At 37.8% G+C, this 134716-nt stretch overlaps 8 protein-coding genes, 1 long non-coding RNA gene, 1 other non-coding gene and 2 pseudogenes across 10 annotated transcripts; 9 read left to right on the forward strand and 3 right to left on the reverse strand.

The window, feature by feature from the left end:
• The first annotated feature begins 7519 nt into the window (after positions 1-7519).
• On the forward strand, positions 7520-14390 carry LOC143625187 (splicing factor U2af large subunit A-like). Its single transcript, XM_077095615.1, has 18 exons — positions 7520-7628; positions 8709-8890; positions 9035-9136; positions 9354-9415; positions 9971-10041; positions 10123-10167; positions 10263-10322; positions 11072-11132; positions 11253-11365; positions 11452-11567; positions 11680-11778; positions 11876-11951; positions 12048-12136; positions 13435-13501; positions 13616-13705; positions 13810-13888; positions 13976-14046; positions 14152-14390. The coding sequence occupies exons 1-18, from the start codon at positions 7548-7550 to the stop codon at positions 14287-14289; spliced, it is 1602 nt and encodes a 533-aa protein (XP_076951730.1). The 5' UTR covers positions 7520-7547; the 3' UTR covers positions 14290-14390.
• Positions 14391-41903: 27513 nt separating this feature from the next.
• LOC143625133 (F-box/kelch-repeat protein At3g06240-like) lies at positions 41904-42994 on the forward strand (annotated as a pseudogene).
• A 2531-nt stretch (positions 42995-45525) lies between these two features.
• LOC143625134 (F-box/kelch-repeat protein At3g06240-like) lies at positions 45526-46629 on the forward strand. Its single transcript, XM_077095575.1, has one exon. The coding sequence runs from the start codon at positions 45526-45528 to the stop codon at positions 46627-46629; it is 1104 nt and encodes a 367-aa protein (XP_076951690.1).
• Positions 46630-47071: 442 nt separating this feature from the next.
• LOC143625042 (F-box/kelch-repeat protein At3g06240-like) lies at positions 47072-55653 on the forward strand (annotated as a pseudogene).
• A 1993-nt stretch (positions 55654-57646) lies between these two features.
• Positions 57647-60596, forward strand: LOC143625043 (protein HEAT INTOLERANT 4-like). The gene is made up of 6 exons (XM_077095505.1): positions 57647-57838; positions 59876-59935; positions 60010-60073; positions 60144-60202; positions 60281-60408; positions 60506-60596. The coding sequence occupies exons 1-6, from the start codon at positions 57647-57649 to the stop codon at positions 60594-60596; spliced, it is 594 nt and encodes a 197-aa protein (XP_076951620.1).
• A 17517-nt stretch (positions 60597-78113) lies between these two features.
• LOC143625135 (F-box/kelch-repeat protein At3g06240-like) lies at positions 78114-79211 on the forward strand. Its single transcript, XM_077095576.1, has one exon. The coding sequence runs from the start codon at positions 78114-78116 to the stop codon at positions 79209-79211; it is 1098 nt and encodes a 365-aa protein (XP_076951691.1).
• Positions 79212-79651: 440 nt separating this feature from the next.
• On the reverse strand, positions 79652-79723 carry TRNAM-CAU (transfer RNA methionine (anticodon CAU)). The gene has a single exon. It is a non-coding gene; the product is annotated as a tRNA-Met (tRNA).
• A 3639-nt stretch (positions 79724-83362) lies between these two features.
• LOC143625044 (protein STRUBBELIG-RECEPTOR FAMILY 3-like) lies at positions 83363-88820 on the forward strand. Its single transcript, XM_077095507.1, has 16 exons — positions 83363-83494; positions 84167-84296; positions 84373-84444; positions 84535-84600; positions 84690-84761; positions 84846-84917; positions 85335-85406; positions 85523-85588; positions 85697-85762; positions 85844-86172; positions 86372-86625; positions 86704-86975; positions 87325-87463; positions 87539-87660; positions 87925-88081; positions 88684-88820. The coding sequence occupies exons 1-16, from the start codon at positions 83395-83397 to the stop codon at positions 88756-88758; spliced, it is 2064 nt and encodes a 687-aa protein (XP_076951622.1). The 5' UTR covers positions 83363-83394; the 3' UTR covers positions 88759-88820.
• A 3835-nt stretch (positions 88821-92655) lies between these two features.
• On the forward strand, positions 92656-95907 carry LOC143625045 (uncharacterized). The gene is made up of 3 exons (XM_077095508.1): positions 92656-92869; positions 93961-94477; positions 95302-95907. Exons 2-3 carry the CDS (start codon positions 94226-94228, stop codon positions 95905-95907), a joined length of 858 nt encoding a protein of 285 aa, XP_076951623.1. The 5' UTR covers positions 92656-92869; positions 93961-94225.
• A 10324-nt stretch (positions 95908-106231) lies between these two features.
• Positions 106232-108761, reverse strand: LOC143625136 (endonuclease 4-like). Its single transcript, XM_077095577.1, has 9 exons — positions 108650-108761; positions 107705-107885; positions 107506-107616; positions 107350-107405; positions 107173-107256; positions 106965-107057; positions 106805-106872; positions 106640-106713; positions 106232-106519 (listed from the first exon to the last, which is right to left on the reverse strand). The coding sequence occupies exons 1-9, from the start codon at positions 108752-108754 to the stop codon at positions 106320-106322; spliced, it is 972 nt and encodes a 323-aa protein (XP_076951692.1). The 5' UTR covers positions 108755-108761; the 3' UTR covers positions 106232-106319.
• Positions 108762-112498: 3737 nt separating this feature from the next.
• On the forward strand, positions 112499-116587 carry LOC143625189 (eukaryotic translation initiation factor 3 subunit B-like). The gene is made up of 11 exons (XM_077095616.1): positions 112499-112663; positions 113037-113274; positions 113364-113510; positions 113627-113755; positions 113847-113975; positions 114053-114136; positions 114338-114462; positions 114551-114749; positions 114841-115361; positions 116068-116176; positions 116243-116587. The coding sequence occupies exons 1-11, from the start codon at positions 112542-112544 to the stop codon at positions 116573-116575; spliced, it is 2136 nt and encodes a 711-aa protein (XP_076951731.1). The 5' UTR covers positions 112499-112541; the 3' UTR covers positions 116576-116587.
• A 1474-nt stretch (positions 116588-118061) lies between these two features.
• Positions 118062-120144, reverse strand: LOC143625137 (uncharacterized). The gene is made up of 5 exons (XR_013152223.1): positions 120027-120144; positions 119789-119866; positions 118581-118676; positions 118420-118499; positions 118062-118344 (listed from the first exon to the last, which is right to left on the reverse strand). It is a non-coding gene; the product is annotated as an uncharacterized LOC143625137 (long non-coding RNA).
• Between the last annotated feature and the right edge of the window lie 14572 nt (positions 120145-134716).

Consider the following 134716-nt stretch of genomic DNA (forward strand, 5'->3'; position numbering starts at 1 on the left):
GAACGAACACGATCACCAAATCGAACAAATATTTATGTTCATGTTCGTTTATTTAAAAAATGAACATATCATGTTCTTTTATGTTCGTTTGTTTAAAATCTAAACGGAAATATATGAACAGATGCAAATGAACACAAATAAACATAAATAAAAATACTTAAATGGGCCCAAATTAATTTAACACAAAATCTTTAGGTAGATAACTAATCTAGATGATACTTAATTAAGTTTTATTAAGCAAACATAAATAAATGGCCATTAACAAACATAACTAAGCGAATATAAACGAACGTTCATGAACATAATTGAACACAGATGAACAAACATAACTAAGCTAAAACCAATCAAAATAGATGTGTACAACAACGTGTTGGGCCTAAAAAGTTATAAAAACTAGATTAAATTGTAATGAGCCTATTACAATTAGATTATATATTCACGAACATAAACGAACAAAAGAGCATGCGTTCATGTTCCTTCATTTAACTAAATAAACAAAATTTCAATTCATGTTCCCGTCAAACGGTTCACTCACGTTCAGTTTGGTTCCAGTCCTACTCAATGTTTTCATATCACTATTCATGGTCAAAATAACCATGTTGATGTAGGAGCTACGAGTTGTAACTTGTAGGAAAACTGATTATTTTAAAATTCAATTCATCTGAATATGAATCTATAAAAATGACTATTAACAGCAAAATAATAATATCAGAAAGTGTGAGATTCTGCAATAATAAAATACACAGAACAGAATACAACTTTTACAACATGCTAAATTTGACAGACACATTTTAAAGAGCAAAAGCATACTAAAAGCTGCCTGATTCTGCAGAGTCAAAAGACAAAAGCAAGTCAAAATTGATAAACCAAATCTGCAAAATCTCAGTAAAATAAATAATAAATTATAAGTTAAAAAGAAAAACTGAGGATAGAAGGTATTGCTTTATGGGAGACCGGGAGAGCAGGTAATGTAGGATTGGCTAGATTGGTATCGAGCTAGCTCGTTTTGTGGGCTACGTCTCAAGCTATTCTTGATATGCGACAGCTCAACAGACACCGCTAAATTGATTGTTAGATGTATGGATGATGATTCAACGATTGTGTCATCGAGGCATACACGGCGTAAACATCATCCTTGGCGACGTGAGTAGACCGTGTCGTCTATGTTGTTGCATTGTTTGGAACACAAATTGAAAGAGGTGCATATATTGATGATAGGATAATTTGTTGTGTTTTAGTAAATGGATATGTGAACGCCCAGGCCTCATCTCGCACATTGTACATAGGCAGCTAAGATTTTACAACGTACCCAGTAAATCCCAAAAATAGCAAAAGCTATTGGTAGGGTTTGGGGAGGGTGTGACATAGACAGCTAAGATGTGCCATGTTTTTTGTATTTTGTTTTGTGCTAATGAGTATTATTTCATATGTGTTGTATCTAAAACTTAGCGAGTATTTATTTCATATTATGACTTGTTTGGTTATATCATGGTTTATATCAGTTATTACATGATTAGTTTGATCATCTTGTTTAGCTTTATGATATCATTGGTGTTTAGTTTATCCTGAGAACTTGTCTCAATCGTTACTCTTCTTCTTACACAACAGTCTTTTAGAGTTATCCCGATGGATATTGAGGAGAGCTATAGAGCATTTAGCAAAATCTAATTTTAATCAACATAAGTTTCTTTTCCAACTTTTGGATGGTTTTGGAATGTCTAACTTCTACTTATTTCTTAAAGTTTGCTTTTAAAATTATAATCCAAACAGATCTATTAAGACATGCTCAATGGTGGATAAAGATCGGAAATAAGGACTTTTTGATAGTGAAGATTAGGAAGCTTTAGTAGAGTCAACCTTAGGCATATTCTCTTGCATGTGAGATGTGGAATTTAAGCAAACGGAAGATAAGAAATTCGTAAAACAAGCTTTAGAGTTAACCTTATTTTAGATCTGAATACTTGGTCTTAAGGGTCAGGTTAATTTCACATAATCTTATCGGTCCATCATATAGGTATAACAAGGTGACAGTTTCTAACACTATCCAAAACACCACAATAAAATAAATATCTTTTAGGATATTACTGGTTTTAAACATGTCCCGACTTCCGAACATGGCACACTTTAATAAATGTGTAACCCACATACAAGCCATTTAATAAACAAGTTGACCCATTGATCCATCTAAGAGATTTTAAGAAGAGTTCTTATATTGTATTTGAATGTAATTGTGTTTTACTTTTTATTGTTGATATTTGAAATTTTTATTTTTCATTTTTTGTTTTGAATGGCATTTTATTTCTTTTACTGTCGTGTCACGCATAGGATTTAACTTCATTCTTTAGAAAGACAAAACCTTATCTTAACTCTTTAATACCGTCATATCATTAGGCCAAAAACCCCTTTGGTTTTTTACTTTTCGTTTAACTATTCTTCTGATTTTAACTACCATTTTTTCCAGTCTTTCCATATGATTTCTTTAATCTTGACCTAAATATATCAACCCAACTTTGTTAACTAAGAATGAATGACATTGAAATAAAACAAGCAAGAGATCAATTACAAGAAAATGATCATTTAATTTAAGTTGTATTAGTTGTTTTTAAATGTCACCGAGTCACCTTGATATAATAACATTCACATATAATCACTAAGCACGCCGACATAAACACGACACAAACATGACATGATTTAAAATGTGCATCGATACGAACCATAAAGTTAGTTTATTTGACACGGGTAAACACATTAACCGTATCTGCATTATTTCACTCTGAAAATTTATCAACCCGTAATTCCGTAAACACCACCTCACTAAAACAAAAACTCACAAACATGTAATCCCAATTGATCAATTGATTTCACTACCAATACATGGTGGAAACAAACAAACGTAAAACCCACTAATCCTTAAAACATATACCCTTGATCATATCTCCGGTCATCTTCTTTCTCCCGGATCTCCTGAAACACAAAACATCAGTATGTATCAATGGTAACCCTAATAATCGAACAAGTTAATTGGTCCTTACTGCTTCTTGAACTTGAACCCCTTGCTCAAAACAAACACCCGGTAACCCATAACTTTCAGGAAGGTTGAAACTGGACTCCCTGTTCACAAATTCAAAAACTTCAGCTTCATTGTAATTAGGGTTCCAAGAAAACTGCCGAATATTCGTTGAATCTTGAATAATAGGGATCAGATTTGCATCTTGTGATTGGCATTTGTTAAAGCTAGTAACTTGCTCTTGAACTATATCTAGCTGGTTTGGGACACCAGGTGTTCGATGGAACGCCTGTGAGAGATTGAAAACACAGTTGGCGGTATCCGGTAACAGCAAATCATGAAGATGGTGATGATACTGATCACCATTTAACACATCGATAGCGGCTTTAGCTTCCTTCATGAGCCAATCAATGGCATTACTAGGACGGTCGAACCCTAACCGGTCTTGCACATCATAGAACTGAATTGCAGTGTTGGCTGATAACCGAATGCGCCTGTCCCTCGACCCCTTTGCGGTGCAGATCTTGCTGCGTTTATCTTTCCCGCCAAGTGACCGAATGATCCGTTCTTTGCCTATGTTCTTCTTCATTGCATACTTGTTTCTTGAAGCGTTAAACACATGCAAACTGGTTTGAAGTGGTTAATAAATGGCTGGCTTGGTTACACACAGTATGTGTGTGTGATGATGGAAACATGCATGTTGAAGTGAACATGCATCATGGGTGTTTGTTAATTTGTCGAAATGATTGTGGGAGACTGAGTTGGTACATGTTCAAAAGTACGCATGGCATGAAAAGATAGAATGTAATGTGGGAGTGTTTGAAAAGTGATTCTCATGATTTTGATGATTATAATCTTTTCAACTTGGCTCCTTTATGTTTGTTTAATGAGTACTTTTAATTATTAATTAAAAGTAGGGTGAATTATTAACTGCATTTGACCTAGAATCAACTTTATGAACGAACTAATGTTTATGTAAAGAGTGTCTGAAAATAGTTAATAACAAACAGGTCAGTAAAGTCATTAAAGTTTGTGTTAGGAATGTTGAAAATTTATATATAAGGAATTATCAATCAAACAGGTCTAAGTTATAAAAAACATCCCGTGTCCCTCGAGCCCAATAAAAAACACCCCACTTGAGGTCACCACACCGATTCGGGAAGGAGAAAAAGAAGAAAAAAAAAAAGTTGGAGCCAAATCGCTTCGGGTGGGGTGGTGTTCGGGTGGGCAGGAACACCACCCCGCCTTCTTCAGGACTGAAGTAAGATAATCAGGGTGGAATGGGCACTCCATTCACCCTAAAGTGGGTTATAGTGGCTGATATTATTATTCAAGCAATATATATAGCCATTTTCTTTAAAATTATTTAAATGTTAGTTGTTTCATATTATTCAAGTTTATTACACCAAAAATTATGAATTTGCTGTGATTCTTGTCAATGTGCTAATCGTACATGTTGATAACGTAACATTAAAGTTTGTGTTAGGATGCACTCATCACAATGTATGTGAACTGGTATAGTAAACTCCAAGACTAGCATAATTGGCAACTTGTTGAACTGTGGAAGTACTATTGGGATTCTCAATGAATATGGTGATACTTTAAAGGTTGCCCATGAAATTGGTGAAAATTAAAAGGAAAAAAATTGACAAGGCTAAAAGTAAAAACCATTCATTATGAGAGGGTTAAAAATGCATAAGTGAAAGGCAAATTTCGACACATAAGTATAAAGAGGTTTTTACCATTCAAGCTCACTAAAGAGTGTTATGAAAGGGGTGAGTGATCATTGGGTGAAGTTAGTAGAAGATTTGTTATTGGTTTAATAATTAATTAAATATTAATAAATAAAAAAATAAAAACACAAAAGGACGGGCAATATTCATGACTCCCTTCGTGAATAGCTGTTTCACATCATTTTGGAGAACACCTCACAATATCCTAAGCCCCCGTGTAGGCAAATGACATCTTCTATTTTGCAGCATAATTGCATTAGCTAACTTGTAAACATCAAGGTCATTGGTACCACTCTTCCGATTGTTGTAAACATCAAGGTCATTGGTACCACTCTTCTGTTTGGTGATGCGTGTGTTTTCTTTCGTTTATGGTTGAACCCCTTTTGGAAGTCTCGTCTAGAGATGTATGTTTCGTAGATTTCACATTTAACTTAGATAACTTTCTTAATTATGTATGGAATTCACTTCTAGATTTAAGTACTCTAAGCATAAGGAAATCAACAAGCTTACAAAGACAAACTGCATTCTCTAAGAACGATAAATTATTATCTATGAAATTTCTAAGATCCTACCAAGTACAAGATGATGCCACACATAAATACAATTGAAACCACATGAACTAAGTTGTTACCACATGAACAACGTTGCTACTGATTTTCAGTAGCCAACAACGTTCAACAATAAAGTTGCTCCCGAGTAGTAACCAAGCTACACCCCAAAAATAGCCAACCCTTTGACCTGCCAAGGCAGTTGCCTAGGACATAACAGGGTTAGCTTTCAATTAGTGTGTGATTGTTATTGGAAAATACATTCAAAATTGAATATGTCTATTGTAACATCACGAAAAATATCGTTCAATTTTTGACAAATAATAAAGATGATGGACTAAAAATATTCATGGTATAAATAATGGGTAAAATAAGATAAAGAATGGAAAATAAGCTTATGTTAGGGAATGAAGTAAAGAGACTTCATCCACATGGAAAGTGGTAAAGAAAATAAATCACTTTATAATGAGGGCACTTTCCATGATAATGTCCTTATGTGGCCAACCACTCTCCATAGTCCTGGCGGAGGTGCCCGACGCGCACGGGCGATGGGCGCTTTGATGGCGCACGCTCGCATCGCCGCGAGCCGCCTTTGTATTTTTGGATGATGAGACGAAATCAAAATATGGCAAGTTAACAAAAGATCAGGGACTAAAAATGAACAGATTCGAAGTTTTGCATCACACACACTCCAAAACACACACTCAACCTCGATAAGCATGCCACGACCCCGAAATGCTGATATCTCGACAAGTTTTGTCTTGAAATGCGTGCCATAACTCTACCTAAATACTCCCTCGACTTTCCTCCAAGCAGAAGTGCGGTCCAAGTAAAGCATAGGCATTTCGTATAATAAGCCATTCAAGATAGGGGTTATGCTCGGTTATTATATTATAAATGGCTTAGACCCTAGTCAAGGATATAGCCCATACCTTGAATATATATAATAAAGTGAGAAAATAGATTTTTATAAAATTAAGATTATAAATGAAAATAATATTTCTTTATTATATATAAATATTTCTTATAATAAAAGAAAATTGAAATGTACGTTTAATCATGAAGAATAAACAAAGTTTATAAATGACTAACAAATGGAAGGACTAGAGGTCCTTATATTTTATGAAAAGATAAAATGTCAAGGTAAAGGTTATGCAATCGGACTAAAGGTTTGAAGCTAGATCGTTGATATAGTACTTATAAAACGTTAATCTCGTAATATAGGTCCGAGGTAACAAGACAAATCGGTGAGAAACACCAAACGAGAAGAAATGTGAATACGTCCAACTTTTTATAAAACAAGTCTTGAATGTTTGCATGAGATTATATATCCCTAAAACTTTATAAACAAAAGTAATGCTGGCCCTTAGGCTATTGTATACGTTTGTTTGGATCCTTACATATGTGGGTAGACGGTGGGCACACCGCACCACACTTGCTAATGCCTCCGCCACGTTGGGCCGGACCTAAGTAATGTCCGAGAGGGGATTATCTCGTGTATATTGATAGTTGCTACGACCTCGATGCGACGGTATTGCTGGGAGGTTTCAAGTAGAACTGAATGTTTATGATAGTAAATTTAACTTGGTTGTTTCCTAAGCCACGATGGGCCGGGTCATAAGATACCCAAGGGGATAACTAAGTAACTTAAATGTATTGTGTCAACGTGTTCACCAGCATGTGTTGCTGACGTATTTTATAATTGTTTTACAGGTAATGAAGAGTAGGTGTTTGGAAATGAAGGATAGCCGTTAGACGATCTGATGGCTCAATGGATATTTTATTCTTAAAATAATGTAAAACATGGTTTTGTAATCCAAACACTTTTTGTACAAATTAATAGGTGTTTTAAAGTCCCGTTTTTTAAATATAATAATATTTTATTAAGTCTTCCGCTTTACAACCTTAAACTCTGATATATTTACAAAACATGTACCAACTTATGAGTGTCACGCCTAGGCCCTAAGCCGGGGTGTGACATCTATAAATATTTATCGAGTCTCGATTAATAAGTCAAAGTTTAGATTATGAAAATCCGTTATCACTTAAAAATAAAAAATGTAAGTCTTTGGTAATCAATTAGTTGGGCCTGTATTACTGGCAGGCACAATGGAGCCCATACCTATTTGAGAAAAGAGTTTCACTGAAAGTTGAAACGTAGCAACCGAATAACATTACCCAGATTTCCTGGTTCTAGGGCACAAAACAGTTGATACAACTTATTATCATTATATTGCTTCGAATTGAAGTGGAGCTACGATGTCTTCTCGACACGCTGATGGCGACGGAGGTTCTTCGCCTTACGATTTATTTGAAGATCGTGATTCACTATTTCACAAGGTTCATTTTCATACTTTTATAATAATTGTTCATGATCAATCGCAATTAGTATGAATTCAGCTGGATTTGAGTTTAACTTGGTAAGTTGATGATGTTATGTGTACATGCATGTGTATTATGTTATCACTAGTTTTTGAGAGGCATTCACACTAGCAGTTTCTGTGTACACGATTTGTTTCAGAACCAGTAGGTCATCTGTTTAAATTAGGAGGCCAGAATTCTAGGTTGAACAGGATTGTTTTAGATTTAAATTTGATACGCCTTCACTCGCAATCGAAAGAAGAGTTTGAGCTTACTTTACATAGGGCCTCAACATTTTTGTCTATAACTTCTGAATTCATGATTTATGATGTTTATATTAGGGCTTGGTTCAACATACGTATAATATTCCCTGTGTGCGTTACATGACTGATGATGCGGTGTAACGCGGCTTCACAGACATGTTTTGAGATACTGTAACGGGATTAGAACTGTCCATATATTGATGATTGCATTTCCTTTACTTGTTTGGTAATTGGTCAGATGGATTTCAAGTTTCTAGAATTTTGAAGTTAATGTTATGGTTTATAGCAACTTGGAATACGCGAATGGTTAACTCAGCATGAATGTAATCTTTAATAGCAGGCTAGGATAGCTTGCAGCTTTCGTTGCTTTTAGTGAGTAAGATCATACTGAAAGAACTAAGTCGATACAATGGCTAATTTAATCTGAAATACAAACTTACATTGTCTCTAACCTGCTTTTGTTATTTTGCTTCTTGTTAAGCTTTTCTCCCTTTCTAACATGTAAACTTCTCTGGAGTTAGATACCAATGTGAGGTGATGTAATTCTTTTAACTTTATATATTATTTATGTGATTGTGTATTATGTACTCAAGTTAAATCACTTGTAACTTTAAAGTTCTCAACTTCACCTCAAGGATAAAGGATACTGCTATTGCAATTATCTATAAATGCATTTTTTTCTTGCACTATGATAGTTGTTCCAGACAAGTTTGTTTTCTTTTGTGATATTTTACTTTTTTTTATTTATTAGTTTTCATGGCTTGTTTTTAATGGCTATGATCTTATTTTCTGGCAGCAGAAAGTTCGTGAAGATAGTGAGAGATCAAAGACTAGGGATCGGGATCGGAACCGAGATCGTGATCGTGATCGAGATAGGGGAAAAGATCGAGACAGACGACACAGGGATTATCCAGAAAGAAGTGGCAGGGATAGAAATGATGATGATGATGGGCGTTCCAGGAATCGTGACTATAGCAGGTGAATATTGGGATTTTCTGATCATTTTTTTATATTTTTAAAGTAAGTTGGTCAAAAGAAGAGAGTTATTTAATTTTACATGCTGCATTTTGTGAGTAATGATTCTGAGCCATGGACCTATGAACACACAATTTACTTATGCAGGCGCCATGATTATGATCGAGATAGAGAAAGACATCACAGACACAGATCACGTTCTGCATCACCTGATCAATCTAGAGAATCTTCTAGATCTCGCTTTAAAAGGTTTTTGCTAGCTTCATTTAAACACATGCTATTATCTGAAATCTGAGTGATGTTTGTTTGGTTGTGTACATCATGCACTCTTTTATAGACTATAGATATATCTTGATTCTGGAAACTAGGCATTAATAATATTTGAAACACTAGATCAATACGCAAATATGTGAAAACAAGTTCTAGTTTCAGTTATTATCCTATTACAGTGTATCTTTCTCTACAGCAAGAGGACAAGTGGTTTTGACATGGCACCTCCTACTGCTGCAACTTTGCCTGGTGCAGTTGGTTAGTTCCTTCATCTTGCACTATAATTCTAGTAGCTTTCCTTGTATAGATATCACATTGGTTTATACTTTATATACTTGTGCTGCTTTTGTGCTGTTTTATTTGTGCCATATTGTATTGTTGATTTGTTTATTACCAAAACTGAGGACAATTGTTGTGTTGTTGGCTGTTGTGTGTGGTTTTGTATGTGTTTTTGGGTATGATTTTGGTAAAAGAAGACAATGTTGGGCTACCTGGTACCCACCACTGTAGATTTTTTGTTGAACAAGGAATTCAGTCAATGCTCCTTCAATTAGCTGGATCTTCAGACGTATGATTTGGTAGACTTGCAATTGTTTCCAAGCATCTGCAGTGACAGAAATTAATTTCTAATATTAGTACTGAATCATGTATAAATCTAGGTAAGGACTAGGTCTATTATCCTTTTGTTCTTGTACTTTTGTATAATCGATGCATAACAAGATAAACTTCTAGTTTTTCTTTAAAAATCATCAATTTTTCTTTGACTTGGTTATTGAATTACTATTTCTTTTTGATATGTTTTAAATTAAGCAGGACAAGTGGCAGATACTCCTCAATCAGTGCCTGGAATGTTCCAAAACATGTTTCCCTTTGGGACGGCACAGGTAATTTTGTTTAATGATGGTCATTTTGTTGGATTTTTTTGTTCCCTTTCTGTGTTTTGACTTTGACTATCTTAAAACTAGTTGGGAGGTCTTCCCTTGATGCCCGCTCAAGCGATGACTCAGCAGGTATGTATACAATGTGTGATTACTTTTTTGTTCATATCAAAGTTTAGATATCAATTTTGACAGTTTGTTGGGTGATCGTTTTTTATTTCTTATAGGCCACAAGGCATGCACGTCGAGTATATGTTGGTGGCTTGCCCCCATTGGCTAATGAACAGGTTTTATATCTACCTAGGGATGATTTAACGGGCCCGGACCAAACTGGAACCGTGAAATTTGTAGCATTAGAACCGTGATCTTGGACTGAAGGAAGTGGGTTGTTCCTTTGTATCGGGGGTCAGGCGGGTCGGTTCTCATGGGACTGATTGTCTGGACTCTAGGGTTCTGGGCTACCACTTTAATGTTTTTGGCTGCATAAAGGCAAGGTTATGGGCTGCTACAATTGTTTCAAACAATATTCAGTATGTTGTTTTCATGATTCTACAATATAAGAGAAGGTTATAATGTAATCCTATTTTCATTCAGAAGTACTTCAAATAAGGAAAAAAAAACATATTCAAACTATCGTTTTTTGAATATATTTTCTTTTTCTTTAATTTGAAGTACTATTAATTGGAAATGGAGTTGCAACCGTTGCATTGAACCAAATGTAACAATTGTATGGGAGTGTGAAAAATACGTACTGGCAGCCCAATTGTAAAAAATGTATATGGTTCAGAACAGTTGTAGCAACATAATCTTATCTTTTGGCAGATCAAACATTGAAATGTTGGCCTAGAACCTTAAAGGGGCCAAGCTGTATTACCCGTGAGGACGGATCCGTGACCAACCTACTTTCTTCTGGTCCGGTTATGATATTAACAGTTTCACAGTTCTGTTTTGGCACATTAATCACCCATTCACCCCTACTCAAGACCCCTTTTTTAATCTTTTATTTACATTTACCCCTTTTGTATGTTTGGAGCAGACAATAGCAACCTTTTTTAGCCATGTTATGACAGCCATAGGAGGAAATTCTGCTGGGCCAGGTTGGTTAAGCTTCATTAACTTGAAATTTATTTTGGTTTATTAGTATACACACATTCCTTTTCTGTTGTTTGATTGACTATCATCAATATATATAGCTTAATTCAATATTCTAATAGCAGGTGATGCAGTGTTTAATGTCTACATTAACCATGAAAAGAAGTTTGCGTTTGTAGAGATGAGAACGGTTGAAGAAGCAAGTAATGCCATGGCATTAGACGGGATCATCTTTGAGGCATGCACAATTTCCATCAAACCTTTTTCATTCACTTGCTTATGCACACATGTTATTTCCTCATTTGATATTTTGCTTTTTATCAGGGGGTGTCTGTTAGAGTCAGAAGACCTACTGACTACAATCCTTCACTAGCTGCAACACTCGGTCCAAGTCAACCAAATCCAAATCTTAATTTAGCTGCTGCTGGTCTTACCCCAGGGTAAGTTTGTCTTTTCTTATTGATTCTTATTACGCAACTGTTGTTTTGTTGTTAGTTATTATGCTTTAATTCTTCACTCTTAAGCCACGCTTACTTTTTTTGTTGTAATTAGTGGCCTTGGTGGAGCTGAAGGACCTGATCGTGTATTTGTTGGGGGGCTACCATATTACTTCACTGAGGTACAAATAAGGGAGTTGCTAGAATCCTTCGGGTATGTGCTTTATACATGTTGCTTTATATTTATGTTGTTGCAAAAAAATATTTATTAGACTGTCATTATGATGTAATGTAAACGTTTAATGATACAGAACGTTGCGTGGGTTTGACCTTGTTAAGGATAGAGATACTGGAAACTCAAAAGGGTACGGGTTCTGTGTCTATGAGGTAAAATTGCCAAACTTTCTATCTTTAGCTATTTATTATATTATAGCTCTATTTTATCAATTTAATAAAAGTGATAAAGTTATAACTTGCCTTCAGGATCAAGCAGCTACAGATGTTGCTTGTGCTGCACTGAATGGATTAAAAATGGGTGATAAAACATTGACGGTCAGGCGTGCAACCATCAGGTTTGTGTGTAAAAGCTTATATTTGTCAGGATGATATTTTATAACATCTGCATTTTCTCGTCAAAACATGGTTGTAATTTATAGGAAAATTGGTTTTTATTGGTCCCAACTATTTCATTTTTGTCGGCGCTGGTCCCAACTTTCATTTTGGCTGGCAACGGTCCCAACTTTTACATACGTTTCTTCCACCAGTCCGCAACTAACGGAGTACTAACTCCGTTATGTCATTGCTGACATGTCCATCCTACGTGTCAAAAAAACGTTATGTGGCAGCCACCGTGGCAGTCATCTGAGTTGTCAAAGACCGGAGAATCAGAAACCCCTACCGGACTCCGACCTCCCACCATCGCCGCTATCAAACTCAAACCCACCACCCCACACCACCGTCCCACCACCACTCCCGCCATCCCCACCACCACCGCCCAACGCTGCATCGGCCACCGTCACGTTCACCATTTCCAGCCACCATCATGCTTGCGGAGTTTTGAATTTGCTCGAGCCGTTTCCCCCATATTCGTTATTCATTTCAGTTCATATCCAATCGCCTCGTCCCGTTTTTCCAGCGACCCACCCCCGTGTTCAGATTCAGGAACCCGATTCATATATGATAAATTGGGGTTTGACTCCAAAGGCACACCCAAATAAAATCCCCAATTTATCTCAAGAACCCTAATTGAATCATTGAATCAATTACACTGTTTGTCCGTCATCACCGTCATCGTTCAACTTCCTCTGCCGCATCGGCGTTCAATTCCGGTGTCGCCGTCCTCTGCCGCATCGGCGTTCAAATCCGATGTCGCCGTCCTCCGGTCCGGATGACGTCATTCGTTAGGGCTTTCTCTTCCGACGAAACGAACGAGGTTACGATTAACGGTGAGAAGGTTGTGAATAAGCCTCCGATATGTACTGCGGATGAGTTGCAATCTTGGAGGATGGCTAGCGGTCTCTTTCTCTGGTTGCCGGAAAAGAATCGTCGCCGGAGTTGGTGGAGTAGAGAATTGGGGATTTTGATTATGAATGTAAAATTGTTATATAAAAAACTAATATCCACGTAGGCTGCCATGTCATATGTTTTTGACAAGTAGGATGGACACGTCAGCAATGACATAACGGAGTTAGTACTCCATTAGTCGCGGACTGGTGGAAGAAACGTATGTGAAAGTTGGGACCGTTGCCAGCCAAAATGAAAGTTGGGACCAGCACCGACAAAAATGAAATAGTTGGGACCAATAAAAACCAATTTTCCTAATTTATAAGTGGTTAATAATTAAGCAGGATATTTTTCTTATTTTTTATAGCAGTGGACAGATGAAATCGGAACAGGAGACCATATTAGCCCAAGCGCAACAACATATAGCTATGCAGGTACATCGGGACAATCTTCATGTCTTTTAGTTGCATATAATAATAATAATAATATTGTATTATCGTTACTCTTGATATATGATAATTATTATAATATCTGCTTTTGGTTTGTAGAAAATGGCTTTACAGGTTGGTGGATTTAATCTTCTTGGAATGCCTAGAGGACCCGAGGAGGTCCCAACTAAAGTTTTGTGCTTGACTGAGGTAAAATACAAAGCCACCCAAACATATGCTTAAAACCAGTTATTTAGTACATTAACTATATATAGAATTACTAAATATGATTATGGCATTTGGTTGCAATGAAGGTGATAAGCGTGGATGAATTGATGGATGATGGAGAATATGAAGAAATATTAGAGGACATGAGGGAAGAAGGACGGAAATCTGTAACAAACATCCTCATATCTCATTAATGTTGGAATTACGTTTGTTGCTTTATAAACCATAACCTCTTCGTTATTTTGAAATTTGTAGGCGATTTGACGAATGTTGTAATCCCTCGCCCTGATTCAAATGGAGGACACGTTGTTGGTCTTGGGAAGGTATGTATAAAATGGGTAAATTTGTAGTTTATGTCAAAGCAACACTTTTTATATAAATTAATAATAATCAGCATGTTAAATATATAAGCAATTGTATATCATCAGGTATTCTTGGAGTATGCTGATCCCTCCGATTGTGCCAAGGCAAAGGATTCTTTGAGTGGGCGGAAGTTCGGAGGGAACGTGGTGACTGCGGTCTACTATCCGGAGGATAAATATTATCAAGGCGAATACGGGGCTTAGGTTATTTACCTTTTTCGAAAATATATTATTTTGTTTTAGATCTCATACATTAATTTGAAAAATGAAACCATCAAGACTTGTTCTGATATATTGCAACCAGAAATCTTGTGGATTTGTAGTGGTCGATTTTTGTCTAAATTGTTTTACATCTAGATCCACTCGCATGCATTGCAACGAAGGGTAAAATTGTCTTGAATCTTATTTGTTGCTGATGTGTGTCTAATAACCCTATAAAAATGACCCTCACAATTAAGCTTTAAATATAAAACGAAAATCCTAAAACCACACACAACCGGCAAGTGTACCGATCGCAAGTAGTATAGACCTAGGAAGTCCGAGTATCGAACACGTGGACACGTAAGACGCTAAAGATCACTAACCCTAGACAAGACCTACCTTAGAATAATAATTATATTGATTTTTGATTTTTAAATACTTAACTGAACTAACTGAATTAACTAATAAAACTTACCAAAAATAGAAAACTTAACGGAAAACTAACTGAGTTGACTTAAGATGGAGAAAAACGTCTACCTAGGTCTGAATCAAATTGTAGGCCTAACAAGCTAATGGATTGAATGATATCAAGACACCGGTCCCTAAAGATGACACGACCAAGGATCGCTCGGGCTCAACAAGCCTAAACTACTCAAAATCGCCTAAAACGACCAAACCGGGAAACAATTGCTAACGTGTTCTAATGAAGGGTCACCTCTCGGTCTCACCAACACTCGACCCTAATGGCAATGAATACTACACAACCAAGGATGGAGGAACAATTCAACTTAAACCAAAATAGATCAACTAGTCGCTCAAAACACCTAAACCTGACAAGAAACGAACTCGCTCTCGCGCAATCCTTATTCTAGCATGCAAAGGTAATGAGACAACCCTAACTTCCTATCACCTCTCGGTTTCAAAGAAGGTGTCTAACCGCTGTACTTAATCCAATAAATCATGCAACAAAACCCTACGGTGGTACCTACCGCAAACAAACCCTAAACACCAAGTCTAGAATCAAACAATGCACCGATCAATCAATACAAAACTAATCAACCGACACACGGGGTTTATGCAATGAATCACCAAAATTTTCAGCCCTTAAACACAACCTATTTCATGTCTAAATCAAACTTTACAATAACAATTCAAGTCTATTAATCAAACAATCCAACAAGCTCATCAAACACTAATAAGAATCATCATTCCTAGGTAGAACTAACAAGTTTAGCCTATGATCATATTTGGACAGCCATGAACATTAAATAAAAGCATCATTAAACTCATACCAATCATCTTAACAATCATCCAACGATCAATAACAATCATAAACAAGTCAATCTCTAACACAATTGCAAAACTATGTAGTCAATTGAACAAGTGAAATAATATGATGAACAATGTAAAAGATGGAAGGATATGGAGTGATTACGGGCTGCTCCTTAGCTGTAAAATTGATGGTGAATGATCCCGAGACTTGTCCTTGCCTTCTTCTTCCTTCCCTAGCCGCCACAAGCTCCAAACCCTAGCACACAAAACCTTTTTTCTTTTCTTTTTTCCTTGCTGATTTCCGATCGGAACCTGCTGCAGCTCCTAGGATTTTTATTTTTTTTTTATATAATATAATATGGTCTTGGGCCTCTATGATGCATACGGGTCGGGCCTTGAGTTGTTTACTTGAAAACGTATGCGTAAAAGGCTCGTAAAAGGCTCGAAAAGTCCCGGTTTCTTCCTTTCTTTTACCCAAAACCTACAAGATTAATAAATGTATGTAAAACCTATCTAAAACAAGTAAAAACACATAAAATATAATATATTACGTAGATAAAAGGTGCGGAAAATACGTGTGTTTTACAACACATCAGTTGCCGGCTTATGTATCTCGACCCACTCGACCCCTATTTGTACATACTTGGCTCTTTACCTTCTAAATTGTTTACTACAATTAAATTTTTTCTCAATTGGAGTTTTCTTTTGCTGTTGGAAGACCAGATCGAGGAAATCGATCCAAGATTCCTGCTAACTTAACCGAAGCAAAGTTCAACATATCGATAATCGAGTTAATTGAGATCTGCGGCTAAGGAGGTAATTGGAATGCATACGGAGACAGCATGGGCCGTGGAGGTAATTTGAATACATATGGAAACAGCAGGCAGTAATTTGAATACATATGGAAACAGCAGGCGGTTGTTACAGAGGCGATCGATAGTTTGTTCCGACGTGGCAGTACTGAGATGTCGGAGCAACGGCGTGGAAAGTAGAAACTATTACAACGACAACGAGCAGGATTCTTCTTCTTGTCCGTACTTCCCGGCTCAATAACTTCCCATATTCTGTGGTACTGGAACACGGCTTTGGGATGTTATTGAGCCGGGAAGTACGGACGAGAAGAAGAATAGTGCCGCCATCGCTCTTTTCTTTCAATCCATACCGGAAGATCAAATCATGCAAGTGGCCCAATACAAAAATTCAGCTACTTCGTTTCGAGCGAGGAAGAGGAAAACGGGCCGAAGCAAACTTCAATAACAAAAAAGGAAGTTTTGATGAAGATAAACATTAATGATTTAAGTTTTTTTAATGAAGAAAACGTGCATCACATAGTCAAGCATTAATTTAATCTGAAGTTTTGTTTTACTTTTTGTAAGTATGGTATCTCAAAAGTGGCAAATATGAAGATTAACGGAGAAATATGAAAACGCATTTAGATGTAATAAAATGAGGGATCGAGTTCGGGAGAAAGTATGACACCTTTTTCCTTATAAAAAATTCTATGTAAGTTGTGCAAAATAAGTAGAAAGTGTGTAAATTGTATGTTTACACTTTTAAAACAAATATTTATTTTAGGGAAAATATAAAAAAGAAGCATAAATAACTAAGCAAACAAAACCTATATATATAAAAAAAATAAAAATCTATATTCAAAAATTACTTTTATAAAAAGTAACTGACTAACTAACTAGTTGTTTTAAACCTGAGCGTTGTGGCGCAGACTCGGTCAGTAATCCACCCGGGCATTTGTTTGAACATAAATTTAGAGCCTAGGATTCGAACTCAGGTCTCCTAGGTTGTAAACATAATGTCAAGCCAACATGTCTATCTTAATCTTAATGCATTTGCAACAATCATATACGATAATATGAACCAACAAAGGGAAGACTTCATTATACTTAAACGTCTTAAAAAAAAATTCTATAAACCCACATATAGTTTCGTAAGAGAAAAGTTAAAATGTAAAGAGAGACAAAAATGAGAAGTGTGAAAAGGATTTGTGGTCACACAAAAAACATCTTTAAAAAATTGAAAAAAAAAATCATAACTTAAAATAAAAATAAAAAACGAAAAAAATTTTAAAAATCAAATGTTTCCCTCGGCATTCCCGTTCCCAAAAAAAAAAGACCGAAAAGACACAATGCCGAAATGGACAAATAACACAATGATAAATAAAAAAAGGCACAATATGTCGTAAAATATAACACAATGCCGAATAAAATATAAACAATATTGAGTAATATAACACAATATCAAGAAAAAAAAGACACAACGCCATTGAAAAAAGACACAATCAATGACGAAAAAAAAGCACAATAATAAATAAAAAATACACGATGATATTTTTACATTGTGTACTTTTCGATTTTTTGTCAATGAGGAAGACAATGGAAACATTTTTATGTTTTACATTTTTCTTTCGGTTATTAAATTTCGAGTTATGATTTTTTTATTATTTTTTAAAGGTTTTTTTTAATATTATAACCTGACCTATTTCATAAAAGTAACAAAATATATTATATTATTAAATATAGGAGTGACAAAGTGGGCTTAGGCTTGGGCTTAAAACATAGAACATATATAATAATAACATAAAAACATATTACATTACATAACCTATCTTTGTTTCATTCGATCAGCTAGGTTTGGAATGGCAGAGCTGGCTTTTGATTTGGTTGAGCAGATCCTGTTACGAATGGATGCTGAAGATGTAATCCGATGCAAGAGCGTGTGTAAGTCATGGCTTTCTTTTATATCCACTCCTCGTTGAAGAGGTATGTACCCGCCTCAACACCGAGCAAGGCGGGTCAACCCACAAGATAAAGACATTATGAAGGCACAAAGCCAAAACCTATGCGCATGGCGCATACAAAACATGCTCAGGCATCATATGCCCAGGCACACATATGCTCGCGCATCACATATGCGCGCGGCGCATCAGCGCGCGGCGCATATCACATGCTCGTGCATATCACATCTGCCCAGACACACATGCTCGCGCATCACATATGCGCGCAGCGCATCAGCGCGCGGCGCATATCACATGCTCGTGCATATCACATCTGCGCATGAAATATCTGCGCGTGAGAATAAAGAGAAGACCTCGCGCATCCTCAGGATGGGCGCATATCACACGTGCGCATAATCAACCTCGTCCTTATCCAAATCAGGATTAGGGCAACCTTGATTGTGCACGTCAGACAACCTTCCAGAAGGCATCTTTTTAAGGAGTAAGAATATGCTGATGTTGACAGCTGCCAAATGAAAGGTCGACAACTCAGCATGACACATGTGTTGCCACGTGATTACAACCAACGAGAAAGCGCCAGGTGTCCCAGAGGACATGTGGCGCAGTGCGATTGGAGGAAGCCAACGAGGTTGAGCCCAACCGGTGGTAACCCTAGCACTATAAATACAGCATCAACTCCACTTTGATGACACATTCATACTCAATCATTGACAGTTACAAGCAGTGATATCACATTCAATCATATTGAATTACATTCACTCACAATCAGTTACATACAAACAGACAGTCTCACAATCAGAGGGTATTCAGCTATTCAGCAATACTCTTGAGACTCTTTACACTCATTATCATCTTCTCCACAAATATACTGATTCTCACGCCGGAGGGTTACCCCAAAGAGGACCCCTCTGTCCCTTTCTGAGGGGTAAGTAACGGCGCTGTTCATTTTGTAGGTGGAAGAACACAGACCCAGAAGAACCATCGGTGAAATAGTATAATCACACCCGAGGAAAGTAGATCTGCTACCAGTGAGTAGATCCACGTTTCTTCATTGGCGCCATCCACTGTTACAAACGGCAATCAGATCTCATCAGATCTATAAAAAAAAAAAAAAATCAATCACCATGGTTTCTGGAGTTCGTAACGTTGATCAAGCTCTGGAGGATATTGAACGTGAGGGTGTTAACGACGGACAGCAGGTTCTGAGGGTTCCGCGTGATTCTACGCGTACCACCAGCAACCGTCCCTTCGTCACAACCCCTCACGGCCAGACTGAAACTCCTCCAGACGATCTCACGTTACAAAATATGGCCGGCGCGAAACTGAAAGGACCAATGGGTCCAGAAGAAGAAACAAATGATCCAAATGAATGGCTCATAAACGAGCAGCGGCGTCTGATGGAAAAATACAATGAAATGGTCAAGCAGAAAAAGCTAGCCGACCAAACACAAAGGCAAGCTTTTGATAAGCAGACTACAAAAAGGCCGCGCGCGCCGGAAGAAGGACATTCTGTTCACACTGCACACACTGAGTTCAGTGATGAAGAAGTGCATAGCATGAGGAAGACACGGGATACTCATGCAGGAGGCTCACAGCTCCGCGCGCCTGTGAACATGGCGCCTGGAGCCAGAGCAGATCTGGATCTGCACATGCCGTACAGCCCACCGGTCAGAGGGCAAGTGGACGTAACCACGCCCTACAGACCAGCCATCCTGGTAAAACACTCAAAGTTTACTGCGCGCATCGCGCAGGCTCCCATCCAGCACAAGACAAAGATGCCAAGTGGTCTGGGCAAATATGATGGCACAACAGATCCAGATGACTTTTTGCAAGGTTTCTATAACACGGGAAACCTAGAGAGCTGGACGATGCCAACATGGTGTCATATGTTTGCTCGCTGCCTCACGGGCGCAGCGCGGGTATGGTTCGAGAGCTTGCCGACAGGGCAAATTGATGGGTTCGAGGAACTATTAGAAAAGTTCCAAGCCCACTTCGTACAGCAGCGCAGGCACACGCGCGATCCTGATGACATCATGCACTGCATACGCAGGAATGATGAAACGATTGAAGATTACATCACTCGTTTCAATCAAGAATCCCTGGCAATCGGGGATATAACTGAGCAGCTCCTGCGCGTGGCCTTTATACAAGGCGCGCGCAGTGATCAACTCCGCCGGGCTCTCGTAAGCAAAGATGGTATGCCCACCACGTGGGCCAAGTTAATGGAGGCATCGCGAGTTTTCGCGAGAAATGAGAAACAGATTGCCCAAGATAGGGCAAGAGAAAGAGCGCATCAGGCAGAATCACCGCGAAGCAAAGAGAAGAGGGCCAAACAGAACTCTGTATGGTCCAGGTTGCAGCCAACAAGTTTTTCTTCCGCGGAAAAACAAGCGCAACCAACCTCACCCCAGCCCCAAAAAGAAGTTCGTAATCGCGGGGAGGGTGACAAGAGGGAGGGCGGCAGAGATCCTAGCAGACCTCTGCCAAGAATATGGACACCCCTCACTAAAACACCTTCACAGGTGTTAAGTACTGAGAATGTCCAATTCAAGCCCCCCAAGCAACTACACTATAAGGGACCGCAAAACAGTGGCAAATATTGTGAATTTCACAGGTCCCCGGGCCACAACACCGACGCATGCCATCATTTAAAGGATGCGATCGAGAAGGATGTAAAGTCAGGCAGGCTGGCTCACTTGGTGAAAAACCAAAGAATAGAAGATGAGCAACCGGAAGGAGCCTCTGCCAGCAAGAAATACAAAAGAATCTGTGTGGCTGAGGGGGGACGACAAGGGCAGACGTCAAAAAAGAGAAGCGCGCAAATCCACGGAGATTGGCGCGAGCAGCAAGTCATCTTCCCAAGAATCAGGGGAGGCCCTTCAATAAGCAGTCCTCTCGTCATCACCACACACATTGCTCATTACGAAGTGTCAAAGGTCCTGGTGGACACTGGAAGCGAATCTGACATTATGTATGAGCAGTGTTTCAGAAAGTTAGACCCGGCAGACCAAGCGCGGCTCGAAATTGTGAACGCACCAATCTGTGGTGTTTCAAATGAAATCATCCATCCACTGGGCCAGATTCAGTTTGAACTAACTATGGGGGATGATGAGCACAAGCGAGCAGAAGTTGTCAACTTCTTGGTCTTGCCCACCACGTCATGCCACAATATGATCCTGGGTAGGGGAACGATTGCCCAATTTAATGCTGTACCGTCGCCAGCGCACGGCGCTTTGGGGTTTCCTACACCAACGGGCGTAACATTTGTTTATCGCGATCATTTGTGCGCAGTGACAAGCACGCCGCGGGAGGGGAGAATGAAACTTCAAATGGCGGACAATGCGCCAGAGAAGTGGATTTTAAACCCAAAATTCCCCGAGCAAACGGTCACAATTGGCGCTACCATTTCAGACGAAACGAGATTGAGAATGAAAAGGTTGCTCACAAAATACACGTCGGTCTTCGCGTGTCAACACTCCGATATGACTGGGGTCCCGCGGGACTTGGCGCAACATTCTCTTAACACGTTCAAGTCGGTGGAGCCAATTGCTCAGAAAAAGAGAATCATGGGGGACGAAAAGGCGAAGGCCATGAATGAGCAAGTTGAGGACCTGTTGCGCGCAAACATCATCCGCCCGATCCGATACCAGACGTGGGTAGCCAATCCTGTGATGGTAAAGAAAAGCAACGGGTCATGGAGGATGTGTATTGACTTCAAGGACCTCAACAAAGCATGTCCGAAAGACTGTTACCCCCTCCCAAACATCGACGCAAAGGTGGACTCCGTGGCGCCATTCAAGTTCAAATGTTTCCTGGATGCCTACAAAGGCTATCACCAGATTCAAATGGCACCACAAGACGAAGACAAGACGGCCTTCAGGACCGACAAGGGTGTTTTTTGTTACACAAAAATGCCCTTTGGTCTAAAGAATGCGGGCGCCACCTATCAGAGACTTATGGATTCGGTTTTCAGTGAACAAATCGAAAGAAATCTAGAAGTCTACGTTGATGATTTGGTGATCAAGAGCAGGGAGGAGAGACAAATGCTCAAAGACATCGAGGAAACTCTTCAGCGCCTAACGGAAGTTAACATGAAGCTCAACCCGAGCAAATGTACTTTTGGCGCGGAAGAGGGGAAATTTCTTGGTGTAATGGTCACTAAGGATGGTTTCAAGGTGAACCCTGAAAAGGTGGAAGCCATCCTTGACATGCCTTCACCATCCACCATGAAAGAGGTTCAGAAGCTGAATGGTAGACTGGTGTCAATCAACAGGTTCCTAGCGAACCATGCCAGCAAATCTACTCCATTCGTCAACACTTTGAGGAACTGCTTGAAGAAGAGCCAATTCAAGTGGACGTCTGAGGCTGAGCAAGCTTTCACTGAGATAAAAGAATGCCTCATAAAGCTGCCCGCGCTCACGGCTCCACTTCCTGGCGAAACCCTTACATTGTACTTGTCAGCTGGAGATCGCGCCATCGGCGCAGTATTATTGGTGGATCGCAAGGGGATCCAAACGCCAATATACTATGTGAGTCGGGTGCTCACAGACCCTGAGACGCGCTATTCCATCATGGAAAAGTTAGTTTTGTCACTAACACACGCGTCGCGCAAGCTCCATAGATACTTCAATGGTCATCCTATTGAAGTTCTGACTGGTTACAACATCCAGCAAGTCTTGCGACGCCCCGCGCTCTCCGGAAGGCTGACAAAGTGGGCGCTGGAATTAGGTGAACACACGATCACCTATAAGCCCCGTCCAGCAATAAAGGGTCAAGTTTTAGCGGATTTCATCACGGAAATCCCAGAGGGAAACATTGAAGAAGCCCAGCGCGAGGTAGACCCTCCGCGAGCAAATGATGAAGAGGATGTTTGGAGGCTTTTCACTGATGGAGCCTCCAATAACGAAGGGTCCGGCGCAGGCCTCAAACTGGTGGACCCTGATAATCATGAATATACTTATGCTATTAGGTTGGACTTCAAGAGTACCAACAATGAGGCTGAGTATGAAGCCCTGCTGGCTGGTCTGCGCATTGCGCGCAAGTTTGGAGTTAAAAGACTAGAGGCTCATGTTGATTCTTACTTGGTAGCAGCTCAGGTCAACGGCCTTTATGACGCCAAGGAGAACACAATGCCTCTATATCTAGAGCAGGCAAAAAAGCTCGTTGAGCAGTTTGACTTCTTCAGAATCATACACATCTCGCGCAGCGAAAATAAGTCTGCTGACGCGTTGAGTAAGATGGCTTCAACTAACTTTGATCACTTTGGCAAAGATGTCAGGGTGGAAGTGATGAGCAGCCCGTCAGTGCAGACGCAATCTGTCCTTGTAATTCATACAACCCCTTCATCCTGGGTAACTCCAATAATGGAATTCCTGAAGGAGGGGAAGTTACCGGACGATCGCGCACAGGCGAGAAAGATAAGACACAAGGCGCAGAACTATGAACTACTTGATGGTACAGTATATCGGCGCTCTTATCTTGGACCGCTCATGAAATGCCTGGATGCTGAAGAAGCAAGCTATGTGATTAGGGAGATTCATGAAGGAATCTGCGGAATACACGCTGGCCCGCGCATGGTGGTTGCCAAGGCAATGAGCGCAGGCTACTATTGGCCAGGCATGTACTTGGATGCGCTAAAATAAATCCAAAAATGCAAGGCATGTCAGAGCCACGCGCCAAACACCATGCGGCCAAAGAACAACTTGATTCCAGTGACCTCCGCATGGCCTTTCCACAAATGGGCCATTGATATTGTGGGGCCCCTGCCGCAAGCGCAAGGGCGAGTGAAATTTTTGGTAGTGGCGATAGATTATTTCACAAAATGGGTTGAGGCCAAGCCACTAGCAAGAATCACAGCTGAGGCGATGAAGCAATTTATCTGGAGCCACATCATTTGTCGTTTTGGCCTTCCTATGGAAATTGTGAGCGACAATGGCAAACAATTCACTGACAAGAAGATCTCCAGCTGGCTCAAAGAATTGCAAATCAACCAAATCTTCACTTCGGTCTACCACCCTCAAGGGAATGGCCAAGTGGAGCGCGCGAATCAAAGTTTGTTAAATGGGCTTAAGAAAAGGTTGGAGGGGGAATCCCATTCTTGGGTCGAAGAGTTACCTAATGTCCTGTGGGCGCACAGGACATTAAGCAAAACTAGCAATGGCGAATCCCCGTTCAGCCTAACCTATGGGACAGAGGCTATGATCCCAGCAGAAATTGGATGCCCATCCCATAGGGTACTCATGATGAGCAAGACTGATAACGAGCGCGAAAGAAGATTGGACCTCAACTTGCTTGAAGGGCGCAGAGAAGAGGCTATCATCAATGAAGCCAAATACAAGAAAAAGCTGGAAAAATATTATAATCAGCGCGTTAAAGAATGCCACTTCAAGAAAAATGATTTTGTCCTTCGAAACAATGAAGCTAGCCGCGCGATACCCCCAGGAAAAATGTCCCCCAATTGGGAGGGACCTTATCAAATTTCAGAAGATTTGGGGAAAGGCGCGTACACTTTAAAAGATTTGAATGGAAAAAATATACCGCGCGCGTGGAACGCGGCACAGCTTAGAAAATGCTTCATGTAAATGTTCAAATATGTAATCAAGACTTTTAAGCCATCATGAATGATGATTCGCGCTATCTTTCAATATTTGTTCTATTACCTTTGCATACATGTTTCACACTTCCTTTATTAATTTGGAGCAATATGACAACACTATATTGACTTCAAAGCAAAATAAAGCGAAGTAAAACGTACATGCGCGAGCCTTAGCTCAAACGCGTTAACGAGTCTTAACTCTAAAACGCCAGGGCCTTAGCCCAAACTTACGAGCCTTAGCTCAAACACGTTAATGAGTCTTAACTCTAAAAACGTCAGGGCCTTAGCCCAAAACAAAGAGCCTTAGCTCAAAACACTCACAAACATCCATCTTACATCCCGCGCAGCCTGATCATAAAAATCCTTAAACACAACTAAGGCAAAGTACATGCCATATCATGTTAAGGTCTCAGGTCGAGGTCGCGCGCGGAATCATAGTGGATATCTGAGTAACACACGCTGACATGTAATGGCTAAACTCATACTTCCATATAAATACCGCGCGACAACGACGCGCAAAAAAGAAATAATGAAAAGTTAGCGCGCATGTCAGCATAAACAAGATACTGCGAAACCACAAACAAAATAGAACAGAGGTTAAGTGAATAATTTCCTTACAACCTTGTTCTTATTTTAACGTGCAAGCATATCTTATATCTATACAAGCAAACATGAAGAGATGAATGGAAATGCGCAAGATGTGAAAAAGAGAAAACAAGTTTCATTCCATTGCATTGAAATTTACAAGTATGATGAGTTACAAATTACAAGTATAAAAAATAAAATATGTAAAATTTGATGAAGGGCTTCTCAAGTCTCCACGTCGACGTCAGCCACTTCATCACCTTCATCATCTCCCGCAGCATCTGGCGCGGCCTGCTCCTCATCTCCGAACTGACCATAGTCAAGTTCTTCCTCCTCATTGGAGTCTTCTATCACAACGGTGTCAGGAGCAGATTCTTTCGCCGCGCCAGAGCCGCTGGCAGGGGCAACATCCCCCGCGCTACCATCATCGCCACCAGCCCTCTCGCATTCATCGAGCAACTTCTTCAGCGCGCCGAGGTCGGGCTGGTCAGCAAGCGCAGCTATCTGCAAATCATTAGAAAAGTATTGAGTACAAAACACTTGGAAAAATTAGTCAAGTAAAACTCATTAAGGTCAAGGTACCTGCATAAGAATGGGGATGGGAGTATTCATATACTTTTCCCCCACCGCGGCCATGTCCGCGCAGGCCGCGTCGCTCTTGTAAGGGTACTCGGATGGGTTCTTCTTCAACATGCCATATTCATACCCATCCGTAAACCCTTCAGCTCGGCCCACCAAGCGCGCGGCGGCATTGCAGTCCATCACAAGGGCCTGAAACTCGGCGGAATATTTCATCGCCAAAGCGCAGCGAGTTATGCCCTGTGACACCAGCCATTGGCGATCCTGCGCGAGGCCAGCAACAGACGTCTCGAGGACAGGAACCTGGGAGTTTAATAACTCAACAGTTTCCTTAGTCTTTTTTAGCTCCTCCTTATCAGACGCTGCTGCCGCCAAAATTTTTTCTTTCTCCGCCTGCGCAGCACCAAGTGCTTCCTGGCTGGACGCCGCCGTCGCAAAGGCCTCATCTCTATCGGCCTGCGCGGCCGCCAACTCCCTCTTCAGGCGCGCAACCTCGCTCTCCAGTGATGATTTTTCAGTGATACTCTGGACGATAGCTTGGTCACGCGCCTCAGCCTGCTGTTCCAAGACACGCACTCTACGCGCGTACTTGGCAACTTCGGCCTCCGCCAACTGCTGCTTCTCCCGCGCAGCTTGGAGCTCATGCCCGCGCTTAATATAGGCGGTGTTGGCGCTTGCTCGGTTTTCGCTGAGCTCCGCCTGGAGTTTCTCAGCTCGTGCGCGAGCATCAGAAAGGTTCCAGGCAGCCACCTTAGCCTCTTGCTGGGCTGCCACAAGAGCATCGCGTACTTTAATATAATCGCGATGAAGCTCTTGGGAGGCAGCAAAGAAAGCTGACCCAGCGAAAATGTGATCGTTGAGCAAGTCAGCGCGGGTGCGCTCCTCCTGATACCTCCTTTCAGTAGGAGGCACGGCATGAGCCCAGAAGTCCTCGCATACGCCCATGGATTGGAAGGAACTGTCTTCATTAATATTCCATCTCGGGCGATAAACGTGGTCACCTTCCTACAAAACACAAGAAATGTTCTAAGTCATAAACATACTTATATGGAGGTACGCGCAGCGGAGCAACAAATTAAAACATACCTGCGGGGATGAAGCAGAAAAGTCAGCGCCAGCCCCACCAGAAGTATGCGCTGCGAAGACTCGTGGCATCTCAGGGCTGGCGCGGTCTCCCAAGGAGTCCTCAGCTTGAGCCCCCTCATCCTCCTCATCTTCTTGAATAGGCCTCTTCTCCTGCGACCTGGGGGGCTCCAAACCAGCCTCGCGGAGAGGGCTGCGCGTAGGAGGAGGCGAGGGAGGTCTCGGCGCCGCCAGTTCGGCGCGCAATACGGCTTCCTGCTCCTTTGTAACCCCAATAAGGGGAGAATCAGCACTAGCAGGAGCAGGACCAGAACCAGCGGCGCCGCCAACGGCGCCAGGAGTGTCGCCAGCAACTTGTACGCCAGCTACAACTCCTATGAACAAATCAACAAGGAAAAATGGTTTATGACTGAATCCAAAAGAAAAATAAAGAAGACAAGTGTGCAAAACATACCTTGGCGCAATTCTGTTCGCGCGGCGAACATCGCCATAAAGTTCATTCTACCCTTTTCAGAGGGTAGAACAGGGGACTCTGAAGCAGCCCCCGGCGCAGCCTCAGCACCTTGTGGCGCCTGTGGCTGATCTGCTACTGTCGCCGGTTCTGCAAACATTCAAAGGAGCAAAGGTTTAATAACAATTCAGCCAGATGAAGATAAACAAAGTATACCTGTTGCAGGCGCGGCACTGCTTCTCTCTTCAGCCGCGCGAACGGAGGAGGTGACGCCACCATACCTCAAGTGGACAGGAGGTCTGCCCACTCTCACAGGCAGGGAAGCTAAAGAAACCTTGGTGGTAAACACCTGGGTTTCCTTAGGTCCCTTCGTTTGAGCATGGGGATGAGCAACAGGGGTGTCATTTTTCTTCTGTTTCTTACTGGCCCCTGCGCCAGATTTCCCCTTAGCTTTGCGCTTTAGTAGGGGCGCCTCCTCTTCCTCCTCCTCCTCTTCCGCGAGCTCCAGCTCGTAGTTTTCAAGCGCATCTGCAAAAACAACCAACAGAACTGTTAATAAACTTGGGTATTCTAAAGGAATGAGCATAAGTGCGAAGGCTTACCAGGCGCGTCACTGTCAAAGTCAAATTCCAGATCCACTGGGATGAACATGTCATCGAAGCGATCTGGGAAACCAACTTCCCCAGCGCCAAGCGCGACGGAGCCACCCTCCACTTGTTCATCATAAGCGGCATGGACATAATCCTTGGTGAGTGCGCAAAAACAAGTCAAGTGATATCAGCAAAAGAATTATGTTCGCGCAGAAAAAATAAATAAAGCAATGAAATAAACTTACACAACCCGTCGACTTGGATAACGGGCTCAAGCGCGCTGTCGGCCCAAAGCTTACTCATGCCGACCCCCACCAGCGCCTCCTCGCAAATTTTCTTCGCGGGGGATGGTTCGGCGGTCAGTTTCTTAACCCAGGCGCCAGTTGGGTTCTTGAGGACACCCTCATCCGCAGGCGCAGAAGAGATAGAGCGCATGGTCATACGGATGGGTATCACACCAGCCCTAATGTAAAAGAACCTCTCAGACCAGTCATGAAGGCTCTTGAATGAAACAGTGGAGCACTTCACCTTCTGACTGCGAGGAATGAAAGAGATCCAATTGTCCTGGATCTTGGGCTTGTAAAAATATTGAAAGCGCCGAGGAGTGGGTTCCTCGCGCTGGGATTTGCACATGAACTCAAAGTGAGTCACGCGCACGAGTCCAAACGGATGGACTTGGGATATATGAATCCCATAGAACTTCAGCAGTGCACCCACAAACCTTGTCATCGGGAGACGAAGGTTGCAGTGGGTGAAAAAGTGGCTATATAGGGATATATAGCCGGCAGGCGGGTCCGCCGCCGTTTGCCCGGACCTAGGCAACATGCAGCCAAACAGGGTGGGAAAGCCCTGAGAGGCGATGAGGTTGTCGAGATCGGCCTGCTTCAATTTGCAGAGGATTTCATTCCACCTTTTGGTGGCCTTGGTCCTCCCTACTTCCTCCGATGTGGTCTCAACAACCCTCTTCCCCTTCCCCTTTTGCTTCAATGTCGACATCACCACAGACTTCACACGGCGTCTTCGAGAGGCAACAGAGGTGATTGAGGGGCTAGACGAGTCTGAACTATCAGACATACAACTGCAGCAGCAGATAATCGAAAAATCGAAAAGATGAATATACTCAATTTAGAATATGAAAGGCAGAAAATCGAAAATTTGCAACAATGAAGATGAAGATAAAAATTTCCTATGGGCCTGCTTTTATAGGCCCAGGAGAGAGAAAAATGGTAACTGATGGGATTTCACGCGCCCCCACTCGCAGGTGTAAGCCAACGAGGGCGCGGCACGTGTCCCAAACACTGTTGAGGGGACATAAAAACGTAACGGACCTGCCACGGAGCAGAGACGCGCCCCCACTCGCAGGTGCTAACCAATGCGAGCGCGACACGTGTTCAAGATAGCTGTGTGAGGGGACGTGAAAGGCAACTGTAGCACCTCGAGCACACGAAACGTCTGACATGTTTACGGCGCACGTCACCAACAACTAACCACGTGTTTGGACCCTTCGTTTTCAACCCTTCGTTTTCAACCAAATGGATAGAACTTCGCGCAACGATGGAAACAACAAAGAAAACGACAAAACCCCTTTAAAATACCAAATCAGTAAGTCTAATATCCATCTTACCGCGCTCGCGCGAGATAAGACACACATTAGACTGGGGGGGCTTGAAGAGGTATGTACCCGCCTCAACACCGAGCAAGGCGGGTCAACCCACAAGATAAAGACATTATGAAGGCACAAAGCCAAAACCTATGCGCATGGCGCATACAAAACATGCTCAGGCATCATATGCCCAGGCACACATATGCTCGCGCATCACATATGCGCGCGGCGCATCAGCGCGCGGCGCATATCACATGCTCGTGCATATCACATCTGCCCAGACACACATGCTCGCGCATCACATATGCGCGCAGCGCATCAGCGCGCGGCGCATATCACATGCTCGTGCATATCACATCTGCGCATGAAATATCTGCGCGTGAGAATAAAGAGAAGACCTCGCGCATCCTCAGGATGGGCGCATATCACACGTGCGCATAATCAACCTCGTCCTTATCCAAATCAGGATTAGGGCAACCTTGATTGTGCACGTCAGACAACCTTCCAGAAGGCATCTTTTTAAGGAGTAAGAATATGCTGATGTTGACAGCTGCCAAATGAAAGGTCGACAACTCAGCATGACACATGTGTTGCCACGTGATTACAACCAACGAGAAAGCGCCAGGTGTCCCAGAGGACATGTGGCGCAGTGCGATTGGAGGAAGCCAACGAGGTTGAGCCCAACCGGTGGTAACCCTAGCACTATAAATACAGCATCAACTCCACTTTGATGACACATTCATACTCAATCATTGACAGTTACAAGCAGTGATATCACATTCAATCATATTGAATTACATTCACTCACAATCAGTTACATACAAACAGACAGTCTCACAATCAGAGGGTATTCAGCTATTCAGCAATACTCTTGAGACTCTTTACACTCATTATCATCTTCTCCACAAATATACTGATTCTCACGCCGGTGGGTTACCCCAAAGAGGACCCCTCTGTCCCTTTCTGAGGGGTAAGTAACGGCGCTGTTCATTTTGTAGGTGGAAGAACACAGACCCAGAAGAACCATCGGTGAAATAGTATAATCACACCCGAGGAAAGTAGATCTGCTACCAGTGAGTAGATCCACGTTTCTTCACTCGTTTTGTTAAAGCTCACTTGAACCATAATATTAAAAGTGATCATGACAACCTTCAACTTGGCCATAGAAGGATCTATGATCGTGAAGGCTTCGGGGTTGCCGTCAAGTCGAGTTATATTATGGGTTCTTGTAATGGCCTTGTATGCGTTTACACTATAGTCGGTGAGTTTCTAGTAACAAATCCTTCCACTAGAGAAGAGAAGAGAAGAAACTACAAACGCTGCCTAATGTGTCCGAAGAAGATATCGAAACGAGATTTCTAAGCTGGGGCTTTGGTTATGATTCGTATTCAGATGACTACAAGGTTGTAGTAGGTCTTTAAACAACCTACAAGCCGCTGACACGTTTTCATGTGCTGTCATTGAAATCAAATACTTGGAAAGTTATTGGAGAATCCAAGTATCATAATATGGGTGGTACCGGTATCTTATGTGATGGTGTGCTTTACTTGTTCATGGCTAATATAAAACTTGACAACAGCATAATTATTTCTTTGGATTTATCTACGGAGAAACTTAAAAAAATCCCCCAACCAGATGATGCTGATTATAAGAAGATTCCTTTCTTTTCACGCCAAATCGGGGTTATACAAGACTGTCTATGCGTATGTTCATATCTTTCTTCTAAGACATGGGTAATGAAAAACAAGTGGGAACTGTATATTGGTCAGCAGAGCAAGCATGATGCTGTGCATTGCTTGAGCAGAGTGGGTGATTCACAAAACAAGAGGGGTTATGTCAACAGTTTCAGACTTGATGATGATCACCGTACTGTGCCCTGCAGTTGGGGCTATTTTCGTTCTAGTATATTTGTTAAGAGCCTCGTGTCTCCACATCTCCAAGTTGATCGTAAACAGTTAAAAGACCTCCTGTTGATGGACCTATATTTATTTTATTTGATTAAGTATTAGTTGCTGCTCTTTATTCATATCTATTATTCATTACTAATAAATTGGATAGACATATGTTTCATATTTATTAACAAATAAAATGATGGTCTACTACCATTAAGCTTTATGTCACACCCGGCCCTGAGCGGCGGAAACAGCCGGGCGCGCGCGAGTGGGGATTGATAATTAAGCACGGGCCATTGCAAACATTCAAAGATTTTCATTGCGCATGAAATGTTTAATACAATACATTACATTGTTTAAAGATTACATAAAAACATCCAAGTATAAACTGTTGAAGATTTCCACGCCATATCCCCTTTGCGCGGCGGGTACAACCACGCGCATCGAAGGGATAGAACTAAAATCTTCCAAAAAGCTAGTTTTAGATGTTCAGCGTGAGGTGCTCTAAGTGTGACTCCATGCGCTACCTAGTTATCTCCTGAAAGACACGTAAAAAGTTTGAATCAGTATAAACTGAGTGAGTTCACAAGTTTTAGTAACTTGATAAATCGTATTGCATCATAATCATTCTGAAACATAATTCTGGTAGCATCATTAAAACACATGCTTGGTAAAACATAGCTCTATCAACATATTCTGATAAAATCGTTCCGCGGGTTACGCGCGAACGTTTCTGGGAACTGTGCTCGTCTATGCAAAGTGGCGCTGCCACTACGAGCTAAAAATAAGTAATACCGTCCCGCGGGTTACGCGCGAACGTTTCAGGAAAATGTGCTCGTCCATGCAAAGTGGCGCTGCCACTACGAGCTAATCAATAATTCCGTCCCGCGGGTTACGCGCGGACGTTTCAGGAACATGTGCTCGTCCATGCAAAGTGGCGCTGCCACTACGAGCTAAAATAATAATTCCGTCCCGCGGGTTACGCGCGGACGTTGTGCCGGAAAACAAGGCGCTCGTCCATGCAAAGAGGCGCGACCCCTACGAGCGGGCTCAAACCCATAGTACTGCCCCATGACCATACTAGGCACTCGTCCATGCAAAGAGGTGCGACCCCTACGAGTGGGTGGATCAAACCAGCAGTCCCTACCCTTAGAGTTCCAATGGTAAAGTGATCACTTACTCGAGTTCTAGCGCACATACATCGAAAACCTTAGATAACCGTTCGCATTGCTCATCATGAAATATAATTTAAACACATAATCGCTTGCATAGCTTGTAAGTATACCATGATAAAATGTAATTTAAACACGTGTCCCTCGCCCCGAAAACAGGTTAAAACAGTGAAAATAGTGAAATGGGGGCTGTGAGACTCACCTGTGGTTCTTGTTAAGGGATTAATCGAGATTCGGGTTTTCTTGGTGTTGGCCTCGGAATCGAAGGTCTAGTAACAGGATCGGAGCTGGACACAACGGATGCTTGGGAGAGGATTAGTGCAAGTTTGTAGTTCTTTGAAGTGTGTTTTGGGTGATAATTTAGGTTACAAATTTATAGGCAAACTCAAGGGAACACAATCCCTTGCTTTAGGGGATTGAAATCTTTTCATATCTAGGTGTAATGATGATAAAGTATGGAAATTATTATTGTTTATTGTTTACTTAAAAGTGGAGGAGTGGATAAAAGATCTTGATTTGATTTGGACAGGACATGCAGGTCTGGGGTTGGTGAGAATAGGGTGGCTGACAGTTGACTTTTCATGTTACAGTGTGCTTTTTCAGGTACTTTTGTCAGTGTACAGTAAAAAGTGGAAAATCTCTGAAACACGCTACTGTTCCCTTTTGGGCGGGAGTAATCTCCTTATGTCTGGAGAATAGACTAAGTGTTCTGCGCGTAATACTTTGTGCGCATAGCTTTCTGCGTGAAGGACATTTCTTTGCTGCGGGTAGGTGCGTAACCTTCTCGCAGTTAGGGACATTGAGTTTCATTTGTAGATTCTCCAGGTGGTCTTGGTATTTCAACATAGTGATCAGTTATGTTGAAGTCAATTCCATCTTGGAGCTTCAGACAAACTAGCTCTCAATGTTCCCGCCATGCGGGGAGGTTAGTTCCCTTCCGCACGCGCATAAACGATTTAGGGTGCACCCGCCTTAGCATCATGCGGGATGGTCAACCCATAGACAACATAACGTTAAGTTACATGAAAACATAAAGCCAAAACATTCACGCATGGCGCATATAACATATGCTCACGCTGGTTCTTAACATGGTGTGCTCGCGCAGGTTGCACATAACAAATGCACGCGCTGACTAACATGGCGCGCTCGCGCAGGGCGCACATAACAAATGCACGCGCTGACTAACATGGCGCGCTTAATATTTACAATCACCTAATTATTAGGTTGATTACTTAGTTTAAGGGATTGGGAATTTACCGGGTGTCACATTCTCCCCTCGTTAAACGAATTTCGTCCCGAAATTTAGGAGTCGTTGCTGGCAGAAGCCATGCTCTGAAAGAGGTGTGGGTATTTCATGCGCATCTGGTCTTCTCTTTCCCAAGTGAATTCAGGCCCACGCCTCGAATTCCATTGAACCTTTACTAACTTGATTTTGCTTCTGCGCAACTTTTGTTCTTTCCAATCGGTTACTGCTATAGGTTCTTCTACGAAGTGCAGCTGTTTGTCGATGTGAATCTCTTCCAACGGCAAAATCAACGTTTCGTCAGATAAGCACTTTTTGAGGTTGGACACATGAAACGTATCATGAACTCCACTGAGTTCGGCGGGTAAACGGAGTTTATAAGCAACCGGACCGATCCTTTCCAGGATCTCAAATGGTCCAATGTAGCGCGGATTCAACTTTCCTCGCTTGCCGAAACGGGGGACTCCTTTCCATGGAGAGACTTTCAAAAGTACTTTATTCCCTACTTGAAATTCCAATGGTTTCCTTCGCACATCTGCGTAGCTCTTCTGTCTGTCGCGCGCTGTCTTAAGGCGATCCCTTATCTGAAAAATCTTGTCTGTTGTTTCTTGGATCAATTCTGGACCAGTCATTTGCTTGTCACCCACTTCAGCCCAGCACAGTGGGGATCTACACTTGCGCCCATACAAAGCTTCGAACGGCGCAGCCTTAATGCTTGTGTGATAGCTATTGTTGTAAGAAAATTCAACCAATGGGAGATGAGTATCCCAGCTACCTTCGAAATCGATTGCGCACGCGCGTAGCATATCTTCCAATGTCTGGATTGTTCGCTCGCTTTGCCCATCCGTTTGAGGATGATAAGCTGTACTCATATCAAGGCGAGTACCTAGAGCTCCTTGTAACGATCTCCAAAACCTTGATGTGAACCGACTATCTCTATCAGAAATGATGGACACTGGGACTCCATGTTTTGAGACTACTTCTCGAATATACAGTCGGGCTAACTTTTCCATCTTATCGGTTTCCTTGATCGGCAGGAAGTGTGCTGACTTAGTTAGCCGATCCACAATAACCCATATTGTGTCATAACCCCCAGGTGTCCTTGGCAGTTTGGTGATGAAGTCCATAGAGATTTGTTCCCACTTCCACATGGGAATTTCTGGCTGCTGAAGTAACCCCGACGGCTTCTGATATTCAGCCTTTACTTTTGAACATGTCAGGCACTTACTGACATACGTCGCGATGGCGCCTTTAAGATTGGGCCACCAATACAGCGTTTTAACATCTTGGTACATCTTGTCTGCGCCAGGATGTACGGAATACCGCGTCTTGTGAGCTTCGTTCAATACCTGCTCGCGCAATCCTCCCTTGAGAGGGACCCATATGCGGTTAGCGAAATATAGATTGCCGTTTTCTTTCAGTTCCAAATTCTTAACCATACCCCCAAGGCATTCGTTTTTAACAAACTCTGGTTTCAAGGCTTCTTGCTGAGCGTCTCGGATGCTGGTAAAGAGATCTGCGCGAATGGTCAGCCTTAGAGCCTTGACTCGTAGTGTTTTTATTCGCTCCTTCCTACTTAGCGCGTCTGCTACCACATTCGCCTTTCCAGGGTGGTACTTTATTTCACAATCATAATCGTTCAACAATTCAACCCATCTTCGTTGCCTCATGTTTAAATCCTTTTGATCAAATATATGTTGAAGGCTCTTGTGATCCGTAAAGATTACACACTTTGTACCATAGAGGTAATGGCGCCAAATCTTTAGCGCGAAGACAACCGCTCCAAGTTCCAGATCATGCGTTGTGTAGTTCTTTTCATTGGTCTTGAGTTGGCGTGAGGCATACGCTATGACTTTGTCTCGCTGCATAAGGACACATCCGAGTCCCTGATGTGAAGCGTCACAGTAAACAACAATGTCATCCGTCCCCTCGGGCAAAGACAAAATTGGCGCACTACATAATTTCTGTTTCAACATTTGAAATGCTGTTTCCTGATTTTCACCCCAAACAAACTTCTTGTCTTTCTGAGTTAGCGCGGTCAGAGGTAGAGCTATTTTGGAGAAGTTCTCAATGAAGCGTCGATAGTAGCCAGCTAGCCCTAGGAATTGCCTCACCTCAGTTGGGGTTTTTGGCGCTTCCCAGTTTTCGATGGCCTTGACTTTAGAAGGATCAACGTGAATTCCTTTCTCGTTTACCACGTGACCGAGAAAGTGAACTTCTCTAAGCCAAAACTCGCACTTGGAAAACTTCGCATACAACTTTTCTTTCCTCAACAATTCCAAAATCGATCTCAGGTGTTGCTCATGCTCGGCCTTGGTCCGAGAGTAAATCAGAATATCATCTATAAACACAATCACAAACTTGTCCAAGTATGGTTTGCACACGCGGTTCATCAGATCCATGAACACAGCCGGCGCATTAGTTAGCCCGAAAGGCATCACTAAGAACTCATAATGGCCGTATCTAGTTCGGAAGGCTGTTTTCGGCACATCTTCCTCATGGACCCTAAGTTGGTGGTATCCTGACCGTAGATCTATCTTCGAATAATAACTGGATCCTTGCAACTGGTCAAATAAGTCGTCAATCCTCGGTAAGGGGTACCGATTTTTGACTGTCAGCTTGTTCAGCTCCCTGTAGTCAATACACATTCTGAACGAACCATCCTTCTTCTTAACAAACAGTACTGGAGCTCCCCAAGGTGAAAAGCTTGGGCGTATGAAACCCTTATCCAATAGTTCCTGTAACTGATTGGATAGCTCTTGCATCTCAGATGGAGCTAGTCGATAAGGCGCTCGAGCTACTGGCGCAGCTCCTGGGACTAAATCAATACGAAACTCGACTTGTCGCGGCTGCGGCAATCCGGGCAAATCTTCAGGAAAAACTTCTGGAAATTCGCGCACTACTGGTAAGTCTTCAATTCTTCGCTCATCTCCTTTCTTCTCTACTACATGCGCCAGGAAGGCGTAGCACCCTTTCCTTAGGCACTTACGCGCCTTTAGGCACGAAATCAGTTTCGTCGCAACTCCCCTTCTTTCCCCTTGAATTACCAAGGTTTCTCCGTTCAACAGTGGGATCCGAACCTGCTTCTCATGGCAAATAACTTCCGCGCGGTTCTCGACTAACCAATCCATACCTACCACAATGTCAAAACTTCCCAAATCTATTGGTAACAAGTTAATATTGAACCCGTGACCTCCCATGACTATAACACATTCTTCAGTTCTTTCGTTCGCGCATAACTGCCTACCATTGGCTAGTTCTATAGTATAAGGCGTGTCTAGCCTACTGGTTGCTAAGCCTAGGGAGTTTTTAAACTCAGCAGATATAAAACTTAGGTCAGCGCCAGTATCAAATAAGACAGATGCAAAATGTCCGTTAAGCAAAAACGTACCGGTTACCACATTCGGCTCTTCTTTAGCTTCGCCTGCGCCGATCACAAAAGCTCTCCCGCGAGCTTGGTTTCCCTTTTGCGGGCAATCCCGACTAAAATGCCCTGGCTTCCCGCATGCGTAGCAGTTGTCGCTCGCTCCAGCTTCTCTGACACGGCAATTCATCGTCTTGTGCCCTGGTCTGCCACATTTGGCACATTCGATTCTTGCGCATTCACCCTCGTGGTGGTACTTGCACTTGTTGCACCATGGGCGAGGCCCGCTGTATCCTTTTCGTGGTGGCTCCGCGGCCTGAATCGCGTAAGTCCTTACGCTCTCCTGCTTCTTGAACGGTGGCTGCTTGGAGTCGGACCCTTGGTGGTGAGAGTTCCATTTCCTTTTGGAGTCAGAGGTTCGCTGCTCGCTTCCGCGCGTAGTCAACATACCCGCACGGACCGTATCCCTTGTAAGGGTGATGGCCCGCGCAACCGCCTCATCGAAGGTTGGAGGCGCTGCGGCGTTGAGCGGAACCCTAACAACAGGAGGCAACCCAAAGATATACCTCTCGACCTTCTTTTCCTCTGTGTTTGCCATATCTGGCACCAACTGACAAAGCTCGTTGAACCGGTTGTTGTAGGCGTCGATATCCGTTCCTACCATGGTGTGGTTCCAGAATTCCTGCTGCAGACTCTGGATTTCTGCGCGAGAGCAGAACTTTCTCATCATCATCTCCTTCAGTTCCTCCCAGGTCTTGTGGAGAGCAACTTCTCGCCCCAATGTTTTCGTTTGAAGCTTCCACCAAGACGAAGCTGCTTCTTGGAACATGCAGGTCGCGTAAAGAACCTTCTGGTTCTCACTACATCTGCTAATGGAGAGAACTGTCTCCATCTTGTCAATCCAGTTGTAGAGCCCAATGGCCCCTTCGGCACCCTTGAATGGCCAAGGCCTACAGGCCATGAATGTCTTGTAGGAGCATCCTTTGTCCAAGGCTCCTGATTCGGGTTCTGGGGTCTCATTCTGACGACCCTGACTTGATTCGGCCTTGCTGGCCTCATGTGTTGCGATCGCCTGCGCGATTATTTCCGCGAGTTCCTCGGGTGTCATGGAAATTCCTTTGGCTTTAGTTGGAGGCATTCTCGCTTTAAAAGAGAATGGAAATATATCAATCTTAGCGCATGTACTCTGAGCACATAATGTTATCATTATTTACTAGACACTGTGTGACCCGTGTTCCTAAGTGTGTGTATAGTTTCTTTTGAAAATATTTTCTTTGAAAAGTATTTCATGTGATTCCCCAACGGTTATAGTCTAGGTTAAAACTTCTTTTCCTAGTTCGCTATAACCAGTGCTCTGATACCAATCTGTCACACCCGGCCCTGAGCGGCGGAAACAGCCGGGCGCGCGCGAGTGGGGATTGATAATTAAGCACGGGCCATTGCAAACATTCAAAGATTTTCATTGCGCATGAAATGTTTAATACAATACATTACATTGTTTAAAGATTACATAAAAACATCCAAGTATAAACTGTTGAAGATTTCCACGCCATATCCCCTTTGCGCGGCGGGTACAACCACGCGCATCGAAGGGATAGAACTAAAATCTTCCAAAAAGCTAGTTTTAGATGTTCAGCGTGAGGTGCTCTAAGTGTGACTCCATGCGCTACCTAGTTATCTCCTGAAAGACACGTAAAAAGTTTGAATCAGTATAAACTGAGTGAGTTCACAAGTTTTAGTAACTTGATAAATCGTATTGCATCATAATCATTCTGAAACATAATTCTGGTAGCATCATTAAAACACATGCTTGGTAAAACATAGCTCTATCAACATATTCTGATAAAATCGTTCCGCGGGTTACGCGCGAACGTTTCTGGGAACTGTGCTCGTCTATGCAAAGTGGCGCTGCCACTACGAGCTAAAAATAAGTAATACCGTCCCGCGGGTTACGCGCGAACGTTTCAGGAAAATGTGCTCGTCCATGCAAAGTGGCGCTGCCACTACGAGCTAATCAATAATTCCGTCCCGCGGGTTACGCGCGGACGTTTCAGGAACATGTGCTCGTCCATGCAAAGTGGCGCTGCCACTACGAGCTAAAATAATAATTCCGTCCCGCGGGTTACGCGCGGACGTTGTGCCGGAAAACAAGGCGCTCGTCCATGCAAAGAGGCGCGACCCCTACGAGCGGGCTCAAACCCATAGTACTGCCCCATGACCATACTAGGCACTCGTCCATGCAAAGAGGTGCGACCCCTACGAGTGGGTGGATCAAACCAGCAGTCCCTACCCTTAGAGTTCCAATGGTAAAGTGATCACTTACTCGAGTTCTAGCGCACATACATCGAAAACCTTAGATAACCGTTCGCATTGCTCATCATGAAATATAATTTAAACACATAATCGCTTGCATAGCTTGTAAGTATACCATGATAAAATGTAATTTAAACACGTGTCCCTCGCCCCGAAAACAGGTTAAAACAGTGAAAATAGTGAAATGGGGGCTGTGAGACTCACCTGTGGTTCTTGTTAAGGGATTAATCGAGATTCGGGTTTTCTTGGTGTTGGCCTCGGAATCGAAGGTCTAGTAACAGGATCGGAGCTGGACACAACGGATGCTTGGGAGAGGATTAGTGCAAGTTTGTAGTTCTTTGAAGTGTGTTTTGGGTGATAATTTAGGTTACAAATTTATAGGCAAACTCAAGGGAACACAATCCCTTGCTTTAGGGGATTGAAATCTTTTCATATCTAGGTGTAATGATGATAAAGTATGGAAATTATTATTGTTTATTGTTTACTTAAAAGTGGAGGAGTGGATAAAAGATCTTGATTTGATTTGGACAGGACATGCAGGTCTGGGGTTGGTGAGAATAGGGTGGCTGACAGTTGACTTTTCATGTTACAGTGTGCTTTTTCAGGTACTTTTGTCAGTGTACAGTAAAAAGTGGAAAATCTCTGAAACACGCTACTGTTCCCTTTTGGGCGGGAGTAATCTCCTTATGTCTGGAGAATAGACTAAGTGTTCTGCGCGTAATACTTTGTGCGCATAGCTTTCTGCGTGAAGGACATTTCTTTGCTGCGGGTAGGTGCGTAACCTTCTCGCAGTTAGGGACATTGAGTTTCATTTGTAGATTCTCCAGGTGGTCTTGGTATTTCAACATAGTGATCAGTTATGTTGAAGTCAATTCCATCTTGGAGCTTCAGACAAACTAGCTCTCAATGTTCCCGCCATGCGGGGAGGTTAGTTCCCTTCCGCACGCGCATAAACGATTTAGGGTGCACCCGCCTTAGCATCATGCGGGATGGTCAACCCATAGACAACATAACGTTAAGTTACATGAAAACATAAAGCCAAAACATTCACGCATGGCGCATATAACATATGCTCACGCTGGTTCTTAACATGGTGTGCTCGCGCAGGTTGCACATAACAAATGCACGCGCTGACTAACATGGCGCGCTCGCGCAGGGCGCACATAACAAATGCACGCGCTGACTAACATGGCGCGCTTAATATTTACAATCACCTAATTATTAGGTTGATTACTTAGTTTAAGGGATTGGGAATTTACCGGGTGTCACACTTTACAGATGCAAGTATATACTTTTGAGTTTTGACCCAATAATGTGAGGAAATGCATGCTAGTGATAGTTTGAGTACTTTATTTTGAGAATTGATTTATTTTGGATTTTTTTTTTTAATTTTTCTGTGGTATGCAATTTATATGATAACTTGGGAGTTAACCAGTCCTGTCAGTTTAATACCGGCATTTCTCTTGTTAAATCTCTAATCCATTCATCTTGAAGAATTATAACAGTAAATGCTCATATGGTCCTTGTGGTTTGGGTACTAAGGTTTGAAGGTAACAAGGTTGAGGTCCGAGGTTTATACTTTGTAACAAGTTTGGGGTCGAAGGTTAACTTTTGTTAATTTTTCTGTTAAGTTTGCGTTTAATGACCATTCCACCTTTTTTTATAAAGAGGGACTATTTATGCAGTTAAACATTATTATGAATAAATTAAAGGCTGTTTGTGTAAATACACACATACATACATAGTGTGTCAAATAATCCCTGTACTCAAAATATAATTAACCTATAGTTATAAAAGGGTAGAGCAGTCATTTTACCAAAATATATCAGACTAAACCAGATTTTTGTGTTTGGACTATACCAGATTTTTGTGCGGTGTAGGGAATTAGTCAGGCACTCTTTTTGTTGATGCATTGGACCTGCTCTTCCGCATTTAAAAAGTGAAGGTAATACATGCAAGGGTTTGACTTGAAGGATTCAGAGTACAACATTCATCTTGACCAAGACAGTTGACTTTTGACCAATTCACGCGGGGTGAGTTCTATATGAATCAAATACATCATGTTTCTTGTTGGCATCTCTTTTCACAATATCTTTTGAGTTTATCTAATCAAGAAAACTAAAACAATGTTTGATCTTCCTCGTGATATCTTAATCGACATTCTTTCAAGATTACCCGTAAAGTCTCTAGGCCAGTTCAAATCAGTATCCAAGTACTGGCTTTCTTTTATTTCATCTGAAGATTTTATTAAGTCACATCATCGTCGAGCCCTCTCCACTACAAACACTAATTATTCCTGAGTGTTTCTCATGTCAACCCATTCATTGCACTCAATTAACTATGAATCACCTTCATGCTATGAAGGCGTTGACGATGATGACGATAATGATATTCAAGGGCCATTATCAGTTTAAAAGATCCTTTGAAAAAAGAATCAGTTGGTGAAAAGGAACTAGGTTCATGTTATGGTTTGATTTTCTTTGTTTGTTTTGATGATTGTATTCTTTTGTGGAATCCAACTACTGAAAAGACCCGAGTTATACCAGACCCGTTAACACCATTCCCCAATGCCACTCGGTTTTATGGGCTCGGGTATGATTTTTCCATCGACCATTACAAGATGGTTAGCACCTCTCGATCCATTTCAAGTAATTCTATTAGTTGTCATGTTTTCAATCTCAAGACTGGCTCATGGAGGACGGTCCAAACCACCCACATGAGCATCAATGATCCCGATGTAATCGGGTCATTTTCCAATGGTGCAATTCATTGGATAGTTAGGCATAAACCGAATACTGGTGGTTTCAACAAACGTGAAACGATTCTTTCGTTTGACATTAAAGATGAGGTCTTTATGGATATTGTTTTACCAAATGGTGGCGAAAACAAGCAAAGTGGATTTTGGTGTTTGGGAGATCTGAAAGGCTGTTTGTATGCAGTTTATGGTGTGGATATGGATGTGTGGGTGATGAAGGAATATGGTGTTGAAAGTTCATGGAGTAAGGTGATTAAACTGGATTGGGTTAGATTTTATTGTGATTATGAAATGGCGCCAGTGTGTTTTACACATGAAGATGATATTGTTATTGACTTGGATTCGTGGAGCCTGGTAAGATACAATGTAAAAGAAAACATCATTCGGAGAATTAAGAAATATAGTACTGATTGGCATTTTTGGGTTGTGTATACTGAAACTTTGGTGTCACCTTATGGTTAGATAAATCATAAGGCATTTGATTGTACTAGATGCTTTTTTATATGTATTTGATGGTATAAGTATAACATATATTTTGTATGTTATAAAGTAAGAATTTATCATTCAGAATTTGTATCATCATAATGAAATTTACTATTTTTAAAGATTTCAAATATTTCTCGGGTGATATTGATACGCATACAATTTATCATATTTAATATGTTTTATTTGTTATGAACATAAAATTATATAAAAGTTAGAATTGTAAAAAAATGTACTTGAAAATCCCAAGGGACATTCTTTTTAACAAACTAGCGGGTACTAAGCCGGGTATAGGACACGATATTACAACTGAGTAGGAGAATGGGATTACCAATCGTCAACACAACTTTAAACGCCCCATGGCCAAACCACCTCTTCCACTTAAAACACAATTATCGACACAAACACAAACCGTAACTAGCAAAACACAGTCTTCTCTACATATTTCAAACCACACATTGTCTATCTCTCTCATGTACCAAAAATAAAATGATTTTAGTTTAAAGATACATTCATTTGTGAACATTGAATATAGGAGGGCAAAGATTGTTATTTTGAATAAATTTGGTCTAGGAAATTATCATCAGCGGAAACCATTCCAAATATCAGAGCCAGGTTTCGATCCTCTGACCTGTGGTTATGCCCCCCCCCCTCCCCACCGCTTCCGCAGCGCCACTCTAATTTGTTGTTTAGAAATTCAAAGATCAATTAGAAAACATAACTTGGTTCACATAATGAGGTTATCATTCGATATAACAAATAGGTTGCTTGTATGTTCCAAACATGTCATTTGTGTGATAATGTAACCACTTCACATACAACAACTATACATGTCAAACCGAAACATGGGAAACTGATTTCATTTACATGGAAAGATAATGGTGGTTAAGCGGTCACGAAAGCCAATAAATAAACTTTTTAGTAGATATGTAACCAGATAATTTGACAGTATAACAATCTTTCAAACTACATACTCGGCTTTTGTTCTCATTGTCAAGTTTAATCTTTGAGAAATGTTGATACCAGCATATCTTGTAGAAAAATAGCTCTGAAAAATAACACTCAACTTTTGTTCAAATATTATCCTGGTTAGATTACATGTTTTTTTTTTTTTTTTTGCTTCTTTATATTCTATTAACATTGTTATACTTTCCCGAATATAGTGAATTTTTAAAAAATTCCGTACGTAAAGTTGTGACTCTTTTTTAAAAATTTGGTTTTAAAGTTGGATACAAATAATTGAAGTAGGCATTTAGTAAAATATTCAATTAATGTGACAAACTCCAATAAATAATGGTTGGAGGGTAAAGACTGTGTTTAGCTTAAATTTGTTGGTGCAAAAAAAAAAAGAAAAAGCAGAAGCCACTTTGAATATCAAAGCCAGGTTTCGATCCTGGAACCTGTGGGTTATGGGCCCACCACGCTTCCGCTGCACACTTTGATTTGTTGTTTCTTCCGATCGAGATCTAATACAAAACGTTTTATCATTTATATTACCAGACACGTCATTGATTCAATATTATGATCAGCCCACTCTTCAGAATGCGTAGTGATATAGTATGATAAAAATCACAACACAATTAGATTCGTGTTCTCATCCGTATCCTTATTAATCGTACTGTTGTATATGCTTATGTTAGAATATCAGATATATTAACTAGGCTATGATATCTATTGTTGGTCCCGGGTTAATCATGTTCGAATATATAAATAAAATTATGTATGTTGTGTACATAGATAAAGAGATGGGGTGGTTGTGGATATGATCGCGAAGGTTCTGCTGAACCTTTATAAGTTATTGTGCTAATTCATATATACTTAACAACCAAAGGCTGTCTTAGTGACATTAGCTAAAGTGACCAGCAAAGATCATTTTTTTTTTGCATACATAACATAGCACTGATATTCACTAATTCTGTTAAAAGATGACAAAATATAAATAATCTATTACAGTTTTCATCTAAAAATTTATACAGAGATTACGGGGCTATACGCTAGCTCTATGTTAGAACTAACATTTTATTTGTAAATCCTAGGTCAATTCATTACCAAATACTATCCGTTTAATTTACACTAATAATAATACGAAGAATAAAACACATGTTGGTAAGTTATACCAAGAACTTAAAAGGAACCAATCATCAAAGTACATATATTAAGAAGAGTCGCATACAATTGAAACAGTCAAGTTGATAAAATCAAACTGCAGCGAAGATTTCGTGTTTCAACTATATTGTATTTTTGTGCAGTGTAGAGAATTAGCCAGTCACTCTTTTTGTTGATACATTAGACTTGCTCTATATTTTGGAAAGTGAAGGTAATACATTATACATGCTAGACTTTGACTTGGAAGGATTCAAAGTACATACAACACTATTCTTGGCAAAGACAATTGACTTTGACCAATTCAAGGGAGGATGGGTTCTATATGAATCAAAGATATTTATGTTTCATGTTGGCCTCTATTTCAACATTGTTTTTTAGTTTATCTAATTAAGAAAATCAAAGCAATGTTTGATTTCCCTCTCGATATTTTAATCGGCATTCTTTCAAGATTACCTGCAAAGTCTCTAGGCCAGTTCAAATCAGTATCCAAATACTGGCTTTCTTTAATTTCATCTGATGATTTTATTAAACTACATCATCGTCGCGCCCTATCCGATACTAACACAAATCATTCCCGAATGTTACTCAGGTCAAGTTATTCATTGCACTCAATCAACTATGAATCACCATCATGTTATGAAGGCGTTGATGATGATGATGATGATGATGATTTAGGGGCCATTGTCAGTTTAACCGATCCGCGGAAAGAAGAATCATTTGTTGAAAAGGAATCAGGTTCTTGCTATAGTTTGATTTTCTTTGTTTGTTTTGATGATTGTATTCTTTTGTGGAATCCAACTAATGAAAAGACCCGAGTAATACCTGACCCATTAATGCCATTCTCCAATGGCACTCGGTTTTATGGGCTCGGGTATGATTTTTCCATCGATGATTACAAGATGGTTAGAGCGTCTAGATCCATTTCTAGTAATTATGTCAGTTGTCAAGTTTTCAATCTCAAGACTGGCTCATGGAGGACGGTCCAAACCGCCCACATGAGCATCAATGACCCTGATATAATCGGGTCTTTTTCGAACGATGCAATTCATTGGATAGTCAGGCATAGTTCACATGATGATGGTTTCAATACACGTGAAATGGTTCTCTCGTTCGACATAAAAGACGAGATCTTTATGGAAATTGCTTTACCAAATGGTGGTGAGAATGAGCAAAGTGAATTTTGGTGTTTGGGTGATTTGAAAGGTTGTTTGTATGCGGTTTACGGTGGTGATGATGGTGTGGATACAGATGTGTGGGTGATGAAGGAATATGGCGTTGAAAGCTCATGGAGTAAGGTGATTAAATTGGATTGGATTAGATTTGGTTGTGATTATGGAATGGTGCCCGTGTGTTTTACACATGAAGATGATGTTGTGATTGACTTGGATTCATGGGACTTGGTGAGATTTAATACAAAAGATAATACTATTAAGAAATTTAAGAAATGTAGTACTGATTGGCATTTATGGGTCATGTATACCGAGTCTTTGGTGTCACCTCATGGTTAGATAGACTTTTGATTGTACTAGATCTTCATGGGTGGAATTCGGAGTTTGGGCTTCTTGTCACATTGACTAACCAAGTTTTCTAGTTATTAAGTGGTGTTAAGTTTTCTAGTTATTAAGTGGTGTTACTTATTTATGGTTTAACTTTCAAGTTCTTCAAATCGATTGTAGTGAATGTAAACGAATTTCAAGTTGACGTACTTGTTTTTATATGTATTGATGGTATAGCATGTATGTTTTGTATGTTATAAAGTAAGAATTTAACACTTGAGTTTGTATCAAAAAGAAATTTACTAATTTTCAAAGTTTTCAAATATTTTTGGTGATATTGACATCAGATATGTATCCAATTTATAATATTTAATTATAATTATATGAATATAATATTACATAAAAATTAGAATTGTAAGGAAAAAATGTACATGGAAATCCAATTAACAAAACAATGGGTATGCCTATTAATCGATTAGAAAAATAGGATTACCAATATCCGTCAACGCAACCTTCAGCCCAAGCCCAAACCACCTAAAATGGGCGTAAGTCCAGCGAGGTAAGCCCAACTCATGTAATATAAGAAAAGCCCATTAGGGTTTAAACACAATCTTCCAATAAATACAAGCTGAGGGCTCACAATCAGCAGGTTGTTTTGTTTTCTCCTCCATACACTACACATTATCATACACATATATTCATAATAATAGTTGAATGCAATAGTGATTTGAGCGTCGGGAGGTGGTCAGAGACTACGATCTTTGACCACTTCTAACGAGTTCTTTATGTTTTGCAAATCTGAGATAAGTCGGAGAAGACGAGTTGTGGTTGTGTTCATCTTCATCACCAGAGAACATTTACTCAGATCCAACTCGGATCATTTCATATTTTTCATTGGCACCATTCATGGGATCGACAACAATCACAACTCGTTCTTCTCTATGATATTCGGATCTGTATTTTTTCATATACATTTTTTGAGATTTTATGCCTTCAGATCTATGCTATCTGAGATAGACGCATGATATTTGAATGGCTAACTTCTAGATCCGGGTTTCCTTAGGGTGGTATACACATTTTTGTATATGTTTCTTCAAATATCCAAATTTGTGCTACTCTACCTCAATATGTGAAATCTAGGCCTATAATGTTCATATATATACGTTCTAGAAAAAGAAATATTAACACCATTTACGTAAAAAGATCCTGAAAAGCAGAAGTACGACTCATATAACGCATTGTTCAACCTAACGTTGCCTGGTAGCCCAGAAAGAGACATTGGACCTCATCATCTAAAACTTGGAGGCTTGAAGGCTTCATTTTTCCAAAAATTAATAGCCAAACCCTAAACATGCCATATAGTCCTATAATCATGTTTGATGTTACCAACATAAATTCTTTTTGTAACGACCCAAGATAGCTACAATTGACATGGAGGTTGGTTTTAATAATTTGAATATGTTCTTTTATATACTTCGGTGGTAGTACGTGGGAATAAGGCTGATCTAATAGATAGTAGACGAATCAGACCAGCGACAATGGTTATACATTTCGACATACCATTCATAGCCAATGATGCGAGCATGTTGAAGTTTGTGCCCTCAACAACTACTAGTTGAAAGGCCATTCATGTACATTTTAAACGAACTTGGCTCGGTACTATGCTTTTTATCTCCTGCATTTATTTTTAAAGAACGAAAGTGTTTTGATCATGCACATCTAATTTAATTATTTTTGTAGGGTTGATTATCAGTTAGTGCACCTCCGCTTGCTCCTTCGGAGGTTAATGTTGACCGCGGCACAACAAAGGCAAGTGTTCTCTTTGAATATTGTATGAGATTATCTTCTTAGATTTGACAATACAAATAAAATATAGTGCAAAAAGTGTTCCACCAACAATTATTTTGTTCGAATGCAGGTTTAAAGAAGAGTAAATGAATGATTATTAGGTAATGAATTAAGTCTGGTTATGACTATTTGATTAGAGGGGAAAGATCAGAGAGGCTATGAGTAAAAGTGATTGTTACTTTTATATATTGTTAAACTTAATTTAGATTTAACTGTTTGGTGCTTTGGTTGATTGGGATTATAATTCAATAATGAACATGAAAACGGATATTTTCTTCATATCTTTTCATGGTAAATTCAAATCAACAAAAGCGCTATTTTTCAAAACGGACCTACATCCATTTTATCAAATCAAAAACATTACCTGTTTTGCCGAGTATCATGACTCTTGGTCCATCTTTTAATATGTATGCAAAGGTCTTTAACAAAGTGATCTTGTCTACTTTGTTTACACCGAGGAAATTACGACTAATTGTTTTTATTGGATGAAGAATAGATCTAGTTTTAAGAATATTGTTTGGCTTGATTGGCTTAAAGCCCCTATATCATGTTTGAGGTATAATTGTTTTCATGTCTGCATGTTTTTTTTGGTTTGGTTAGTTTTTGTATTTGGTTTGGGCTATTCTCATTGAGGTTTGTCCTTCTTTTTAATGGAAAAAAATTGCTTGTATTTCAACAAAAAAAAAAAACACCCCACCAATATCAGTAATTCAGGAACTTTTGTTAGTAGAGTCATAAGCTGGATCATGTTAGAACATGTAAGTCAGAACGCGTTAGATAAAAAAAACTTACAACAAAACATAACAAAAATGAAACTCCCATAATTAGGACACTACTTTAATTAAGTGATAATATAGAGAACCAAATCTCAATAACTAAATTTTTATAGGGATTTTTACGCATTTCTACTTACTAAAGCCATTAATTACATATATCCCCAACTCAAAAAACCAATTACATATTTTCTCTTTTCCATATCAATTTACCAATTTACCCTTATTAAATATCAAAATACTAAATTAAATTTTAAATATATAACAAAACAATAAGTACCCATCATCAACCTATATCATCTTCTCCACTGTCCAACAACCTCTCATTTTAACCTCTTATTTGGAACACCACCATGTAACCACCGTTGCTACCACCATTAACGACCTACCATCGCCTTCATCTTCATTTCAACCAACTGTCGACCACTGTAACTAGCACTGTCGTCGCAACCAACTGGCCAAACAATTTTCCATCAACCCAATCTATCTATCTTCTTCTAAAACCCGAATCTGAACTACTATTAAACTCCCTACTAGGCAGATTGAAGATGGAGATGGAGGGTGACAACTAAAAACCTTGACTTGTCGAAACTTGCAACTCCGAAGAGAGTGAGAAAGTTAGATCTGGACTCGTCACAACCGTCGGCAATGTGCACATCGATGATGGCGAACATGTATGACCTTGATGGCAATTGTGAACAACGGTGATGGTGGAGTGTGATGATTTGAAGGTGGAGAATTTTAAAGACGAGGAAGACTTCGGACTTTGGAGAACTTATTCTTTAGGTTTCTGCCCTTCTCTTTTCTAATATTAATTGATGGACTTTGATACTTTGGAATTATTTTTCAAACTAATTGTATTTTGGTAAATAAAATAAAGGTAAATTAGTCAACAATACGTCAGCTTTAATGATATGGGTAAATATGTAATATGTTTGTTTTAGAGAGGGGATATATGTAATTGATTTTTAAGGATAGATAAATATGTAATAGAAAAATTTAGGAAGAAGATATATGTAAATGTCCCATTTTTAAATACACATAAGTTATAATGTCACTAGAAGATGCAAATTGACCTTGCATCAACAATTAACAACTGGGCAATATCATGTACAAACCCCTTGGCTTGACCCGAGGCCCGCTGACTAAAATTATATAAAGAAAATTGAAATAAAAAATATAAGTATACAATTAAACTATGTTGCTGTTAAAATTAAAAAAAAAAACTAAGATACCATGCAAAGCCAAACGTTGGCGGTGGCCCCCTTTAAACAACGGTAGTCTAATGACTTCCCAGACTACCCACAATCCTATGCACGTTCTTAAGCGTCGTTAGGCGTCACATTTCATTTCCAACCCTGTAAATATCCTTACCATTTTTATTTCTTAGTTTATACCTCATCACCTAGCCATTACACACAACATCTATATAAAACTCGCAGCTTCTTGATATCAGGGACAACAAGACTCTGCGGGTTCTCCCCTCGCCCAATTTGAAGTATTTGAATAAGAATGCCGTGCAGGTTGACTTTTGTGTTGGGGCTGATGATGAGGTGTTTGTGAAGAGAGTGAAGGAGAGTATTAAAGATCCTGCAAATACCACTCTTTGTATTCTTGACAAGTGAGTTTCTTTTTCAATTTTGCATATGTTTTGATGATGATGATGATATAATATTATTATTGTGGGTTTGCGGCTTAATTACTTTAACCCAATCTTTTGTAAATGCCTTATATTAGTTTACCTTCACTGGCTTTCTTTTATTTCATCTGAAGATTTTATTAAATCACATCATCGTCGAGCCTCTCCACTACAGACACTAATCATTCCCGAGTATTTCTCATGTCAACCCATTCATTGCACTCAATTAACTATGAATCACCATCATGTTATGAAGGCGTTGATGATGATAATTCAAGGGCCATTATCAGTTTAAAAGATCCTTTGAAAAAAGAATCAGTTGGTTAAAAGGAACTAGGTTCATGTTATGGTTTGATTTTCTTTGTTTGTTTTGATGATTGTATTCTTTTGTGGAATCCAACTACTGAAAAGACCCGAGTTATACCAGACCCGTTAACACCATTCCCCAATGCCACTCGGTTTTATGGGCTCGGGTATGATTTTTCCATCGACCATTACAAGATGGTTAGCGCCTCTCGATCCATTTCAAGTAATTCTATTAGTTGTCATGTTTTCAATCTCAAGACTGGCTCATGGAGGACGGTCCAAACCACCCACATGAGCATCATTGATCCCGATGTAATCGGGTCATTTTCCAATGGTGCAATTCATTGGATAGTTAGGCATAAACCAAATACTGGTGGTTTCAACAAACACGAAACGATTCTTTCGTTTGACATAAAAGACGAGGTCTTTATGGATATTGTTTTACCAAATGGTGGTGAGAACAAGCAAAGTGGATTTTGGTGTTTGGGAGATTTGAAAGGCTGTTTGTATGCAGCTTATGGTGGTGATGGTGTTGATGCTAGACTGCCGCTATCTAGTCAAAAATAATTAAATCTAGTGTCCTAATCATCTTAAGCTAGCTAGGGTAAGTAGGGTGTCGAACCACGAGGAGTATGTGGTTAGTGTGCAGTGAAACTAATTCCTAACATTATGAAGTAGTTCAATTAACAGTTCTCTCACACTAGCAAACGATTTGAGTTTTAATATTGATCAAACAAGTAAATAACTTTCAAGCAATTAATAAGAACAAATCACACCAATGTTCAACTAAGTAAATAAACAGCCATCTCATGCTCACTTAACATATTAACTATCATTGATCAACTCAGATTGACTAACTAGATAAACCTTAGGCATCCACGCTCGCTAACACACGACATTGGTTATCAAACGGTCCCTCCCAGTGTGACTCAACCAAGGGCAAACGTATGCTTCATCATATTCAAACTAGTTAAAACAATCCTATAAGCAATTATCATAGCAATTGGCAAACTAATCGTTCTGATCAAAATAAACCTAAACCGATTGAGTGCACAATAATGCCAGACATCAATACTTATAGATTAATCAAAGATAGTTACAAATCATTCGTTCTTAACACATGAGAAAAATTGTTAAATACAATACTCTACATCCCGGGTATGATTCGAATGATCTAGCCTCGTCTCGGCATCTCTCGGGCTTCGATTATGATGGATTGGATCATGTATGGGGCCTTGAGATGATTGGAATCAATGGTTCTCCTCCTAATTGCTCTAAAAACTGTCTGGAAACTGAATGATAGCGTCTAGGGTCGTCAAAACGAGATATAACATTAAACCCTAACTTTCCCGACTGTGGGGACCATCGCGTAGCGCGATGGTCTCCTCCCCTGGTCCATCGAGCTACGCGATGGACCAAAAGTCAACGGATTTTAATATATTAAAGGGCATCGCGTAGCGCGATGCCATGTCTTCAACACCCATCGCGCTACGCGATGGTTTGCTTCACTCAGCAGGTCCAAATATGTGTAACGGTTCGCGTGCTGGACATCCCGGGTCTTCATCTCGTGCTCGTACGGGTCCAAATTAAGTGCTTTAAGTACCTGTGACCTGAAACGCAATAAAGACGTATGAAGTACCGAAGTTCCTAATCTAAACACATAAATCGACTAAGTTAACGAACTAAAATGTATACAAATAAACCGAACATCAGGTGTGGATATGGATGTGTGGGTGATGAAGGTATGGTGTTGAAAGTTCATGGAGTAAGGTGATTAAACTGGATTGGGTTAGATTTTATTGTGATTATGAAATGGTTCCGGTGTGTTTTACATATGAAGATGATATTGTTATTGACTTGGATTCGTGGAGTGTGACATCCCTCGATTTCGAGTTAAATTGTATTTATTTTGTATTTGTTTTTATGTTGTAAACCGACCCGATTTATATCCCGAACATTTCAAATATATAAAATATTGGATTTTATGTTACTAAAATATTGCCGCTTGTCTAATTTGAAAAACCCCTTTTACGGATTCGTAAACGGACTTAAAACGCTCAAGATACATCAAAAACGAACTTCCGGACGCGAACTGACGTGCTGACCAGCAGTAGACCAGCCCCATCTTTTTTTTTGTTGTTTTGTGACTTGTCTTGACCCCTCTTGCATGCAAACCTTGATATCACTCCCCATGCTTGACCCTTTCAACCCACCCTATATATACACCACTATCCCCTTTATTAATCCTTGCTCATTCATCTCTTTCTCTTCCAATTCTCAAGCATTCAAAAGTGTTCTTCATTTTTTTTTGACAGTTTGACTTTCCAAAGTCAAACTGACCATAGTCTTACATTATAATCAACTTTTTAACACTTATTTATACTTGAAGATTGTTATACAATATATATATAATAGCACTATTTGTACCTTCGGTGGGCATTTCTCCGGTCTCGGTCGGTTAAGTGTCCGACCCATAAGACAAAGCTACATGGAGGACTCGTAGTAGTCCTTGATTATATATATTTTCCGCATCTAACTATCAAACTTGTTATACTTGTTTAAATTCTGCTCATCTTAGTTCTATTTTACATTTTGAGTTCCATGGTTATGGGTTTGTAGAGACTAGCCTCGGTTATTCCGTAAATAGCTCCAAACCGGAAGCCGAACTCTTGTTTACCAGTTTGTTTAAATAGTTGTATAAACATGTTTTATGTAAGATTTGAGTTTCTAAAATCATTTTAATTAGTTTCATGGTTATGGGTTTGTAGAATCTAACCTCGGTCTTATCCCGAAACAAGATCCAAACCGGAAACCGAACTTTCGTTTAAAGACTTTGTTGTTGACTTTTTTATGTAAAACTTTGGTATTATTATTTATAAATTATTTTACAAGTTCTATGATGTTTGGACATGTGGTAACCATTCTTGGCCTTATTCCAAGATAAAAACCGAACCAAACCGAACAAGTTTACTCGTTTAAGACACACAAGTGTGTTTTAACCATTAAAGCTTATATATTTCTTTAAAAATACTTTATAAATTGATTTTAATTATTTTCACAAAGTACTCGGAATGTTGAATCCAACTTGATCCTATAACAAAGTTTGGACCGACTAAACCGAACACTCGCTTACCGGACGTTGTTAGTTCTAAAACAATAGAACTACATACTTGGTTAAGTCTTTTTAAGATTTATTGAGTTATCTCATACATTTATTATTTTGGGAAAGTTGACTTTGGGTTTGGTCAAGTCACCAAGACCCGAACCGACCACCCGAACACTCGTTAAAACCCGTTTTAGTTTCTATATTATAAAGGGACTTGCTTTCTTGCATTTTTACCCACCTTATTACTTAACATAGGTTGAGTAAAATTAAGGGCTAGATACTTTAACCGGTTTCGAGCAAACTTACATTTTTAAAGGACTATTATTATAATTTCTTAAATATTTACATTTAAACCTTAAACTTTAAATTGTTTACATTTCTTATCATTTATTTTCGTTTAAAGACTTCCAAGACAACTTTTTCTAATACAAGACTTCTTCTCGTTTAGGCTTCGTTCGTTAAACTCATCGTTCCGGTTAATCTCCAAATCATCAAATCTTTCAAGTTTATTACTTGAATGTGAGTGCTTTCATCCCCCGTTTTCACTCTTTTATATTTTGGGGGTGACATTGCAAACTTATTCAAATCCAAATGATTTATACTTGAGTCTTAAACCACAAACTTTATTGTATACTTTACTTAAATAAATGCTCGATTTGGTGATTATATGCTTATATGCTTAAGTGCTAATGTGTTTACCGCTTTTAGATAGTTGATTCATAAATCCGAGTATATCTGGCATCCCCTTATAGAAAGGTGTCGTTAATGTATTCTTATTAACGATTTCATACAAAATCCAAGTATATTTTGCATCCCCTTATAGAAAGGTGTTGTTAATGTATTCTTATTAACGATTCCATTTATCTAAATTGTTGCTATTATTTATTGTTTTGTATATAAGTTGTGGAATTTCGTATTATATATCTATTGTTCAAAAACTATGAAATTGCTCACCAACCTTTGTGTTGACAAATTCTATTTATGCAATGTTACAGGTTTGACTTTAGGTTGGCTCGAGGACTTGAAGAAAAAACGTTATCGAGACTATTAGGATATTAGCAAAACGAACAATATATTATTTACTATGATTTGAATTCGGTTATTGTATGAACAAGTTATGTGACTCTTTGTGTTTTTATGAATTTAAATGAGTTGATTAAATATTGTCACTTAATAGTGTCGTGTGCGATGAACAATCGGTTGCGCCCTGACATTTCCGTCAATGGTCGGGGTGTGACATGGAGCATGGTAAGATACAATGTAAAAGAAAACATTATTCGGAGAATTAAGAAATGTAGTACTAATTGGCATTTTGGCATTTTTGGGTCGTTTATATTGAAACTTTGGTGTCACCTTATGGTTAGATAAACCATAAGGCATTTGATTGTACTAGATGCTTTTTTATATGAATTTGATGGTATAAGTATAACATATATTTTGTATGTTATAAAGTAAGAATTTGTATCATCATAATGAAATTTACTTATTTTAAAGATTTCAAATATTTTTAGGGTGATATTGATATGTATACAATTTATCATATTTAATATGTTATAATTGTTATGACATAAAATTATATAAAAGTTAGAATTGTAAAAAAATGTACTTGGAAATCCCAAGAGACATTCTTTTTAACAAACTAGTGGGTGCTAAGCGAGGTACGGGACACGACATGACAACCGAGTAGGGGAATGGGATTACCAATCATCAACACAACTTTAAGCAGTACGATGAAAGTTGTAAGTTGTGTTCGGGGGGGGGGGGGGGGTTATTGTCTATCGTTGGCCTCTATGGTAGAATCACTCGGGGGACCTGAGAGGCGGTGGTTTACCCTGCGACAGATGTCAGCGGTTCGAGTCCGCTTATCTCCAACTCGTGAACTTAGCCGATACAAGGCTATATGATAGCACCCAGTTTTTCCGATTCGATGGTTCGATCTATGATTTATCATTCATGGACGTTTATAAGATCCATTCATTTAGCAGCACCTTAGGATGACATAGCCTTAAAATAAAGGGCGAGGTTCAAACGAGAAAAGGCTTACGGTGGATACCTAGGTACCCAGAGACGACGAAGGGCGTAGTAAGCGACTTTAAAATAAGCGACGTACTCGGGGAGTTGAAAATAAGCATAGATCCGGAGATTCCCAAATAGATTAACCTTTCAAACTGCTGCTGAATCCATGGGCAGGAAAGAAACAACTTAACGAACTGAAACATCTTAGTGGCTAAAGGAAAAGAAAGCAAAAGCGATTCCCGTAGTAGCGGCAAGCGAAATGGGAGCAGCCTAAACCGTGAAAACGGGGCTGTGGAAGAGCAATACAAGCGTCGTGCTGCTAGGCAAAGCAGTAAAATGATGCACCCTTGATGGCGAAAGTCCAGTGGCCGAAAGCATCACTAGGTTACGCTCTGACCCGAGTAGCATGGGGCATGTGGAATCCCATGTGAATCAGCAAGGTTGAAATGATGATCAATACAAGAATCAAAGGTCGAAATTACGGGGATGCTGAGAGGAATAAAAGCCGAAGACTTAATTTTGACCTAGGTTATGGGTATAATCGAGGGGTTCAAGTGGGTGTTATGTGCAAAATGACTGTAATGCTATTGTTGTCGACTGGTCAACAAACAGTCAACGAACGGAAGGGTACAATTTTACGTGCAGGTAAATCACAAGGGCACAATGTACATAATTTAAAAATTAGGGCTGCAAAGTTCACCTGAAAATAAACCACAGGGAGGCAAATCATAATTTTCTCGTTTAAAGTAGACAAAATTACAGAAATTGTCCTTTATCTTTCACCCAAATTTCACTCGTGGTCCCTCATCTTCAATATTTATCTTTTTTTGTCCTTTACGTTTCAAAATCCAATAGCGTTTGTCCATTTCGCCTAACCCGGTTAGATTTTCTCCTTAAGTCAGGTCATGTGCCTTGCACATGAGGGCAAATTGGTCAATTTACCTATTTAATTAAAAATGTTTTAATAAATAAAAAAACAAAACATCTCTCTCTTTCTCTCTCTCTCATCTGCGTCACCCCCAACCCCACACCACCACTGTATATACAAAAATATAACCAGATTATACACATTCACACCAACAACATTAACCTCATCAGCCTTAGGATTCACAATGGGGTCGAAGCAGAGGGATGAACGGACACGATTATCTCAAACACAAGACGCGCGTGTTCCTACGTGATCTGCAGTGTTTCAGAGAGTACAGTGGAAGTGATTCGGTGGCTGTTGGAGAGTGGGTGGTTGAGGAGTTTGTGGCGGAGAGAGGTTAATGTTTGTGTGACGTCGGTGAAGATGAGTTTTTGGAGTGGGATGAGGCCGTGTTCGAATGGTTCACGGCGGGGATGGAGGTGGAGACACGGTGGTGGTGGATTAAATTGACCGGTCGCCGTTGTTCCGACGGCGGCCACGGTGAGACGTTAAATCTAAATGATTACCGGATTACACTCCCGACTCAAGTCTTATTCGCTGGAATGGCCAAAACCGGCAACGATTTCACCGTTGAAACCCCCACCTGTAGTACCGACGAGTTGCAGGTTTGCGGCCAAACAAGAAGCAATCGAAACCATAGATCTATTTTAATAAATACTAATTTTGATGGGCCAAACAAGAAGCAATCAAAGCAATCGAAACGAGTTGCGGATTTCAAAATCGTTGTTTGCCCGGCTGGAGACGGGCAGCGGGATGACAGGAATAATGGTGATTCGCGATGATGACGAACTGATGGTGGCCGGCGGGGGACACGATGATGGTGACGGAGAGGTGATGAAGAAGTTTGTCGGAGAAGATGGCGGCGGTGATAGCCGGAGAGCTTGGTGGTGGCCAGAAAGCTTGGCTGTGGAGGAAGAAGAAGAAGGGGGAGAAGAGAGAAAGAGAGAGAGTATAATTATATATTAAATTTTTTATTGTTTTTGTTTATTTATTAAAATATTATTTTAATTAAATAGGTAAATTGACCAATTTCTTGCACATGACCTGACTTAATGAGAAAATCTAACCGGGTTAAGCGAAAAAGACAAACGCCGTTGGATTTTGAAACGTAAAGGACAAAAAAGATCAATTTTGAATATGAGGGACCACAAGTAAAATTTGGGTGAAAGATAGAGGATAATTTATGTAATTCTGTCTTTAAAAGTATTATAAGACTAGGATAGAGCTCGTGTGATACACAGGTGGTTAAAAAATAAAATAAAAAAGTTAAATTTAACAATATAAATATTAACATATCTTATGGATTCGTAAGATATAAATAATTTACTAAAATACATAGATTAGTAAGAATAATTTGTATTTGCATTTTATAAGTAATAAAACGAAAGGTTGTGAATTTATACTAATTAAGAAAAGGAGAAGATTAACATCAATTAATCTTATTTGAGTTGGTAAGTCATAAACATTTTACAAGTAAGGTATTGAATTCAATTCACACCAACAACATATATGTAGAGTTTTTAATTGAATGACAAGTGAAAAAATTGATTCTTTAAATTAATAATATAGTTAGATAAGTATATATTAATAGAAGATAGAAGATATGCATATATCTTTAGAAAATAGGAATCTATCTATTATAATAAAGTAAAATAAATATGGACATTTGTCATGTTTTGGTTAATTCTCACAATTTTTTCCCTCCAAAACTAATTTACCCTAATATATGTAATAAATCAATAATTATTCACTTTCCTTTTACACTATATTTATATAATATCTATATATTTTTATAAATATAAATACTAACATATTATTTTACTACATATTTCAAAATACTTGGTGAATTCCAAAAATCAACAACAAATCATGTTTCTCAAATGAAAATTGTTTTGGATTTTTTATGAAACTTAAATTTGATATTATGAGTCAAAAGTTAGTAAATAGATTATTTGGTACAAATTAACTACATTTAGGTCAAAATTTGTTACGAGTCAAAAATGAAAATTTTGTGTATTTTTAAAAGTTTGAGAATGCAAAATAGATTTATCGTCAAATTTGTTATGGGTTTAAAGTATTGACTTTGAAATGTTAAAAGTATGAAAGTTATAATTTTAAACATGATTCGGGTTTAAAATTTATTTTTAAGTGCATTTTTTAAAATAATCAAAAGGTTCGGGATTTGGCAAACTGACTATTTTTCCCTCAACTATTAAAATGTAAGAAAAGAATGTGAACACTTTCGACATACCACCCCCATGCCTATTAATGCTTCTAACTTTTATCAATTTTGAAATATTTATGTTAACATTAATTTTTCCTTCAATTGTGATCAGAACGTTGTATGAGAAGCATGTCATGGAAAAACTATGCTCAAATGAAACAAAATATTCACAAAATTGGATGGGTTAACATGTTATTTTTTATGTTGTCACTATGACAAAGTCGAGAAGTCCTCTGAAACTTATCAAAATCCTTTTCATGGTGTAGCTCATAAAAACATAGCTCTTGAAGAATATATCCACTGTTACAATCTAATGTTCTACTTTCCTTTAATGAGGTATGCATGCGTTACTTGCAATTTATGATGTTAGTTTTCTTAATTGTTTTGTTGTTACTGTTTGACATATTTGATGATTTGATCACAGTGGGGCCAGTTTCATTTGCTTACTGAATACAATTGGACCTTTTCAAATCTACTAGTGAGTATCTTCTTGTTAATTTGATTAACAGTTTTAGTTTCTTCTTTGAGGTTTGAATTCTTGTTGATCTGCAGGATGAATTTAAAGACGGCGGGGTGTTACACAGGGAGAAAGTCTTTCTCTTCAGTTGCATAGAGCGTAAGCAGTCACTCAGATTTCTATAACCACTTATGCGTTTGGCATTAACGAATGGCTTTTCTTGTTTCAGCACAGCTGCTCTATTTTGGTGGTGAATTTAAAGTAGTCCACATACCTTCGGTTGCTGCGGTAAGCAGGATCGTTATTTCATATGCTGAATATATAATGTATGTACTGACTATATGTTATTTACTATTGAGGGGGCAGATTGTAGCTCCATTTCCACCTTCTGATAAGATTGGAGTTAAGTCTCTACACATGGAGTCTGAAGAGATTATTGACATGAAGAATATCAACATGGGTTGGGTTCCTCATAATATTCCACTAGGAAAAAGGTACTTTCATATCTATATATATTTGATTGATAGCAAAAAAAACATATTTTTATTGGTCATTGATATGAATCTCATTTTACTTATTTTATTTTAATAGGAGTCAAAGACTTTCGCCTCAAATATTCTTATTTAGTCGTGTCCAAACAAAGTATGCACTTCGAAAACTCCCGATTCATTTTACATTTTGACTATCTTACTCTGACTTTGACTTGACACAGGGATGCTTTTGAGCTTCAGTATGGGGAGCCATGTAAGTGTAGCCAACCCATTCCGTTTTCTTTGAGTAGACCAGTTTATAAACATTTTTTTTTGTTCTTGCAGACTTTAAGAATCCTTTTAAGCTTGATAATACAGAGCAATGTACTATTGTTGATATCATGTATCTAACTGGAGCAGGGCTTCCTGTAAGTTAACCAACTAGTGTTATTGTTGACTTGGTTAGCACAAAGTAATTATCCACTTTGTCTGAATTTCTATAGATTATCACCGCGCTTGATTGGGAGTTGGATAAGGCTGAGGTGAGCCTTTTTCTGTTTCTTTCTAATTTCTGTCACTTACTTTTATGCGTTTTTAACAAGATACAACAATGTTATTTTTTGTAGAACTTGACTGATAAGCTCACTGCTACGGGGGAATTGCCTAAGGATGAAAAAGATGCCTTCAAGGTATGTTAGTTTTTTTTCTCACTTGGGTTACATATTTTAAAGTATTATAGTATTATTTATTTTAATATATATATATATGTATGTATGTATGTATGTAGGAATTTGTGGAAAAAGAGGTTGGAAGAGGAAAAAGAGCGAATCGTGAGGTAAATAATTGACTATATAATTGTTATTCTATTGGAAGTCTTATTGTATAATGTGGCATATCTTGTTGTAGGCAATGGAAAAACGGATTCAAGCTCAAGAGGAATTGAGGGCTGAGGGGAAAGCTGATGCAGTACAGAATATGAGGTTTTACAAGTTTTATCCAGTTGCCACACCCGACACCCCAGTCTGTAACAAGGTCGTTTTTTATTTATTTCGTTTATGTTTGTTTGTGTTCATTTACATTTGTCATATATGTTCATTTATCTTTGCTCAATTATGTTCGTTTAGATGTTAAACAAACGAACATAAATGTTCATTTTTTAAATAAACGAACATGAACATAAATATTTGTTCGATTAGGTGTTCATTTTCGTTTAGAGTTAAATGAACGAACACGAACATGTCCTTGTGTGTGTTCGTTCGATTCTCGTTTGGTAAGTGTTCGTGAACCGTTCGTGAACACATTATTTCCTTAATAAACGAACATGAACAAGGCCTTGTTCATGTTCGTTTGGTTCGTTTACAGCCCTAATGTCGTGTGGTTTTTCTTTTGCAGGCTAAATACATTAATAAGTATTATGGCAGGGCACATCAAGTGTTCTAAGCCGACATCTGTTATGTTTGATCCCAAACTCTGTTCAGAATTACTATCGTCCACGTTATGCATGCAATGCTAGTTGTCGTTTAGTTTTTGAGACTTTTGTTTTGAAACTATGTGTTTGACACCTTTTGGTTTTCTGAAACATTATTGTCAGCTTTAAATGTTGCTCAAGTCTCTCAGTTCTTATAGTTTCTTAGTGAAAGATGAGTAGACTAACAATTTGAGCCGTGAGTTGCCTCGCTGAATTCACGGGATGTAAACTCACCACATGTATTGAGTTGTAAACATCTTCATCTTATTACCTACCTGAGTTTCAATCAGTGGCGGACACAAGGGAGGGGGGATTAGCTTTTAGGGATCGGTTGGTATTAATCGTGCTAATTAATAGCAAAGAGATGGACCAAAATTATGAATGATAACTTTAGGGTTGTGAGTGTAAATACAAAATTTGGGGCAACAAAATCACTAAGCAAACTTGAAGGACTAAGCTGGTTAGTTAGAAAGTAGATTTAAAAACATGTCTATTTAGTTAGAAAGAGTGGTTGACACTTGACACTAAATACACATGTTTCTGAAGTAGATTATGATTTATGAGTATGTGGTTGCAGATATATATGAGGATGATGGGCCGACCCGAGCCGTATAGGGTCTTCAACAACTCAGGTCCTATACGGCTTGTATAGCCCAATACAAATACAAGTTGTATAGGCGAAAGCTAGTATATGAAGATCCATGGTGGTGTATGAGATTCCTATGCCCTTTTTAGTTACCAACTACACAAGGAAAAAATGAAGTTATCTTAATAAAACTCATTTGATTGGTGGAGGTGGTGGTTGCATTCAAGTGGGACTGATTTCACACTGTTGGTCCTTTTTCATGGAAATGATCACTTGAGGGGGGGCACGGTGTTTGTGAGGTAGTGACATGACACCCACGACACGACCACACTGTATAACATAAAGTCTTATGGTGAATGACTTATATATTGTTGTGTCAAACAAATTACTCCTATGGTCTTTCTTGGTTATATAGGCTTAGTTAGCAGCAGAGATGTATAAAACCGGTATTTTTTTACAAACCGGATTAAATGTCTAATAGAAAATAGAAACCAATGAAACTTGATGAAACCAGTCTGTTAGTCACCCTCCTACGTTTTGCTTTTTGTCATGAAACACAAGACGTTCATGGACTTAGCTTTATAATAATATACTAGTGAAGAGGTAAGGTCCCACACCCAGCTACAGACAATAGAATCTTCCGCCGGCGGACCCACAACATCCGCGGAACAATAATCCTCCTCAAGGACAAGAGTACATGGCGTTGGCGGAAGTCCCACCTCATGCCTGACATTCCCTCTGATATTCCAGAAGGTTTGACCTCAAAGATCTTCCTAGGCATGGTGCAAAAGAGGAGTATCTCGGCGAAAGGGAACCAGTAAACCGGCGGTTAAAGTCTCTCTAGTTGATTACGTGTTTCTAAAGGAGAGTGTGGCTTCCAAGTGTGTTTCAGATGCCAGCATCGTGATAAACAAGGAGTGTTGATTGATTTCATCATGTTGTATTTTGATGATTTCATCTAGTTTTAGAGATAAATTATAGCCCGTAAGCACCGGGGTTTATTTAACAAAACTTATCTCTAAAATCAAATTTCCAAAACATAATTAACATAAGCCGAATATCAGTGAAGATGGCAAGAAGAAATTCCGTATAAATTAAGAATATTATATACGTTTTTAATACATCAAAATTAGTATACCATTTTAAACAACAAAGTAGGATATACAAAAGGTAAGCTTGACACTTCGTACATGTAAGCACGTTTTAAATTAATAAAATAAGTTATTTAAACAAACAAAAAATATTATTAAACTTAAAAGAGAAGAAAACTAAAAATAAAATTAAAGAAAATATATAAGTTACAATATGCTTGGACCATCTTCTAAAAGTCTGGGGTAGACAATTAAGCTACCATCACCACTGAGCAAAAAAAAAAACTGTGTGTAATCAAATTTAAACGTCTAAGAAAACCGTTACGACATTTAAGATTCATAAAGAATCTTCTATGTGATTTGTATCCCTACAATTTTAGTGAAGTGTGCAACATGCTTTGGTAAGAATATACATTCAGTTCATTATTTTAAGTGCTAGTCTTCAAATTCCTGTTACAATGAAAGAAGGTTTGAAAATAATAGCATGAAATAGTTGATTAATGACTATATGCGTTATGTGAATGATACTTCTAATGATCATGGTTCCATGATTCCATCATAGAGACTCAAAGTTGATTTAAGAGTACTAAAGATTATATGGTAGTGCTTAGTTAAAATATTTATAAACCAAAAAAGATTAAAATTACATCACCATAAGCTAATATGAAGAAATAACCAATGATGTATGCCTGCCCTCTTAAGTCTTAAATGGAGTACCAAAAGTATGTGGTACCGGTGAGTATAAGGCTTAAAAGGTTTAGTCAAATCGAATCCATTGTTATAACCGGAAACCAAACAACAACCCAAAATACCAAATTTTTGGTTCAGTTTGACCCCAAAACCGACCGATATATGCACGCCCCTTGTCTTACTTGTGAGCAATAACAGGACAAGATTTCATGCATCCAACATATAGGCACAGATTTGTATGATATCTTCTTATTGTTGCTCCAAGTGTACCTTCATTAAACATTTTAAGTTTTCAAAATGACGAATATTTACTTGAATATATATTACCTAAATCAGAATCTGAAGAAACACCAGTCGAACCCGGTCAGATTACAAGTAACCTGAGGGTTAGATAGACGTTTCCCACGAGGGGTTAATTCCGGCAAGATGGTTCTTCCGATAACCTGCAAAACAGACACCGTGAGCTCGTCACTAAGAAAGGGGGGGGGTTCCTCCTTGTGACCACCCTCCGGCGTGAGAATCAGTCTATATTACTCTTTGAATATAAAAGTATATTATTAATACTAGAGCAGTTATCAGGTAAATTATACAAGATATTAGATTATGAAATGATAATACCATTTGATGTCTTTTATAGCCGAAGGTGGGTTTCCAAGGAGGTTTAGCCGGCCTATTACTCTGCCAACTGTGGCCTACACACGTGCCCTGCTGGTAATTGGTGGATAGGTAGCGGCTGACAGTGACCAGGCTTGCTGTTCACTTTTCCTTTTCCACCAACTACAGGCTAGGCACGTGGTATGGCAGGAGTTGGTGAGCAGGCGGCGGCTATTGGTCACAGTGCTGTGGCGTGTTGTCTGCCATGCTGCTGTCAGTGAGCTGTCGTATCGTTGGTCAGATCTTTTGTCCATACCTCGTCAGGTATCACAAAAGATCCTCCATTATTATACGGACTGGCTCATTTAGGCGGGAGTTTTCCCCCTCCCGCCTTTATGCGGGAATGTTCCCGACTTTGCTCATTCCTTCTTCAGGTGACTACTGAATTATTATGAGTGTTAAGCCTTATGCGTGTAGCCATGCTGCGCGGGTGGCCAGTCCCTAATGGCGGGTACCCGCGCCTGCGGGAACAGGCGGGTTACTTGGAAACCATAGGGAGGCATTTCCTGCGAGACCAGCTTGCGTACCGCATGTGAGGCCGTCACAACTCTGAGCGTGGTGGGTCCTGCGGGTTTGGTAGGTCGCGGCGCAGACGTCCCTATGGTGAAGTCTGCGTGTACAACTGCGCAGACGTCCGTTTAAGGAGTCTTGCGTGTTCAACTGCGCAGACGTCTCCTTTTAAGGGAGTCTTGCGGGTCCTAACCACCTCTGCTGGGACCTACCTCTTCAAGTCCCCCTAGTCCAATGTTCTTCTCATGAATGTTTAATAAAGTGAGGTGAACTTTTGGACTTAAGCAAGGGGTTTTTGAAAAGGGTTTAGTTTTATGGGTTTTCCGCGGGAAGTCTTACCCACGGGTTTCCCAATCTCACGCAGAATTTCCCAATGTTCTGCTTGATCTCTGGGATGATGCGGATAGGTCTGTAACCTCCCCGCAAGTCAGGAGCGTTTAGAACCTTTTGTGTAGATTCTCCATGAGGTCTTGGTGGTTTTGAACATAGTGATCAATCATGTTATAACCACCAATTCCATCCTGAAGTTTCAAACAATCTAGTTCTTGACGTTCCCGCTATGCGGGGATGTTAATCCCGTTTCTGCAAGCATGGCCCAGAAGATCCTTCTTGGTTTCAATTCCCATGGAGTGCTCGGTATGCGAAGGGTTTTGCCTTGACGCTGTACCCGCACTTCGTCTTATTAGTTACTTTACTCCCAAGGTATCCCTGGCGTTAAATCCCTGCAGGGCTAGGTGCGTGAAGGGTTTTGCCTTGACACTGTACCCGCGCCTGACTTATGGTTGCCGAGGTGTTCCTGGCGTTTAATCCCCTGCGGGCGCTAGGTATGTGAAGGGTTTTGCCTTAACACTGTACCCGCGCCTGACTTACAATTGGGTGCCGAGGTATGACTTTTTACGGGTGTTAGGTATGCGAAGGGTTTTGCCTTAACACTGTACCTGTGCCCGTTTTGTAGTTGGGTGGAATGCCAAGATATTCTCGGCTTCACTTCCCTGTGGGTGCTAGGTATGTGAAGGGTTTTGCCTTAACACTGTACCCGCACCCGGCTTCATAATTGGGTTTTTCCGGTTTCCGTGCCCTGCGGGTGCTAGGTATGTGAAGGGTTTTGCCTTAACACTGTACCCGCACCCGACTTTATAGTTGGGTTTTTCCGGTTTCCGTTCCTTGCGGGTGCTAAGTATGTGAAGGGTTTTGCCTTTACACTGTACCCGCACCCGGCTTCATAATTGGGTTTTCTTGGCTTCTGTTCCCTGCGGGTGCTAGGTATGTGAAGGGTTTTGCCTTAACACTGTACCCGCAGCCGTCTTACGGTGAACTGGATAGCCAGGGTAAGGGGTTTTTCCCGCTTACTTTTCGAATCTTTTTGAATCTTTGAAATTTGAAGTTGGTGAAAGGATAAGAACAGTCGTCGTGCGACGGTTTCTTCTGACTGTGTCAGGACGTACTGGAAGTTATGGCGACGTGACATTATATGGTCATTCCAGACGCTTTTTACGGCGCGTGGGCGCGATTTTTCGGGCGCGTGGCCGCGAAATTAATGGCACTCGTCCTGTCAACAGCTGTTGCCAGCTTGCTTGGTGCCACATGTCACGGTTTCATTGCACCTTCAATTTCTCTCTCCTTCGCATTAAATTCACCGCATTAATTGCGATCACTATATAAAGGGGAAGAGGGTCCTTTGTAATTCACACCTTTACTTCTTCTCTTCATCTCTAAGGCGATTTCTGGTGAATACTCCCTTATTCAGTTGAGTATTCCTCCGAAATCGTTTCTTCTTCCTCTGCAATATGTCTTCCCATGATGCTGAAGCTGTAGCCGACGATAGGAGTACTGCTGGCGAGTGCCAGTGTGCTCTACCTGTCGATCTGTACCAGTACGTCGTCAGGAAATTCATGCTTGATTCTCTTGAGCCTGAGTTTCCTGAACCCCACCAGACTGTGTACGATGCCCCCAGCGGCAAGATCGGGGTATATGCTGCATTCTTTGTTTATGGGAACCTTAGGTTCCCATTGACAAAGTTTGTGTACCGTGTCCTGGAGAGGCACGGTGTGCACCTGACCGAGGTGCATCCGATGGCGATTGCCAAGATCCGGCACTTCGAGTGGGTGTGCCGGATTCTGGGCATTAAGCCCTATGTGGACCGCCTGGTGACCTTCTATACTTGGAGGTGCATCCAGGGGTGGTACACCCTGACAACCCGTATTAAGGGTTTGAAGATTTGCGCGACCGAGCGCAGTCTCCGATCGTGGAAGCGGGAGTTCTTCTACATTTCTGCCCGCGCCATCCCCATTGCCATGAAGTTTAAGAAGGGGCAAGCGCTTCCGAGCCTTCACGCTTCCAACTACCAGGAGACGGAATGGTTCGCGAAGATATCCCGGGTCCAATCTCCGGTTTACCGGTTTGCGGAGTCCGGGATGGTGATGCTGGGGATGAGCCGGGTATGGAAGGAGGCGTCTCGGTTTCCCATCCTTCTCGAATACGGTTTGAACTCTATTCCTTATGGTATGTCTTGTCTTTCTTGCTGATATGAGTTTGTCTTCTAACTGTTTCTTTTCTTTCAGAGGGGAACGATTTGGAGTCGCTCCTGTACCCGCGGGAAGCTGACGGTCCCGTGCGGGTGGGTACTCGTGCTCTAGACGAGAACGAGTTGCCCATTCTGGAACAAACGGCGGATCGGTTTGTGGAGGTCTATCCGCTGGGCCACGAGATCCTGAGCCACCGGCGGCCAGGTAAGGCGATACTCTATCCTCAACCCCTCAATGCTGTACCCGCTGCTGGAATCCCTGACATCCTGTCTTCTTCTGAGGAATCCGCAGATGGTCCTCCGCTGGTGCGGAAGAGGAAGGCTGCCTGCGGGAAAGGGAAGGAGAAGGTGGCCTCCACAGCTGATCCGGTGCTTCTATCTGACACCGAGTCAGATAGTGAAGAGGTGGCGGGGAACCCCGGTGGTGAGAAGACCACTGCTCCGGAGGCTACGACTGTTACCTCCGGAGAACCAATGACGACGACGGTGACCGGCATCAAGAGACCGGCTCCATCGGGCTCGTCCCCGCCCGTCCGTACGTTCAGGCTCAAGAAAACCCTTAAGTACAAACATCCTTATTTTTGTAGATTTATCACTTTATAAATTTATTGAAACACTTATCTTCTTGTACAGGCGTGGATGTTGACGCATTCCAGGGTGGAGCGCAGAGGAGTACCCCTCCGCCGATGACGGTAGGCTCGGTCAGCCTACCTGAGGCGACGACCCAGGCGCCTGCGCCTGCTTCCGCTGGATCAGTTGCTCACTCCCTTGAGCCGACTGTTCCAGCCGAGATGACGTCACCGCCGGTGGTAAGTGCGATTTTTACAGCATCTTTCACCGAGCCGGCGGTTACGATTGCTGCGGATTCTGCGGCGGCGACCGCGGTGGCGACCACGGCGGCCGCTACTATGCCTCCGCCACCGGCAACGACGGCCGGCCCATCAGGTACGCGCGGGGCTTCTCGCCAATCTTTGTCACCTTCCCATCTGCCCGACCTTTTGGATGGATTTCCCTTAGGTTCAGGTGATGGGTTCGGTGGCTATCGGCCTGTGATCGACCCTACAGGTGCGTAGGGTTCTTTTGGCCTTTATATTTTTCTTCATCTTTTCCTAACTGCTTTGTTTCTTTTGTGGTGTCGGATTCCAATGAAGTGTATGTTCCGCGATGGAACATCCGCCGAGGAACAACCCTTCGTACCCCTGTGGAGTGCGTGGAATGGGCTCGCCACGCTGCTCCCCATGGTGCGTTGGGGGAAGCCATGGCTAGCTACCAGGAGGGTAGGCTAACCAATGAGCTTCGGGTTCTCCAGGCCCGGATGCAGCCGCGCGTCGAGCTGCTTTGTCGTGAAAACGACAAGTTGAAAGCAGCTCGCGCCAAGGAAGTATCTCAAGCGCGGGCTCTCCGGGAGGAGAACCAACAGTTGGCCGCAGCTGCTGCGGAGAAGGAGAAGGCCTTCAAGGCCCTCGAGGTTGAGGTTCAAGCGCGACTCGAGGCCCGCTCCGAGGCTGCCCAAGCTGTTAACGAACAGCTTCGGCTGGCTAAGGAGACTGCGAGGAACGCAACCGAGAGGGCCACCAAGGCTGAAGCCGTCGCTGAGCCTTTACGCGTGGAGAACGAAGAGCTCAAGGCCAAATTAGAGGCTCTCCAACGTGCTCATGATGCCTTGGCGATGGAAGATGCCAAGAAGCTCCAAGAGATCCTGGACCAGAGGGGCGTGCTTGACCACACCGAGCGGAAGCTTAAGGGCGTTGAAGAGGCTGCTGCAAAGGAAGTGCTACTTGCCAACCTTAACAAAAGCGAAGCCGAACGCGCCCGCACCCAAGCTCAAGCCGCCCTCCAAGAAGCTCTGGTTGCCAAGGAATGGCTTCTTCGAGAAGCGTTGACTCAGGTATGTTTAGCTTTACGTCTTCACGCTTTCCTTTCTACATAGAAAAGGTGTTTGACACTTGTATTTTCTTTGTAGGTTGTGCATCGGGTCTTCTCAGAGACTACTTACGATGATGCCATGAGCGCAGCCCTCAACGCTTCTCATGAGGACGGGGAAAAGGCCGGCTTCCTACTTGGTCTAGGGTTCGTTGAGAAAGGCGTCCCGCCTTCCAACTTCCCTTTGTTCGATGTGGACACCGAAGCTGCATATGACCAAGCGGTGAACCAATATGCTGCCTTCCCGCATCCGGTGGTGGAGAAGGTGAAGGAAGTCGCTGCTGCTAATGATGGACTTGCTATCCTCAAGGCTTTCCTTGAACCGCCACGCTCTACTGATGGGGCGGGTCCAAGTGGAAGTGGTCCTGAAGCTTGATTCTGAAGATCCCTTCCCGCTGCTAGGATAGACTATAGATTTTGTTTTGTAGGCGGGTAGTTACCCGGCCATTCTTGTAATATATCTTCTGTGAAATACAAATCTTTTTGCGGATAAGACTGTTATTTCCTTTGGGTTCATTGCTTTATAAACCTTATATGACTTGCATACTTAGTTTAAATTAGCGATTTCCCAAGTGTTTAGAATAAGTTAACCTTCAATGTGATTGACAGTAGGTTGAAGTTTTGCTTCCCCCTTTGTGAGTGTGCGGATAGGACCGGCACTTGCACTTGGTAGGATGGCTAAACTTTACCTGTCTGATCTGCGCGTAGGTTTTTCCTTATCCTTTCAGAATGACTTTTAACCGTTCGACGCGCGGTTGTTAATGAGTTAGTGTTCAGCTTCCGCTACCAGGATTCATGCGGGTATACCGGCACTTTCACATAGTGGGATGGCTGAACTCTTCCCCTTTAACTGTCCTGCGTGAAGGTCTTGTCATTTTCTGGGTTTATGCGGGTTTTGCCGCCTTCCCCACGCAACGATTCTTCACTTGATGCGGTGAATACCGGCATTAGTGTTCGAATCGACCGTTCAACGCGTGGTTGTTAATAGGTTAGTGTTCAGCTTCCTCTACCAGGATTCATGCGGATATACCGGCACTTTCACATAGTGGGATGGCTGAACCTTTCCCCTTTAACTAACCTGCGTGAAGGTCTTGTCATTTTCTGGGTTTATGCGGGTTTTGCCGCCTTCCCCACGCAACGATTCTTCACTTGATGCGGTGAATACCGGCATTAGTGTTCGAATCGACCGTTCAACGCGTGGTTGTTAATAGGTTAGTGTTCAGCTTCCTCTACCAGGATTCATGCGGATATACCGGCACTTTCACATAGTGGGATGGCTGAACCTTTCCCCTTTAACTAACCTGCGTGAAGGTCCTGTCGTTTTGGGTTTATGCGGGTTTTGCCGCCTTCCCCACGCAACGATTCTTCACTTGATGCGGTGAATACCGGCATTAGTGTTCGAATCGACCGTTCAACGCGTGGTTGTTAATAGGTTAGTGTTCAGCTTCCTCTGCCAGGATTCATGCGGATATACCGGCACTTTCACATAGTGGGATGGCTGAACCTTTCCCCTTTAACTAACCTGCGTGAAGGTCCTGTCGTTTTTTGGGTTTATGCGGGTTTTGCCGCCTTCCCCACGCAACGACTCTTTTCTTGATGCGATGACTACCGGCATCTCCATGTGCAAAGTTCATAAAATATAAATGTAAAATCATCAGCTTCAATTTGAAGGAGAATCGTTTCCATTAGAAGTGGCTCTAGGCCCTCTTTACAAATTTGGAATTGATCTACATACAAACTGTGTAATTGAGCTCCCATTAGACGTGGCTTGGATGGGAGCACCATCGAGCCGACATGTATCTTGTTCGGGATCTCGTTGTTTACGCAGTATGTAGTCTCCGTTGAGGCTGCGATTTTATTCGTGCGTTTCCCCAGCTGGGGCTCACGCATCAGCCTGCTCGACGCTCACTTCGCCACAAGGTGCGCGAGTGTCCCATCCTTGACAAATGCTTCAACCAAGTCCTTTACGTCTAAGCATTCTTCAGTGTTGTGGCCTTTGGTTTTGTGAAAATCACAATACTTTCTCCGATCAGCGTTGTGGCGATGCCGGATAAACGGAGCCTTTGGCCACGGGAGCTCCTCCGTGGCGAATATCTCGGTCACACTCTTTGTGAGTGGCGTCCACCTGGAGTTCTTCTCCGGTTTCACGTTATCTCTTCCGCCCAACCGATGTTGGAAACCGGACGGGGTGTCAAAGTTTACCCTTGACTGCCAAATGCCCAGCTTCCGCTTTTTGTTTAATCGGGCGGTAAGGACGTTGTTTTCCCTCGTCTTCTGGGTGTAGAGGTTCGTGCTCTGTGGAAGATCTCTACCCAGTTGCCTCTCGGTTTCCGCAAAGCGTTTAGCTGCGGTCATGATGGCATCCCATGTGGATGGCATGCCATCTTTGCCCATTAGGGTGCGGATGAGTTCCGGATCGTTTGCGCCCTGGATGAAAGCGGCGCGAACGAGATCTTCGCTAACGTTGCCCAGGCTTAGCTTCTTCGAGTTGAAGCGAGTGATGAAGTCAGGCAAAGATTCTTCCTCCTCTCGGACGCACTTGAGGATTGTCCACTGCTCCTCAGTGTACTTTCTTTGCTGACTAAAGTGTTGGCTGAACTTCTGTTGGAAGTCTGCCCAATCGTAGATGTGGTGGACCGGCAGACGGTCGAACCACGCTCTAGCTGCCCCGACCAGCGTCATTTGGAACATATAACACCACGTGGGTTCCGTCCAGTTACTGACGGTCGCCCCCGCGATGAATCTGTTTAAGTGATCGTCAGGGTCAGAAATACCATCGTACGTGCCTATGTTGGACATTTGTTTGGCACTTCTTGGGGCGATTGCTTCCGCAATGTCCCTTGCGAATTTGGACGTTCCCGCCCTTGCCGCAGTTGGCGTGAATGTTTTGGAGAAGTCCCGTGGGCTGTTGCCCACGTTTATTGGACTGAATGCTTCTCCAAAACGCCTTGTCGGTTGGGAATCCGTTTCTTTACGCTTCCCTTTCGCCCTATGACGAGGGTTCGATTCTTCCTCGGATTCCTCCGAATCATCGTCGTATTCGAATTCTTCCACTTGTTGGAGTGAACGTAAACGTTCATCCAACTCAGCTTGGAACTCTCTTTGACGTGCTTCGGCCCACGCTTTAACCTCATCGAGTGTTTGGCAGGGGAGCCTCGTCTGTTGATTTTCTAACTGGGTATCGGTGAATCCCAGTGTCTGATTATTTACTTCACTTGCCCCGGCTTGGGTAGCTGGGGTAGTGTTCGTAAAGTTTGTGTACTCGGTATTCCCCCTTATAGCTGGGGTCGTAATTACCGGAGTCTCTTGGTTACTCGGTTTTGGGACCGGAGTATCCTTAACCATCTTTCCAGAAGTTTTGAAAAAACTGGAGAAAAATAAAGTTCTAGCTTTATGCACGGATGGCGCCAATGAAGAAACACCAGTCGAACCCGGTCAGATTACAAGTAACCTGAGGGTTAGATAGACGTTTCCCACGAGGGGTTAATTCCGGCAAGATGGTTCTTCCGATAACCTGCAAAACAGACACCGTGAGCTCGTCACTAAGAAAGGGGGGGGGTTCCTCCTTGTGACCACCCTCCGGCGTGAGAATCAGTCAATATTACTCTTTGAATATAAAAGTATATTATTAATACTAGAGCAGTTATCAGGTAAATTATACAAGATATTAGATTATGAAATGATAATACCATTTGATGTCTTTTATAGCCGAAGGTGGGTTTCCAAGGAGGTTTAGCCGGCCTATTACTCTGCCAACTGTGGCCTACACACGTGCCCTGCTGGTAATTGGTGGATAGGTAGCGGTTGACAGTGACCAGGCGTGCTGTTCACTTTTCCTTTTCCACCAACTACAGGCTAGGCACGTGGTATGGCAGGAGTTGGTGAGCAGGCGGCGGCTATTGGTCACAGTGCTGTGGCGTGTTGTCTGCCATGCTGCTGTCAGTGAGCTGTCGTATCGTTGGTCAGATCTTTTGTCCATACCTCGTCAGGTATCACAAAAGATCCTCCATTATTATACGAACTGGCTCATTTAGGCGGGAGTTTTCCCCCTCCCGCCTTTATGCGGGAATGTTCCCGACTTTGCTCATTCCTTCTTCAGGTGACTACTGAATTATTATGAGTGTTAAGCCTTATGAATGTAGCCATGCTGCGCGGGTGGCCAGTCCCTAATGGCGGGTACCCGCGCCTGCGGGAACAGGCGGGTTACTTGGAAACCATAGGGAGGCATTTCCTGCGGGACCAGCTTGCGTACCGCATGTGAGGTCGTCACAACTCTGAGCGTGGTGGGTCCTGCGGGTTTGGTAGGTCGCGGCGCAGACGTCCCTATGGTGAAGTCTGCGTGTTCAACTGCGCAGACGTCCGTTTAAGGAGTCTTGCGTGTTCAACTGCGCAGACGTCTCCTTTTAAGGGAGTCTTGCGGGTCCTAACCACCTCTGCTGGGACCTACCTCTTCAGAATCACAATGCTTACTTAATTGTTTTGCAAACAAATAGCCCTTAAATGACCGAATCTAATTTCCAAACCAGCTCTACAACCTGGAATGCAACCTGTTAACGAACAAATATGAAAATACCATAAGTGCCCTCGATAGAAATCTTCACTTTATAACTCATTTCACAGCCTATTTAAACTATTTCTGTAACAAAGTTGACCCGTAACCATTTTTGTAACAAACTTGATTCGTAACCATTTCACAATTTTTGTAACAAACTTGGCCCGTAACCATTTCACACACAATCTGATTCACAATTCACACAAAAATGAAACCTGAAAACTGGTTCGAAACAGCCGAAACAGCCTGCACACAGCAGCAAATAAACTGATTTAACTTTAACCTAAAAGCTCAGTTTACAAATCAACAGTCAGTAGCAACTCAATTCTGCCATCTATGTCATCCCTGGAAACAATTATAAATGGGTCCTACTAGGGACACCCAGCACACCCACTCAATACGCCGCGTATAGGGATATACGCGGCGTATTAGGATACGATTTGACATCCTAGCCTGCAAAAGTTGGGCTCGGTTGTCATATCGTACCCTAATACGCCGCGTATTGCCCTATACGCGGCGTATTGGGTTTTTTATATTATTGGAGGAGCCCGGCTCCCTCCCCTCCTTCTCCATCCTTTCTCTTTTCTTTTTTCTTTTTACCTCACACTCACCCTCACCATCTTCATTCAACCAACAACACAAACAACACAATTTTTGGTATATGTAAATGTTGTGGTTTAACCATTTATTTTCGGAGTCAAACGAGGAGGAGCCGGGTTACGCCGGAGTCGGACGAGGAGGAGCCGGGGTACGCTGCTAACGATCAGTCGGACTTGAACCAGGTTTCGTTTTATCTTTATTTAGTATGAAGTTGGTAGTTGTACATTTTAGGACAAAGATTTGGTGACTGGTTTAGTTTTGTTATGCTAGATCAAGAAAGACGGTTTATACTTTATATGGACTTTTGAAAAACTAAACTATTTTTAATTGTAATTTGGGTTCCGTTATGATAACTGCTAACGAATTGAAATTTGTCTAGGCACCGACCGTTTTACGGTAACCCTAGTTCGTCGGGCCTCCCAAATTTAAACCAGGTTTCCCGTACTATTACCGTTATTGTTAAATTTTTTATTATATTATTACTATTAAATATTAAGATTATTATTAAAATATTATTGTTATTAAAAATATTATTATTGTTTTTATTAAAATATTATTATTGTATTTATTAAAATATTATTATTATTATTATTATTCAAATAATATTATTCTAAATATATAATTATGTTATTATTATTTTAATATTATGATTGTTATTTTAATATTATGATTATTATTAAAGTATTAATTTTTATATTACTATTAGTATTAAAATATTATTATTATTAGGTATCTGATGTACGCCAGAGATTCAGGTGAGGGTGTCAGGTGTCGACACAACACGCTCGGACGGAGGTACGTTCTTAAAGTGTATTGCATGATATAATATAATATAATATAATAACATAATATTATGTTATTATTATATTATATTACTAGTTTTAGAGCCCGTGTTACACACGGGATAATTCAAATTATAAAATTATAAGTAAAACAAATAATTACATAGCGTATATGAAAAAAAATGTATTACATATATACTTGTATCTATACAATGTGTACATAAATTGATTTTATTTATATCACAAAATGGTTTTTTAAATTAACTTAATAGAAAAATGTCCGTGCAAAATCGTACCCGAGAATGCTTATTTCTATTGAAAAATTCATTCTCGGTGTCATATATGTATAATTGAAAGAATTTTGTTTATGAACCAATTTCGAAAATAAGACTTCTCATACGATAGTAGTTCTAATCACTCAGCCTATATACAAAAGAGGCGTTACCTTTATTAATATATTTATTAATTTACCAACCATCAAAGGAAAGTAGGATATTAAATTGTAAAAATGGATGTTCTTTAAGAACTATTTTTTTCTGAGCTACACCATAAAAAAGATGTTGATAAGTTTCAGAGGGCTTCTTGACTTTGTCATGATGACAACATAAAAAATAACATGTTAACCCATTCAATTTTGTGAATATTTTGTTTCATTTGAGCATAGTTTTGCATGACATGCTTCCCATACAACGTTCTGATCACCATTTAAGGAAAAATTAATGTTGACATATATAAATATTTGAAATTTGATAAAAGTTAGAAGCATTGATAGGCATGGGGGTGGCATGTCGAAAGTGTCACAATCTTTTCTTAAGTTTTAATAGTTGAGAGAAAAATAGTCAATTTGCCAAATCCCGAACCTTTTAATTATTTCAAAAAATGCCCTTAAAAATAAACTTGAAACCCGAATCATGTTTAAAATTCTAACTTTCATACTTTTGACATTTTAAAGTCAACACTTTGAACCCATAACAAATTTGACGATAAATCTATTTCATTCTCAAACTTTTAAAAATACTCAAAATTTTCATTTTTGAACCGTAACAAATTTTGACATAAATGTAGTTAACTTGTACCAAACAATCTATTTACCAAATTTTGACCAAAGAGATGGACCAAAATTATGAATGATAACTTTAGGTTTGTGAGTGTAAATACAAAATTTGGGGCAACAAAATCACTAAGCAAACTTGAAGGACTAAGCTGGTTAGTTAGAAAGTAGATTTAAAAACATGTCTATTTAGTTAGAAAGAGTGGTTGTGACTAAATACACATGTTTCTGAAGTAGATTATGATTTATGAGTATGGTGGAAATGTGATGAAATGACCAAATAGATATAAGCTAGCTTGAGATGAAATGGAATAAAAAGGTGTGATCCAAACTACAAAAAATCTCAAATATAAAGAGGTTGGGGCGATTTTTGGGCTACTAACACCACTACACCCCTAAAATGAAAATTGTTCATCTGCTGACGTGGCGTCACGTGTCGAAAATTCCCCAATTTTATAACCCTCCACTACACATAGCCTAACAAATGTCTTGAATATGTTTTGCAGAGTGCCCCTATCCACATTCCGAATATAATGATTTTTTATAAATTTCGTACATATTTTATTAACATTGTTATACTATAAAATTTCGTACTGAATATAATTAGTTTTAAAATTTTCGTACGTAAAATTGTATTTAAAAAAGAAAATATTTTGGTTGGATACAAATAATTGAAGTAGGCATTTGGTTCATTATGGCAACTGTATGTGTCAAACTACCCAAAATCATTTAAGTTACAGATTTATTTATGAAAACTGAGTAATAGTTGGAGGGTAAAGATTGTATTCGGCTTAAAACGCAGAAGCTACTCTGATTATCAAAGCCATGTTTCGATCCTCCTGTGGGTTATGGGCCCATCACGCTTACGCTACGCTACTTTGAATTGTTGTGTATTTCTATTTACATATTACCATTCACAATCACAGCATGAGATTATATCGTATTTTAAGAGTCTCATACAATTGAAACAATAACTGATATGGTCAAACTGCAGCAAAGATTTTGTGTTTGGACCATATCATTGTTTTGTGCAGCTTACGAATTAGTCAGTCACCCTTTTTGTTGATACGTTGGACTTAGTTCTTTCTATATATAGAAAGTGAAGGTAATACTTGCAAAACTTTGACTTGAAGGATTCAAAGTACATACAACACTAATCTTAACCAAGACACTTGACTTTGACCAGTTCAAGGGAAGGTCAAAGATGAGTTCTGTATAAATCAAACTCATTCACGTTGGTTGTTGGCCTCTCTTTTTCCTATTGCTTTTGAGTTTATCTAATTAAGAAAATCAAAGCAATGCTTGATATTCCTCGAGATATTTTAATCGACATTCTTTCAAGATTGCCTGCAAAGTCTCTAGGCCAGTTCAAATCAGTATCCAAATATTGGCTTTCTTTAATTTCATCTGAAGAGTTTATTAAATTTCATCATCATCAAGCCCTCTTCGATACTAATACTAATCATTCCCGAGTGTTTGTCATATCAACTCATTCACTCCACTCAATCAACTATGAGTCACCATCATGTTATGAAGGCATTGATGATGATAATGCAAGATCCATTATCAGTTTAACCGATCCGTTTGAAAAAGAATCAGTTATTGAAAAGAAATTAGGTTCTTGCGTTGGTTTGATTTTCTCGGTTTGTTATGATGATTGTATTCTTTTGTGGAATCCCACTACTGAAAAGACCCGAGTAATACCTGACCCATTAACACCATTCTCCGATGCCACTCGGTTTTTTGGGCTCGGGTATGATTTCTCTATCGATGATTACAAGATGGTTAGCGCCTCTAGATCCATGTCTAGTAATATTATCAGCTGCCAAGTTTTCAATCTCAAAACCGGCTCGTGGAGGATGGTCCAAACCTCCCACGTGAGTGTCAAAGACCCTAGTATGATCGGGTCTTTTTCAAATGGTGCGATTCATTGGATAGTTAGACATAGACCACATCATGATGATTTAAACAAACATGAAGCAATACTTTCGTTTGATATAAAAGACGAGGTCTTCATTGAAATTGTTTTGCCAAAACCAAATGGTGGTGAGAATGAGCAAAGTGGATTTCGGTGTTTAGGAGATTTGAAAGGTTGTTTGTATGCAGTTTACGGTGGTACTGATGGTGTGGATATGGATGTGTGGGTGATGAAGGAATATGGTGTTGAAAACTCATGGAGTAAGGTGATTAAATTGGATTGGATTAGATTTGATTGTGATTATGTTATGACGCCGGTGTGTTTTACACATGAAGATGATGTTGTGATTGACTTGGATTCATGGGACTTGGTGAGATTTAATGTAAAAGATAATACCATAAAGAGATTTAAGAAATATAGTACTGATTGGTATTTATGGGTCGTTTATACTGAGACTTTGGTGTCACCTTATGGTTAGATAGACATTTGATCTTCATGGGTGGAATTAGAGGATTTCTGGTTGGCATACTTTTTTTATATGTTCTTGATGGTATAATATATATATTTCGTATGTTATCAAAAGTAAGAATTTATCATTTAGGATTTATAACATCAGAACCAACTCTCTTCTTCTCAAGCCACCACACCGGCCACCTATAACCACCATAGAACCTTGGCTAGCAGCACAAACGATGGTGATCTTATTGAACCAAACTGTAGTTCGGTTGGTGAAGTGTTTTTATAGTTTTGGGATGTTATAGCATGGCTCAAGTGATCATATCATCTTCAAGAATGGTTTTTTACGGTTACAAATATAAAAAATAAAATGAATTTAGTTTAAAGATATATTTGTGAAAAGATTGTTATTTTGCATAATTTAGCAACTACAAAAAAGGATACGGAAGCTACTCTAATATATATCAGAGCCAGGTTTCGATCCTGGGACCTGTGGGTTATGGGCCCACCACGCTTCCGCTGCGCCACTCTGATTTGTTAACTGTTTTTATCAGGATATAATAGAAGACCATTAATTACATCATGAAGTCTGGACATTACTAACTGGTCATTTGTTTGTATGTTCCAAAATCCGAATGCGTTCTGATAACAAGACCCACTTCACATACAACAAACCATACAAGTCAAACCAGATTAAAATCAAGATTTTAGTTAACGGTTTTAATTAGCTTTTATATGCTTTGATTTTGTTGTTAATTATTCTTAGATATACGATGGTGTATAAAGATCCTATGCCTATTTTAATTAGCAACTTCATGAGGAAAAGATGAAATTATCATAATAAAACCCGTTGAAGGGTTGTCTGGGTTTGGTGAGACCCACACCCGTGAAATCGGGTTAAATGCATGAGAAGCCTTCATTTAAAAATAAAACAATCTCATGGTTTTAAGATAATGTAGGAAGCAACCATAAAGCTTTTAAAGGTTTCGTTTATATATATTTAAGATTAAAAGCCCAAATGGTAAGTGTGAAGTTCATGTATCGCAATTATAGGCATCACTGTGTGTCAAGAAATCACATACACCTATATTTTATTTATCATCAAATATTATTAATCATCCTTGAACCTACCTTTTATTATATCTTAACTTATATATGATTAGAATGTTGAATTGGCTATATATATATATATTTCACTTAAATAAGTATCTAATCTATCTATTAACTATATTATTAAAGCAAGATGGTTTTTCCACATTACATTATTATAGAGTGTCCACATTGGATTCCACATAAGCAATTACTTTAAATATATTTTTCACCTAATTAGCATTATTAAAATGTATAACAATTCATTAAATGCATAAAATCCTCTATCCATTTTTTCATTTAATTACCATTCTAAAATTATATTAAGCTATTCATATAAATTTAGAAAGACTAATATTTATTTTTTACAATTCAATATAAAATTCTTCATCAATTTTATTTTATATTCATTTAAATCAATAACAAAAGTTTGACTATATAAATCAATACAATGGCTAAAATCTTGGAAAATTATTAAATGCTGAAAATCAGGACAAATCTTTTATTTTTTTTATATACATGTAATTCAATATTAAAACTTTAAGTTATAATTTGATTTAAATGAATATAAAATAAAAGTCATAAATAAAAATTATTATATGAAATAACTGAATTTACGTATTACATGTAATAATTTTTATTTTTATTATAATTTTCACCCGTGTGAAACACGGGGTCCAACCTAGTAAGGGTCCAACCTAGTAATATAATAATGTAAGAATAGTTTATTATTTGGCAAAGTGTAATTTAGACACTACCTACAAATATAAACTTTGTTGTAAGTTGTAACCAACCTTTGATTAGCATAATTAACTATAGAATTTCTACCAAACTGTAATAAAAAGTTATATGAATAAACTTTATTTAAACCTATACAAGTATATGGTTGCTTTCATTCATAAATGTATATTATTAAAAAATAATGCTGTTTATAACATTTAATTTGGTAAATTAATATATCCTTCTAATCATATTTCTGAATCATGTTCAGGGACATTGTAGCTTATGTATCGAAAAGTTATGCTTTGAAAAAGATAATATTTTGCATATACAAAATTCCTTCTATTTATTTTCAGTAGTTAAATGAATTATCCTAGCCGTTTAAAAAAAAAGAATTGTCCTAAAAGTTGCTTAAAATGTGGGAACGTTTTTCATTGTTAACTTTTTTTTTTAAACTGTAATTCTCATGTCTTTTAAACACATGTTACATCATTTTATTTTAATGAGTATTATACTTGTTTTTTTTCTCTCATCATTATATAACATGATTACACTAAGTTACAGTTGTGAATTTTCCAATCATGAGCGTTTCACAAGAAAAATAATGTAGTAGCAACTAAGTTTTAATCATGTTTAACTATACTCGTTTAATTACTTTACCGTGTTGTAAAAAATACATGACTCATTAAACTTCAAATGAAACTATTGTTAAACTTTCTTTTCTTTTTTTTTTACTATTTTCTTTTACTTTTCTTTTTTACAATAAGTTAAATTCAAAAAAAGCAACACTTAATACTTCCATAGTAACATGACATGCAATTTTTTTTAATTATTAACGAAGTTTTAGTTTTTAAAATTAAAAAAAAAAATGTTAACCGAATATAACTAAACAACGGAACAAAATTTTAACTGTTAAGCTAGATAGATCGCCAAATCAATCCATTTAATTAAACACTAGCCAGTTGCTTGCGCGATTCAGCGGTGTATGCACAAACGCAACCGGTGTTAGTACGTTTGTAACATCGCAACGGTATGTGCGTAACCCGAGGTGGTATACATTCAACATGGCATCGGACGTGTAACCAGTGCCAGTAAGTGCGTCACATAACGCTTATGCGCAAGGCATCTGATATGTATAAACAATGTCATCCGCGTAAATGATGCTTGAACTTGCGAAACTGGTGGCGACAATCAAGAAGGAAAGATGAAATGTACAGTAATTTCAAATAAATTACTTTTAACCCTATTCATTTTGACGGACATGCTCCGACCTGAAAACATTTTAACTCGAAGCCTGTTTTGACATGACCCCGTTTAGTCTAAACCATCCCATCCTGACATGAACTAAATTAACCCTTTTTGTATAAACCTGTTCCAACCATAACTCATTTCGATACCATTAGCCAAACCTGCCGGTCCTGCTCGATCGTTGCCAGTAATAGCTGGTTATCACGTAGCATGCTAGTTTTTTAAAAATTAATATACTATAGTAATATCATACTCAAATTAAAGAGAATAAAATGCTCGTTTTTATAGTGTAATTTTTTAGAAACAAAATTTGCGTGTGAATAAGTTATGGCTGTTAAAAGTCGTGGGGGTAGGTGGTTTCGAATGAGAGGAAAATGTATAATTATTTATAAAATTAACAAAACTTGATTGGAGTTGAAGGACCATTATTATAAATTATTTTTAAATATGTAAAGACTATATTATCCCTGCATTTATAAAATTATATGCATTACTACTTGTATAATATACAATAAGGATGGTACCTCTTAAAATTTAAGAGTTTTCTCACTCCTATATTATATATAGATAGTATAGATATCATGTGTAATTACTAAAAATCTGATTATTTTTATACCGTGACACTTAAATTTTTTAGTCTTGTGGGGCCTTTATTATTTTCTTTAAAAAGTTACAAAAAGGAAAATAGAAAGCAACACACATTACTATGACAAGTCTCTCTCTTCTAGACTCGAGCCAACCAACGGTCGAACAGTTACAGTTGGAAAAAAACACATTTTATTTCTTCAAATTTATTATTATTACGTTGTTCGATAAAGCTAAAGAAAGAAAACTGAACAACAAAAATGCTTGCTTTTCTCTCTTCACATTTTTATTAGGGTTCTTGTTTACAGATACTTAACAGTTAACAACACTCTGTTCTGTTCTGCTCTGCTCTGCTCATATCCAGCTCACACAGTAAGTTTCACATGAATTCACTCATGGGCTTTATTCCTTTTTGCTCAAAGATCAATCTTTTGTGTTTGTTTCTTTCAAGATTGAATTTTTATATGTGGGTTAAATTAATTAAACACATTCTGTTTCAGTGTGACTTTTTATCTGTTGATCTCAAGACCATTAAAGTTGAATTCTTTGGGCATAGTTTGATTATGTGGAATTCAGAACTCAAGATTTATACTGTTGCTGTTGTGGGTTTACTGTTAGTTTCAATTATACCGAGTTGTTTCGGGTTTACTGATCCTGGTGACTGTAAGTCTTTAACTTGACTCTTTATTTTTTGTTGAGTTTGAAGTGAGAGTTTTTAGCAGTGCATATTTTTTCATTAATTTTACAAACACTAGCTGTACCATCGTATGGAAATTCAAACAAATCCGTGAGCTACTCGTGGTGGACTTTTGGACTCAAACCGAACCAAAAACCAAAATTTCGGTTTTTGATTTGGTTTTCAGGTTGGGTTCGGTCAGGGCATTTTCAGTTTTGCTATTCAGGTTTGAAAATTTTGGGTCGAAACAAAATTTGCTCAGAATTTGGGCTACAATATTTGGTTACACTAAACTTTTCTATATTATACTTAAAATTCAAAAATAAAAAAATAACTCATAAATTCAGTTCAGGTTTTGTGATTTGAAATTTAAATACATGCAAAACCGAAACCGAACCGGAAGTTTAGTTTTTATGAAAACATAAAAAATCAAAAACCAAACCTTTGGTTTTCGTTTGGGTTCGGTTATTTCGGTTTCATGCACACCCTACAATATTGGTCGGTAAGAGGGAGAGATGTTATAATAGCACGTGGTTTTTGTTTAAACAAACCACAGTTCTTGAGAAAATGCAAATAACAAAGCAATTTTTAGTTTATTATTACTATTACTATTACTATTGTTATTGTTAATCTTTCTATTTACAAATTCTTTGTTACAGTTATAGCAATAAATAGTCTATACGCAACCCTTGGTTTCCACCCTCTTCTAGGATGGCAATTTGGAGCAGGAGATCCATGTTCAGAAGGTTGGCAAGGCGTCCAATGCGTGAATTCCAACATAACCGGGATGTATGAATTAAATTATCATATTTTCTTGAAAAATAATTTTGATCAATTTTTTTAGTTACCTCTTGAGTATATGCAGAGTCCTTAACAATGCTAGCTTGGGAGGTGAACTCAGTGACAATTTGGGAGCTTTTGCTTCGATCATACAAATGTGAGTGACATAAGTAATTCACTGTTTTTTTTATATAAATTATAACTTTCTTCAAGTTGGTATGCTTATAATCGGTCTTCGAATGCACAGAGATTTGAGCAATAATCACATTGGAGGCAGTATCCCACCAAATTTGCCGCTTACATTAAAGACCCTGTATGTTAATGATTAACAATATTTATTTTCAAGAATAACATATTTTTTTTGGGAGTGATATAACATCTTTGTTTTTAACTTCTTGTTAGATTTCTGTCTGGAAACCAACTTATGGGAAGCATACCCGAATCTTTGTCTATGTTAGGTCAACTGACAGACTTGTAAGTTTTGTGTTAAGTATTATCTTTTATCAAGACTATATGTAATCTTCTTTTATCACCTCTTTTCTGTTAATACACTTATAGGTCGTTGAACAACAATCATTTGAGCGGTGTCATTCCGGATTCCTTTCAACAACTTAAGGGCTTGATTAATCTGTACGCCTTCTTTTTTTTAATCCTAATGTTTCATTTATGTTTTATTAAGATAAGTTTTGTATGTCATGGAATTGAGTCATAAATCCAAGCTCTTCACAAAATGCAAAATACACAAAACTTTTCTTTATAATCCTTGAGGTGGTACTTTTAGCTCGCTCACTTATGAAACGGTTGACCGGTCAAGGGGGGGGGGATAAAAACAAAATCTAAAAGAGAAACAGGTAAAACATGTCAAAAGGCGCCCAGATCGGTATTTTATTGCATAACTGAAATAATTTTAAAATCATACCTGAAATGCTAGTTATTTACAAAAAATATTGACAGAAAATGATTGACATCATTTTTCTGCCTATAGTAAATGAGTATATCATGTTTGTAACTTGTAGTTATATTTTGAATTTAATGCCTTGGTCGCAGGGATTTGTCTATTAATAATCTAAGTGGTCCTTTACCTCTTTCCATGGCGAACTTGTCATCAATTTCCACGCTGTAAGACACATAGTTTACACGCTTAAAACATTTTCAAACTTTAACATCATGCCATGTCACCCTTCCTGGTTTTAATTTTGATGAACAGATCTTATTTGAGTATTTTATTTTTGCAGGCACTTGCAGGACAATTATCTTACCGGTGTACTGGACGTGTTGCAAGATCTTCCCCTTATTGATCTGTACTATATTTTTTCCATATAAAACTTTTCTAAAGGCTTACAGTTTCATCTATTTTGCTTTGATTATTATGCATGAAAACTTGAAATAAATATTTTGTTGTTACATAGGGATATTGAGAATAATCTTTTTTCTGGGCCAATACCTCCAAAATTGTTGAACATTCCAGACTTCAGGTAAAAAAGAAACACAACAACTAGTGTTTTAGATTAGAAATTGTTGCATGAAAATAATAGTTACACCTTCATGCAATACAGAAGCAAAGGAAACCCCTTTAATACAACTGTTATTCCTTCACCACCAGCCTTCTCTCCATTGCCATCACCTTTCGACTCGCAACCACCCGGAATTGAAGTATTTGGACCGTCTTCTTCAGAGATACCGCACCCTTCCAAGTCTCGATTGAGTAAAACAGTCATGTCGGTTGCCATTATTGGATTCTTAATTCTTGTTTTATTTGCACTTGGATTTTGCATTTATGTGTCAAGACGGCGCAAAGAAAAGTCAGCCATCAAAGTTGGCGATCACACGACGAACTCAATGCTAAAAAAGTCTTCTTCATATCAGTCTGATCATAAAAAGAATGGTATGTTTAATCTTTTTCTTTTCACATGCTTAACTACCTTTATTCTAAACGAAACCAAATACTTTCAACATCAATTAAGATACCACCGTTTTACATGCTTGTCTATACGCAAAAGGGATATAGAAACTAACCAACTTGTAACAACCTATGCTGACGTGTCACCTAACTAACATAACTAACTTCTACAATATATTTGTAGGAGAGGAAAAAATGGAAACGATTTCCAAGAATCTGACACCACCTTTACCTCCACAACTTCTTACCGGAGAAAGACCCGTTGTTAAACCGCTTCCAGTTCCATCAACAGGCCCAAATATATCAAGCAATTTAGATTCTACAAGATCTTTCTCAATTTCATCCCTTCAACAGTATACAAATAGTTTTTCTCAAGAAAATATAATTGGTAGAGGCATGCTTGGCACAGTGTACCGGGCCCACCTTCCTAACGGGAAGGTAATGTTTTCTTAAAACTAAATAGGTTGAAATTTCACCTTTACTAACAACTTATTCACCTACTTTATGTTCTTTTAGCTACTGGCTGTAAAGAAACTGGAGAATTCAGATTCAAGGCAATGGAGTGATGAAGATTTCATGAACTTGGTGTCAAGTATCTTAAAAATTCAAAATGAAAATATAGTTGGACTCGTTGGTTACTGTTGCGAACATGGTCAAAGACTTTTTGTCCATGAGCACTGTAAAAATGGGACATTACATGAAGCACTGCATCTAGATGAAGATATTCATGAGAAACTTTCATGGAAAGCTCGTGTAAATATGGCCCTTCAAGCTGCAAAAGCACTGGAGTGAGTACATCTTTCAACTTTTGTCTTCTTCCACCTCGTAACTTGAAAGACGATTCGGCCCATTTACCCTAAAGTGGGCCGTGTTCGGTTATAATTTATCTACAACGGGTCAAATGGGTAAACTTTAATAGCTTAGCTAGATGTGAAACTAGTTGAATTGGTCGAAAGTAAACAAAAGTGTCTCCAAAGGTTACAAGCTACAACCTTTAGTAGGTTATTATGCTGGTAGAATACATTAGGTTAGGCCCATTTTGTATTAATTGTATAGTCTGCCCATTAGTGTTTCTTAGATGTTATATCACAAGTATTAACTACAAGTGATTTTTCATTTAATTGTTTTGCTTATTAGGTACCTGCATGAGGCTTGTCAACCTCTTGTTGTCCACCAAAACTTCAAATCTGCGAATATTCTGCTTGATGAAGAGCTCAATGCACACGTTTCAGATTGTGGTTTGGCTCCACTAACACCATTGACCTACATTAGTGAGGTAGATATCTTGTGTAACAACCATAACATTGAAATTTTTATAACTGATTTTGACAGTTAGGTTATATTATATCAGTTGCAAGGTTCAGGTTATGGTGCCCCAGAGTTGGAGTCAGGAAGTTATACCTACCAAAGTGATGTTTATAGCTTCGGAGTTGTTATGCTAGAACTTCTCACCGGTCGAAAAGTTCATGACAGGTTATCCATCTAATAAGTCAACTCTTGACTTTCAAGTATTGGGGGATACTTGACTTTTCTTATTATCTAAATATTAGAATTTTCAAAATTTTATAAAAAGATAATTAGAGGTGGCATTTTGACCCAGGTTTCAAACTTTTATAATCACTCATTTTACCGGATCTCTTTTTGATCCATGACACAACTCGACGATTTTACTACCTTTAAGATGAAACGTCTATTGTATTTTGTATAGTTAAAAAATAACTACTATTATAATTACAGATCAAGAGCTCGTGGGGAGCAATATTTGGTAAGATGGGCGGTTCCTAGGCTTCATGATATAGAAGCGTTGTCAAGAATGGTGGATCCTTCTCTTGATGCTGCCTATTCGTCCAAGTCTTTATCTCGCTTTGCAGATATTATTTATCTTTGCGTTCAGGTAGACTTTTCTTTTGTGCATGGATACATTCTTTCCGTTTTTCATTATTGAAAAGAGTTTGACTCTTTGGTTCAAACATAACATTTTCCAAAATGGAAGAGAATCCATGTGTTGGATTTCTTGTTTAGTAGTGATAATGACAAGTTAATATACCTTTAGTTTTTGCTAAAAATAGAATGTGTTTTTATTGTTGACATGATAGTGAGTCCCACACTTAAGACTAATATTCAACAATAAGATTTGACGATGGTTTGACTTTTTGGGTCAAAAGGACTGGCCAAGATTATATGACTGCGTCAATAAATCATGTACAAGAATATCTGTAGGTTTGACCTCAAAAGTCAATTGATGGTTTGACTTTTCGGTTCAAAAAGATTGGTCGAGGTTTGATCTCTACATCAAACAATCTGGCTTTGTGGGTAAGAAAGAATGAAAGTCAACATCAAGAGTTTATGACTACTTTAATACATCATGACTACTAGAATAAGTTGAATTACTGTAGATTTGACCTCAAAAGTCAAAAGAATGAATGGTTTGCTTGTTCAACCTTTTTTGGTTAATCATTATAGCTGCAGTCATTAAAATCTTTTACTTTTCTGCAGGCCGAACCAGAGTTTAGACCACCAATGTCAGAAATCGTGCAGTATCTCGAGCATATGACCAAGATGAAGGATTGATGGTAGCTTACATATGGTCATTGTCAATTTGTAGAAATGTCAAGGCAGCAGAAACAGATTCTTTGATTTCTAGTTCATCGGAGTGTTGTCGGGCTGACAATTTCTTCATGGGACTTTGCCACTCTTCTAGTTTAAAGTAGGATATATGTCAATGTGTTGGTTCATTTTGTTTGTTGTATAATTATGCAACTGCTTTTATGTTATGGAATATTTATTTTTTAATTTAATTCTTATTTAGTAGCTAACTGGATACATCATTTTTTATGTGGAGAAACTACTATATATTCTAAGGACCTGCATTTTTAGTAATTTGGACTCCATGGGGTCTACTACAGTCTATATAGTTTACATGGGCTAAACAAGCCGTGTTCAGATATTTTTCACCAACCTGAATGTGACTCATGTATTTACAGGTTGACACAAATTGTTTTTTGATAAATAAGAAATTCGATGACTAGAACAATCTGGCCTAACCAAGAATAGATGTTGCTGTTCTTATGAGAAATGGTGTTATAATCAGCATTAGAAATAGTTTGGATAAAAAATCAAGATTTAAAGAAATTTCTCTGGTAAACAATAATGTCTTTGTAATCATATAATATCAAGAATCAACCGTTTAATTCCACATGAATGAGTTTATAGGGAACTAACAAATTCAGCTACAAGAAAAGTCATGCCAAGATGTTTTAATTAAATTTAAATGTCTTCCCATTTTTAAGGCACAAATTAGAAACGTCCATGTTTAGAATTAAGCAATTGTGTGCTGACGCCTCCTACTAAGGTCTAAACTGAAGTAACTCGGTTGGTTACACATGTGTAACTTTAGTGGGAGGTCACCGAGGGCGTCTTTCACCAGTGGACATTCGGGCGGGTAGGCTTTTTTCTCGAAACTGGAGATAACTTGGAGATGCTTTAGGGTTCCGTACAGCTTAGTCGGCCAGATGTCGGTGGACTTTTATCATTTGGTCACTCCGCACAAAATATCTGGTCAATTCTCTGTTTATTAACAGTTGATAATAAAATAAAAACTTTTTGAAAAACAAAAGGAGTAAAAAAGAAAACAAAATTGGATGCCTATCTTAGAGAGAGAAAGAGAGGGAGAGAGAATTTACAGGGAAACCATTCTTCTTCGTATTTGTAATTTTGTATCATCAATTCATCCATCATTATCATTATCATATTCCTTCTTCCATATTATTTCAAAATTTTCAGACCCAATTCTTCTTTCTTCTTCTTCTTCTTATTATTTAATCTTCTTTCTTAACCCCTTTACTTTACTTTTTCTGATTCCGATTCCAATTCCGACCGATAATCAACCCTCCAAACCTCAAAACCGAACACCCTTTTCGACTTTCTTTCGCCGGCGTCGGAATAAGGGTTTCTGTTAGCGTGCGCCGGACGCCCTGTTTTTCTTTTTTCATGATATAAAAGGTGGGTTTTGGCGGGAATGGATGACGCCATGAGGAGGAAGGTATGGGGTACGTGGGAGGAGCTTATCCTCGGCGGTGCTGTTCTCCGCCACGGCATCGGTGACTGGGACCTCATTTCCTCCGAACTCCGAACCCGAACCGCTTACCCGTTTTACTTAACCCCAGAGGTCTCACATACTATTTCATTATTATTATTATTATTTGCTTGTAGTAGTAGTTTAATTAAGTAGTTTAATTAAGACAAAACGGCAAAACTAGTCCTTTATGTTTGAACGTTTTTTCAATGGACGTTCTTTCGCGAAAGAAATGACATAAAACATACTTTATGTTTCAAATCCTTTGCATGTTATGTCCTTTGGCGCTAACCCAGTTTATTTTCTGTTAAATCTGGCCATGTACAATGCATATGAGGGTAATTTGGTAACTTTGCCTATCGTCTTTATCCCTCCAAAATCCAAAACCAGCACTGCCACCACCTGTTGCTGACCGCCACCGCCTACCACCTGCTGTCACCATCACAGTCCCCTTCATATTTCTTCAAGCCCAAATTCACCCACCACCCGCCCCCATCATCACCACCCCTTTCATCATTCACGTCCTCGTCTTGTTCATGACCGACAGACACCTTAGAGAAAACACATCCAACCATCTCCGTCACCGTTAAGCACCACACCCACCAACCTCCTCAACCATGTCACTGATATGTGGATCTCGCCGTTGCCATCTCCGTCGTCATCGACCCCGCCGCCGACAAACATCATTACCCAATTTTCCACAGCTTCCGACCATCTCCGCCAATCCCGCCACACCCCACCGCTGAAAACAGTCCACGGCTTCCTCTCCGACTAGCTCAACAACAACAACATAACAGACACTAAAACCCCCAATTTTCCATAACCAATTTCTGAATTAGGGTTTCCAAACCCAAAACCGAGGTATTAGAACATAAAATTGTGGGATCTGGATCTTTGTTTACTCGTTGTAAAACCTTAATTAAAAAAAATCAAACAATAGCTACACTGCAATGGTTCCACAACCCCACTCGTTAACGGTGGTCACGCTACTCGCCATTATACTCCTCTACATATAGGGTTCAATTGATCGGAGTAAACTGGGCGGCGGCCGCCGCCTCCCACCCGCTGCCGCTATCCACGGTTGAAGTGTGAGAAGCTTGAAAGCTGAGTAAAGAAGCGTGAGAAGCTTGAAGCTCGAAAATAGCAATAAAAAATAGAGTAAAGAAGAGAGAGGGAGTATTTGGTGGCGGTGGCCGACAGAAAATATGGTAGCCGGAGATGGTGGTGGTTGGTGATGGTGATGGTGATGGTAGTGGTGTAAAGAGGGAGAGATAGAGAGAGGATGAATTGAAGGTTGCAGAGAGAGAGAGAGAAATCTTTAAATATTTTCATCTTAGCTCAAAGTTTAATTTATCTATATAAATAGTCCCTCAAAGAGTAAAAGACGAATTTACCCTCATGTGCTTTGCACATGATTAGTTTTAACGAGAAAACTTAACTGGGTTAGAGCCAAAGGACCTAACGTGATATAATTTTTTAACAAAATGGATGATTTCTGCCATTAAGTTTGCGTAAGGACAACCACTGAAAAAACGTACAAACATAAATGACTAGTTTTGATGTTTTGTCTTTAATTAAAAAGTGAAATCGTAACGAATTATGTGTTTTGTATTGAGTGGAAAAACATTTTGTCATGTGGGCCCACCTTTCCTATTTTATAAAATTTGATACAAACTAACTATTTCTTAATGAAGAAAAGTGTATGAATTTGCTTTCAAGAAAATGAAAGAAAGCAAATGGGATAAATTGATAATAGGTGGCTTTTAAAGATTGTTTCCACATTTTTATTTTTATTTTAATAATCACATGGGAAATGAATGAAAGATTGTTTGTGTTTCTATCTATTATATTAATCCAAATTGAGGTTACCATAATAGTTAACTAGAAAATGCAAGTGTTTGATTAATGACAAGTAGTTTTGATGAAAGTGGTGGTTTTTTGCTTATCTGAAAAACTGTTGTTTTGTACTCACATTATACAACCTGCAGGCATGTAGAGCGAGGTACGAAGAACTGCAACAACGCTTTACTAGTTGCAAGTGAGGATCCTGTTTTTTTCACACCATGTATTTATACTAGAGCTAGAGCTACCCCACCCGCACACACTTGCACTTGCTTGTGGTCCAAGAATCAAGCTCATGGTTCTCAGTCGACACCTACATTTGGGTCATTTTCACTCCTAAAGTCGAACTCTTTTTAGTGATTGATTTTTGAACCACTGAACTTGGTTTAGTTTTATGGTTTCAAAATAAAACGATTACAAAAATGTCAATAAACCTGTGTAGTTTGCAAACTTTGTGCTTTTCGACCAATTGCAGAGATATAAACTAAAAAAAGAAAACTACTTGATCTTGTCAAAATGATGTATGTTTTTGTTACTGTGTTTACAATGAAAAGTCAACCAGGATGGTTAAGAAAGTCAAAATCACTATTTGATTTTGTCAAACTTGTTATACACAGCGCGATTGTTTTTTAAACAAATCTTGAACAGGATTTAAATTTATTGGTCACCATGGTTTTAATCCGTTAGATATTGGTATGATGAGCTTCGTGAACGTCGAGTAGCTGAATTGAAGCGGGCCCTCGAGAAATCAGAAGAGTCAATCGGGTCAGTCTCATCTTTTTCATTTTATAGGTCAAACCTATCAATTTTTTACTGTTTATGCACTTCTTTATGAGTAAACTTGGCCAAATGGTTATACTTAGTAACTGGTCAAAACGGGCCGCGTTGACCCAGAACACCTTTTGTCCAAATCCTTATTGAATAGTTAATCGATTCAAATATGATTCAAAAGTTTTCATTTTTCCAATCTACATTTCCATAATTTATCTAGAATCACGCATACTATGTATGTTTTTTGGCATTTTTGCTAGGGGTGGCAATTTCGGACACGACACAAAATGAATCACGTTTTGGGTTGACGTATCCAACATGTTTAAAAAACGGGTGGTGTTCAGGTTTGATCTGTTTAAACAGTTTTGTTAAACAAGCTGATCCGCTAACTTGTTTAGTTAAACTGGTCGACCTACTTGAAGAATAATCTTGAATTATCACTAAAGTTGATGGTTTGTTTTAATATGGATTATTCTAGAATAAGTTTGCCTTATTTCCCAAGTTAGGTTTGGCTTGGAGAGCAAGTTTAGTAGGTCTATAAATAGGGTCTAAATTATTAGTTTTATTTGTGTGAGAGTCAAGAAGTCTCTTCTCCATGTAAGTTTGTTATGTTCGTGATGTTCGTTTGATAAGTTTGTTTGGTTATATGAAAAGAGTCGCGGGTTGTCACCCCAATATCTCGTGTTTGTTTGTTCGTTTGATCTGTCTGGGCCAACACTACTAACCCGTTTATGACTCCTTTAACCCATATCCTTACAACCCACCCACTCGATCAACACATTTACAACTTGGCTATAACCTGTCAACCCGTTTGACACGTTTAGATTAATTGGTTAAATGGGTCGTGTTTGGGTTACACGATTGTAAGTGTGTGCGGGTTAGGATTGATGTTTTTGACACAAATAAAAATATGGGTCGTGTTCGGGTTAACAGTTCAACCAGCCAACCCGACATGGTGGCACCCCTAATTTTTGCTGAAACAACAATTAGGTTGCAACAAAATGTGAAATATTATGAATCAAATAGTCAAATTGTTTTTGCTTCATCAGCTACGGCTTTGCTTAGAAACTGCAACTTTTCTATAGGCTTCTGGTATCAAAGCTTGAGAATATCAAAGCTCAAAGTGTGACAAGTGATCAAATCTATTACAATTCAAGCCAGACCGAATCCCCACCTCTATCATCACCAAAAACAAACACGGTCAACATTAAAAGTATTCAAAAACAAGGATCAAAAGATGAATTTGAAGTATCTGCTGGAAGCTTCACCCAAGATCTTGAAAATCTTGAAACAAAACCGCAACCCAAACTAGATTCACCCGAAGGAAAACTAGAAGCACCTGAATCATGCATGATTAGAAAAAGAAGAGGGAAACGAAAGAGGAAAGATGGTAATTGGGATGCGAAAGAAGATTTCGTAGAGGGTGAGAATTTGGGGTCTAGTAGCGGGATTCGGCAGGGCGAGACTTCAACGAGCAGTGGTTGTGTGCGGTCGTCAAGCGCAGATGCAGAGGGACCACAGTTTGATGATTTGGTGGGAATTTTTAATTCTGTTACAGAGAACCAGTATGCAATGGTCTTTAGACGTCGTCTTGATAGTCAGGTAATAAATGACCTCAGTCTTGGGTTCTCTTCATTGACATGTTTAGTTATCAGCGGTCAAGTTGGGTTGTGTTGTATGAAACACGAAATAAAAAAAAAGCTAAAAAGGAACAGTTAAACCGTAAACGGGCTGAAAGTTGCCCAGGTCTATTTTCAGGACATACAAGTATACAACCTCCTAAATTGATATTATTTAAAAAATTTTGGATTATTATTGTAAAATTACTATTTTCCTTTATGGGTCATTCCAACTTGACCCTGACCCGGGTTGATCGCTGACACATACTGTTTAGTTTTTTTAGCCTGGCCAGCTTTGACTGGTTAACAGCCTGCCCGAACTGCTTGTCTTGCTACCTCTAATAATAACCGATAGTATGTAGCGAAAAACAAGTGTGATGGTTTGACTTTTGTGGTCAAAAGGTCAAACTCACTGCTTTTCAAATTAAGGGGACTCTGTTGTGTGAGGGTGAATTGTTCAACTCAAGCACAGTCCATGTTTAATCACACATCAAAAGGTTTGGCAAGTGATAACCAAGTTGTAAACATGTTAATCGAGTTGATGGGTTGTAAAAGAATGAGTTAAGCAGGTTGGCGGGTCGACTTTTTTAACTAAAGGGGTTAAATAGGTTAACCCAAACACGGCCCTTTTCAAAATTGCTACCCCTATTTTTGCCATTTTATATGTAGACAAGCTATTTCTTCCAAGATTTAAAAAACCCTTGTCAATCTTGATAATGAAGTTTAGTCCGTTGACCCAAGAAGTCAAAGTTTTTTTTATAGTCCATCCGTTGACCTTGAAAGTCAAGTCTTTTTTTTTTTTTGCAGAAACGAGCACGGTATAGAAAAACCATCAAGCAACATATGGATATTGACACAATACGATCAAGAATTGCTAACAACTGTATAAAGTCAGCGCGAGAACTCTTCAAAGACTTGCTTTTACTTGCCAATAACGCCCTCGTGTTCTACTCAAAACGGACACGAGAGTACCAGTCTGCATTGACCTTTCGGGGCATATTAACCAAAAAGTACAAAGAGTTATTAACCGATTCTAGCAGCAGCAACAGTAGCAGACCGTTATCATCTGTCCTATGTTTTCCTTCAATGTCCACTCCTGTGAGACCCCGAAGTGTTAGACCACGGGCCCCATGTAAACAACCGAAGCTCGTGGTTAAGTTTCCAGTTAATAGCCCGATGGCGGGCCCACATGGGTATTTGAAAGTCAGCAGTAATTCCATTTCTAGTACCCTGAATCCCGAGGCCGAAGGGAGTAAAAAGTCAAATGTTGACTTTCTTGGTGCTGGTGATCCGAAAACCATTAAAAGAGGATTAGGGCGGTCGAGGAGGGTTGGAGGTGGCAGTAGAGGTGGTAAACAGCCGCTGCCACCACCTAGAAATTGTGTACATCAGAAAAAGACTCATCAAAAGTGATGGATGCTGAGGTGGATTTGTTGATAGTTGTCTTTTTCGTAGTTAAAAGTTATTATGTCATTAGTTGGCTTATCTGTTGAGGAAATCTTCAGAAAGTTACTATTAGTAGTTTAGTACATGAGTTTGATAGTTGTCCTTTTCATCAACTGTAAGCAATATCAGGTGATAAAAATTTAGAAAAATGAAGAATGTGAGAATATGATGAAATTAAATGATCTATGATATAAATTGTTTATTGGATTACATCGAAACAGAAGGCAAGCGGGCAACAAGCTGCGCCGCTACCCCCTTTTGAATCGCAAAACCCAATCTTTTAAAAACTATATTTGCTGATCTTGAAGTCATAACATTACTATGCATGACCCGCAGAACACGGGTAAGTAGCTCCACAGCTTCAGGCGCGAGGAAACCAAAAGTGTCAAAAGCAAAAGGAATAAATACATGTTGGTTGTCAAGACACGCCTTTTCATGTTTTGCCACCTTACCTGAAGCAGCTTTATTCTAGGCGATTTTATTAAGCATCAAAGTCCTCTAAACGAAGTATGGTTTACATGAAATAAATCATTTTCATGAATCACTACTGACAACAACACCGATTTCCTACACAAGAACCGGTTGAAAACTGCAATCTTTGGCAAAGATGTAAGCAATCCTCCTTTAGCGCACTGCAATCTCCAAGGCATGCTGGAGAAGGAGCTGTATATAAAAACATTCGATTAGTACATTTCTTCATTGTAATGTTTATGGACTGCACTGAGTAACTTTAAAATACAATACATGAAAACTAAAGAAATTTCTCATACCGTAACATGGAACAAACGTCATGAAAAGAAATGCCAACATAAGAAATGCTAGCACAAGAGCACGTTTTGATGTGAAAGCCATTAGTTTGATGTTGGATGTTGCTTGAATGATTGATATTAGAATGAAGAGATGATGGTTGGTGTGGGTGTACCCAATACTTCTTAAATAGTCATATACTCGTATGCATTAAATACAAAAGATATCAGAAGTAAATTATCACTTGAATATTGCACTATAATAGTATATAACTTAACACGATTAAAGAAAAAAAATTTAAAGAATGTTTTGTGAGAAAAGTTATGCATTAAATGTATCAAGAGTAAGATATCGCTTTAATATATTGCATTATAACTTTGCATGATTAAAGGAAAAAAATTTGAAGAATGCTTTGTGAGAAAAGTTAAGCATTTAATGTATCAAGAGTAAGATATCACTTTAATATATTGCACTACTAGGTTATAGCCCGTGTTACACACGGTATAAAATATAATAAAGTAAAAAAATATTATATGTAATACGTAAATTCAGTTATTTTATATAATAGTTTATATTTATAAGTTTTTAATAAGTTTTTGATATATTTAATTATTTATACACTATTAATTTTAAGTTGCAAACCAAAATTAAATGCCTTATGGTTTATCTAACCCGAACAAACCGACCCAAACAACCCGAAACCCGAATAAATAACCCGAAGAACACCCCTAATTCAAAGTATGTCCATTTCATTAAGCACTGTGATGTTTTTGATTCTCCATTTACCTGTTAAAATGATGAAACGATTACTATAAGAATTAATGGTATTTCATATTGAATAACCAATCATTACATGCTTGAAAAATTGGCTGAGGAACTTACGTACTTGCACATAGTAGTTTCTAACATCGACAGAAATGATGGAATTGATGAAAAATGTGTTCTGATCATGTAATCTTATATAGTGATGTAGTTAGCAGTTTATTTTTGTTAAACTTGGTAAACATAAAAATTATTTGAAACATAATTTGATTTTAAGGGGGTGTTTGTTTTTTCTTCAAACATCTTCAAGGGAATGTCTGCACGCGCGCAGACATTACCCTTGAAGACTGTTTGTTTTTTTTCTTAAAACAGATCTTAAGTTATCTTCTTTCATCTTAAAAGAAAAGCAAAGAAATCTTGCTTAAAACATCTTCGCAAAAAAATCATACTCTTATCCCTTTGAAGCCACCCTCTCATCCACTCCTCCCACCACCGTCCGCCACCACCACCCACCGTACGCCACCACCACCATCCCCCACTGCCACCGTCCACCACCATCCACCGCCACTACCCACCGTCCGCCGCCACTACCAGCATCCACCACCACTACCCATCGTCCGCCACCACCACCACCACCACCATCCATCACAGCCACCACCAATCACCACCGTCCACCACCCACCACAACCGTTCATCACCACCACCACCCACTGTCGGACGCCATCACCGTCAACTACCACCGTCCACCACCCACCAAAACCGTCCATTACCACCACCCACTGTCCACCACCACCATCCATCGCCACTACCCACCGTCCGCCGCCACAATTTTATTATTATATTTTCTATGTAACTTGAATAAATGACTTCTATCTTGTGAGATAAGTTTGACAGTTATGCAGACAGTATCAGCTTATAAAAACAAACAGTCTTATATTTTCAGCTTGCAGATCTTCAGACCACATCTTCAGTTGCAGACATGAAAACAGATGAAATCAGCTTGCAGACAGTTTATGTCTGCAAAAACAAACAGCACCTAAGACTAATAAGTAATAAGCATAAATTAAGGAAAAATAAGAGTCAACAGTTTCAACTTATGAGTAATATGCATAAGTTAAGGACTTAAGGCAAAAACGTATTTTTATTTTAGCAACCATTATTTTTTTTACAATTATGTTAATTTGATTTATAAGTATAATTTAATTTAAATATTAATGAGATGGATAAAATATAAAATGCAATTGATTATGTGGCATCCTATGTAGACAACCTAGATGAATGCCATGTGGACAAATGATTTTGCTTTAATATATTAGTAAGATAACTTAAAGGAAAAAAAATTAAAGAATGTTTTGTGAGAAAAGTTACCATCATTGCATTTGATGTATAAGAGTATGATATCCCTTTAATAATATGTTACTAGGTTATTGATCCGTGTACGACACAGACGGAAATATATAAATCGTAAAGTAAACATATGTATCATATCAAAAGACGGGTTATTTTTTAATATATTTTTGAGACAGCAACGTGATTTCTAATTGAAATTTATATTCATACGCAAACAAAGTATTGAAATACATACTTACAAAGAATAACTTTATATGGTAGAATATTTATGAAAAAAATTTAAAACTTTAAAACATAAACTTCATAAAACCAAAACCAAAAACTTAAATAAAACCTAATAACAACAAAACTAAACAAAAACCGAAATGAAATTAAAAAACTAAAAACGATAAATCTGTAGCCGAACCAAAAACTGTAAAAACCAAAACAAACTAAAAAAAAATCGAATCGAAAACGAAACGAAACAACTTTATAAAAACTAAAACCGAACAAAAAACCAAAAGCCGAAATGAAAGCAAAATAAAAAAAAATAACAACCATGAAACTTTGAAAAGAAAAACACAAACTCATTAAGGAATACAGGTATTATTATTATTAATAGTATATTATATTATAATATGTTGAATGTAATTCGATATAATTTTGAATTGTTTTATTAGAAATAAATTATGAGAATACATATTATTTATGGAAAGAGTTATTGCTTTAATAGTAGAGAAAAGTTAAAATACAAAGGGGGACAAAAATGAGAAGGGTGAGAAGGATTTGTGATCACCTAAAAAACCCCTCAAAAAAATTCTCAAAAAATTAATAAAAAAGTCATAATTCAAAATATAAATAAAAAATTAAAAAAAAACAAAAATGTTTCCCTCGTCATTCTCGTTAAAAAAAACACCTTGAAAAGACACAATGCAGAGTCAAAAGACACAATTACTAAAATGAACAAAAGACACAATAAATCGCAAAATATAACACAGTGCCGGACAAATTATAACCCAATGTTGACTAATATAACACAATATCAAGAAAAAATACACAATGACAAGGAAAAAAAGACACAATTAATGACGAAAATAAACACAGCACACAATGATAAACAAAAAGACACAATGATTTTTTCTCTCAACATTGTGTTTTTTTAAGAACGAGAAAGACGGTGGAAACATTTTTGTGTTTTTACTTTTTTTTGTTTTTTTAATTAAATTTTGAGTTGTGATTATTTATTTGTTTTTTTAAAGGGTTTTTTTTATGTGGATATAAATCATTCTCATGTTTCTCATTTTTGTCCCCTTTTAAAATAACTTACCCTTAATAGTATACTAGATAAGAAGGAAAAAAAGATGCTATTAAATGTACACCCATCTATATCTATACATACATACTATTAAAATAATATGTTTTGCTTGTTTTCTATTGGTCCGTTTGATTAACTTCCATATATACAATGCATTCTTAGAATTTGTTGATAATAAAATAATTCAAAAATAAATTACATTCAACATAACATAATTGAATTCTCTAGAGTATCCTTTAAATTTAAAAAAATGTTTAACAATTAATAACAATAATAATTACATAAATTATAGGTTTCAACTCTCCTATTTTTATTACTATCTTTGTGAAATCATTTTTACATTAAACACCGTTTAACCGTTAATAACAATATTAATTAGATTAACTATATGTTTCAACTTTCTTATTTTTGTTGCATATTTCAAATTTCAAATTTATGTGCAAACCGATTACCTTGAATGAAATTGAGAATAACATTCATTTTTAAATTAACTAACAAAAAATATTTATGTTATTACCCTCGCCATATACTTTCAGTTTTACATAAGAAATTTAAAACCACACATTTTCATCTATCAAATTCTGAAATTTCGCATTTCTTTGTAAGGTTCATTTGTATTACTCAAATTATTTCATTCATTCATATTATTGATATTGCTCATATATTTTAATAATTATCAATTTAATACTTTGTTTGTATTCTTATTATTTTATTACAAACAACACAATGGAGCCCAAAAAAAAGCATAGCCATGTTTAATGAGTTGGATATGCTTAGGAATGATTGTTTTCTCAAGGTTCGTATATTGAAGTTATTGCGTCTAAAGGCCAATAACAAATCCAATGAATGTTGATGAATTAGTGATGTTTGGCACCTCAAAGGTTGATATGTGATGGACGTTGGTGGCTCAAAATAAATGCAACGTTTGAAGACCTTTTTTTTTGCCTTTCAGTTTGAGTGTGTTTTGTTTTCTAAGACAATTTCTTCATGTTTCCAATTTGGTTTGATTTGTGTTGAATTTTTATATATCATATGAATATATGGTTTGTTTTGTAATTTGGTATTTTATATTCTAAGGTAATATGTCAATATCTAATTCTTTAACATACCTGGTGTTTGGAAAATAAATGTTTTTTGAATTTGTTAATTGTTTTAATTCTCTTACTTTTCAAAACATACCTTTATAACATTTGCATTTTGTTGTCTTATTTATGTTTTAAAAATAAGATCATTTACCCATGGTATATGATTTTCCAAATCATTAATAATATTAAACATTTTATTGAAGTTAATATAGTGATCACCTCGATAATTTGTACTCAACATGTTATCTACTATTTATTAATCAACAAAAAAAAAATTTATACTCACAAAAACCTGGTGAGTAATGAAAATGAATTATTTATCAACTATAAGGTGTGATGTTCATAACCAATTTTTAATTCATACTTGTTAAATATGTAGTCTATTGGTCCTTAGTCATTTTTTCTTATTAATCGTCTCATTGATTTCCTGGTTAAATATGAATATGAACTCATGGTAGACACATACCTTTTCTTTGCGCTAACTACACAATTATTAGTTTATAAATTTTAATTTTTTAACTTTTAATTGTGTTTCTAAACATTGTACTTTGTATCTTATTTTGGTTTATCTTTATGTTTGACAATTATTTATTTTCGTACCAGTATTATTTACAACTAAATATCATGTTGTCGTGTGACACCCCGTTAAAATATGTTATTATCGGTAAAAGTATAAATAATAATTAAACTGAAACATTTATTATAGGTTCGAATATAAGTAACTAGGTTATAACGTGCATCAAGAATTCACATTATATATCTTGTATTGGTAATCATTGGAGGATACCCAGGTCACACACTAGTTCGTCCATCCGACATACACAAACGTGATATGAATTGGGAACAAGAATTACAAGCCCATAACAGTACACGCGACAATCATACGTAAGTGTATACAAGAGTAAAATAATATCCAATATCATTAAATTAAAATTCCTAGACTCTTAACCCAAAACTCTTGATCAAACACCTTAATTAGAATTCAAACCTACACTTAACACTTATTGTTTCATGTGGAAATTTGTTAAGCACCAAAATATCTCCAAGACATCATAATAGCAATCTAATTAGGAGACAAGACCCAAATAAATTATAGCCTGTACGTTCCTAACACACTGACTTTTGGCATAAAATAATACACCCCAATCTCTTGAATATTTTTCTTATTACTCCACTCAACCTACACCATCTTAAAAGCCATGCCATGTCATGTCAAATCCTTGTCTCTTTCCTCTACCTGCACAAAGAGTTCTTTGAATTATAAAGGAAACTCACACAAAGCATATTATACAAACAAGCAAACTCTCTTCTCTTTGGTTCGGTCTAGAGCAACCCCAAACCCAAGTCTTTGTTGCTTTGAGCTCATACCCACACGACACACACAATCCGGGTTCTCTCTCTCTCATTTTCGATTGTCTCTCTCGACTTGTAACACCACCACCCTCCGCCACCCTCCGCCACCGTATCCTCATCAGCGTACCCCCCGACCAGCTGCTCATTCCGGCGCCGCCAAACCACCACCTCCAACGGCTGCTTTCTCCCTCTGTTACCAGCCGCGGCCCGACCGCGCCACCGGTGCACACCACTCCACCAGTCACAACCTAGCATCGCATATCACAGCCAACCGGTCGACCCGCATTATAACTCCGAACCCAACTTGAGACACTCTACGGTTCATCGTTAAACCCGAAACACACCGTACATGGACTTAAAGGTGGAGTGTGAAGCTAGCTCAAGGTCGTTTCCTCAAACCAACCCCCGAGTTGCTGCGTAGGTATATCCTAAATCTCATTTCATATAAGTATATCATGGAGAATGTTCATGCTTAAAAGTAACCACCCAACTAGTATGGTTAGCATTAACATGTTAAATAGAATAAGAGTTATGAACTTGTTAGGCATAAAATCCATAATAATATGAAACCTAAACAGGATGGTAAAAACTTTGGGTTCATTATTTTAATATAACTACAAATATACATATATGACTAACAAGCATTCAATTAATATCCGGTTGTATACTTAAGTTGAATGCATGGGTGTGTAAACATGTAATAAGAAAATCATATATAGTAGGTTAACTATATATCTTAGGATAATTAAGTAAATAAAACGTTATAACAAAGGAAAAACATATTGTTTAATTGTTTGGAGACTTGTATGGATTTTGGCAAAGTATAGTTTGCAATATATATATATATATATATATATATATACTTGACAACAAGATTAGACGGAACAAAAATGCAAATTTATAAACAAAAATGATATATTTTAGAACTTAAAGGGATTTATGGTATTAAACTAGTAACAAATTATTTTCCTATTAAAAGGAGCGAATACATAATCATACGTCTTATTATGAACTTGTAAAATATTGGGAGATATTAAATTTGTGAACTTAAACGAACGAAAACGGTATTTTAACTCGATAAATATAAAATACAAGTCATATTATATAAGACAAGAATGAAGAATGGTTTTCTAGAAATAAAATATATAATTTTATATATTTTTAACGGTTAAAAACGAGTATGTTTAGATTTTAAAACCTGACAGAGTGTTATGACGCAAAAACACAAAAATGATATTGTAATATTTATATAAGCTTATAAAAAAAAAGTCACGAAACTTATCACCAATGGGTTGACGAATCAGGTTTAGTTTAACAAAATACGTATGAAACAAGTCTTCTAACTAGTTGGGTGAAACGCGGTTATGCATGAAACACTTCAGTATCGGAAATGAAGCGTTAGATCTAAATTGTCGTTGCACATTATAGGACATTTGTAGGACGAGACATGGACTTTTGTATCCTCTAGCGCACGTTTGAGAATCAGGTGAGTTTCACGGCCCCTTTTTAATTAAATTGTTTTGAAACTTTGGGGGAGAATGCATGGAGAAACACATGTTGGGAAACGAGTAGAAACGCAGTCTCATTTTGTTACATGAGTTGAATCAATAATTCGGTCAAAGTCCCCTAGAATCTGTGATCATTAACTATTGTAGACGTGATCGATATGTATAGTACTATTTGGGAGTAACACGCCCCACCTGTGGTTAGTCGCACTAACTTAGATTGGAGGTCTAACGGGTGATATTTGTCCATATGTTTCTTCTATGTTTTTCGCATTAGAACATCAAGAGGGGCGATCATAAAAACGCTGTTAAGTCTTGATCATGGAGCTCATGGTAACTGTCTGAGAAATTGGTTGACTCATTGTCCAAGAAACACATATTTTTATATGTCATATAAACCTGTGAATCTCACCAACAATTTTTGTTGACGTTTTTATGCATGCATTCTCAGGTAATTGAAGCATTGGAAACACATATGGAGTCACACGCATGTAGAAGCATTTTTATGAAGTATTTATTGTATACACTATAAACAGTGACTATGATTCATGACGTCATCACGCCCCTGCGTTTCCGCCATTGATGGGGGTGTGACATGTCGACCCAGAAAAGATATTACAAATTACAATTACAATATAATATAAAATTATATATGTTTGTTAGACGATTTCTATACGTCCACCCGTGTCATACATGGGTCAATAACCTAGTCTATATTATTTTTACTAAATACTCCTTCTCAAACTTATCAAACTAATTACCATTTTTCTTAACATTATTTAGTTACATATCTCTTAACATTTTTGTTACCAATTAATATTCTCCACTCAATATGTCAAAATTAAAACTATTAAATTGTTATTGATAATTTATTTTTATTATTATTAATCTTGTAAATATTATTCATTTTTTGTCTTGATAGTATCAATATTAGTGTTTGTCACTCACACAATATAATGATATAATAATGCATTGACCCTGATAATAATAAATACTATTATTATGTTCAACAACCATAAACACACAAAAAAAAAAGAGAGATAAACAATAAATAAATAAAAAAAATCAAACTTTATAGTTTTTTATTTAATATTTTAAAGGAAGACCATAAGACGAAAAAATGTTAGAGGGGAGCAATATATCAAATAAAATTATTAAATGATTTGAAGTATAGGGAAGGGGTATGACAAGTAAAAGAGAGGGGTACGTTTAGCCTATCTAGTAAAAAAAGGGATATTAGGAGTAAGATTTCACTCGAATATTACACAACTAAAGGAGAAAAGTTGATGTTTGGTGAGACAAGCTACTATCATTGCATAGTAACTCGGTACAAGTGGTTTAATAGCATGTCTGCATGTATAAAGTCTTTTAAGCATGATTTTTTAAACTAAGATAATGGCTTTCATGAAGTTGTAATAAGATTCACTCAACTTTCCCGTCCTTAGTTTTTATAATATATATCGTGTTCTTTATTTTTAGAAAAGATCCTAAATGCGTGATTGCAAAATAAAGCATATTTTAGTGTCAGAAACTATATCGGGTGTCGTTGTCGTATCAATAACATGAAGAACCAACTGCGACTGAACAACATAGATACCAATGTCGGTATTATTGGGAAATGAATTGGTATTCTTTTTATAGTTTTTAATGGATATAAAACACATGATATTTTGTAGCTAATTTGTTGAATTATTTTATAGTCATGTCACTCGATCCACTTATGGAACACGCCATTGTGTGACTTATATTCACATAACTGTGTTGATCAATTTCAACTGTTTTTTTTTATTTAAGTTTTGTCCTAGCTTAAATATTGGGCACCAACCTTCCTATAAAAAGTAACTTTCAGAATTTTTCACAAAATGTTTTCAAAACGGGTTTAGCTCTATGAAGGTGAACTGATATGATCTTATATATTAGAGCTACTGTTATAATTTACTAGGCTAGAACCCATGTAATACAATTTGGATGCTAGCTACAATCTTGCAATCTTTTGTGAAATATGTTTTTATAATTCATAATGCATTTAAGGTTTATAATTTTTCCACTAAAATGTTTTTAGGGATATCTTCTTATTTACGGAGAGAGAATCGAATGAGATGCACGATAGTTAAGAACGTAAAGAACCACCTGGTAGCCCTTAGATCAGAATATAATTCAAGTGTTATGCATGTACATAATTTTGAGCACCAAATAAGAAGGCTGTCACAAATAAACCTGTAAAGATTGTGCATAATGCATATGTCAAAAGAAGATTATCGTACCAACAACCAACACAATTAACTAATTCACAAAGTAAGTTTGTTGACTAACATCCAGCTTCAAGTCGTGTGAGTCGTGTGTTGGATATTCCCAAAAAAATGCTACTTTGTTTGAGATCGAAACGTATGGATCGTAGATCCGGTTAAGTGTTGCAGCCAAACGGACCCCGCCTTGTGCAAGTCTCATCTCCACAACCGGCAAACGTGAGAGAAAGTACTCGTCTGACACGGTGTGAAAAAAAAAACAATTATGCATTTTAATGTCGTCAAACTAAGACTTCATTAGAATTCTATCAATTAAATGTTATTGTTAAATTGAGGTTAATAATAAATGTAACACACCTCCTAGAGTGCTTCCTGGTGTAGCATTTCTATATGCGTAATTGCATGAACACTTGATGCTTTCAGAAGCCCACCTGAAACAAATCACCACTCAGTTATGGTGCGTATTCCCGTATCAAGAAAAAGACTAAAATATCCTTAAAAATATAAAATAAAGATTCTTACGGGTCGGGACAAACATCTTCACCAGATGCACAATCTGCCCATGATGAGATGTCGTTGCTCCACTTATCCTATTTCAAAAAAATAACATAAGAAAAACAACATGAGAAAGCTTGTACTTTTTATATAAGTTTATTATTAAACAAGTGAATACAATTCATACGGTAATATTCTTCTCAATTGCTGATATCATGACGTCTATATCCTTGTCATAGAATGTCTTCATGGCAGATTCAATTATATCACTATCCCATACCTGAAATATAAGTAGTGAAACTGATTTTTAATCATTTTTAGGTTATCAATCTATAAAACATTAAAACTGTATAAAGAAACAGAAAAATGCAAGTCTTTATAAAACTTTAGCATACATGGTGCAAATTAGTCTTCCTCTTATACCAACTGACTGTTATTGTGTTACCACCTTCATCGGAAGTAAAGCTAACATGCAGAGGCTGTAAACAAAAAACTAAATTTTAATTATCATTTTGCAATAAATTACATTGGTTTTGATAGAAGTATTTAAATGCTGGTCAAATCAAACTAACCTGATGCACATCCCCAATATAATGAGATAGAAACATAAGTGCTTCGGTCAGGTTATCTGTAATTAAAGAATTATAAGTTCCAATTTCCAAACAGTGTAGAAAAGTTTTTCTTTTTTTCTTTAAAGAAAGAAAAAGATAACGACAGTTGGTGCTTACAGTTCACAACTGAATTTGAGACATTATAGCCAGTAACAAGTTGCTCTGTGTAGTTGTAAATGGCTCCAGTAACACACCTATCTTTGACTCCAGATGAGTCATGACAGTCCCCTATGACATTATAATAATAACTACTTATATTGCCTTATTAAGGGATTTAGGGCTGCTAATTTGAAATTGCAGGAGACTGTTAACTTACTGCAGTAATCATAATTACACCTGAAATCAGGGGTATCAACATAATGCAGCTCACTGGTCCACCGCCACTTGTACTGATGCTTGATTTCATCAGGCCATGAACACACAGAAGCTAAATCACCATCAGCGGTTTCTGGAAGCAATTCTTTTACCGCCCTTGAAGCTTCTTCACTAAGAAATGACTGATATTGTAAAACAAAAATTACAACAATCATCAATCTCTCACCGAGGATTATAACCTACTTATTATATAACATTATAACTGACACAAAAGTGATATTTATCAGAAAGAAATGACAATTAACAATGTTAATCATAGAGAAATAATTGAGGTCGTATTCATACAATCAACAGTAGGAGTGCAAACGAGCCAAGCCGCTTTTGAGCTGCTCGAGACCGGCTCACTTAAAGTTGAGCTCGGGCCTAAAATAAGCTTGTTTAATAGACGAGCCCAAGCTTCAGTTGTTGAACTCGAGCCGGTTCGCGAGCCTATTATTGATATAATTTTTATGTAATAAATTAATGTATATTTTATAACAATTATTAATGTATGAAAATGATGATAAAAACAAGTAAATAGCTTTTATTATGTTATATATAAACTTATAATTAAAATTAATACAAAATATAAATATAAGTAAGATAATAAAAGAGCTTGAAAAAGTACTCACGAGCCGAGCTCAAACAGCAACAAAAGGTTGTGCCTATTCTTAGATATCATTCAAAACTGACAAATAATAAGACTAATTAACTGACAGAGTTGAGTAATGTATAGTGGTCAATGGTCACTTTGCATAATAAAAACTTTGTGATTTGAATGGAAAACATGATAACTAATAACATCAGATACCAATTCCTAAATACTACACACAATCATTCCACAAAACTGGAATCAGAAGCATTGCAATAAATAACAAACAAATTTTGAAATGAAATTGATTTTGACCTCAGCGATTTTACAAGTAGCGTAGTGTCCTTCTTTGCCCCATCCTTTAACTCCAGGAGCTAATAACAACAATAATAATATAGACCAGAGCTCCAACCCACTCATTTGACTTACTTCTGATAAAACGAGGAATTAAGAAAATAAACAGCAGATTCACAGATAGTTTGATCAACTGAATCAAGTCAAGATGTGGTTTAGTTCAGGGGGGGTACCTACCTAACCTAATCTGATCAACTAAAGTATGGTGCCGATGGATCAGATCACTTCGATCTTGAACTTCAAAGCCCTAATTTATATTTATATATATTCGCGGTAACTACAAAATAATAACTATACGACGTCCTAAGCTGTGTGACTTAAATTTATATTTTGTATTTAGAAAAAATATTATATAAAACTATTTTTTTACCTCGCGCATTGCGCCGGCAGGTCGTTAAGACTCAAATGGTGATAAAACTCAAGCATTGAGCTGGTAAGTTGACGCGAATTCAGTCGGTTTCGAACGTGCGTTATTGTACCGAAATTAAAACCAAATATAAAACAAAAAAAAATATAAAAATTGAGGTGGACCATTGTAGTGGCTTCGGTTGGTAAAACTCGACTGTTGTCGATCTCGGGCGTTGATGCGGTGAGTCTACAGGAATTCGGTCGGTTTCCGCCACGTTTGTTATGAAACCAGGACTAAAAAAGTTAAAAAAAATTGATGTTCGATCAGTTTCCGTTACGATTACTGAACTAAAAAACAAAAAAAAGAGTTACGGACCAATTCGGTGCCACCAAGTGGCCGGCAGAACACTTGCGGCATCAAACTTGTTATTTGTTATATAGTAATATATAATACCATTTACCAAATAGATCCAAATCATTGATCATAGTTTTACGACACAACCAATTGTCCGGTTGGCCAGGTAACTGGAATAATAGTATCCGCTAATGCGACATCTCATTTTTTGAGTTAATTATATATATGTTGTAGTTTTATCACTTTTATGATAGGTTTTGATGATTCGAATAAAGTCTGATAGTTGTGTTGACAATGGGTTAGATGTTAACATAGGGTGTTAAAGAATAAACGTTAAGTTTGGCATAAATAATAATGAAATATGAGAGACAGCTTTCTGTCAAGCCTGTAAACTTTAAAAAAAATGATGAGGATGAGGGTTGTCATGTAAATAGACACAAAAATGTAAGTGTGAGAGAAAAGAACGATGAGATTAAGAAATCAATGAAGGATTTGGATATTTCTATAAGGCGTTATCATTATCAGAAAGTTAACAAGAAATTTGATTAAGTGGTTTTTGGCATAAAATTCAAGATAACTTGTTAATCCTTGAATCTTGATGCATGGTGATTACAGGTTAAGTTCAAAGAACATTGGTGTCTATCGAGTTAGAATTTGTTCTAGCAAGCATTAACCCAAGCACGCCTTGTTTAACACACTTGTCTAAATGGCTCGATGGCAATATTCAAGTTGTAAACATTTTAATGTCATGAACGTGTTGGTGGGTCAATTTGTCTAATTAAACTGATTTGCTAGCTGGCCCCATTTAACTAAACATACCAACCAAACATGACTTACAATCCAAGCATGTTAGATACGTCAATCTAAAACTTGATTATTTTAGTGTGTGTTTAAGTTACATCAACAATTATCACCCATTAGCTATAGATGATCATAGTCCCCATACTTCGAACAATGTCATGAACGAGATTATATTATTGATTAAAAAACTATTGTTTCACCGAGTAACACATTAATTCCAAACTAAGTTATAGCTAAATGGATAAGAAAATGAGAGAAAGCATAATATATGTTTAAACCTTAAAGTTTAAACCCCTTGCACCGTGTTTGCTCTACTAACTGCCGATGGTTCAACCGCCTTGCAACTTCTACACGGAGTGGTGATTGACTGCATGAGCTTCTGAGCAAAACCACCATTGTTCTGATCCTTCACCTTCTTCATCCCGCCTTTATACTGCGGCTCCAACACATCTTTCATGGTCAAATGTCCATGAACTTGTGATTGCTGATCCGGTTTCAGCTCAAAAAGATCACTCGATTCCGATTTCTTGTGAAGCTTAACTACTGCGGGAGACTCTGCAGAATAACTGAACTCAAAATTTATATCATTTTCTGAAACCTTTGTGGCTTTTCTGCGGTGATATTTTGGTTCGGGATCTCTAGGTTGGGCTTGAGTGCATACTAGACCGGTTAAAGAGAGTGACTCGGATGAACACATATCGGCTGCGACATCGGAAGTAGGCGTCTTGATCACCATGGGTAGGAGTGGGTCAGTTGGAATAATAATGAGAATGTAACGTGTGATGATATCTATATATATAAGCCAAAGAGTGTGTCTTTATGCACCGGCTAGCTGTATATATTTTCTTGTTAAATTCTGAATTCGTTTGTTTTATTCACATCCTAGTTCGTAAAAGTCTAAAGTATCATTGTCAAGTTTACTCCAATGAGGGTTTTGATAGCTAACAAATTAACAAGATAAATTGTTTGGGTGAGTCTTACAAAGATTTATACATCTTGTTATATACATGTTAGGCCCGCTAGCCGTCCTTATATGATCATTTAATTAAGATTAAGATAAGGGTATATATGCACACATCATATTCGATTGTGGCTTTCAAACAGATTGATCTCATAAATGACTTTTAAATAGATTGAAGCTGCAAGCTGGATTCGAATTTAGAATCTTCGCTAGGCTTATCGTTATCACACCAAGTTTGAGGTTCATTATAAAGTAATTGTAAGATTGGAATGTAAGAATGAAATATTCGAAAGATGCATTGAATCAAAGAATAATGTAATAATAGGAAAATAAAACAAATTTTTATTTGTGGATATGTGGATGAGTCATGAGTGGATCCTTTGATCAGTTTCTGCCAAGTCCAGCAGCCTGCCTGTGAAGTCCAGCCCAATCACAAAGATTTAGTAAAGTCCACATTTACTCATTTAGCTTTGTTCCAGCCCACTTCATTCTACACCTCATGTCTTTTGTTACTGGTACAAACAAAATTAAAAGTTAACAATCATACCATTTATATTTTTATTGTCACTCCACTAATCAATTGAGTTTAGTAACAACGATGTATAAATTGGCATGCCATTTGATCCATTTATCATTTGTATACCCCGCATTGATAATTTTAATTTTTTTATATTAGTTATATCAGTTTTGTTATTTTTTATTTTAAATTTGTAAATATAAAAACAGCAAAAACCAAACATGGCCTAATGGCTAAGACACATTTGAACTTGAGGTACCCCCTCCTAGGCTCTTATGACTGTTTGCATCTATTCTTCGTACAATAAAGACACCAAAGCTACACCATTCAGAATTTGAACTTCTAACCTTTTAACTTGTGAGACACATCATTTAATCACCAAGATGTTCCCTTGAGGACTAATGTTTTTCTACATAAATTACAAGATTGCTCTATTTTTATTAATGAGTAATTGAAGAGTATATCCACTTTTTATTTGATTCTATTATGTTTTATACTTTCAATTTTTCAAATTAATTTAACTTTTCTGTAATTGCTTCTGTTCAATAACTTTTCTAAAATTCTAAATACACATTTACCTTTTTTCTTTCTTTTTTTTTTCAAATATAACAGTTTGATGATATTATTAAAAATATGTCACGTTACAAATGTATAGGGGGGCAAGCCCACTTCTAGTTAAATATAAAAGGTTAAAAAAGAAGGCTGGGTCGGTTTACAAGAGTAACGCTACAAGTGCGGCAACTAGGGTTATCGTCTTCTACACACACACGCTCCTGCATTCGTAGCAGACGGAAACCCTAATTTCGCTCAAGAGATCAGTCGATCAGATAACAACGGCTGACGATAAGTTTTTTCCGATCTAGAAGAAATCATGGCGGAAGTAATGTCAATGGAAGGTATAAGAGCCGAAGCCGCTCGTTTGAACATCGATTTATCTGCGGTTGATTGGAACTCCATCCGCCTTCCGCCCGGTGTAGACTGCGGCATCAAAAGGTACCTACAAATTAACCAGATGTTGATACATACACTGATTCATGTACCTGTATGTCCGGTTGAGTTTGTATTGTGTTGAAATCGTAATAGTTTGTGTTTATGGCCGTTTAAACCCTAATAGTTTGCCGTTAATTGATTTGTGTTTATTGTTTTGAGCAATTTGAGTTTTTTTTTGTGTATTTGTTGGTGTTTTCAGAGGTAATTAGCTGAAAACCCTAATTAAGCATGCTTTATATGTATATTTAGATATTGTTTGAACTTGAATGTTAGTTGTACATCTTTGTGTGTACGTGTGATTTTGAGTATGATGAGTTTTGAGTGTTAGTGTTTTGTTTACTAATTTGTTTCTCTTTTGTGTATTTGAATGTTTCAGCGATGATGAGGATCTAAATGAGGGGGATCAATTGGAGTTTGATGCTGGATTTGGGAGTATTATTGTTGTGGATAATTTGCCAGTTGTGCCTAGAGAAAAGTACGATAAGCTTGAAGGTGTGGTTCGTAAAATCTACAGCCAAATTGGAGTGATTAAGGAAAATGGGCTTTGGATGCCTATTGATGAAGACACTGGTAAAACCCTAGGTTACTGCTTTATTGAGTACAACACTCCACAGGTATTCACAATGCAAGAGTCAATTATGTTCTTACCAAATTATAAGTAATGTAATCTCTTTCTTTGCTTTGTGGCTGTATCTTCTTGTAGGAAGCTGAGCTTGCTAAGGAAAAGACTAATGGATACAGACTAGACAGAGCACACATTTTTGCTGTCAACATGTTTGATGAAATTGACAAATTCATGAATGTCCCAGACGAGTGGGCCCCACCAGAGATTAAGCCTTATGTACCAGGGGTAGGTTTTTGGTTGAAGTGTGTGAGACTTGATTTTTGTTTATGGCTTTTTTTGGCTATTATAAAGTTTTAGTAAGATAGCTTGCAACTTGGTAATGATGTTAATGTGTAATGCAGGAGAATCTGCAACGCTGGCTTACTGATGAGAAAGGTAGAGATCAGTTTGTTATTCGTGCTGGATCAGACACTGAGGTTCTGTGGAATGATGCAAGACAAGTGAAGGCTGATCCTGTTTACAAACGCCCAGTAAATAAAAATACTTTGTCTTGATATCTTAATACATTCACTTTACCATGTGAAAGGATGTTGATCATGTTGAATTTTTATTCTTCTGCAGTTCTGGACTGAAAGTTTTGTGCAGTGGTCTCCGTTAGGGACCTACTTAGCCACGGTTCATCGCCAAGGTGCTGCTGTCTGGGGTGGTGCTACTACGTTTAACCGTCTGATGCGCTATGCTCATCCACAGGTTGCTTTTCTTTACAGTTGTTTTCAAATTCTTCGTGTCTTTTACATATAATCTTGAAATCTTGCTGTTTACTTCAGGTTAAATTCATTGATTTCTCTCCTGGTGAGAAATATCTGGTTACATATAGCAGCCATGAACCAAGCAACCCTCGTGATACCCATGTAAGAAAGCTCTCTGCTTTATATATTTTTGATGATCTTGTAATTGGTGGAATTTCAACCCATTTGTTTGTAAATGGCTTTATATCTAATGGACCAAACATGTGAAGTTGAAAAAAATCTGAAAAGAAAATTGTTTGAATGAGTTGAAAGTCATCTAACTTATCATTAATTTTCTTAACTGTTTCATTTGCTTATGATCAGAGGGTGGTGCTCAACATATTTGATGTGAGAACTGGAAAAGTAATGAGAGATTTCAAGGGAAGTGCTGATGAGTTTGCAATTGGAGGAACAGGAGGTTTTACAGGGGTTTCTTGGCCTGTTTTCAAGTAATCTTTTATTAGTCTTGCAAATTCGTATTTTGTTTCTGTTTTGGATACGTGTGTTGTTGATGCTGGCATGCTTGTAATTTTCCAGATGGGGTGGTAGTAAAGAGGACAAATATTTTGCTCGATTGGGTAAAAATATGATTTCTGTGTATGACACTGAGACCTTTGGTCTTATCGACAAGAAATCCGTCAAAGTGGACAATGTTATGGACTTCAGTTGGTCCCCAACCGACCCTATTTTTGCACTTTTTGTTCCTGAACTTGGTGGCGGAAACCAACCTGCAAGAGTAAGTTTTGAAGGGCATTCATCATTTTTTGAAGTCTCAAAATTTATTGTTTTTAAATAACATTTAACATGGGTTTATATGATATCTATAGGTGAGTCTATTTCAAATCCCGAGCAAAGTGGAGTTGAGGCAGAAGAATCTTTTCAGTGTTAGTGATTGTAAAATGTACTGGCAAAGTAACGGTGAATATCTTGCTGTCAAAGTTGACCGATACACAAAAACCAAAAAGAGCACATACACTGGCTTTGAGCTTTTCAGAATCAAAGAGCGTGACATACCTATTGAGGTTTTTGAGCTTGACAACAAGAACGATAAGGTTATCTCATTCGCATGGGAGCCAAAGGGTCACAGATTTGCAGTTATTCATGGTGATAACCCAAGGCCTGATGTTAGTTTCTATTCTGTCAAAGGCGGTAAAGTGTCAAAGCTCACAACCCTTAAGCAAAAGCAGGCGAATGCTCTGTTTTGGTCACCTGGTGGTCGTTTTATCATTTTGGCTGGCTTGAAGGGATTCAATGGACAGTTGGAGTTCTTTAATGTGGATGAGCTTGAAACTATGGCTACTGCTGAACATTTTATGGCAACCGACATAGAGTGGGACCCAACTGGGAGGTATTTTTAATCTTTAAATCAAATTAAGGGGCAGTTCATATATGTATATGTGTGTGTGTGTATGTATATATACCCGTGCAAAACTAAAAGTATTATACATTCCCACAAAAAAAGGTATCATATGTTCCCACAAAGTAGTTAAAATATCAAATATGCCCAATTTATTAAACACAGTTAACAGTTAAAAAAGACCTCTTCATTATGTTTATATCTTCATTATGTTTATATCCGTCTTTAACTTCATTATTTTTGTATTTCTCTTCATTATCTTTAACTTCATCTTCATCTTTTTATATGTTTTCATCTTTAGCTTAAATCTTTTTTGCCAAAAATGTTATATTGTTTATCATTTGCTTATCATGCAATTATACTTGGTTCAGTTATCTTATTCGTAGCATACACTTGTTCGACTATCTGCTGTCGAGAGAACAAAAGAGTAGACTATGTTTCTGTTTGCTTCTTTATTGTTGATACTGATTAAAATCCAAATAAAAGATAGGGTTTAAACACATATAATGGAAAGGGATGGAATGGTCGTCAAGTAAAAATTCATTTAAGTTGGGCTATATGATATTTTTAGTGGTTGTTGGGTATGTATGAAATTTTGTAAGTTTGCATGAGTATATATGAAATTAATTCTTTAATCAAATGCCTTTATAACATATTTTTTATGTATATAAATGTTTATGTATTCATTTTGTTATAGGTATGTTGCAACTTCAGTCACTTCGGTGCATGAGATGGAAAATGGTTTCAATATATGGTCATTCAATGGAAAGTTACTGTACCGAATTCTGAAGGATCATTTCTTTCAGGTAATGTTGCAAACTTGCACACTTCTTTTCTATAACTTTTGTAAATGATTAACGTTATTATTACAGTTCTTGTGGAGGCCAAGGCCACCATCTTTCTTGAGCCCGGAAAAGGAGGAAGAAATATTGAAGAATTTGAAGAAATACACTAAGAGGTATGATGTGCAAGATCAAGATATTTCTGTGTTGTTGAGCGAGCAGGATCGGGAAAAGAGGAAGCAGTTGAAGGATGGCTGGGAACGATGGGTGAACACGTGGAAGCTGTATCACGAGCAGGAGAAGATGGACAGGCAGATGCTAAGAGATGGTGAGGCTAGTGATGTGGAAGAGGAATATGAGGCTAAGGAAGTAGAGGTTGAAGAGTTGCTGGAGGTGACTGAAGAGATCATTCAGGATGCCTAAAAAAGATTTTTTATTTTTGTTTGCTAGTTGATGCTGTTGGCTAAGTTTTAAGTCATGAATGCTTAATGCATGATTATGTTTACACTTGAATTTGCACTTCAGTTTGAAAATTTTCAATTTTGTGGTTCTGACTATTGCGCCGGGTGTCTTTTTGTTCTTGTGAATTTCGTTAGGATCTGTTCATCGGTTCCTGCCCTTATCCAACTGTAACTTCAGATTTTTCACCTCTCTTTCATCCTTTATCCATCCACCTCATCAAGGGCGGGTAAGGGCCTTCCGTTTTCTCCAGCATTGAAGATAGTCTTAGGTGGTGTTGGAACTTGGAAGTTAAGGTTTGTGGATAACAACAAACTAATGATAGTAAAAAACCTAAGAGGGTGAACCGTTTATTTATTTGTGTTTTTCAATTCTCTATTCTTATTTCTTAATGAAGTTCTAGTTATATATATAAGCTTGTAAAAAGGGTTTGTGAAATCAAAAATATATCAAGTTATAAGAACTTTAGAAAAGGCTAATGGGTCATGTTCGGATTACATGGTTTTAAACGCGTGGTTGATATATTTGATGCAAATATATGTATGTTGTATCCTTGTATTAGAATATATTGGATGTATTTGTATTGTTTAGAATTATCTCCTAATTCAAAGTTTGTATTTGTCTTTTAACATGTCGTGATGATATTTTGTATTAATCAGATTGGAATACACGTACCACTATCTTATATGTTATCAAAGCTAAAACTCTTATGACGCGCTCCCATTCTCATCTTTTTCGAAAATCCTTGCAGCCGGCCCAACCATCTTTGATCGATTTTCTTCATCGATCATCACCCATCTTTCTTCTTCTAGCCCTCGATTCCAATAACAAAACATGAATATGCTCCAGCTGGCTCACCATTACTAATATTCGCAACTTCATCCTTGTTAAACTAGAGATGGAGACCCCCCCCCCCCCAAATACACGTTTTGGGTCGAGCTATTCAAGAACCACTATTATGCATTTGAAGTCATTGATCACACCTAACCACAAAGACAAAACCGAAGCCAACAAAGCAAAAGCCAAAGCCGATATGTGGGCTCATATCAGTGCTATTGTACTCCAATGTATTTTCAGTACGATCTCCTGCATACTATTTCAGTATTTTGACACCCAGACACCACCGTGGCACAGGCATGGTCAGCCCTTGCCAACATCTTTCAAGACAACCACCACTCCCGTGCGGTGTGGTGTTGTCTCGAACACAAGTTCAACAACAAACTAAACATGTTTTCCAATTGCACGTGTTACTGTCAAGCTCTCAAATCCTTAATATGATCAGCTCACTAATGTCAGACACATCTAACATGAAAGATTCTTGAACTTCAAAGGTTAACAAAATCAAAATTGATTAATTCAAATTACTTTCATAACCAACCAAAGGACAAGTTTCTTACCAACTAATTCCAAGAACCAAGCAGGAACTTAGAAATCACTAGAAATAAAAGATTCAATACAGGATAATTGTTTCACTGTAAACTATAAGCATGATGGCCCAAATAAAGAGATAAAAAGTAACTAAGCAGTAAGACAACAAGAGCCAAATTATTAAAGTTGGTAATAATATCTAACAATATCATAAAAGGTGGCTTCTTTTTGCAGGTTTGCTCATCGAAATGTCTATGCTTCAAGATGCAGGGTCGCTCTTCGGCTTTTCCTCCGCAACCGGGGGCAAAAGCAGAGCAAGACGGTCTTTGTACCTTTCGATTTTCTGTAGCCGCTCATTTCTTTTTCTATAGATAACAATATGCATACATTGTTAACTTTTGAGAGACAACGATTAAAACTTAAAAAGCATATACACATACCTCGCTCGAACCTTCTTTGCATGGTCAATGTGCAGTTGCAACAGCTCCTTATTAGACAAGTGATCGACATTATCAGTCATCTGACACCAGATAAGGGCAAAATCGTCATTTGTTAGTGATAGTAAAAAAACACGGTACATAACATTAAGGCGTATAAATACCTCATCTATTTCCATGTCATCCTCCTTTGTTGCTTCGACCTTAGATGCAGGCAGTGGCTTTGGCAGAGTCTTGACACAGTCCGGATATTGTTGTGGCTGTCAATCATGCATCAGCGTAACTTTTAATTCAATAAAACACATAACTAATGAAGGGTATATTAAACATTTTTGGAAAGGCAAGCTTAAGAGACATTATGCGTTCGGTTTGCGTCTATGGAATGTATTTTGTTAAAAACTTATGCATGCCAAACTCTAGTCCTGTCTACACTTAACAAACAAGCATATCCAATATAATCTCACTCATAGCAAAGCTATTGGTAGGGTCTAAAGAGGGAGGGATGAGGCAAACTTTTCCACTATCCCGGGAGATAAAAACAGTTTGTACGAATAAATAAAAAGAATGTAATGTAGTTGAAGTGGTTAACCCCATCCAATCTGAAATAAGGGGCTTGATTTTGAAACCAAGTGCCTGCTGTTTTTTTATTTGTTCCTCTGAAAGGAGGGTTAGTATACCCTAAAGCCCTTTGCCCCACCCTAACTCGATCGATCGATCAATCCACTGAATCAGTTCTCAAAGACTGGAACTTAGATTATGTTCGACCCACAACAATATCTTGAGGTAAAGATGTAAACAAAAATTTAAGACCTTTTTGTGTGTGATGTAATGCCTTACCTTATATCATTATATGGAATTATATGTTTTATATGTATTAATTTTAACATATTTAGCCGAATAAATTTTCAGTTTTTGACCCGTTTTGACTCGTCCATTTACTGCAATGGATTGGGAAATAGAGTTTGCGCAAACTAAGCAGATACAGAGATCAGAACTAAGAGTTCATTTGACGATTGGAGTTTGTTCAAGTCAAACTCGAACCAACACGAAAAATCTGTAAAGTGAGTTGATAGACATCAATGACACATTAAAAAACCTGTTTGGCTCCACCACTGGTTGGAACATAACTTATTTTATAAAGTTGGTCAAAATTAGGGTCTCGAAGAGGCTGATAATCTGATATGTAAAAACTCAGCTTTCAAGACCTAAGCGCCTCACACTTTCTAAAACCAACCAGCAAAGTCATAATTGATTAGAAGACCCTTGAAGTAAGCGGTGAAGTGAACGCTTTTGTGAGTAGGATTCCACTCACACAGTCAGTGATACGTTTGTGCACAATGACACTGATTAAAGATGAAAAAATATTGCATACCTGTTTTTCAAATGTCTGCCCATTTTTCAGCCACGAGCGGGATTGGGCATAAAGAGAAGTGCCCTCAGAAACTTGAACCTACAAGCATTAAAAAAACACTAATTAAGCTTATCTAGATCCATATAAGATAATCTTCAAGTGAGCAAAATTATTATAAACCTGTTAACTTTGTGAACAGAGGTCTAAACTAGCATATGTTTATAACCAACAACATATAAGAAGAAAAAAGTAGTGTTACCTTCCTATCTCTGATAACAACGAAAGCATCGTCTCCATTCTTATCAGCAACGGATGATTGGCCCACGACCTACAGATGATACAACATTATGTACTAACAAAGATCGCACACATCAAATGGCGAATCGAACGAAAAATAAACTAGCAAGATTTAATTTTGCCACATACAAAACCACCTACTTATATGCACGCTTCAAATCACAACTTTTTTAACAACCATACCTTTGGCCGATCATTGGATTCATTCTCTTCAGGCGTTTGATTTAAATCAAACAGCCTTTTGATCACATTACTTCCGGCACCCTTAGATGAGTGCAATTTTCTATCCATGGAGTAAGAACTTATGAATAAACCTAGGTTTCAGTCTCCTATTCTTATATGGACTCGAAGATAATGTGATATCTTTCGCATTGATTATTAACTATATTATTATTTTTCTTTTTGCACATCGCATTAAACGCCCTTCCTAAATAATCATTTAATCATTCATTACATAAAACGTGTTCCCAAATTCTTTTTAACTTTTTGTTGCTTACAACACGCACTCCATCACCCATACAAAACCTTCCAAACATAAAGCTTGTAAAAACTTGAAGGGGGTGTTTGGATATGCATGTTCACCTACTATTCCAACTTTATACCGTTGGAAAGACTTAATTTTGACTTAAGATTATTGGGTCAAAGCAATCAGATTAGACTGATTAGTAATGTAGATAATAGTGAACTAAATCCAGCTTTAATCAGCTAGAACCATAATGCTAATTACACTCATTACCCCCACCCGACACACGCGAATGCACTAATTGATGCAAATTAGCAAATTAATCTATCATCAAGAATTAACAATAACTTAGATTTAAATTTAAAGTCAATCAAAGCAATAATTCTAGTCAACTTTGAACAAAAACATAAAACAAAATAATAAAAATCAAACCTTTGTGTTTGCACCGATAAGGGTTTGCTGCAAATGGTTAGCCAATTGATCGGAATTCGATAACCCATGTGGCCGATTAACAGGATAATAGTTGTGGTAGCCGGAGGCTGGTCGAGGCGGGAAGCTGCTGCCGGAATTGGGGTGATAAAGAACTCCGGCGGCCGGCGGGATGGATCTTGAAGTGGATTGTGCTGGCGGTGGAAAAGGGTGTTGGGGATTGTAATAGATTGCTGGGTGTGAATGTTGTTTTGTGGGTTTCTGGTTTGCCATTGATTTCAAGAAATCGGCCGTTGCGGCGGTGGTGTTGGTGGTAGGGTTTGGTGGTGGCGGTGGAGATGACATTTGCAGCAGCAGTAGTAGGGTTTTCAAGATTGATAAGAGTGAAATTGGGGGTTATTGGATTACTGATTTGGTGTTCAAAGATGGAAATGGTTGAGTTTAGCGGCTTCTTTGAAAAATAATAGCAATTCAAAATTCTATCATAAGTTTTGAATTCCAATTTCATAAATAAAATAATAGTGTTTTTCATTTTCGAGCACGTGACAAGTTGTGTTGTTAGTTTTTTTGAATTCAGAGATCATTGATAGTTTTTTTGAATTCAGAGATCATTGATCCGGAGTCGGTGAACGTATCTATGGTATTGCTCGGTTTTTCTATTGTTGGGCCTCGTGATTTGCTGCTTCTTTAGGGTTCTTAACTCTTTCTTAAGTGTTTAAAGTTGTTTTCGTCTCTCATAACAATGGGATCTTCTTGATATCGAATTGGTAAGTTCTTTAGCATTCACAGATCCCACTGTTGCTTGCTCTTGGTTCCTTCTATTGATCAATATGCTTAATTTCTTATCTTGCTATATCAAGTGTAAGTGTTTGATTTATGCGTGTTTATGTTTGCCGTAAAAGCTTGCTTTTGTAGAGTTTGATTTTCAATGAAAGCTTGCTTTTGTCTAGCATGTCCTAAAATTAAGTCAAGAAAACAGTTAATCTTGAGAGATGAAATTATATGAGTTCAGAATTTTTGACATATAAAACTAGTAGCATCCCCTAAACTTAAGCATGTAAAGTTAAACATAGCAACAGATGCTATACATTTTATCAAAATAAGTTCATAACTCACAAACGCAATACACAATGGCATAAAAGGCATAAATAGCATATCGACCATATTCCTTATTGATAAGAAAATAAACTAAGATTTACAGATATTCAAATTACATGACCGGAATTAAGAAAAAAGAATATCTAAAGTAGTGTTAAGCCACTTTATTGTAATAAGATTCCAAATTTCAACATCATAAATCTGTCTACCTATTCTATTAAAAGAAAATAACTGTGACACGTATCATTTGGAGATTCATTCCTAGCATAAATTTCCTGTTCAAACTATTTTCTATTTTTAATGAAAACATATTTATGTTAGCGTAATCAAAACATATCAATATATCATTTAATCAAATAATAATTACCTAAATTATATGGATTAAAAATATGCAGGTATTTATGTCAATACAATCAAAATATTTATATATTTAATGAAATCAAATTTAGCTTTTTTTATTTAATCAATTTTTAGAATGATATTTATAGATCTAAGATGATAAAGACGAAAAAATTATGAGTGAATAACAATTTTATTCTCACATATTAATTCAACCTTTATGAATCCATTGAGTTTTCATCAATCTCTTTCAAAACTGTAAAACAAAAGCGTGTTTTATTCATTTAATTTTATATATGATGTTTTTTCTTTTTTTGTGTCATTCATAATGAAATATCTTATAATTTTTTGTTAGAATTTAACATTTCATTAAAAATATATAATTACAATTTATAAAATCACTACGTGTAGCTTTTTCGTTATTATAAGAAAATTGTGTGAAAATACCGAATTCATACGAATATTTCATTAAAAAGTATAATTTGAACTTATAAAATCATTTAATTTGAATATAGGCTTCTTTTTTATTAAATCTAATCATTTAATTTTTATAGCTTAGTTATTTCTTTTAAGCATTCCGTGCATCATACGGGTTCTAAAGCTAGTAACTATATAATAGTACATTATTACAATGCGTAAGCATATGAAATTTTAGTACTACTAGCGGGAAACCCGTATGATGCAGCGACAGTAACTTGTAAAACAATACTCGTTTCTAATAATTTATAATGTCACACCTGGCTCTGTGGGTCTATAAGTGTGACCAGCATTGATACATGTTTTGTAAATATGTCAGAGTTTAAGATTATAAAGTGGAAGTCTTTGATTAAAATATTATTATATTCAAAACCTCGTGGATTAAATACCCGACGTGGTTACAAAAGAGTTTAACTTGTAAAACTATAATTTACATCAATTATATTAAAAAGAACTTCATCTGAGCCATCAGATCGGCTAATGGCTATGCAACCATCTTCTACTCTCTATCCTCGTTACCTGTAAAACGGTTTATAAAATACGTAGCAACACATGCTGTTGAACATACTGACATTAAAGCATTTATGAAAACCTTTAGTTCATACTCGAAACAATCAGTGTCCCTCTAGACCGGCGTATCAATTATATGACATTATTCAAGCCCACGCATCCCTATAGATTGTCTCAATGAAACAAGAACCTGTACCACGCGTGGTGGAGTATGCCTACCCTATACCCACATATGTAAGGATCCGGATACACTTATAACTAACCTTAATGTCAGCAGATACTGAAGTTTTATGGATTTATTATCCCATGTAAACTTTGGTTTATGAGTAATTGACTAAATTAAGCGTTTTATAGATATGAGCGTATTCACCTTTGTACTAGTCAGCGCTTTCACTGATTTATGTTTTGCGTTGCCTCGGACCTATAGTACTGTCACACCCCGTTAAGCGAATTGCGGAAGCGTAAAACGGAAATGCAACAGATACAACTGGTATCAAATACATTGTTCATAAAGAAACATTACTAACTAATTTACAATATATTACATCGTTCTAACATTTTTTACAAACTAGGTGATACAATCAAACCGGTTATTCAATTACTTTACTTCTAACTCAAATGCCCATGAAATCAATCACCAATCAGACACGTAACGCACAGGAAATTACTTCTCATATCTGATTACCTGAAAAGCATGTTAAAACAGGTCAACTACGAATAGTTGGTGAGTTTCATAAGTTTTAATGAAATCAGTTCTGCGCACCATACAGTCATAGTTTGTATGTACACGCGTATATAAGAAAATGTATTTACATTTTATATATGTATATATACGTCTTTATATACTGATATGTATGTGTATAAGTTTATGATAGAGTTTGAAACTACGATAAAATCATGACTGCTCATTCATAATTCGTGTCTTCATTTTACAAATAAAATCAACCTCTGTGGCCCCCTTTCCACCAACAACGGCTCCACGTAAAATCACCACTATGGTCCCTCTTCTGACCACAATGGTTTCACGTAAACTCAAACATTACACGTTGTATATACAAACAATTATTATTTTCTACACATAGAATTTCATACACCTATCCACATAGTATGTATATATATATATATATATGCACACAATACACACACACATATATATAGTATTTATCATGTATTACTAATTACTGCGGCCCCCCCTTTCCGCCCACAACATATATAATCATAATATTTTATTAACACTCATGTCATAAACAAGTTATTTCGTTTAGTAAGTTGCAACAGAACTTGGCTCATAGGTCATACTCAACTTTAGTTTAGTAAGTTGCAGCAGAACTTGGCTCATAGGCCATACTCAACTTTAGTTTATAAGTTGCAGCAGAACTTGGCTCATAGGCCACAGCAGAACTTGGCTCATAGACCATACTCAACTTTAGTTTATAAGTTGCAGCAGAACTTGGCTCATAGGACATACTTAACTTTAGTTTAGTAAGTTGCAGCAGAACTTGGCTAATAGGCCATACTCAACTTTAGTTTAGTACAATTGTGGCCCCCTTTTTACCCACAATAGCCCCATGGCCATTACAGACCACATTATTCCCAAATTAGTTATGTTTAACATAACATGACGTGTTTGTATAAACATATTATCACATGTAATTTCATTATGTTTTGTCATTCGTACTCTTTCCACTTAATATACCAATCAATGATAATAATCATTATAGTTGTATGGACTTTTCATATATACATGTTCAGATAATCTATATCCTGAACCGTTTTCTGGTAGATAATGTATATAAACACGCTTTTCACCCCAAAGGTTTGTAATAGTTTGAAAAGAGGGGTCATGAAACTCATGGTTTTGTAGGCACTCAGTGCGAGATCAGCTCAGGGTTCGTTTCCCTTGCTATCACTTAGTCCCTATAGTCCATATTATAATAATATTAATATTTTAATATTATTATATTCTCAGTACTAAACTTGGCTGTATAACTAATCTGGGTATAGCTGGAACGCTCAGAAAGTGGCAATAGGCTTAGGTTGTGATGTTGTTCAATGTCTAATACTTAAAACCGAACTTGGCTCAGATTCCCGTTTTCCCAGCTGGGCCAAGTTGTTCGTTTACGCGTTCAGAAAACAGTTATGGGGAAATAAGCTTGGGTAAATGTATTGGTTAATAAAATGATTAAGTTATAAAGAAGGATCACATACTGGGGTACCGGATTAGCCTCGGGGCCCGTTTCCGTTTATTCAGTTTGATTTAAGAAGAAACGCGCACAATCTATCCGGATTGTCCAGGTTTCTCATAGAAAAGTTCGTTTTTACTTAATTAATCCAAAAATATGATTTTTGATCACTCTTGGTGTTTTGATATTCCGTTCGTTAGTCGCGAACTTGTCGGTTTTTATAAAAACTGAATTTGTTTAATATTCAAATTAGCATAATTAATTAACCGTTAATCATTAAATTATGAAAATTTAGCCACTTATCGATTAAAATATCTAGATTTTAATAAAAATATTTCTATAATTATTTATTGATTTATTAATTTATAAAAATTCATTTTATCAGCTATATTTCGCCCGAAAATCGTCCGTTTATCCCAAAAAATTTCCAAAAATTCCACCAAAATTCCTGAATATCAAATTTATGTCCCAAAACAACCTGTATCAATTACAGAATGTAAAAAGCTCATGCAATATTCTTTTCGGTCCAAATTCGGCTATAAAATTTCACATGAACGCATATACACAAAACAATTTTAGACTTCTCCAAATGATCCCAAAATTCATATGTGATCAAAATACATTAAATCTGAGCTCCCAGAAAAATTTCATAATTTTTGGAGCATTTTAACTATTTTTCCCCATTAAACGTCCCAATTCGGTAAAAAATTCGCCAAATATTCTCGGATGGTCAAAAAATTACCAAATTTTAACATAGACTCAATCATATGGTCCCTGATGTCCCTGAAAAATCTAAAGGCCTAATAATATGCACATCACAACCTTAACCTAAACAGCCCGTAAGCGAGTGTTTCGGCATTACCTTAGCGGTTTTGGTTCGTTTCCGCCTTTCTAATCAACTTTTCAAGCTCTTTTGCTCCTATGTAGGCTAGATACAAGTCCTGTATCACAAACCAAGCAATTTTTCATCAACATAACAGCCCTTAACTTAGGGTTTCGGTTAGTGCACAAAAACGAACTTTTGAACCGTAAAAACGCCGTTTCAACCCTTTAATCCGTGTTTATGGCCAAAAAAACTATCAAACCAGGTTCCTCACCATGTGTATGATCAAAACATGTTTATGGACCATTTTTAGGATTTTTACATGGTTAGGAATGATTTTTGGCAATCAAGCTATGTTTGTATGGTATTAATCGAGTTTAAACGAGTTAAAACTTAGCCAAAAGTGAAGCTTTTTACCTTGTTCTTGCTGGGTTTTGAGAGAACTAGGCTGTTCTACAGATTTTCCACAATAAAATATCTTCAAAAATATCTTGGACTTGTTTATATTTAAAGGAAAACCAAGGGTAAAAAGTCTTTTTTGGCGGGCTGGCTTGTTGGGCCCCCTTTTGGGCCCATTTGGCCCACTTTTCTCGATTTACGTGCCCGAATGTGAAATGCCGAGTCCAAATTTATTTCGGGTTCGGTTTTTGGCGGCAAAAATATATCGGGTGCGACAAACGGAGCGAAAACGAGTGTTTTTCGGCTAGTTTTGTGTAAAATTATAAAAACATACTATACGTTTGTAAAAATCGAAAATATTTTCATGGATCGCTTAAAACATTTCAAATAAGTGTTTGGTAAGTCTTTTTCAGCGTAACGGAAGATACAATGCTTGGTTTGTAACTATCTTTCGCGTTTAAATCTCTAGCGGGTAGTTAAACGAGCATGTTTTCGTTTAACTTGTTTGCTATCGAACTAAAGCCATATTACTAATATTTTAGCTTATATTAAAGGTATATCACTTATAGGTGGCACCCCGGGATATCTGGACCATAACCAGACCCGTTTGGTTATTCGTTTGTTCGTTACGCAATAAGCGGTTAAACGCTTATTCGAGTTTGTAAGTACTAAGGTGTACTCGATTTTGCCACAGATGTCACAAGTACGAGAATAACCTTTTGTAAGTAACTAGATCAACAATCTAGCTTCAGACCTTTAGTCTATTTGCATAGCTTTAACCTTATCAAATCATTTGTTTATAAAAAATTTTAAACCTCTAATCCTTCTGTTTATTTACCAAATATATATCTATGTTAGGCTTCTTCTTCAAGAAGAAACATCATTCCGACTGCATCCTTTATAATAAAACTTTATGTTTTTATTCATAAAAAGAACAATATTTTAATTATTCCTTTAGCTTTTGAAAAGCTATGCTCAACTTTTTTTTTATCAAGGTATTGGCTAGAACTGTCACACCCCAACCTAAGGCGGAAATGTTGGGGCGTGATCCGATTGCTCACAGCTCGAAGATACAATCATAATATAAAGTGACAATATCTAATTAATTATTTCAATTCAAATATACACACACGTTTACAACCATTTCAAATCAATTCAAATAAATGATTATAAGTATGATTTAACGATCGTCTTCATTATAACCTATGGTCTTGACTAAATATCCATACTTCAATTTAAGCAACCTGCATATGCGTAGAAAATGGAGTTTATCAACAACACATGTTAAGTGAGATGATAACCAATTTTGACACAACAAATATATATATATATGATAGATAATTGATAAATGATAAATACGCAAACCAATCATGTGATAGTAATCAATCAAATCATAACAAAGCATGTATATAACCAAATCACAACCAAAGACTAACCCAAGACTTGCTAGTGTGCCAAGGAATCGTTGCCAAGCGAATCGGACATTGATTACAATGACTAAAGTTTGTCATTTTACCTTTGCCAAGCGAATAGGGCTCCGGTTACTAAGACGGGCGTATGATCATGCTAATGAGAATCTCCAAATGTTGTCAAGTAAACAATTAAGCATGTAGCAATTAATAAATAGCATCCAACTGATACTCACACGATGATTATGTTTGCGATTTTGTGTATATATATATATAGGAAAATATGAGTAAATACGCATATGTCTCTAAAACATTTGAAAATAGTGTATAAAAAGGGGAATTATCAAACTCACATGAGCGATTAAGCCAAACAGGAATGGATATGTCAAGAAAGCGAAAATCACGCTTTTCGAGAATTACCGACAAGAATCATAATTAAATAATATAATATTATGAACGAATTATAAATCATGTAACACGTATAATGAATTTAGGATTTCTATATGATTTGAGTTATATTTATGATTGGGTACCTTATGGATTGAACGATTGATCTCTACGGACTATTGTTATCGTTTAATTATAAAAATCATTGTTTATTGTACAATTGAGTTTACAAATAATGAGTTTAAATAAATATAAGTTGAGATATACTAAAACGTTTAAATATATAATTATCTTAAAATTTTTATTTTAGAAGTCTTAACGAATTTTGATGGTAAAAATATAATTAACACGTTTTAACATGTTAAATACGTTTATTATGATTTTGTTTAAAACCAATAATACATATATATATATATATATACACACAATGTTGTAAAACTCCCGATTAGGCGGCCGAGTACTCCCCGATTACTCCCCGCCTAGATCGAGTACTCTCCGCTTCGGCCGAGTACTCATTAGGTATTTTCCGAATAATCCCCGACTACTCCCGACTACTCGCAACTCCCCAGTCGACCACCTAGGACTGCCTAAGGACTTTTACAACATTGTATATATATATATACATATACATATAATATATATATATACTATAATTATGAGCAAATTTATAAAGACATTTAATCAACGAGAAGTCTCAATATTAGTGTCGGATCTTAATAAAATAATTGTTGATTTAATATGTAAATATACACTTATAATACATACACACATACACACATATATATATATACATACACGAAAATTTGTATCGAAACAATTTGACACGAAACGTTTAATTTTATGATGTCTGTTTCAATAAAACATTATTTATTTAATATTTAATATTGATTAAAATACTTATAAATCACTTAAAACCATTAAATACAAAAAATAAATCAAAAATGTGGCCAGCCAGATTCGAAGCCGCGTAGATGACCGGCTCGCTGGTTTAATACACACACACACCAGTGGTCTGCGGTGGTGTGTCAGTTGATAAACTGACATTGGAATGAAAACAAACTTATTTATACAATATTAACCAAAACCCAATTTGATCAATAACCCTAAATCTGCAATTGATCAATCCTTGAATCGTTTGTTTAATTAATGTTAAGGCTATTGTTTACAGAGATTAGATGAGCAGTATACATAATCCAATTACCTTAAACGATGATGAATCAAGGGATAACGACGAACCAGACTCTGCGTCAAGAACATGAATCGGACAGAAGGCTACGGCCAAAATTAATACAATTCAGTTTAGGGCTTTTGGTCTTCGGGTTATATAGATGGTGAAGACGAGAGCAATTGAATTATTATGAATCCTAAGCTATATAACCAATCATAAGTTAGGACGGTTCACCCAACATATCGATTCGGATCATTCAAGATCTTGTTTCTTAATTAGTCTAGTTTTTTAGGCCGAAAATAACACGGGAAATCATATACGCGATTCAATTCCTAGTTTAGATTGAAAATTGTGGTTCAAGCAACTAAACGGGTACGGGTTTCGGGTTAACGGGCATGGATAACGGGTTAACGGGTCAGGGTCCAATTGGTTATAAAAATAATATGCAAAAGTTTCAATTTAGTCCCTTGAAATTTGTTGTGGATATAATAAAGGGTTAAGGTTTAGTTTTGGGTTAAAATTGTATATTTTCCAAAGTTAAATACATATTAAATCAATATAATAAATAAATATAAATTGCATAAAATTTTTCGATAAACGTGACTATTTTTCGACGATAAAATTTCCCGAGCCTAAAGCGGGTCGGGTCATGAGTACCAAATACAGGTGTGGAAAATCCGGGATGTTACAAGAACTTTGACTAAGGTCTAAGCCAGTAATATAAATACTTAGGCGGAATCCATACCCTGAAGCGGGTATTTGAATGAAATGCCTAGGCTTTGAGCGGACAATACTTCTACTAGTTGACCGTGATGAGGGAATGTCGGTTTTTCTACCACCTTGCACGTACTTCAAGAAACGAGCTCGTTGGATTATCGGTAATTGGCACAACTTACGAGGTAATGTGTGTAAAGGAAAGTGTTTTGGGATGAATTGGACATCAACCCCGTGCCCTTATTTATAGGGTGAGTTTCTCCTTCCGTCACGTATTGCGACGAAGATCAGAGTCCGGGTAGCTCGACAAGCCTTAGGTTACCTTAGAATATTTTAATCTGTCGCGTAACGCGGCGGGTGTAGTCGTTCGGCCATCGCGTAGCGTGGTGCCGCCCACTGGGTTGTGTTGTCAACCCTAGGCCTACCACGTGTCGCCACCTAGCCTGCCAATATGTGGTTGGACACATGTCACTTGGTTGTGGTGGCCACGTGTGTAGCGCGACAAAGAGATGTGTAGGTTCGTCGCGTAGCGCGAAACCACCCATCCTCGCTTTCTCTTCGGTTCCATCGTGTAGTGCGATGGCTTCTGGGTTATTCATATCGCGTAGCGCGATGGATATCAGAATATGATTTTCTTGTTTTTCGAGCTAGTTTATACTATACGTGTTTGGGGCTTCGGTTTCTATTTATTTTAAGGGTATTTTGGACCCCCTTAACTTTGATAACTTGTCATTTTTAAATCAAAATTTTAGATTGTTACAATTAATTCTCTCATAATATATACTGTATATTATTTCTGTTATTTTTCTCAGTCTGGAAATGTCTCGGTACAAATACATTGGCCACCAATTCTACTTACGAATGCATTAGTTTATAGTCATACACATGTATAATGTAATAAAAGCTAAACACATATTAAAGATAATACAACATAAACACAAACACGCTACAAAAAGAAAATAAAATGTAAGCGCGTAATGAAGATGTGAGTTTAATATTTAGCAACTAAACTATAAGAATAAATGGCATACTTATCCATCCTTCCCAGTTTTAGGGGTTCAAATATGGTTGGTTTAATCGTTATTTGGTCATCTGATATTAAGGTTATGAAATCTGCCTCTAATAATGGGTTGTTATAAAAACCGGTGGCTGCTAAAAGATAAAACGAATTATTTTGCTGCTTAAAAATACATGGATTCAAAATATGTATATACCGATACATAAATTTTTTAAGATAAAACCAAATATTTTTATACATCATATTATATATATAGGTTTGGATCAAATACAAATAAAATTAACGTGCTAAACGTGAGAATCAAGTAGAGTAATTATGTAATTACATCATAGAGTAATTACATAATTACTCTATGGTATAATTACATAATTACTCTATTTGTACATATAATTATTTTACTCGATTCTCATGTTTAGCACGTTAATTTCATTTGTACGTTAACCCTCCCCTATATATATATATATGTATATATATATATATGTTGTACTTGTTCGAATATCAATGATCAAATAGTAAAAACAAACTGTATTTAATCCTTACTTAATGCGTAATGTAACAACAAAATAAATAGAAGCGCAAGGTTATAAGAAAAATACACATAAAAAAATATATATCAAATCAACATTGTAAGCAAATCATAATATTTTGGTAATCATATTCTTGAAATGCGTATATATGCTCAAAAATCAAACCATACATATCACTTGATTAAGAGTTCTTCGTACAAACAAGCCAGCAATGCTTACTTAAAATTAAGAACTAATGAACAAAAAGTGACACTAATTGTAAGAAACAAATACTCAAACTGATTTTAAATTATTTTAAATTGTATTATACATTTCTACATGAAAAATCATCTTGAATGGTAAGAAGCAAATACTCAAAACTGATTTTAAAGTGTTACACACGACCAAACAATTTGGACCAAACTTGTAGTTTTCAAAAAGTTAGGACCAAAACGGTAACACAAACACACCACATGGACCATTTGTGTAATGAGGTTTTAATGATGACACTACGGGTATGTTTGGTAACGAGCTTTTAGGGGCTTCAAGCTTGTAAGAAAAAGCTCCTATCTAACAAAAAGCTTTGTTTAGTTCAATGGGCTTAAAACTTTTATATTAGGAGAAAAAGTTCTTTTTCTAAACGTTACTGCTACTACCAGCGTTTGAGAAAAAGCTACAAGCTTTTACAATTGAATTTACAATTTTGGTACTTGAACTTTCATCAACTTTTGTTAATTTATATAATAGTTACATATTTTACCCTTATTCAAAACTAACTACCCCCATGACTCTTAAAAAGTCCATAACTTTTTCACACGTTAATATTTTTTTAAACACATTACATCATAAAAAAGAGCATTTTATTCTCTTTAATTTGAGTATGATATTGATATATTTCTTTACCGGTTATGACTGGCAACAAGCCGAGTCAGACGAGCTCAGGTCATGTGTAAGACCAAATTAGGGTCGGAACGAGTCGATAAAAAAGGGTTAATTTAGTTCGGTTCGTGTCGGTACGGTTTTGGGTCGAAAGGGGCTAGGTCAGAACATGTTTCAGATTAAAACGGTGTCGGGTCGGAAAGGGTTTCAAATCAAAAGAGGTTGGTTTAAAAAACTATCTATTTAAAATTACTGTATATTTTAGCTTTGTTTCTTGATTTTCGCCACGATTACACACTTGCTGCCTTTGCACGAAGTATACGTCTGCATTCGGGTTATGCGTGCACTAATATCAAGTGAATCACGTACCGACACTGATTATGCAGTTGATCTCAAGTTGCGCGCGCACTCCGCCGCACCGCGCTGGTACCCAATTAGTTTTATTAAAAACTCCAGCTACTCTGCCAAATACCTAAATATATCTAAAAAGCTCCAGCTACTCTGCCAAACACCTAAATATATCTAAAAAGCTACAGCTACCAGCTTCCAGCTTCTAGCTACCAGCTTTCACCTTCCAGCTAGTTATGCCAAACATACCCTAAGTAAACATTTCAACTATTAAAGTTAAACTCCATAAGCATGTTATTACATATAAATAACATTACACTTAAATGCATGATTAATATACGAGTCAATTACATAGATGGTTTGCGTGGTAAGGTGAAGTATCACTCTTTATTACTAACTTCAATAAATTATTCTTTGCTCGTCATTCTTTTGGTACTTGAGATGGATGTTAGTTTGAAAAATCATTTATGCATGTAAAATACCAATTTACCTATATGCTTGCAAAAAGAAAAAAACTCAACCAACAGCCTTTTATGCCATAGCCCTTGCCGCAACACTATCGAAACGCAGGACGAAAAGAGTGATGAATAAGTAAACAATCAAGACTAAAAGATAAAAAAGTACTATAGGTATCCCCTACTTGTCATACATTCAAAACTTTTCACACATTAAAAAAGTGTGTGAATGATTCGTGGTCCACATGAGGTACCCCACCAACCTTTCACACACTAGAAAAATTACGTGACGACTTTGATATCGTCAACATGATTTATAATGGATGTAAAAGTCGATTTTTGTACTCGCTTGGTTAAGACAAAAAAGGTATTATGTCCAGTATGGACCACCAACCATTTATACACTTTTTTTGAGTGTGTAAAAGGTTGTTGGTTCTCTTGAAAGCTATAAGACATTATAACTTGATTTTAAATAAACTTGATTAATATAGCTTAGGTTAAACCTAATGCTTTTAAGGTTAAACCCCATAACTCAAAGTTAAAATTGATCGATTGAAACTTCAATTGATGATTAATTGAATCAATTTCAAAGTTTAACGAATCAATTGGTTTCAATTCCAATCTCAATTCTTATCAAATAGCTAAGCATACTTGTGAACAAAAACTGACGGTTTGCTAGACGGTGACGGTGATGGTAACGGTGGACAGAATCGTTGGGGGCAGATGTGAGCAATGGCCAGCTTGTGTAGTTGCGATTTTAGGGCTAAAACGTTTTTTTGAAATCAACGTTGTAGAATGTCGCGCACGTAATAGGATAATAGATTATTGTATTGGATCCTTACCATTAAGTGTATACTTTTGAAAGTTTTTACATATCATATCCCTCAAGATTCATTTAATTATATACTTAACTTTCAAGTTCCATTAATTACACAAACAACCCACAATCTTTAACACGATACAAACGATACCGTAACAAACATAACCATATCCAACCGAGTCCACATCACGTCTCCGCTACGACACACGCGTTTAAAGCAACTAGTT

This window comes from Bidens hawaiensis, unplaced genomic scaffold (assembly GCF_021521415.1).
Source record: "Bidens hawaiensis isolate Kalapana, Puna unplaced genomic scaffold, B.hawaiensis_p1.1 tig00004020_1, whole genome shotgun sequence".
NCBI classification, from domain to species: Eukaryota; Viridiplantae; Streptophyta; class Magnoliopsida; order Asterales; family Asteraceae; genus Bidens; species Bidens hawaiensis.

What these genes read in the sequence shown, in the direction of transcription:
- LOC143625044 (XM_077095507.1), top strand. Translation starts at nt 83,395, where the DNA reads ATGTGGAATTCAGAACTCAAGATTTATACTGTTGCTGTTGTGGGTTTA. An exon ending in TTTGCTTCGATCATACAAAT is followed by an intron (nt 84,445 to 84,534) that starts GTGAGTGACATA and finishes TCGAATGCACAG; the next exon opens with AGATTTGAGCAATAATCACA. An exon ending in CTTAAGGGCTTGATTAATCT is followed by an intron (nt 84,918 to 85,334) that starts GTACGCCTTCTT and finishes CCTTGGTCGCAG; the next exon opens with GGATTTGTCTATTAATAATC.
- LOC143625189 (XM_077095616.1), top strand. Translation starts at nt 112,542, where the DNA reads ATGGCGGAAGTAATGTCAATGGAAGGTATAAGAGCCGAAGCCGCTCGT. An exon ending in GTTTCTTGGCCTGTTTTCAA is followed by an intron (nt 114,463 to 114,550) that starts GTAATCTTTTAT and finishes GTAATTTTCCAG; the next exon opens with ATGGGGTGGTAGTAAAGAGG. An exon ending in GAGTGGGACCCAACTGGGAG is followed by an intron (nt 115,362 to 116,067) that starts GTATTTTTAATC and finishes ATTTTGTTATAG; the next exon opens with GTATGTTGCAACTTCAGTCA.
- LOC143625135 (XM_077095576.1), top strand. Translation starts at nt 78,114, where the DNA reads ATGCTTGATATTCCTCGAGATATTTTAATCGACATTCTTTCAAGATTG.
- LOC143625187 (XM_077095615.1), top strand. Translation starts at nt 7,548, where the DNA reads ATGTCTTCTCGACACGCTGATGGCGACGGAGGTTCTTCGCCTTACGAT. An exon ending in AGGAAATTCTGCTGGGCCAG is followed by an intron (nt 11,133 to 11,252) that starts GTTGGTTAAGCT and finishes TTCTAATAGCAG; the next exon opens with GTGATGCAGTGTTTAATGTC. An exon ending in GCTGCTGGTCTTACCCCAGG is followed by an intron (nt 11,568 to 11,679) that starts GTAAGTTTGTCT and finishes TGTTGTAATTAG; the next exon opens with TGGCCTTGGTGGAGCTGAAG.
- LOC143625045 (XM_077095508.1), top strand. Translation starts at nt 94,226, where the DNA reads ATGATTAGAAAAAGAAGAGGGAAACGAAAGAGGAAAGATGGTAATTGG. An exon ending in GACGTCGTCTTGATAGTCAG is followed by an intron (nt 94,478 to 95,301) that starts GTAATAAATGAC and finishes TTTTTTTTGCAG; the next exon opens with AAACGAGCACGGTATAGAAA.
- LOC143625136 (XM_077095577.1), bottom strand. Translation starts at nt 108,754, where the DNA reads ATGAGTGGGTTGGAGCTCTGGTCTATATTATTATTGTTGTTATTAGCT. An exon ending in GTGTAATTATGATTACTGCA is followed by an intron (nt 107,617 to 107,704) that starts GTAAGTTAACAG and finishes ATAATGTCATAG; the next exon opens with GGGACTGTCATGACTCATCT. An exon ending in CTCAAATTCAGTTGTGAACT is followed by an intron (nt 107,406 to 107,505) that starts GTAAGCACCAAC and finishes CTTTAATTACAG; the next exon opens with ATAACCTGACCGAAGCACTT.
- LOC143625043 (XM_077095505.1), top strand. Translation starts at nt 57,647, where the DNA reads ATGGAGGTGGAGACACGGTGGTGGTGGATTAAATTGACCGGTCGCCGT. An exon ending in TCTCTTCAGTTGCATAGAGC is followed by an intron (nt 60,074 to 60,143) that starts GTAAGCAGTCAC and finishes TTCTTGTTTCAG; the next exon opens with CACAGCTGCTCTATTTTGGT. An exon ending in ACATACCTTCGGTTGCTGCG is followed by an intron (nt 60,203 to 60,280) that starts GTAAGCAGGATC and finishes TTGAGGGGGCAG; the next exon opens with ATTGTAGCTCCATTTCCACC.
- LOC143625134 (XM_077095575.1), top strand. Translation starts at nt 45,526, where the DNA reads ATGTTTGATTTCCCTCTCGATATTTTAATCGGCATTCTTTCAAGATTA.